General features: G+C 43.6%; 10 protein-coding genes across 21 annotated transcripts in view; 5 read left to right on the top strand and 5 right to left on the bottom strand.

Annotated features, from left to right (window-relative positions):
- The first annotated feature begins 34516 nt into the window (after positions 1 to 34516).
- luzp1 (leucine zipper protein 1) lies at positions 34517 to 51433 on the top strand. The gene is made up of 6 exons (XM_015969857.3): positions 34517 to 34850; positions 34916 to 37169; positions 42300 to 42883; positions 42967 to 43137; positions 50110 to 50372; positions 51273 to 51433. Exons 1-5 carry the CDS (start codon positions 34719 to 34721, stop codon positions 50341 to 50343), a joined length of 3375 nt encoding a protein of 1124 aa, XP_015825343.3. The 5' UTR covers positions 34517 to 34718; the 3' UTR covers positions 50344 to 50372; positions 51273 to 51433.
- Positions 51434 to 56716: 5283 nt separating this feature from the next.
- kdm1a (lysine (K)-specific demethylase 1a) lies at positions 56717 to 66172 on the bottom strand. 4 transcript variants are annotated; one of them, XM_070546868.1, is made up of 22 exons: positions 66084 to 66158; positions 65528 to 65564; positions 64706 to 64995; positions 64346 to 64518; positions 64110 to 64243; positions 63744 to 63822; positions 63556 to 63648; positions 63369 to 63475; positions 63195 to 63276; positions 62958 to 63052; positions 62805 to 62822; positions 61481 to 61623; positions 61316 to 61406; positions 61104 to 61238; positions 59479 to 59552; positions 59112 to 59223; positions 58851 to 58983; positions 58574 to 58761; positions 57938 to 58052; positions 57706 to 57833; positions 57222 to 57368; positions 56717 to 57148 (listed from the first exon to the last, which is right to left on the bottom strand). In XM_070546868.1, the coding sequence occupies exons 2-22, from the start codon at positions 65555 to 65557 to the stop codon at positions 56948 to 56950; spliced, it is 2568 nt and encodes an 855-aa protein (XP_070402969.1). In that variant the 5' UTR covers positions 65558 to 65564; positions 66084 to 66158; the 3' UTR covers positions 56717 to 56947. The 4 variants fall into 4 exon arrangements, with proteins under 4 accessions (XP_070402969.1, XP_070402968.1, XP_070402970.1 ...); XM_070546867.1 differs by having other exon boundaries at positions 65513 to 65564; positions 66084 to 66146; XM_070546869.1 differs by lacking the exon at positions 65528 to 65564 and having other exon boundaries at positions 66084 to 66172.
- Positions 66173 to 66786: 614 nt separating this feature from the next.
- On the top strand, positions 66787 to 73081 carry tmem30b (transmembrane protein 30B). 4 transcript variants are annotated; one of them, XM_015969850.3, is made up of 8 exons: positions 66787 to 66874; positions 67338 to 67537; positions 67653 to 67760; positions 67883 to 67990; positions 68072 to 68159; positions 68235 to 68372; positions 68472 to 68678; positions 72406 to 73081. In XM_015969850.3, exons 2-8 carry the CDS (start codon positions 67349 to 67351, stop codon positions 72582 to 72584), a joined length of 1017 nt encoding a protein of 338 aa, XP_015825336.1. In that variant the 5' UTR covers positions 66787 to 66874; positions 67338 to 67348; the 3' UTR covers positions 72585 to 73081. The 4 variants fall into 4 exon arrangements, with proteins under 4 accessions (XP_015825336.1, XP_054597662.1, XP_015825335.1 ...); XM_054741687.2 differs by having other exon boundaries at positions 66851 to 66868; XM_015969849.3 differs by having other exon boundaries at positions 66854 to 66957.
- A 1279-nt stretch (positions 73082 to 74360) lies between these two features.
- On the top strand, positions 74361 to 98269 carry dync1h1 (dynein, cytoplasmic 1, heavy chain 1). 2 transcript variants are annotated; one of them, XM_015969846.3, is made up of 78 exons: positions 74361 to 74844; positions 75450 to 75537; positions 75632 to 75805; positions 75894 to 76149; positions 76236 to 76422; positions 76513 to 76784; positions 76866 to 77093; positions 77172 to 77825; positions 77919 to 78341; positions 78426 to 78605; positions 78689 to 78838; positions 78904 to 79050; positions 79144 to 79284; positions 79431 to 79607; positions 79734 to 79844; positions 79924 to 80043; positions 80138 to 80377; positions 80450 to 80605; positions 80681 to 80794; positions 80879 to 80989; positions 81072 to 81281; positions 81362 to 81508; positions 81597 to 81763; positions 81846 to 82019; positions 82103 to 82457; positions 82542 to 82736; positions 82843 to 83125; positions 83199 to 83299; positions 83377 to 83536; positions 83707 to 83947; positions 84026 to 84209; positions 84278 to 84490; positions 84577 to 84815; positions 84897 to 85053; positions 85150 to 85374; positions 85455 to 85685; positions 85764 to 85904; positions 85988 to 86221; positions 86294 to 86500; positions 86575 to 86696; positions 86788 to 86953; positions 87040 to 87203; positions 87282 to 87411; positions 87487 to 87620; positions 87690 to 87804; positions 87886 to 88047; positions 88143 to 88357; positions 88439 to 88643; positions 88725 to 88898; positions 88988 to 89107; positions 89200 to 89320; positions 89890 to 90085; positions 90346 to 90463; positions 90544 to 90759; positions 90828 to 91040; positions 91133 to 91260; positions 91341 to 91494; positions 91594 to 91740; positions 91809 to 91959; positions 92044 to 92297; positions 92382 to 92516; positions 92597 to 92691; positions 92760 to 92934; positions 93092 to 93167; positions 93270 to 93430; positions 93508 to 93619; positions 93711 to 93771; positions 93854 to 93977; positions 94836 to 94949; positions 95028 to 95198; positions 95298 to 95515; positions 95616 to 95719; positions 96469 to 96677; positions 96810 to 96963; positions 97034 to 97176; positions 97299 to 97467; positions 97597 to 97721; positions 97804 to 98269. In XM_015969846.3, exons 1-78 carry the CDS (start codon positions 74592 to 74594, stop codon positions 97930 to 97932), a joined length of 13926 nt encoding a protein of 4641 aa, XP_015825332.3. In that variant the 5' UTR covers positions 74361 to 74591; the 3' UTR covers positions 97933 to 98269. The 2 variants fall into 2 exon arrangements, with proteins under 2 accessions (XP_015825332.3, XP_015825333.3); XM_015969847.3 differs by lacking the exon at positions 89890 to 90085 and adding an exon at positions 89522 to 89717.
- Positions 98270 to 99767: 1498 nt separating this feature from the next.
- Positions 99768 to 101457, bottom strand: LOC107392198 (uncharacterized). 2 transcript variants are annotated; one of them, XM_015969845.3, is made up of 5 exons: positions 101273 to 101457; positions 101020 to 101075; positions 100858 to 100932; positions 100569 to 100640; positions 99768 to 100484 (listed from the first exon to the last, which is right to left on the bottom strand). In XM_015969845.3, exons 1-5 carry the CDS (start codon positions 101307 to 101309, stop codon positions 99930 to 99932), a joined length of 795 nt encoding a protein of 264 aa, XP_015825331.3. In that variant the 5' UTR covers positions 101310 to 101457; the 3' UTR covers positions 99768 to 99929. The 2 variants fall into 2 exon arrangements, with proteins under 2 accessions (XP_015825331.3, XP_054597663.2); XM_054741688.2 differs by having other exon boundaries at positions 100858 to 100929.
- Positions 101458 to 101667: 210 nt separating this feature from the next.
- On the top strand, positions 101668 to 106880 carry wdr20a (WD repeat domain 20a). The gene is made up of 4 exons (XM_015969840.3): positions 101668 to 101980; positions 103700 to 103882; positions 104017 to 105357; positions 106614 to 106880. Exons 1-4 carry the CDS (start codon positions 101717 to 101719, stop codon positions 106665 to 106667), a joined length of 1842 nt encoding a protein of 613 aa, XP_015825326.1. The 5' UTR covers positions 101668 to 101716; the 3' UTR covers positions 106668 to 106880.
- Positions 106881 to 108648: 1768 nt separating this feature from the next.
- On the bottom strand, positions 108649 to 114017 carry LOC107392195 (MAPK/MAK/MRK overlapping kinase). Of its 2 annotated transcripts, none has more exons than XM_015969841.3 (11): positions 113721 to 114017; positions 112270 to 112384; positions 111917 to 112006; positions 111770 to 111840; positions 111572 to 111699; positions 111309 to 111487; positions 110852 to 110953; positions 110602 to 110775; positions 110366 to 110525; positions 110108 to 110299; positions 108649 to 108913 (listed from the first exon to the last, which is right to left on the bottom strand). In XM_015969841.3, the coding sequence occupies exons 1-11, from the start codon at positions 113884 to 113886 to the stop codon at positions 108836 to 108838; spliced, it is 1455 nt and encodes a 484-aa protein (XP_015825327.1). In that variant the 5' UTR covers positions 113887 to 114017; the 3' UTR covers positions 108649 to 108835. The 2 variants fall into 2 exon arrangements, with proteins under 2 accessions (XP_015825327.1, XP_015825328.1); XM_015969842.3 differs by lacking the exon at positions 113721 to 114017 and adding an exon at positions 113349 to 113505.
- A 58-nt stretch (positions 114018 to 114075) lies between these two features.
- LOC107392193 (ribosome quality control complex subunit NEMF) lies at positions 114076 to 125241 on the top strand. Of its 2 annotated transcripts, none has more exons than XM_015969839.3 (32): positions 114076 to 114266; positions 114359 to 114427; positions 114858 to 114960; positions 115089 to 115214; positions 115312 to 115460; positions 115567 to 115634; positions 116391 to 116480; positions 116570 to 116643; positions 116722 to 116792; positions 117238 to 117313; positions 117396 to 117536; positions 117615 to 117823; positions 117897 to 118070; positions 118151 to 118214; positions 118297 to 118385; positions 118485 to 118588; positions 119185 to 119247; positions 119326 to 119438; positions 119519 to 119576; positions 119833 to 119891; positions 119960 to 120080; positions 120151 to 120364; positions 120446 to 120488; positions 120564 to 120613; positions 120695 to 120836; positions 123939 to 124016; positions 124121 to 124309; positions 124383 to 124418; positions 124492 to 124598; positions 124676 to 124719; positions 124803 to 124882; positions 124982 to 125241. In XM_015969839.3, exons 1-32 carry the CDS (start codon positions 114208 to 114210, stop codon positions 125057 to 125059), a joined length of 3141 nt encoding a protein of 1046 aa, XP_015825325.3. In that variant the 5' UTR covers positions 114076 to 114207; the 3' UTR covers positions 125060 to 125241. The 2 variants fall into 2 exon arrangements, with proteins under 2 accessions (XP_015825325.3, XP_054597660.2); XM_054741685.2 differs by having other exon boundaries at positions 114084 to 114266; positions 114359 to 114440.
- On the bottom strand, positions 125184 to 132092 carry klhdc2 (kelch domain containing 2). Of its 2 annotated transcripts, XM_015969843.3 has the most exons (14): positions 131967 to 132092; positions 129912 to 130202; positions 129744 to 129823; positions 129532 to 129649; positions 129342 to 129454; positions 129164 to 129248; positions 128904 to 128987; positions 126964 to 127044; positions 126806 to 126864; positions 126588 to 126697; positions 126445 to 126517; positions 126284 to 126371; positions 126155 to 126207; positions 125184 to 126066 (listed from the first exon to the last, which is right to left on the bottom strand). In XM_015969843.3, the coding sequence occupies exons 2-14, from the start codon at positions 130182 to 130184 to the stop codon at positions 125943 to 125945; spliced, it is 1341 nt and encodes a 446-aa protein (XP_015825329.1). In that variant the 5' UTR covers positions 130185 to 130202; positions 131967 to 132092; the 3' UTR covers positions 125184 to 125942. The 2 variants fall into 2 exon arrangements, with proteins under 2 accessions (XP_015825329.1, XP_015825330.1); XM_015969844.3 differs by lacking the exon at positions 126284 to 126371 and having other exon boundaries at positions 125829 to 126066; positions 126155 to 126231.
- Positions 132093 to 136589: 4497 nt separating this feature from the next.
- Positions 136590 to 137694, bottom strand: part of pole2 (polymerase (DNA directed), epsilon 2) — a 5050-nt gene continuing 3945 nt past the window's right edge. The window contains exons 16-19 of the mRNA XM_015969838.3: positions 137289 to 137397; positions 136985 to 137161; positions 136815 to 136882; positions 136590 to 136719 (exon numbers count right to left, since the gene is read on the bottom strand). Of these exons, the coding sequence (XP_015825324.3) occupies positions 136701 to 136719; positions 136815 to 136882; positions 136985 to 137161; positions 137289 to 137397 (373 nt within the window). The 3' untranslated portion in view covers positions 136590 to 136700. The remainder of the gene's footprint in view (positions 136720 to 136814; positions 136883 to 136984; positions 137162 to 137288; positions 137398 to 137694) is intronic.

Raw genomic sequence — 137694 nt, 5'->3', positions numbered from 1 at the left:
TCCTGATTAGCTGTAACAGATATCCCAGGTAAATTTAGGACCGGATGGTGTTGCTGCATATCGGTATTATTAGTGGTCGAGTTTTGTTTTAGCCTCGGCTCCACGTTCACCCAGGAATAGAGCAGCGGAAGATGCGGAGTGATGTTGCAGGCGTTGCAAAGTGTCCTCTTCTTAGAATGGCAGAGTTGAATCATAACCTTTCTCATGAAGCTTTGTGTAAAGGCCCACACACAGCCAGTGAGTGTATATCCGTTTATGAGTGTATGTGCGTGTTTGTGATAATGCAATAAAGAGCTGAGTTTACAGGACAAAGGCTGGTGTTGACTGTACACAGACCAGCTGGAGGCTCTCTAGGTTGTAGCAAACTAGATGGAAGATGGCTTATTTCCACAAATAAGTCCCTATGAGTTCACACAGGCTCTCTGGAGCGTACGTTTCTATGTAACATCATCTGATTCAAATGAGTTGTAACGAGGACCTTACACCAATGAGGATTACATTTCACAGTTTCACACACGTTTGAGAGCGATTGATTGATTGATTGAATCAAGGCGCTCGGTTATACAATGGTGAAATACACATGAGCTGAGTTGCTGCAATTAGCCTAACTGCTTTGAGGAACCAAATAAGTGGATTTTGTTTTCCACACAACAAAGATCCGGCTTGTTGTTGGTTTTTTTGAATTTGCTCACTGACCCATGGTGCATCATCTTTAACCTCCGCCCCTTCTCTGTACTTGCATACCGTTTGTCTTCCTCCACTCTCCTTTTGTTGTTTTTGTTATTTTGTTAAACAGCTGTAGGTGTGTGGCAAGTCCATGCTTCTGACGGAGCTCAGCCATAAGTGAAGTGTGTTGATGCAGGTATTTCTGTGTTCCAGGGCACTTCTGTTGCTGTTCTCATCCATGTTTATCTGTCATCAGATGCTCAAGGCGCTCTGTCCTTCACTCGGCAAGCTGTAACTAGAAGTACTCAGCTCCAAGCGTACTCATGACGCACTCAGATTTTCATTAACACATTCTCTGACAGTAAAAGCGATGTCTTCTCTCATCTTGCCCGTCAGATCTACGCCCCCCTTGTTATATCACCTACGTTGTTAGGCTGTCATTTGGTGTCATAACAGTTAAAAGTTCAAATTCTAAGCATTCTTTGTTTTAGGTCTAATTTTTGTGGAGATATAATTGTTTTAGTCAAACTGGGATGATCAACCCGTTCACTTGGGAAACATATCGGTGCTTCAAGGTTGTGTTTACTTCTGCAGCTTTTAACCTTGTTTTGTTTTCTATATATCAGATTTCTGTTTGAAGTGAGGCTTGTGGTGTTGATGTGCAGTCGTTTTGCATGGTTTATTTAATTGCTGTTTTAGACATTTCAAAGGGTTTTATTGGTACTTGCATGCAAAAGTTAATATTTACAGTGTTGGGGTTAAGGTAAGGGTTCACCGTGGAATGCCGTCAGTCAAATGCTGGGTCCAATCCTGACTGATGGCAGCCTGTTCTTTTATTACCAATATGTGGAGTCTGTAAGCATTTGCGGTCCCCTCATAAGATGTTTAGGTACCAGTCTGTATTCATGACTGTGTTTTGAGATCACACACGGTGGTCTCGTAATGCTCTGCTGTTGGCATGACACTTGACCTGATGGCAATGCTCACATTTTCTTCTCCAGAACATCCGAAAAACAACCAGGAAGAAGTGAAGGCTGGGATTTCAGTAGCTCAATTGTGATGGTAAATTTAGCTCTGGATGTATTTTATGATGAGCTATAAAAATTCTACAAGGCTTAAAGCTAACGGAGGAACGACCACTTTTGGTTACAGCACTTCCAGACTTCCTCTTATCACTTTTCTGACTCTACTAATACATTTCCCATGAAACCTGGCATCTGTCCTACTGTTGACCATATGGAAGGATGTTAACGTGAAAGGAGAGAGGCAGGGAAAGGCACACATTAACAGAATAGAGCAGACTAATTTCAAAGATTGTAATTTATCCTTTTGTGGCTAGTTTGATGAATGGTTCACATATGTTGGGGAAAAAAAACTTTTTGCTTATGTTTCAGCAGTTGTCTTTTTGATCGATGATTAGGCCATTAACGAGTTAGTCTTCAGGAGAATGCTTCTTGTTCAAGTCGTTTTGAAGTCTAATTTGTGTCTTTTTACAATGCTATTTATAGCAGGAATGTCCTTCTTAGTGACCGTAACTGTTGGACAAACATGCTTATCCTGATCGTTTGGATTGATGACTTTTTTGACATTTTAGTTTATACAGTTACTTCGTTTTCTAAAATGTTTGTTTTGCAAAACTATCCTGCCAAGAATGTGTTTGTGACTGATAGATGTATCCTGGGAGCAGCAGGTGATAAGTCCTCTAATGTTTAATCAGTTGGCCTGGCTAGCTTCCTCACACGGCTGGAGTTTGGACTGCATTGACCAAGTGCTGTGGCTCACTGTGCTGAAGCATGTGTGGGCTGTCCTGACCTGAATGGAAGTTTTGGCTATTTTACTTTTCTTAACCAGTTCCTGTGTGGGAATTTCCTTAGTCGTTTGACAGGAACACTCCCCGGTTCACCTATTCTGCTCCTGCAGGCTCATCAGAAGTGGCCACTATGTTGACCCTAAGATAAAAAAAAAAGGAAAGCAAAGGGAACAGACTGCTAAATCATGTAGGAAGCAGAGTAAAGCATGGACCACAATATATATTTTTCGGCCATCTTGGACAAATCTCTCGTCGTGAAAAGAACCGTGACTAAACGGTGAACGTGAGGGTGATTTGCAAGTCTGCGACCGTCCAGTGTGACTGGCTCTGTGACGGCTTATTGAGCACCCTCACAACTCCCGTCTGCACCAATGAAAATGCGTCCAGGGAGCGACGCAAACAAGTGATGAGAGTAGAATTACCAACAGTGGAAGTTACATGCAGATACAAGTGGAGTTTGTTTCGGAGTCTAAGAAGAACCGTTAACGGCAGCGCTTTATTCTCTTTTAAGCATTGTTGTTTTGGTTAGCTGTTAGCCTTTACTAGTGACGTATGCTCTTTAGAGGGTGCGCTCGTGACATTAGCGCATCCTAATAGAACAAGACGTTGTGGAGATTGGCTAATTGAAATCTTGGACTGTGCAGTGGCCACCTATGGAGTCCTTGCTGTGAGCCATGAGCAGTACTTTGCGACGGCCAAAAAGTGCACAGTGGTCCGGGTGTATGGCAGTGGAGGAGGAGACCATAAGAAGACATTTTTTGAATTCCTTAGAAACATTTTTAGGTTTTTTCTTCATTTAATAGCTCATATTCCCTCCCTTCTTGTGATTATTATCTGACCTTACTCACTCTACAGCTTCTTCAAAGAGGAGACCCCATTCACCTCTTACCAATTCTATCCCTTCTGGTCCAGGAGTATTTTTGGAACTTAATGAAAGGAGAAATCTGAACTGCTTACCCTTAAAAGGCATGTCTGGGTCAGCTGGGTGGAAACTTGTTATTAATGTCCTTCACGTTTGCTATGCGAGTGGGTCTTCTGTGTGTTTTTGGTGTGCGGAGTGGAGGAATTCTTTGTGTTGGGAGGGTGGGGGGATTGGAGGAAACAGACCTACATCTTCAGGAAGGGAGGAAGGGGGGAGTTGAGGGGCATATTTGGCATATTTTGAGAGCCATTCCAGTCTGGTTCAAGATGTATTATTATTTGTAGCGATCTGCTTCAGCAATCTAGTTATTGATCTTGGAACAGTGTCCAAAAGCCAAAAAACATCATGCTCTACTTCCCAGTCTCATGATGTTGTTGTTGAAAGATGGTGCAGACTACACACACCTCGCTTTGATGGTGCTTAAAAAAATCAGACAGCACATGTGGTAGAAAGTTATAAAAACACCACCTCATGCCACTGACATGCTGACACACAGTCCTATACACCCCCTTCCATCAAGGCAACCTCAATAACGTCCATAAATGGCTTCATGTTGAACCAAAGTCCTTCACCCAGAACCAGGGTTTGGATCACACGGGTACCATCTCTACAGTTTAATAAGTGTTTATGTGAATGGAACTGCTTCTCTTCGTTGGAGTTTATGAGCTGTTCTTTGCAGTCAGAGGAAGAACTTTGTTATGGCTTTTCTGTGCTCAGCACCGGTCCGATTCATTGCAAAGTTCTGGCAGCTGCATTCAAACAGGGACTTATGAGTTGCACTATGCTGGATATTAAGAAGTTAGGGCATCCAATAGCTAATATCCAACCTAGATCTCTTTTCTTTTTGCCGTCTTGTCTGGTTCATGATGTGTTTTAACTGCTATCCAGGATTTCCACAGTCTCTCTCATTGTGTAAACCTCTGCTCTACTGGGCGGCTCTCAAAATAAAATTCCTCCTGCAGATTATTTTTCTTGTAATCAGAAAATATATGTGTTCTCAAAGCGAGGAATGTTTAGACACTATGGCAACCTCATTGTTTCTTTTCTTCCCCAATCCAAGTCTTTTTTTTAACCCTCTGTGCTCTTCTAGACTTTAAAACTTTAGAATATATCGCCATCTTTCACTGACCTTACTCCCCATGTCCATTCAGTAATCAGGAATGTCTTTATGAGTCTCACTTCTTGTATATTGTTTGAGTTTCTCATTTTTTCCAAACTTTCTGCTTGTTTTTATTGAGACACTCTTTGCCTGCCTTTTCTGAAGGGCATATAGGGGCTGAGTTTCCTGGTTTTCCCCTCCATGCCAATGTTGTTTTTGGAACACGTTGCTGCTATGGTGAGTGCCATAAAAATAGACCCAGTAAAGTGCAGTTTCTGCTTAAAGAGACCTAAAACACTTTCATTCCAAGGCTTTATGGAAAGAAGTAGCTCAGGAGGTAGAGCGAGTTGTCCAGTAATCGGAAGGTTGCAGGTTCTCTCTCGGCTCCGACCAGAGAATGCTGCTGTTGTGTCCTTGGGCAAGACTTTAACCCGCCTTGCCTGCTGGTGGTGGTGGTGGTGGTCAGAGGGTGTGGCCAGTGTTCGACAGGCCTCGCCTCTTTCAGTGTACCCCAGGGCAGCTGTAGCTATGTCGTAACTAACTCATCCCCACCAGAGTGTAAATGTGTGTGAGTGGGTGAATGACTGGTTGTGTTGTGAAGCGCCTAGAGGGTTGTAGAACCCTAAGAAGGCGCTATACAAATTAGGGCTGGGCGATATGGCCTAAAATCAATATCACGATATATTGAGGATTTCACCTCGATAACGATAAATGGACGATAACTACAGGTATGCACAGAAACACAAGTTGACCACTAGATGGGGCTGTCACATGTAATAAGTTGAGTGAAATTTTTACGTGACTCAAGGTGGTAGAGCTTCTTAAAGGGACATGAACGTTGCCAACATACACACATCTTTTCATTTTTTTTAATTATCAAATTTATTGACATGGGAAAAATTATCTCGATAAGCGTCAGAAGCTAAGATAACGATAAATTTTCGATTTATTGCCCAGCCCTAATACAAAGACAGGCCATTTATGGGTCCATTGTTGTACTTCGGCATGTTTTGACCTGGTTGAATATTTGATCATTTACTGCTGAAAAACAAAAGAAGTATAGGAAGCAAGTTATTCCTTACCAAGGTTTCAGTGAAACTTCTCAAGTTTTCATGAGTTTGAAGTAGCCTCGTGTACTCTCAACACACAACTCAAATGGCTTACGACTCACCTTTTTTCCTTTGGCTAGTCCTTCATCCGGCCTTCACTTCCTTTCTCATGCTGTAAACACAAGTGGAAACACCGCTGTAAACAGCTTGAGTCAGAATGTTGGTTTTTGCCTTGTAATCACTGGATAAAACAATTTAGAGCTGGTGAAATGGTGAAGGTTTTACTCACCCTTGGTGTGTGCCGCTTCTGTTCATTCAGGCACACAAGTCCTTTCATGTGAACTCTGAATTAATGTGGAATTCCTGGCATATTTCATGATCCAACCTTCAGACGTCTCCATCTCATTTTGCCTGTCTGGGTTTATTTGTCATGCCTTCTTTCCACCTTTTTCCTCAGAGAATGGCATTCGTCCAAATGTATACGTCTTAATATTCTGGCTACAGGTTTGCGTGTTTGCCGTCCAGTCTGATCCAATTGCTTCCTTTTTCCACCTCTCTTCTTTTATTCATCTCAACATTTATTTATAAAACTGTATAAAACTGAATTCTTCTATTAGTACTCTGACAATATTAGGTGTCAAATGACCCATACACTGTAAGAAAACCCGCAAAAATAAAAAAAGAAGCAGCAATGCCACCTTTCCTTTAAATCTTCTCTGTTCTTATTCAACATTTCACACTCAGCCCTTTTTTCCACCCTTCCTAGGTGTGGACTACATGGAAGAATGTGGTTGAATAAGTGTTTTATCTCCCCTGCCAGCCGTCTGCGTCTGCACTCCCGGCCATTCCAAGCATTTGAGACACAATTGCCCTTAAAAGGAAACAATAGCAGCCTATCAATTCTGTTCTGCCAGTCAAAGGAGGAATCACTCCTGTATGGGTTGGGTCCGGCCAGGGTCCGGCTTGCAAATGCAGCACAGGGAGGTGTTTTGTAACTTAACAGAGTTATGATGTACCAAGTACTTTAACATTTGTTCTGAGCAGCCCCAGATCTTTGGAAATATAAAAAGCATTAAATTATGTTTTATAGATACTGAAAATATATAAATCCCTGAGTTCCCAAATGGTAAATGGCCTGTGTTTCATATAGCACCCCCTAGGGTTCCACAACCTCCAAGGCGCTTTACAACACAGTCATTCACCCACGAACACACATTCCCACACTGTTGGTGGTGAGCTACAGTTTAGCCTCAGCTGCCCTGGGGCCCACTGATGGTAGCGAGGCTGGTGAACGCTGGTGCCGCCGGACCCTTCGACCACCACCAGCAGGCTTGAACCAGCAAACCTTCAAGGCCTCATGCAGCCCTACTTCCATGTTTGGTGTTCTGAGTGTGAATTAGTCTCATAATAATTATTAAAAATATATGATGATCCTAATAATTTTTGATCTTTTTTTTTTCAGGCATATTTTTTCTTTTCTCTGAGCAGAGACTGTCCAAACCTCATGGTAGAAAATGGTTTGCATTTAGCAAAAAAATGATGTTGATTTTAATTATTCCAACAAGAAGTATATAAATGTCAGAGCAAAACACTACAAACCCCACAGACCATTGTAGTTGTCACCTTTTTCACATCCTCCGAGTTCGCAGGTATGACTATAAAAGTATGATGACACATATGTTGATTCTTGTTTTTTTTAATTGGGAAATTTTATGCTAAATAATGTACCCCGGCCTGAAAAGTCCCATTGGTAGTACCAGCACTTTGTGTTCATCTTAGCAGTCTGCCACTATTATGTGCTGTTAGGAAAAAACGTCAGCCTTTGGATTAATTATTCATACATTTCAACAATTCTTTGAATATTGAAAAGTCACTGCCTTTCTCCAATACAAACAAAAGCCGTTGTTGTAATTCTTTGCTCCCTTTTTAAGCATACTTTTTAGTTTGGTAAACACCTACGCTTCGCTAAACGTTCATGTTTGGACAGCTGTTATTGTTGAGTTTCATGACTAAAACCACTTCCCTAAATCACCTCTGGAATTTGCTTGATTAGTCCATCCCATTGCGTCGTAACCAAACACATGCAGCTTTGAGGCTGGCGATATGGATCCTGCTGAAATTGTGATTTAGCAAAAAGCAAAACCCATCTGTTTTTAAAATTGTGTAAAATGTTGAAATTAACTTCCACATTTGACTTGCATGACTGTCTGGTGAGATCCCAGTATGCTGTGAAATAAAACAGCAATGTTGTTGTGTGACATATTTAGCAGTGTTGTTACTGATGCGGGATAATAGCCTGTTGTCTTTGTGATGATCGGTAGCGTGTGGAGGCTGTACGTCATTAGATATTAGGGCTGGTTCTTTAGGTTCACGTCAAGTGTAAAAGGGGAATAGTTTTTTCCTGACAGCTAATCGGCCTGTAGATGAAATGCTTCCGCTATTGCTGAGCTGTTGGAATGCAATTAGCAGCAGGAGGAACGCTGGTGGAAATTTTAAGTGACATCTAATGAAAAATCGGCCACTTGTCTGGTAATTTATGGTCCTTCCTTCACATATTCTTCTGTCTGTTGTTTTCTTGAGTCCTGCCTCTCCCCATCCCTCTCCTCTCCATTTTTCTGCATAGTTTCTTAGCCCGTCTCTCTTTCTCTTCTCTCCTGCTTGGCATCCTGTTCACTGTGTTTGATTTGGGCATTCCTTTCTCCCTTTGCAGACAAAACAACTGTGGACCTCTCTGAACTGCAACCCCCAGCACACACAAATGTACAGACACGCACACACACACACACACACACATATGCTGCTCTGGTAATCGCACACAGGAAATGGGCTCCCATGCAAACAAGGCCCGCCTGGCCACTGCAACCCAGGATGGGGTTTCAGGCCTTGAAATGATCTCCACTGGAAGAAAATGAACATGAGTTACTCGTCTATCTACTTAAGAAATGTTTTTTCTTGAGAAACGTCTTTCTTTTCATTTTGCCTATCTCGATAAGTCGTTCTTGTCCTATAACCCCTTGATGTTTGATTAAAGGCTTCAAAAATAATCTTCAAGATTAAAAATTAAGTGCTCATAAATTGCACTCTTATCAGCAGCTTTCCGTTAAATGGTTAGGTTTTGTTTTTTACGATGACCACTCGATGTTAAAATGTGAATGTAGAGAAGTGAGGTAAGTTTTAAGAAATATCGTGTTCTTCTGCAGCAGTAACAAACACACTGGCGGTACATGCACGCTAGGACAAGACGTTCTAAATACACTATGATGAATACAAAACAGCAATTGTTTGGAAAAGATATCTTGCATCACATGCTGATGCATGTTATACGAGGACAGCAGGTTTCTTCATTTATAGCAGGTTGGGAAAAAGCCTGATGCATTAGTTACATCTGAGTTCAATCGAGATTTAAGTTTTACTCAATGTTTTTGTTCAAATTCTGAATGAGTAAATAACTAAAAACCTCAATTTGATTTGGTTTTGAGTCAAAACTGCATTTAGTAGCTCCTAAGAGACTCCATAATGATAAAATCTAAAAATGGTTGAATGTCTTGGAGAGCAGGACTCGTGTTGGTAAAATATCATTCGCCTTAAGGGCAGATTTTTTTCATTTGTTTGTTTATTTACCTGGCCAATTGTCAGTCTGATATTTTACATTGCAGATTAATCACGTGACCAATCATTTGACTTGTATTATCTAATAATAGTTGGCCATAGCTGTGCAGAATTAGCCAATTACCAAGCATAACGATACGCCATCTGCTAAAGCCAAGTCACTGCCCTATATTTAGTACCTTTAGGTGAGAATGCGTTATAATTAGATTGTATTTTGAAGTCAGATCAGCCACAAATAACATTTTAGGGCTGTGCGATGTTAAAATTTGTTTTCCAATTATGCTTCAAATGATCACAAAAACAATTATTGACCAAAAGTGATTATTATTAAAATGATGCTCTTATCAAAAGATTGATTTCCACTCCTCCTGAAAGCAAAACACATCAAGCCTTTCCACCAGACGCGTAAGCTTCGTGCAATGTCGTGCTCTCTTCCAAGTGTAGCACATAGGAATTAGCCGCTGTTATAGTGGATGGGTGGGTTTCCACCAGCCGTGATGTGTCGCATTTTGAACACAGTGCTCCACAAAATTAATGCTTCAAATGTCGTTTTCACACCCTAAACGTCCAGGATGTGTCAAGCTCAACATCACTGATCAGGCCAGACAGGAAGTCTGCCATGGGCTGCATGGTGGCACAGTTTTTAGCATTGTTGCCTCGGAGCAAGAAGGTTGCAGGTTAGAAACCCGGCTGCGGTCATTCTGCGTGGAGTTGTATGTTCTCCCCATGCATGCGTGGGTTTCCTCTGGGTACTCCGGTTTTCCCCACAGATCCCATGTCCTATAGGTTGAAAATTGTACGTCGCTTTGGATAAAAAGCGTCTTCTAAATAAAGAAATATACAGTATAGGCCAAAAGTTTGGACACACCTGTGTCATTCAATGTGTTTTCTTTATTTTTATGACCATGACCGTTTGTTTACAAAGGGGCCAACAAATGCTAAACACCTCTGGTAACTCCTTCAAGACTGTTGGAAAGCCATTTCAGGTGACTGCCTCTTGAAGCTCATCAAGAGAATGCCTAGAGTGTCTAAAGCAGTAATCAGAGCAAAGGGTGGCTATTTTGAAGAAAATAGAATATAAAACATGTTTTCAGTTATTTCACCTTTTTTGGTTAAGTACATAACTCCACATGTGTTCATTCATAGTTTTGATGCCTTCAGTGAAAATCTTCCAATGTAAATGGTCATGAAAATAAAGAAAGCACATTGAATAAAAAAGTGTGTCCAAACTTTTGGCCTGTACAAGTCGAACACAAAAGCGGTGTAAAACATCTGGAAACTTAAGTGCCGATTTCCAAGATTTCACATCTGAAACACTCCCGGTGGGAAAAGAGCTTGTGGGTCAAATGTGACAATTATGTTACGCACTACATACGCATTCAGTAAAAAGCCAGGGTTGGATGTGAAGCAGAATAAGGGAAAAACACAGTCCATGAGGCTACATACGCACTGACCAACATAAGTCGATCCAGGTCGATTTCATTGTTATAAGCTGGGATTCTTTATCCTAGTTTACACGCACGTTAGAGAACCGGCCTCTCAAATGAAGTTCATTCCACTCCTGTGAAGTAGGTGGCGACGTGCCCCTTTTCATGCCAGCATTCTTACAGTTAGCTTCTAGCAACACAAGCAGTAAACAGGCTGGTGGGAGTGAAGCAGATGGAATTGAACAGGATATTCACAATTAGAGCCCTGCACGGGCCTAAAATCTGAGCCCTTGTCCGGCCCGGCCCGAGGGGGTGGAGCCCCAGCCCGACCCGGTCCGAAAAGGTTTTCAGGATTCTCTGGCCCGACCTGAGCCCGACTTTTTTTTAACCAACTAAATGAAAACAAAGTGCGTCAATCCTGACCAATGTGTTAAAAGATGTGCAGGATCCGTTCAATTTGTTTTTCCCTCATTTACCGTCACGGAGATAACGGCGCAGGCTCTGGTAGTAATCGAGTTAAATTTGATCTCTTTCCAACAATTTTCACAAGAAAACAAAACAGTCAAAAGCAGGGCTTGTGTTGTGTTGACCGGATAGTTCCCGTATTTGACCGTTTATTTTTACGGAGAGAGAATAGAAAGAATTACCCCGACGCATGCAGACGAACTGACATTTTTTTCGTTACGCACATCGCAGATGTAGCTAAATCACCCAAGAAAAGATTCCTATCTGAACATCTGAGCTGGACACTGCTCAGCGCAGCTCGCTGTCAGCGCATATGTGCACAGCGAGCTGAAGTTGTGGAGATTGGCTTGGAGCGCGTCGCAGAACCAGAGCACATGCGGGAAGGTTCCTCCCACTGAAGCGAGTGTTTTCCAAACCCTGTCTCTCAGAAAGACTTGTCACTTAGAAAATGTTCCCTGATTATGAAACTTTGGCTGAATAGTGCTTGTTCCTGTCTCCCGAGGGCCTAGGGCTTCAGTGCAGGGCTCTATTCACAATGACTGAAGGAATGCAAAACAATGCTGCAGCACAGCTTAGTTGGTATGAACCATCCTGTTTTACACGTGTTGTTTTGGGACAATGGTTTTGTCAGAAGACTGCTTCTGTGGTCTTGTCACTTGTGGAATGCGAGCGTCCTACCAGTTTAGTTCGGCTGACCCGTTTACCTGCAGGTTGCTTCAGCTCGGTTAGAACCAGTCCTAACCCTAACCCTTCAGCCAGACTAACGTGTTTACATGCAATAAAAAAAACATTTAGTCTTTTTAGAGCAATACTTTGGTTTTCTAATGTGTATGTAAACGCACTGACTGGCAGCACATGTCAATACAACTTTTTTACATTTAAAGGGGCATTATGGAAGTTTGACAGCCAAAACATGTATAGAAATAATACATATTTCTTCTTCATACATTCTCCTGCAATGCCCTGGTCCTGTAGAATGAGCCCTGGCATTTTTACTGTGATTGCCTGTTTTTCTGTAAAATCACAGAAAAAGAGAGATGCTCGGGTCGAGCAGGCTGCTTCATGCGTATTTATGCTCAGGCATAGCCCGTAGCATTTGCTATCCATAGCTTTAGCAGCAGAGAGTGAGGCAGTGCCACTTTGTCGCTGTTCCTAACGCCTAGTGACAAAGCTAGCTACATTTCTGAGGACCCTTAGCTACTTTCTGTAGAACTTTCTTCTAGATATTTCCTGTAAATTAGCAACAAAATAGCCATTTTCGCTCCGAACACTTCTTTGAACGTTGTTTCAGCTGTCATCAAGGATATAAATGTTACAGATACAAAGGACGTCACTGGCGCTTTTGCTCACCTAGTAAGACGTCGGACTCCCGTGCAGAAGTCCGGGGTTCGATTTTGGATGTGTACATAGTTTATTTAGAGTTTCTTTTTTACATTAATTGTATAATTTTTGACAGTAAGATGCCCAAATTTTTGAGACTCGCCAAACGGCATTAAATTCACAGATAAAAAAGATGTGGGTTCAACTTTCATTTTGGAACAATTTTTCAAGCAAGGGAAGGGAATGATCTCAGCATGCAGGAGGACGGACCCATCATAAACCTTAGTCGGCTGTGCTGAAGAGAAAGGTACAGAACCAAATTATTTAATTAATTAGCTGCGCGTTCTCCTGTCCTCTGTCCTCCGACACACACACACACACACACACACACACACACACACACACACACACACACACACACACACACACACACACACACACACACACACACACCAGAAGGGACTGTCTCAGCTGTTATTTTCGTTAAGGAGTGTGCACGTACAGCATGCGCGCCTCGTGCACGAGCCTACTGTTGAAGCTGCCGTTACGCTTTTGGCCTGAGGGGGCAATCGCGAGCATAAAAATTCAAAACTCCATAAAGTCCCTTTAACTTTTTTATTTATTTATTTATTTTTATTTTTATTTTTTTTGCATCATTGTCTTTGCTCGGGCATCTGGGCTCCCCATGTTTCCCTAGTTTGACACATTAAAATGGAATAGAATGTAAAATATTTATTTTTCTATAATCAAGCTGCATTTCATATCAACCATTTGCAGAATAATAAGTTTAACACATTTTTAGAAATGTCCAACATTTTTAAAATCATAATTTCAGAATAATTAGTTTACTTATTTTCTAAAGACATTCATTGCTGACTGAAATAACTCCCCCATCCTGATACGCTGTATGCTTGCTGTAGTGATGGATGAGAAGGGGACAGCTGTTTTCAGTTTTATCTGGTTATGCGCTGGCTAACTGTCTGAAAGTACCCCCTCTCCGTGGAACACAGACACAAGCTCATGTTTTCTGGTCACTGTTATTTGGCGTTGCCTGGATCGTAAAGAATGTGTCTAGTTGAGTTCGTAACATCGCGTGTACTCGCGGTTAAACTGCGGTAAGTCGCACACTCAGCTTAGTTTTATATTTATGGCTTCTCTGTTCAGGAGTTCATAGCATGGGAGTATTTGAATGACTCGTCAATACCTGCGTGTTGATGTTTAGGTTGTAGCTGAACCCACAGTGACTGGGGAGATGTGCTGAAAGAAACAGGACCACACAGAAAGTTGTTTAGGTCGACAGGAGCTGCTGTAAGACTGATGCTCGCTGTCCATCACAATCAAAGCATCTCTGAGTGCATCATCCTCTGGATTAGATTAGCCTGAGGAAGGTTCTCAAGGAGAGAAAATACTGGAACCTGCCAGGTTTTAGTTGACTTTCTTACTTCCACACATTAGCCAATTTTCTGCATTACCTCCTTTTGCACATTTGTGATCAACTTTAGAACGTTCCGCAAGACATTTGGTGTGCACATTTGGTGTGAATGCACGTGCAGTAATATACCTGAACAGCTCGTCTCTGCTCAGTGAAATGTTCCCAGGCTTTCTCTCTCACGCTCTCCGTTTCTGTCATCTTCAGATTTGGATGCCAAATTCAGTCCAGACTCTAGTCCTAAGTCTGGGATTCTCTGCGCTTAACCAAACATATGGAATGCTACTGTAGTGGAATGCTTCAAGTCTGGACTGTTTTCTCTTAGCGTGTGTGTTTGCAAATGTTTTTGGAGCAGATGAGCGCTTCCATGATGATGATGATGATGATGATGATTAAGATAATGGAGTGTGTGTATAAATGTTCCTCCCTAGGGAACTGAATAGGGCCTTCTGTTGTCAGGGCCAAACATTGCTTGTCTGCTCATGCATGAGTCTATTGCGGAGCCTCTGAATGCGGCCCATATCTGAGCAGTTAGCTCATTCTTAGCCCGTTAGCTTGACTGTGAACAATCTCCCCTACAGTGAGCGTATTGTCGTCCTCACCGCAGCCTCTGGGTTCGGCCAGCTGCCTGAGATGACTAGTGAAAGATGACATGAGCATGCATCTTGATGTTTTGATGACCGGTGCCCCTCTTTAGCTAACCTCTGGCCCTTGTTGTGTTGTAACCACAGGATGGCGAGTTTATGAAGGGAAGTTACGCATTCCTTCCCATCTCTGCAGACATGCGTTTTTTGCAGCTTGGTAAAAGTCTGAGAAACGTATTTGAGAAAGTTAGAAATGGACCAAAATGTTTCTTCTGATTCCAACCCTTAAATGGAAGAATATTCTGAATTCTTTCATCGTCACCTTTCCTCTTTTCTCATTAATCTCATCGTTTGCTGTTGCCCAACGTTTCCTCCCTTCCTCTCACTCACTCACCCCATGCCTCCATCGTGCCTCTCCCCCACTGCTCTTTATGACTTTGCTTCCTCTTGGGCACAAATGCCGGCGCCGCGTTTCCTTCCCTGTGGCCTGGTCACACAGAAGGGACATACCTATGGATACTGTAAGCTTAGACTATAACTAATGGATCTATGCCCTCATTTAAACAGTTATGCATGTTTCACTTTAGGATGCTGCACTGAGAGATGTTTAATGGAAGGCCAAGAGCTTTTTGTCTTTTGCATTTCCCAGATGTTAGTTCACATCTTCATTAGACTAAACCTGACCTAAATTGGTCCAAATTTGACCAAATCTGTTCCGTTTCTTTTATACCATCATTTCACCTCCCGTGACCCGTGCTACTCCCTCTCAATATCCTTTTAGTTTCTTCCTTCCTGCAGCCGCTGCTGCATTTCTGCTGCAGTAATCCACCACGGCAGCTACCTGCTCTGCATTTTTCAAAACTTCTCTGCTGCCATTCAGTTCCCAGCTGTTTCACAGATGACCACCAAACATATTTTTGCTTTTTTGCAGTTGCTATTCACACATGTATTCACAGCAGGAGGTCTTTCTGCTTAAGATATGCTGTCACGTTGTGAGTTACAAAGTAGAGAAAGCGTGGGATTGTCTGTCTAGTGAAGCAGGAAGTAGGATGTTTGTTTAGGCTACAGCGTGTTAAAGACTGAGCTTGGCACTCCACAATGACACGTTTAACATGCTCACCGGCTTTGTTCACACAAATGACCAATCGGCTAATCACAAGACATCAACTCAATGCATGTAGGCATCTAGATGTGATAATAATGAATTCATGAAAGTCAGTTGATTCCAAAGTACTTCTACTAGTTTATAAATCACTCAATGGCATGGGGCCAAATACATGTCGGATCTCCATTTGGTATGTACGCCCAGCAGGGCTCTGAGGTCCTTAGGAGGCAGTCAGCTAGTAGAACCTCGGGTCAGAACCAAACGGGGTGAAGCTGCTTTTAGCTACTATGCTGCACACATATGGAATCAGCTACAAAAGTGCCCACCTCTAACTTTTAAATCAAAATGAAAACTTTTGTGTGTTCCTCAGCCTTTGAATGAACGTTTATATTATGCACATTCTTCACTGCTCTCCCTTTAACTTCATCTTTATTCCCATTTAATTTGATCTAAATTTGTTTGTGTATTTTAATTGTGCTGTCACTAGTTAAATGTTAAAGAGCCTGTGTTTGATTAACTCATTCACTGCCAATGACGACGAAAGTCGTCATTTGCATTTTTTTACTGTTTGAGCATCGGAACGAGCCCCCGCGCTGAGAGAACAAACATCTCAGCCCTGAAGCTGATCTTCATCCGTATACGTCACAGATCACATGATCAGGAAGCAACACATCCATGTGTTTGGAGATCGTTTTGGGCCGTTCCGGTAAAAAAAGTGAGGCGCGAACCGGAAAAGCGTCTGCCGATCACAATTCGACAACGGATTATGAAAGAACGGATAACGCTCGAAACACGCAGCTTCTTCCTGTTGTAAGAGGTGAGTCTCCTCTTTGTTTTGGTTGTTTTGGCATCGACATCATGCTAGCGCGCAACGTTCTGTGACTCTTAAAAAAACAGTGAAAATGGTGAGAAACGCTGGCAGCGAAGTCCGTTAGTGATCAGGAAACGGCTGGCAGTGAATGAGTTAAGTGTCTTTTGGAGTTCTGGAACCCCCCAAGGTGCTTTACAACACAATTAGTCATTCACACACACATTCACACCCTTTAGTTAAACACTATCACTTAGGGTGTTCCTCAATGTCAAGACCTTGCGAGGAAATGTCTTGTGAGGCCAGGCGCCTTATTTACGAGCACGCTGTCCTTTCTTGGTCAAAGAAAACGGTTAAATGGAACAGACTTGCATAATGTGACCGCTGCTTCCACTGCGGTCACGTAACGTTTCGTGACACGGGAGATAACGTTATATTTTTTATGTTTTAGTTTCAATATAAATATATAATGAGCCTTTTACTTTTTAAATTATAAATATATAATGTGTATACCCGCTAGCCATCGAAGCTCTAACTAACCAACCATAGATAACTTCTTCAGATAAAAAAAAAACATTTTAAATTAGTTGTCTTACAATTAAACTTTAAATTTACCCCGAAGTAGCTGCCGGCTTCTGATCCGCCATTCTTTTGAAAATACTGCGGCGTGTTCTAGGTAATTTTTGACCAAGGCTACAAGACATCTCCCGTGTATCCTTGCCCAGCTAGCTAAACGGCTAACCAATGGAGAACACTCGCCTCGGTAGAACATGAACATTAGAACACGTCTTGGAAGCCCCTGATGATGTATCTCCTAGGCAACCGGTGCGGGCCCAAGGCATCAAGGTGAGGTTCCTTGGCATTGAGAAACACCCATAGCCTCCACCACCAGCCCTTTGCTCCTAAAACATGTATGCCAACTGAAGTAAGATGGAAATAAACATTGGTTGTTATTATTGATGGCCCCGCTTAACTTATTTGACCAATATGGTAAAAAAAAGATCAGCCAATTCCAGCATTGACCCAAGTATTTGATGCATCCTTATTTTCAAGTCATCTTGACTTCTTACCTTTAAGCTAGTTGCAGAGCACTCACTTTACAACTGATGAAAATCCTGCAGACATTTCTGTTCCTACATGCCACTCCCTCTGTGCAACATTCAGGACTACAGTCCTTGTGCTGAACGGACTCCTGTGTTCATCGCTAACTAAGCAATATTACACTCATTCTGCTCCGCTCATTTATCACAGCTAACTTTCTGCTTGCTCCAGGTGCTACTACAGCACTTCTCCTCTCTTCCTTGCTTACCAGAGAGCCACTGAGCTCTTCATTCAGCTGCAGCAGGCTGATGAAGCAATGCCGAGCCCTGCCAAGCATGCTCAGTGTGTGTCCTGTTTTTAGGATGGGAATGCAGTGAATGAGCATGATGTTAAGCAGCCAGGCTGAGTGGCTCGTATGCTGAGAGCTATTGATGGGTTTAAATGAGCTCTGTGTTTCTGGGTTCACCATTCTAGCCCTGGCTCTTGAAAAGCCTAATCAATTGTCACTGGAGTGTCTGACGATCAGCCAACATGTCTTTTAAGGTAAAAGGCGGTTACATGCAGGAATAATGGAGAGAAGGTCAGAGGAAGGAAACTGAAGGAATGCTGCAGCCAAAGTGGAGGCTGGATGACATTTCGAGGTCACATGACAAGCATTGAGATGAAATGTGTGCCAAGCAGACAAATTGTGATGGAGAACGAAAAGGATAAATAGTGACATAATGTTGCCATATTAGCTTAATTCTGGTGAAAATTGATTCTATGTGAATAGAAACCAGTAATTCACTACATATTCCATAACTTGGCTAATGGGTAATGAGAATAAAGAGCTCAGAAGTGAGTTGATTACAAGCCTGTAATCCATTTTTTTTTACTGCTCTCTGGCCTCTTTCTGACCCGACCGACATCCGTCCATGGTGATCTGATTATAAACGGAGAGAGCAAATGTGATCGGATTTCAGTCACCTGTTCTACATGCAAGTAAACAAGCAGCGTACATCACTCATTCAGCAGAGCAACAAACATCAGCAGGCCTACGAGTGTTCGCGAACATCAGACTGCTAAGTGGAGCTTCAGTGTGTCATGGAATGGATTCAGACTGCCTGGACCACCTCTAAGCGTGGTCAAACCAGTGTAACTAGCATCACTTGGGAAGAAAATGGTCAAAAGTTTATTTCTGTTTAAAAAAAATTCATTAATGGAAAAATATATGAAAGTTTTATATTAAATGTTGAATGTTTTATTTTTTTATTGACCCAATCAGCTTTCACCCTCCAACTTAGTAAATATACTCAAGTAATTAACTAATCTGTTTAGTTAGGTACTCGCTTTGCAGTTTTAAAGGGAAAGTCGGCAGTTTTTGCTTGTTTTTAACACCCTCTAGTATCAGTTTAGTGAAACTAAAAGTGAAACATATCTCCTTGATGTGCGTTCGTCTTTTTAACACCTTAATCTAGCTACTGAAATGTCTCCTCAGTCTTCATTAATGTCTACAACAGCGGTTCATTACTAAATCAGACAAATCAGCTGTGTTTATCATCTAAAACATGCTGGAAGCCAGGTATGTCAGCTCCACTTTACTAAGTCAAATGAGGACCAGACTGGCACTCTGAAATTGCAAGCGCGATATTCTGGCCACAGAGGACAATGGGGGTCTGAGTGTCATTTTGTTATGTTTGTAAAGACACTGGCTCAAGAGAATTATTTAAAAATGTGAAAAAGTTGCACAGTGTGCCTTTAATGTTCTGCTTTCTTTCATTTTCCAAGTTTAGACACTGGTAAACCCTCTCAGTCACAGCAGCAAACATCACGCTTCAGTTCACCTCGCTGTTGCCGCCTCAGCAAATTTAGACTTTTCAGAACCCTATTTTTAAAAAAGCATCCAGAAAGTCCGGAGACTTTATTGGACAAACAGCTGCCCGCAAGATTATTTTGTTCCTCATAACTTTCTGTTTAATGTGTACGTGTAAAAACACCATTTGAATATGTCTCAGTGATCGGGGTAGCTTTCTGAAGATAAAAGATCAGATAATTGTACACATGTGAAAACAACAAAGTACACCTAAGTGTAAAAGTTTTCCATCTTCAGAAACTTTACTACTCCCAGATTTGGACAGCTTTCTGGATTTCTTTCTCCTCTTGACTCGTGCTTATTCACACTGACCCGTTGGCTTCCCGGTGTTGAATCTAACAAGTATCATCATGTTGGGATGTTTTCGTGTTCTCTTATCCGTGCTAAACGATGACACGCACACATTCCTTCAGTTCATTGTCAGACACAGCCCGATGCGTCTATGAGCGTTCATTAGGTCATTTAAGGATTTTTTAGCTGACGTCTGCTGGAGAGTGTTTGAACAGCTGTGAAGGAGAGTTTTAAATAGGTACGGTGGATGGTGTTGGTCCTGACCGCTGCAGCTTTTTTCACTGGGAGGTCAAAGAGTTTCTCTTTAGGTGGATGTGGAGGCTGTGGAGATCTTCTTCACAGGACCATCTCATCCTGGTGAACATCTGTGCTGTTTGAGGATGAGAAATACCAGAAAGACACGCTAGTGAAACAGCATTTAACATCCATTATCAACATCAACAAAGAGTATTTTGTAAACGTTATTTTGACATTAATGCAACAATAACTTGGTCTCTTCAGTGATCTTTAGGATGTGGTGCATGAAAATGCTCAAACGTGAAACGTTTTCATAATCGTAGATAAGATGCAGAGTTCAAGCAAAAGCATTCAAAAAGTCTGTTAATGTTCAGCCTTTGTGTTGTGATTGTCTCTGAGCTCCTACCTCTATTAAATTTGACCTCAATATCTGTAAAATTGTCTACATTTAACCCGTATTTCAAAGTACTTCTACTAGTTTATAAATCACTCAATGGCATGGGTCCAAAAATACATTGATTCTCCATCCTGTATACACGCCCAGCAGGGCTATGAGATCCTTGGGAAACAGTCAGCTGGTAGAACCTCGGGTCAGAACCAAACGGGGTGAAGCTGCTTTTAGCTACTATGCTTCACACACATGGAATCAACTTCCGTATGACCTAAAATGTGCCCCAACTCTAGTAAGTTGTAAATCAAAGTTGAAAACCTTCATGCGTCAGCCTTTGAATGTTTATTATGCTGCACCTTCTGCGCTGTAACTGCTCACCTTTAAATGTGGTCTTTATTCAGATTCTTAAAGAGGGACTGCATACCACCAGAAAACATAACTCCAATCCTAGTCAAAATTTGAAAAATGCTATGAAAGTGGGTGGTACCAGGAGGTACGGAGGAGCATGGGGAATTACTCAGGAGCGTCATGTGGAATCGTATGTCTAAGGAAGATCCCGCCTATCTTGCCTCTGATTGGCTAGAAGGGCTCTACTACGATTGGCTATTTCATTTAACAGCAAACAGTCTTCCCTCGCTAAATGCAGACTGTTTTCCTGCCACCAACAGAAAGCTGTTTGGGGGAGTTTTGTAAAGAAAATTTGAACTTGGCGCTATAATAATCATTCTGTTCTGTTTTCCAATGTATTTTAAAAATATATATATATTATTACTGTGATAAAATATAATTACTGGAAATAAAAAAAAACATTTCCATATGCCATATCATCCTGTACTCAAACCCGGGTCCTTAGTGTTTACGGCAGATATGCCTTACCAGTTGAGCTATTTCTTTGACATGTACAGGTTGTTATGAAATGATAATGAAATATCTTTATTGTCAACATACACATGTACAATGACATTGAGAGCAACACCTTCTGAAGTGCAAAATAAGCAAGAGAGATAAAATATGTTAAAAAGAGAAACATCAATTTTAAAATAAAATGTATTAAGAACAGAGAAAAAAAGGAGTTGCACGGTTCTCGGGTCTGAATGCAAAGATTATGTGAGGAGGGAATAATTTCAAATATTATTTACAAAAATCCGATACACAGTGCGAGTTATTACACATGATCAATATTGCACAGTAGTAATGAACATAGTTGGTAAGTTAAGTGGTATTAGGGCTAGTTATATATCACAGTGTACCGTTGTTTTACCTAGTTACCTAGTGAATATAAACGTACAACTGATTCACAACATGCTATATGTTGAACTACATGAAACAATTAGTCAAAATAACATAACTCCAGATAACTGTAGACGTGTTTAAATGTGTCTGAATCGATTTTTTTAGGTTACATATTGTTTACCAAGTTAAGCTGCCCTACCACGACCAATTGTTTCCGTCGTAATGTTTGCTGGGAACGGTTATTAAGAGCGACGAGTTCCGATTTTCTTCAGAAAAAGGGTTAGGGTTGTAAACATAATTACCCTGCAGCAAGGGAAAACGGTTTCCTTCATGAGCTCTTCCAGCCAATCAGAGGCAAGAACGGCGGTAGGGATGAGCTGTATACTTGTTTCAGATGAGTGTCCGGTACGGATAAAGCATTTTTGACGAATACGAGCATGAAACGAGTAAAACTCGTAAATATCTGTAATCGTGCTGAAGGAAAATCCTCGTTGGGTAACTGACTGTCTTCATGCTCTGTGATTGGCCAGTCACATAGAGCGCCCGCCCCTCCCTACAGATAAAACTCTGCAGCCGGGAACTCAGCAGTCCGTCCGGCCCATCCATGCACACACACAGACAATAATGGATCTCTCTGTGCTTGCTTCACTGATGTTCATGTTTCTTCAGTACTCCCTAGGTTTTCTTCAGCTCGGTTTAATATTTAAAGTAACTTTTTTCGTAATATACGTGGTGCACTTGATGAGACAGAGCCGAAAACGGCTCGTGCTGCGTCGGTCACTACCTCCACTCGGGTTTTCTCTCTCTCTCTCTCTCTCTCTCTCTCTCTCTCTCTCTCTCTCTCTCTCTCTCTCTCTCTCTCTCTCTCTCTCTATGTATGTATGTATTAATTCATGCACTTAAATATTAATGTTTTGATTTGATAGAAAAACTTGTTCTGTAACAGTTCCTTTACTATTGTGATCAAAAATATTTTATCTCGATTCAGAGGATGCTCTGTAAATAGTTTTCAAATAAACAATACACATATCAACTTCTGATCAATCCGTATCAATTTCAGACTTAAAATAATGTATTGATGTAAACCACACCAACTTCCGGTTAAACTACACCCACTTCCGGGTTAGGCCACGCCTACTCCGAGTACAGATATAGATACAGATAATTTAGATGGTTGAACAGATACAGACACAGATAGGGGTGTACTTGCTCATCCCTAAAAGGCAGGACCGTCTTTGGACATCCTACGATTCCAAATGACGCTTCTCAGGAGGGAAACTGTACCGATGACGTGAAATTGTACCAGCACCAGTCGATCACAAATTTAAAATGCAGTAGCCAGAGTTCAACCCACAGACGGCAACACTGAGATGTTTTTTTAGACCTAGATTCTAGATTTAATCAAGTTTACAAAAACATGTCAAAAAATGCACAGAAACAGAAAGATTGCATTGGTAAAGACTCAATTATACAGTTTATAAGAAAAAAAGTTAGTTTGGGGTTTAGTTACACTTTAAATATGAAATTAGTATTTTCAATTTGGTCTAAATTTATTCATGTATTTTAATTGTGTTGTCACGTTGATTTTAATAGCTTTTCTCGCTAATGAAAGAACATTGAATTACCTCTGCATATGAAATGTGCTTCATAAATAAAGCTGCCTTGCATTTTTGTTTTCGTTAATGTTGATTGGATATGCCCACCATCTTGAATGGAGCACAAAAGGGCGATGCACATCCAACCATGACCTTCTCAGAGTTTCATTAAATTTCATCCATTTTTTCTTGAGCTATGTAGCTAACATGTAGGACATGCACAGACTGACACAAGCAAAAAAAAATGACCCCATTTTTGGCATTTTGGCAGAATAGTTTCATTTTCTACGTAGTATTTTTCTACAATAGGACCCCGCTTTTCTTGTTGGCTCGCATTTCTCCCCACAGTTTTTCTTGCCGAGTGTTTCACTTGTTTATAGTGTCAATGACCTCTGACCCCAAGAGCAGAACACTACAACTGAGGACACGGTGAATTAGAAGGTGGGAAGCATTCCATGGGAACCTTACAGCAAGTCACACGGGGTGTAAAGAGGCGTGTTAGCTTTAGAAACAGAAGTTTTGCAGAACTTGTCTAAGATGAGCTAATGCTGGGATATTTCCTGGTGTTTGACTAAAATAAGTGTAAACGTATGGTGGGTGATGGATTTAAGAAGCTGGTTGTGTTCCATTTTTGAGAACTTTGGATTGTGGTACTTTTCCTGCCAGATAAGAGCTCATCTGGAGCTGATAGGGAATCAGTCCTGATCCACTTAAGTCTTAGAAGTATTGACATGTGGACCAGAGATGTGCAGTACAGTAAGTTCTCCTCATGGTATTTAGCATTCACCTTCAGTTTTCTGTGTATTTCTGAACCATTTTGTCTTATTTCAACCAAAACTCCTATTTTAGTTATTGACTCATAAAATCCATCTTTAATGAAGCAACTATGGCTGATGCTTCACCCCGACATGGCTGTTGGATACTTCAATAAACTAAATAAAATGTGTCCGATTCTGATTTGTAAGCTCCTAGTTGGATTTGTAGAGTGAAATTAGGCCTGTCTCTGTTTGTTACTCATTCTAGTATCATTTGTGACCTTGCCTGCTTTTGCGAGAGATTTAGTTTCTTCTGATTTGATTGGATTCAAGCGGCCCCAGATCTCCTGACTGCACGTCTGCTCAAAGACAAACTTAGATACTTGGCTTTATTATTTTTTTTTTAGACAGAGGGTTTTTAGTATCACATCAATATGCTTCCTTATAGCAGCAACAGCAGCAACTCAGACGTAATCCCGAGTGCAGTGCAGCTTTCTGTTGAAGAACAGGCTTTAATTTACTGTTCTGTCCCTGTAAAAGATTAAAAACTGCAATCTCTTGGAGCTTTGAGTTTGATTGAGCCTCTTCAAAGTCACGTCTTCAGTCAGGTCATAAACAGAGGAGCCAAAACTTCACAGCAGCATAGTTTTCAATGAAAGCTGACAGGCCACACTCTGTAACTCTTCTGTTTTCCCTTCCATCTCAGCAACATCTGTTTTACGCTCTTATCCAAACTTTTTCTTGTATTTCACTCATCATTTTCTCCTGTTGTTTTTTTTTTAAATTATTATTCTTTTATCCAAGCACAGTGTTGGTATGAAAACCAGCCAGCATCTCATGTAGACAGTCAGGGGTGGGCAGGGAAGGACTTAGAAAAGACTGGGTTACTGGGCTAAGACTGGAAGGATGGTGCTGAATTTCCATTACAAGTGTCTGATAAATCTGGCTTTGGTATTCATGTAGATCTGTCGCCTGTCTAAACATAGGGCTAAAACTGTATCGGGCAATGCTAGGCTATTGCAAACTATATACTCATCTTCTTAACTACTTCATTCTCAGAAGGGCCCATATTGAGAGGATAGCATCTTGCAGTTGATGGAGAATTGTGAGGTGCACATCCAGGACACAAAGCTCCCATTCCACTACATCCCAAAGATGCTCTATCAGGTTGAGATCTGGTGACTGTGGGGGCCTTTGTAGTACAGTGAACTCATTGTCATGTGCAAGAAACCAATTTGAAATGATTGGAGCTTTATGACACGGTGCATTATCCTGCTGGAAGAAGCCAAGAGAGGATGGGTACATGGTGGTCATGAAGGGATGGACATGGTCAGAAACGATGCTCAGGTAGCCCGTGGCATTTAAACAATGCCCAGTTGGCACTGAGGGGCCTAAAGTCTGCCAAGAAAACATCCCCCACACCATTACACCACCACCATCAGCCTGCACAGTGGTAGCAAGTCTTAACGGATCCATGTTCTCATTCTGTTAACGCCAAATTCTGACTCTACCATTTGAATGTCTCAATGGAAATCGAGTCTCATCAGACCAGGCAACATTTTTCCAGTCTTCAACTGTCCATTCTTGGTGAGCTTGTGCAAATTGCCTCTTTCTCCTATTTGTAGTGGAGATGAGTGGTACCCGGTGGGGTCTTCTGCTGTTGTAGCCCATCCTAGAGCCCTGCACTGGAGCCCTAGGCCCGAGGGTCAGCCCGGCTCGACGGCCCGAGGGCCGGGCTTCGGGCCAACAATGTTTATGTTTATGTTTATTTATTTAGCAGACGCTTTTATCCAAAGCGACTTACAATTTATAACCTATAGGGCATGTTGTGATCTGTGGGGGAAACCGTAGTACCCGGAGGAAACCCACACATGCATGGGGAGAACACGCAACTCCACGCAGAAAGGCCACAGCCGAGCTGAGTTTCGAACCTGCAACCTTTGTGCTGCGAGGCAGCAGTGCTAACCACTGCGCCACCATGCAGCCCTGTGTAATTACCTCGGACACGGGCCGGGCGCCATTATTTTTAGTCGAATTCATTAAAAAAAACTGAAACACTTAAACGCAGCAGCACCTGCCTGCTTCTTACGCACCGGCACCTGTTAGCTCAGTTAAAGTCTGTGTGGTTTATAAATGCTCCTATATAAACGAATTCTCAAACTGCTGATTGAAACATGTGCCCCTATTCTAAAACATGTGCCCCTATTCTAATATGCCATTTTATGTCCACTTTGATATGTCAGAAACCATTCGTTTATTCTCATGAAAACGGCAGCAATTCTATTTTTCTGTGAATAAATTCGCTCTGCAGTTAAAAAAAATACAGCATTCGTTGCTGGGTTTTTTTCTAACTGGAGAGCGCGTTTTCAGAGCGGCAGATTAAATTTACAAACGCTATATTAATTGGGGGCGTTTATTTAATCTGCCGCTCTGAAAATGCGCTCTGCCGTTAGAAAATTAGAATTCTGCTTTTTTTTCTAATTGCACAAGAGCGCATTTTCATAGCAGATTAAATTTACAAACGCATCCAATTAATATAGTGTTCATAAATTTCATCTGCCGCTCGGAAAATACGCTGTTAGAAAAAAAGCTACATTGAATGCTGTTTTTCTTTTACTTTATTTTCTTTCTTTTTTTTTTACTGCAGAACGCTTCTCACAGATAATTAGAAGGCTGAGCATTCTATCACGCAAAAACATTATGAAAGGTTAAAAAAACGTCGGGCTCGGGTCGGGCCAGAGAATCCTGAAAACCTTTTCGGACCGAGTCGGGCTGGGGCTCCACCCCCTCGGGCCGGGCCGGACACGGGCTCCGATTTTAGGCCCGTGCAGGGCTCTAGCCCATCCGCCTCAAGGTTGTGCGTGTTGCTGCTTCACAAAGGCTTTGCTGCATTCCTCGGTTGTTTCAGTCAAAGTTGCTCTTCTATCAGCTTGAATCACTCGGCCCATTCTCGTCTGACCTCTAGCATCAACAAGGCATTTTCGCCCACAGGACTGATGCATACTGGATGTTTTTCCCTTTACACACCATTCTTTGTAAACCCTAGAAATAGTTGTGTGTAAAATTCCCAGTAACTGAGCAGATTGTGAAATACTCAGACCGGCCCGTCTGGCACCAACAACCATGCTACACTCGAAATAGCTTAAATCACCTTTCTTTCCCATTCTGACATTCAGTTTGGAGTTCAGGAGATTGTCTTGACCTGGACCACACCCCTAAATGCATTGAAGCAACTGCCATGTGATTGGTTGATTAGATAATTGCATTAAGGAGAAGTTGAACGGGTGTTCATAATAATCCTTAAGGTGTGTGTATGTGAATATATAGGATGGCCATGGTCCATGGACGGCTCTCAGTCGTGGGGCTGGATCTACGGTTATCTTTCAAACTGTCTCAGCATGCTGTTGGATCACCAACAACGTGATGTACTCGCCGCTATGGATGTCGGTCAAGGAGGCGGTCCGCCATACTCCGTCAAAGAAGACGCAAACGCATCCTTTTTCTAAATGTACTAAAGTACTTCTATCTGCTCTTGGGTCAAAGAAAAGCCCGAGTCAAAAAAGTCCAAAGTTGATGCCGAAGCAGTTTCAAATGAGCCGTCGTGATTTTTGTTTTTACAGTAATATTCCGCTCACCAACAGAGTGCTGTGATTGGCTCACCAAAGCAATGGAGTGCTTTGATTGGACCGCTATGGAGCTGTTGTCATCTTAGTTTTGGATGTCAGTCATTGGCGCAGTCCGCCATCACATTGTGGATGAAGACATAACAAAAAAATTTACATAAAACAATACATTGTTTTTCTAAATAAATGGGATGATTGGCCAGCCACAATACTGGCCGAGGCTGCTGAGGTTTCAGCGGAGCGTAGCTACACCGACATGCAAAGCAAAATTATTTTGTTTTGGCAAGCAACAGTCTAGATTCTATACGAGTGGAAAGGAGGAAAGCTGAGTGCATGTCATCAACTCAACCTCTGATTTGTTGCCATGTCTTTACTAAGAATGTAAGAAAATATCAATATGGCAATATATCGTGATATTTTTTTCCTGTGATTTTTATATTGATATTCAAAAGCCAGATCAACAGGCGGATTGGTTCAGCGTCTGCAGTGATGCGGATGCTGAGCCGATCTGTCGTGGTGAAGAGGGAGCTGAGCCAGAAAGCCTGGCTCTCGATTTACCGGTCGACCTACGTCCCTATCCTCACCTATGGTCATGAGCTTTGGGTAATGACCCAAAGAACGAGATCGCGGATACAAGCGCCCGAAATGAGTTTCCTCCGTAGGGTGACCGGGCTCAGCCTTAGAGATCGGGTGAGGAGCTCGGACATTCGGGAGGGATTCGGAGTAGAACCGCTGCTCCTCCGGATCGAAAGGAGCCAGTTGAGGTGGTTTGGGCATCTGGCCAGGATGCCTCCTGGACGCCTCCCTGGGGAGGTGTTTCGGGCATGTTCTGCCGGCAGGAGGCCCCCGGGTCGACCCAGGACACGTTGGAGAGGTTACATCTCCAATCTGGTCCGGGAACGCCTTGGGGTCCTGCCGGAGGAGCTAGTGGAGGTGGCTGGGGAGAGGACGGTCTGGAGCTCCTAGTTGGGATGCTGCCCCCACGACCCGGACCCGGATAAGCGGAGGAAGACGACGACGATATTCAAAAGCCGTGTATTGATTTTTTAGGAAAAATTTACATGCAAACATTTGTATATTTTCTTTTCTTTTGGTGCAATTCAAACACTGACCGCTAGTTAGCAGCAGTGTTCAATGGGTTTTGTTTCCACCATTGAAATGTAAATCCCTGTATTATGGTTCAGATACCTCATGATACACATGTTAGGCATCAGTTTGGACTGTTTATTGATTTTTCCTACAGTAAATTCAGTCTTAAACAATCACTAATAGTCTGGCTGAATGTATAACAATATATCGTATCGTCTCCCCTATATCGTGGTACATAGCATATCGCCAAAATTTCACCGAAACACATCCCTGGTCTTTACCCATAAACAAATCTTGCTTTTTAAAAGACGTGACATTTGTTTTCCCCCATGCTACCATATTTCAGTACTTCCACCATAACTGACCATTTCACTCAGGTTCTCAAGCGAAAGTTCAAACAGAGAAGGTAGTTTTGTTCCAATTAATTGATGGCCACATTTTCTTTTGTCTGACATGAAACACTGCCCTTTATTTTACAATTTTTCCAAAGGCAATGCTAAACTGAGTGAAAGAAACCGAGCAAAAGAAGTTACATGACAGCACAGGAAATGGCAAACCAACCATTATGGGATGCTGGTTTTTCTTTTTCTTGGAAAAATGGAAAAGTGCAGGCCAAGCATCAGGTCTCCACCATCTTGTGGCTTCCAATGCTGCGCCAGCATCCATCCACTGCAGTTGTCCTTAGACACGCACGCACACACACACACACACACACACACACACACACACACACACACACACACATCACACACACACACACACACACACACACATCATGAGTCCACTCAAAAACACGCTTTTTATATGACATTTGCTCAAACTGGCAATAGATCCCTATGAGAAGATGCGGTTGAGGCGTTTTGATTGGACTGCAGCCCTTTATTAACTACCGTTTATGAGGCAGAAGAGCTTCAAACCCAACTTAATGTCAAGTGCAACAAAAAAAGGGATTTTTTTTCTTTCCTTCTTCATGAAAGGAACAAACTGTTCTTGAGGGAGCTGTCTGGTAGAAAGAAAATGTCTAAATCCTTAATAATTTGCTGTGTGATTTAAATCTTTGTATGTTTGTGTTTTAAGAATATTTTATTGTTTTTGCTCTTTTTTTTACCCCCATTTTTACCCAGATGTCGTTTTGGCTTTCTGTTCATGATTTCAACCATTTGAAGATGGCTCACACTTAAATATACTTAGAATAATTCTCTACATGTTGTATTTACATTTAGGCCATCAGTCATGCAGGAAAATACCTGCAGTGCATGTCTAAAGGCATCTGTTATGATCAAAATAGTTTTGAATTTTGTGATTTGGAACAGTGCTTGTATCAAGCAGCCTTGGACGGGACGTGGCAGCGGCTGCCTGCCTTTAATCCCACTGGTTTACAACACCGTGCCATGGCAGCAGAGGAAAGTCAAATCTGAGTTGTTAGAAAAAATGCTGTGTTTTCTCCACCTTTAGCTCTGGTGCCACTGTTCTTAATTTGTTCCTCTTGTGTCTTGGTGGGTAAAACCCAAACAGTAAGCTGCAGCAGAGATAAAAGGCAGAACTGGAAGTTTCTATTTGTGTGTGCAAAAACAGGGTCAGTCTCTCTTCAAAGCTCCAACACGAGAGTTTATGATCGTAAGTTCAAGCAAGTCGATGGCCGTACTAGACAAGTATGTTCTACCGAGTACGGAAGGACGAGGACGGCATTTGGAACAGAACCATACTCCGTTGTGTCCTGGCAACAAGCGCTGCTTCTTGCTACGGCTAAAAAAAAAACTACCTGACATAAAAATAAAAAGTCTAGATTGTTCCTTAAATAACAAAATAACAACATATTATTTGTGTTATATTTGGCCCACTTTTGAACTAATAAAATACTAGCATTTCCTGCTCTTTAATGAATAAAATAAGTTTATTTTTCATCAGAACAAAGCTACAGTGCTTTTATTTTGATAGTGAATTTGCTAATTAGCATTTTGAAGGATCGTGAAGAGTAAAACTGAAACACACACAGCAAACTTTACAGTCTACACACGGTTATTTACAATAACACACAACTTTATATTATTTTATTTATTTTTCTTGTATAAAACATTACAGTTATTAGCTTTCTCCTCTAATGTTTGGAGTTTAACGGTTTGTGACGCAATGCATTATGGGACACTTTGCTTCCCAAGTCTGCAGAAGGATGCATTGATGCATCCTTGATGCAGGGAGGAAGAACACATCTGGGAACTTTGAGCGGTCTTGCCATGATGCATACTTAGGATTAGAACAGTCCTTGGGCTATTGCTGATGACGTTTTACAAGGACGTCAGTACACAAGTACAAACAAGAATGCATATTGAGAAACGACCATTCTTCTGAAATGTTAAGGTTTTTTTCTGTTTGGATTTTATTGACATATGACCTGAACTGACCTTGTTTCACCTGTTTTTGTTGTCTTTGGATATGTTTCACCTCTCTATCCTCCTAACTGCCTCTTGATTGTTCTTGGTTTTAGCTAGTGAGACTCCGGGCCTGACCATATGTGCATCAGATATGTTGATTGGTTCAGCAGTGGCGGACTGGTGCCAGACTCACTTTGCATGCACTGCCACCCCTCAAAAGCGCACACTTGGCTGAACTGGTTTGCGTGTCAAAAAGGGATGGAAGGGAAAGATGAGAGAGGGAGGCAGAGTACTGGCAAAGAAATAAAGAGCGAATGAGGAGGGAGGAGGCAGAGTGCCAAGACGGGAGTAACTGGAGCTAGCAAAACGCCATTATTTACCAGGACAAGGCTCAACTGAGATGCCATGTGGGGACCAAAATCATACCCCAAGATAATTGTGGATGTGTTAAAGCCAAAGTGATACTGACAGAACCTGTGGATTTTTTAGTTTTTGAACAAGGATTAGCAATTTGGATCACTTCCTGTCTACTTTTATGTCTGGTGTAGCTTTGATGCTCTGGGGTTAAGTTGCTGCATTTTGCAACTTTCTGCATCCTTAAAAAAAGCTTCAAATTGTTTAAAGTTGGATTCTGTGGAAAAGTAATACAAAGTTGACCTTTTATCTTTCTGAATGACTTGTTCTGCCCAGGTTGATAGGCTAACTGTTAGTCAAAGCAGGTTCGAGGTTAAGGAAAATCAACAATTAAGCATTTTTATAAATTTTTACTTCACCACCAGCTTCAGTTTGCTCAATTTGCCAAACAACATTTGCAAATGCAAATGATGGTAGCAGCCGCTAGCTGCTAGCCTGCAACATTTCCTGCAGGAATATCATGATATTTTTGTTGTAATAACTAAGAAATGCAAAATGTGGGGTGATTTAAGGGAGCTTATAAAGTTTATATAATAGGACTCACTTGACCTGTTATAAATAATAGAGATTAGAGTTGTTTTACAAAAGCGGTGATGCATTTTGGTCTTGGCCTCACTCAGACTAGCCATAGCACACTCCTAGTCCAAAGATTTTTCTACAGCAGGTAAAATATTTCTTTCACAGAATCTTTCTTAAAGAGATCTGTACTATCGCTTTGAGCTTTCTTTAAAAATGTATCTGAAGTAATTTTCCTCCTCCTTCTATTAGTCTGTTTTTGATGGATTTATTCAAATTATCTTGTTTTGTTTGTTGGAAGAGATTGAGACATTTGGAAAATGTTGGGGAAACTGTTGGCATGCCACAGATGAGTGATACTAATTCTTCCCAAAACGTCTTATGGACTAAGGTATTTTTTGGCATTCAAGTGGGTTCAACATTTTCCCCCATTTGTCTTTTCACTCTCTACCTCCCCTCAGTCAATCTACTTTATTTGCTTCATGTCTTGTACTCTGTGAGATTACTAAACCACCAAACCTCATGAAAGGAAGAGCGTGATTAAACACCACATCTGAACCCTCAATATGTTTAGTCATAAAGTAATCTTTGACCTTCAAAGCACATTGTCCCCATTTACTTTCAATAGGACATTTAATACATTGAGGGTAGGCTGGTTTGGTTTTTGTACACAAAATAAAACAATATAAAAAAATATGTTCTGTGCTGGAGTTACTCATAATGACACGTTGTGAGGTTCTGTCTACAGTCAACGCACATGGTTCATGTCCATGTAGATTTACTGCCCCGGTTGATGTCTTCACAACAGCCCAATGTAAAGAGAAAACTGCAATGTTCTTGTGATGTTGTGGTTTGCAGCTTTAGTAGGAGAATCTTTGAACACGAGGCTGTAAACCAGGAGAAATGGGAGGCATTGTGTGGTGTGGAGCCTGCTCTTAGTGGGGGTCGATAAGTAGTCGTGTCTTCGGTTGGTTTTCTTTTTTTTTTTTTTTATAAATATATTGTTTTTTTTCCCCTTTGGGGTCCATATAAGATGCTCAGCTGAATGTCGGGGGAGGAGGAGGATGGGTATTGGTGGAAAGACCACCTGAATCATACATGAGACCTGACTGTTGGATGTATGGTGACCTTGCTAACAGCCTGTGGTCTGCTAATGATCTGTGCTCCATGCTGTGCTTACAGATGGGAACTAACACACTTTGTAACCCTCCCCCTACACATTTTCACTGGCTGATGAAATTTAAAAATGTGGTGTAAATATCACTAATATTATGGGATTTCTTAATTCCACCATCTTTCCTAAAAGTGAGATTTAACCTTCTCTGTCAGAGTTTTTGTTCACCCTTACAATTGCCCCGAGGGAGAATAATTGCCCCGTTGTGACGGGGCTGCTGTTGCTATGGAGGAGTGTATGCGTGATTGAGATGTGCTGCTGTCAGCAAAAGCAGGCAAGCAAAACACAGATCGATGTGGGTCTACAGGAGCAGGGAAGGAACAAAGCGTGTGGGGTCTGTTCGTGCAAGGCTAACACCCCCCACCACACACACACACACACACACACTTGAAAGATGTGCTGCTCCTGGCCCTTTGAAGGACAGGCAAGGTGAAAAACATGGAGGCTCAATGGCAAAAGACTTAGACACTATCTCTAGGGTTTACAGAGAGCAGCAGTTGTGTGGACGATGACTCCTTGTTGATGTCAGATGTCAGAAGAGAATGGGGCAGATGGGTTCTAGACGATAGACCGTAAAAACAATATCCTAGTCCAGTTGTGTGGGAGAAATTTTCTTGACCCACCACGGCACTAGTCAGCATACTGCAAGAGACACAGACATGCAGTGTAAATCCGGTATTAAACACATACTGAATATCGCATTGGTGTTATTGTGTACCAGGATAATGCCAGTAAAACGTATACACTCGTACAGCAGAGGGGATGAAAGAGCTACAGTAGCCTTCTGTTTTACATCTGGGATGTCTCAGTTTGCCTATGAAGGAGCTGTCCGTGGTCTCCACAGTGGAATACAGTGGGTGGGAGGGGGGTTTTAGGATGGTGGTCATCTTCCCCAGCATTCTCCTCTCACACGTCTATTCAACTGTACCCAGAACCAAGTTAGCTTTGTGAACTAGCTTGTTCAGTCTCTTCGTGTCACGGTCAGAGATGCCTGCACCCCAACAGACCACAGCAGAGTGGATTTCCGAAGGACCTCAGTTTCCTCAGGAGGTGGAGGCGGCTTTGGCGCTTCTTATACAGATACTTATGCTTGGAAGGAACCCACCGATGCACCAGGAGAACATGCAAACTCCTTGCAGAGAGACCCCAAGCCGGGATGTGAACCTGGGACCTCCTTGCTGCAAGGCAACAGCGCTAACCACTGTGCAGCTGCTCTTAAATCATCAAATATCTAAATCATTCAAGATTCCTTTGTTTCTTTCTTCTCCCATCTTTTCTTCTTCAAAGGGACATTTATTATCATTTATGTTATAAAATGTATTTGTGTTATTTTTATTGATGCATTATTTGGTTGTTTAGAGAATGAGGCGCTACTCACCAGGTGGAATTCAATGAAACATTTAAATTACAGCAGCAATTTCACTATGGTAGACTTCTTCTAATTTGCCTAGGTAAACTCAGGAGTAACTGCTTCGTTTGTTAACAGGATACAGTGCAAGCAAATCCCTATGGTCTTTGACTCATTTGCTTGGCTCACATAACTACTTTTGGGAATGCAAATGATTGTCATTAACAAACCAGGAATGACTAAGTGTTATTTCCTCTCCCTCCTACTGATGACAGATTTGTCTGCTAAACACCACTCTGAGGAAACTTTGACGACTTGAAGAGACAGCTGGAACAACTGGAAGAGCCAGACTGCAAAGAGGCAACAGCATTTCCCTGAGAGCCTTTAGGACTTTCTGTCACTGCCACACAGATGTGGAACCCCCATCAGTCTGTCATTAAATAATCCGACAGCAGAACCAACCCAACCGATACATTACACAGACGTTTGTAGCCATGTCTGATCATAAAGACATGACGCATCGCCACCTACGGCACAAGCTTCAGAGTCTCGGCAGACGACTGGATGAACTGGAAGAAGCGACAAACAAGCTGCAGAAGTCCGAGGATGAGCTGTTGGATCTGCAGGTTGGTACTGGCTGACAATGAGACGAGTTAAGTGATGTAAACATTAATGAAACTCTTCTTCGTAGGACAAGATCATCCAAGCAGAGGGCAGCAACTCATCACTCCTTGGCGATGTAGAAACCCTGAGGAAACATCTCTTGAAGATCCAGGGCAAAGATGAGGAAGTACGCAAAGCTGAGGACCTTTGTCGCACAGTTCGAGAGAAACTGGAAGAGGAGGAAAACCTCACAAAGGAGCTAAAGGCAGAGATTGAGCGTCTGCAGCGGAGGATGGCTGAACTAGAGAAACTGGAAGAGGCTTTTAATAAAAGCAAGTCTGACTGTAGCCAGCTCTGCCTTAGCCTCAACGAGGAGAAAAACCTGACCAGGAAGCTCTCATCTGAGCTGGAAATGCTCAAGGCTCGTTTGAAGGAAGTGGAAGGTTCTGAAACAAGGCTAGAAAGAGCAGAGCAGGCTTTGGCTATGGAGCTTGAGAAACTGAAGGGATACACTCAGGCCTTTGTCAGTGAGCGCAAGAGGCTGTTGGAGAAACAGAAGGAGGATGAGAAAACCATTCTAAATTTGACAGAAGAAAAAAAGAAACACCTTGGCATATCGACAGAGCCAGGGCGTGCAGATTTCATGAGTTCAAGAATCGAGGATGAGCTGTCGTCCACTTACTCCCTCACGAGTAAGCTGGCTGGATACAAGAAGAAGATGGACTCCTTAAAACTAGATGAGAACATCAGCATCGTCAACAAATCGGACAAGAAGAAGATGAGCGGTCTTGGCGGCTCACAAGAGGACAACAAAGTAAAGGAGCTGACGCAGGAATTGGAGAAGCTGAAAAATCGCCTCAAACAGTTGGAGATAGTGGAGGAGGACTTGAAGAACTCAGAGTTTAAAAATGGAGAACTTCACGAAAAGTTCCAGATGGAACGAAATCGAGCTCGTCAACTAAGTGAACAGGTGGAGCAGCTAAGGACGCAGCTGTTCGGAAAAGGAGGGATTGGAGGCAACGGGGTCAGTCACCTGGAAAAGCACGGCAGTGAAGGCAGCAGTATTCATCCGAACAGTCCCGCTAAGGTCCTTGAAAATGGCAAAGCTGAGAATCAGGAGATCGTGAAGGGAGCTTTCAGACAAGAGAAACCTAAATTTAGAAGCGCTGCAGCTGCTTCAGAACCTAGCTCCCCTAAGCACAGGAACAGGGAGCTCTCCCCTCAGCACAAGAGAGAAACCAAACTGAGGAGCAGAGAGCTCAGCCACACCGAGGAGAGATCTCCAAAGTCTACGAGGAGAGCCCTCAGTCCTGCTATCAAGACCAGAAGGACACCCAAAACCTCAGCTGCTGCAATTGTGTCTGAAATTGGAAAACAAGATGGTGCACGGCTTACTGAGGAAAGGACACGAGGAGCCACGTACAGCTCCCTAAACTCCACTTGTAATGATGCTAAGAAGTTGTCTGTTCTGAGTCGCTACCCTCCAGCAGCTAATGACAAGAAGTCACAGAAGATTGTGAACAAACAGACTGATGGGGACCTGAAAAACAGCAGGGACAAGTTTTCAAAGCTCTACGTTGGTAGTGATAGCGAATCAAACAACTCTGATGCAGTGCCAGAAAGCTCCAGTGTCTCCGCGCTGGAGAAGGAGGTGGCGTCCGCCTCGGATCAGGAGTCTGTAGACCTGGTTCAAGAATCCGTGTCCGCGTCTGTGGCATCCACCTCATCCAGAGCCAACGGATCGTACGCGGCTTACAGGTCTCGCATCTCTCCGCTGCTCGTCAACGATCAGGGCTCAGACAGTCATTCCTCTGCTTCGGAAACCGAATCTATCAGCTCAAGGCCATCTGAAGTGGAACCCGTCACAGAGACAAGTGCAACTATTAGCAGTAGGACTGCAACCCCCAGGTATGCCAGATACCCACATGTCCATGACTCTCATTCAGAGGGCTCTTCTTCCAGGAGCTCATTTGACGAAGAGCTGCACAGTAGGACTCAGTCCTCGGACGGTGGCCAACAGGGATTCGTGCACATTCCGTCAGCGATGGAAATCCAGAGAGTGTGCAGCCCTCGGGAGGCGCTGAGGTCCAATGCCATCATCAAGCCCGCCATTGTTGAGATTGACAGGAAGGAATTGATGATTTCTGAGTCCTTGTCTACAAACGGCAAACCCAGTATCTCCACCAAGCCAGCAGTGACCACCACCAGTAAAATGACCAGTAGCATAACCATTTACCCAAACGACCCTGGGTCTTCCAGAACAAGCAGCCGCAGCAGCAGCTTGTCCAGCGAACCTTTGCCTGTTAAAGAACGCCACACGTCTACCAGTAACATCCTTATAGGTAGGTGTTTTATACAGTAATTTATTACCAAACTGATTTGGTTCATTCACACTAGTTGATCCAGTAGTTAGTAATGCACAGATTCTTGCTAAAGTCTGTTTGAAAGGTTTTTTTATGTAGAACGTTTATAATAAAGGGTCATGCAGCTGTTAGAAAAATGTTTTTATTTAACGAAAGACTAAAAGTTTCTGCTTAGAGTTTACAGGAAACTCTTTCTGTGTTCTAACTTTAACACAAGATTTGCTAGCTCTGAACGTGCACTTTGTAACTTTTGTCTCCCCCAACTGCCATTAAGGTAAATAATGCATTCTTTTAATATTTATATATGTTTTAATCTAAAACGTTAGGTTATGCATATAACCACTGTTCCCTGAAGGAGAGGAATGAGGTACAACGAAGGTACTATGGGACATCACGCCCTCGTGTGGCCTGGCTGAAGACACATTTAATCACGCCTGTAAGGCAAATGAAAGTGACGCTGCGTGGAGGCCCCGCCCTCCACTTATAAGCAACCGCGTCACTGTCATTCCTCAGTTCGATAGCCGCTCTTCACCGAGCTGGGCTGTGAATGGGGCAGCCCTGCGTTGTACCTCGTTCCTCTCCTTCAGGGAACAGTGGTTATATGCATAACCTAACGTTCCCTTTCAGTCGATTCACTCGGTACAACGAAGGTACTATGGGACTTATCGAAACGCCCCATGAGCAGCTATCAAACCTGGCCTCAGATTGCAACCTAAGATGGCAAGTCAGATCCTGCAGAGAGAACCGCACGGGCCACCGAAGGGGCCAAAACATCCAAGCGGTAACACCTCACAAAGGTGTGGGGTGTAGCCCAGCTTGCAGCTGAGCAAATGTCGCCAACTGAAACACCTTTAAACACCGCCCAAGAAGCAGCCACACCTCTAGTAGAGTGTGCCCTGACCCCTAGGGGTAGCTGGGAGCCAGTGACGCTGTAACACAGCGAAATGGCCTCCACAATCCAATGAGAAAGTCTTTGCTTTGACAAAGCTTTACCCATGGAGGGTTTGGCCAAACACACAGACAGTTGGTCCGAGTGTGATCTATATTAGCCTGCAGAGCACAAACCGGGCACAGACATTACAGTCTCCTCTGCTCCTCAGAGGCAAAAGGAGGACTTCTGAAGCCCGAAAGCTCTATGGTCATGGAACCATAGTTGAGCGGGATGACCTTAGGCAAATATGCAGCATTCGGATGCAGTGACCCTTAGCTCAATCTGATGACATTTTCAGACAGGAAGGGTGAACTGAAAGAGCATGAAGGTCTCCCACCCCTTTAGCCGATACAAGGGCTAAGAGCAGAGCTGTCTTATAAGACAGATGCTTCATACTGATCGATTCAATAGGCTCAAATTGGGGACCACACAGGGCCTCCAGCACCAAAGCGAGGTCCCAAGAAGGGGCAGACGATCGAATAACGGGTCTCAGTCTGCGAACCCCTTACATGAACCGAACGGCTAAAGGGTGAGCGCCAGGAGAAACTCCATTAAAAGATTCATGGCAAGCCAAAATGGCTGCCAGGTAGATCTTTAAAGTGGGGAATGACACGCCCTTGTCCAGCAGATCCTGTAGAAACGACAGAATGTCCACAGTGGAGCTCTGTGAGGGAACTACTGACCTGCTTAGACACCACACTTCAAAAGCCTTCCATTTATAGGCATATAAACCCCTTGTAGAGCATGCTCTTGAGCTCTGAATAGTTTTCACCACAGCTGGGGGAAGACCTTTAGCTAACAGGTTGGACCTTTCAGTAGGTAGGCCTGCAGCTTCCATAGATGAGGGCGAGGGTGCAGCACTTCCTCTTGTGCCTGTGATCGAAGGTCCTGTCCGATGGGGAGCTTCCATGGGGGGACTATCATCAGACTGATGATCTCCGGGTACCAAGACTTTGTGGGCCACTGAGGGGCCACCAAAATCAGAGATGTGCTCGACTTGTGCACTCTCTCCAGTACTGCTGGAATCAGTTCCACCTGCGGAAAAGTGTAGAGGAGAACGTTGGGCCAAGGGTGCGCCAAAGCATCCGATCCCATTGGAGCTGTCTGGTCCGTCAGGGAAAAGAACAGGGGACAGTGTGTGTTTGCGCTTGACGCAAACAGATCCACTACTGCCCTGCCAAACCTCAGCCAAATCTGGGACACCACCTCGGGGTGGAGCCTCCATTCCTTTGTCAGAGGTCCGCCCCTGGAGAGCAAGTCTTCTCCGTGGTTGAGGTACCCGGGGACATAAGATGCTCTGAGAGACAGGAGATTCAGATTGCACCAGTGCAGAAATGTGTGGGTGAGATTCAGTAGAGGAAGAGAGCGTGTTCCCTCCTGTCTGTTAACATTTGACACCACAGTTGTGTTGTCTGTGCGCACCAGCACGGTGTCCTCTCAGGTGATGACTGAAGTGTTTCAGGGCCAGAAACACAGTTAACAGATACAGAAAGTTGATATGGAACCTTGACTGGGTCGAGGACCATACCCTCCTCACCGCTAAACCCCCACACAGAGCCCCCCAGCCTCTGAGGGAAGTGTCTGTGGTCACCACTATGCGTTCTGATACCATCCCAATAGGGGAACCCGGGCTCCATGGGAGGAGAGCTACCATGCAGGCTCTGGTGACCGTCAACCTCCGGCGGAGATGAAGTGAAGGATAGAGATGATGAGAGCGGACCCAACGCTGGAAATGTCACATTTTTAACAGTCTGAGAGGCACCACGGCTAAGGAGGAAGCCATCATCCCCAGCAGCTGTAGGGCTGTGCAGAGTGTCATTCTGGCTCCCAGCTGAAAGTGCGCTAAGCAACTGCGTAGCGCGGCTATTCGCTGGTCCGAGAGACGTGCTCTGCTTGACCGAGAGCAAATTTCCAGCCCGAGGAAGGAGAAACACCAACTCGGAACTAGAGAACTCTTTCTGTAGTTCATGGAAAACCCCAGGGCTTGAACGTGGGAAAGTACCCGTGCAGTGTGAGCTTCTGCCTGTGTTCGGGAACTCGCTACTAGAGCCCAGTCGTCTAGGTAAGCCAGGATCCAGATGCCCTCCTCCCTGAGGGGGGCTAGTGCAGTTTCCACACATTTTGAAGTGATGCGGAGCGCTAGAGCTAATCCAAAAGGCAGAACCATGTACTCGTAGGCCTTCCCTTCGAAAGCAAAGCGCAGGAACCGCCTGTGATCGGGGTGGATTCCGACATGGAAATAAGCATCTGTGAGATTGATCGTAGAAAACCAATCGCTGGGACTGACTGTATCCAGTAGCTGTTTGAGTGTTAGCGTTTTGAACCTGTACATGCACAGATACTAGTTTAACACACGCAGATCCAAAATAGGGCGAAGTCCGGCCCCTTTTTCGGGACAACAAAGTGGCGGCTGTACCAACCTTTATTTGTGTCCTCAACAGGGACCGCTCGAATAGCTCCTTTCAATTGTAGAGTCTGAATTTCCTCCCGTAACACGACTGCAGCGTCAGTATTTACACATCTGCACAACAGAGGTTAAAAACTGGTTGTTTGACCAGGAACTGCAGTCGGTAACCCATGGCAACCATGCGCTCGACCCAGGGGGACACTGTGCATGCTCGCTAGAGGTGAAGTTTCGCCGCGAGGCAACCGCTCAGCGCCCTGGTGGGTGAGCTGCTGCCCTCTAGCGGAATGAGAGGCTTTCTGAACATCATGTCTGCCACCGGAGGAAAGCTGCTGTTCTCCAGCAGAGCGGGAGAACACAGCATTTCCCGCTCCCACTGAGGTCGATTGCAGACAGGATTTCATGTGAAAATTGAGCTGTCGTTCACCAGCGGAGGGGGTTGACGCAGCTTTATGGGGCCAATTTGAGAAGCACTTTTAATGCTTCTCAAACTGTGGCGATAAACAAAGTCTCTTTGGACTGTGGGCATTTTTAAATGTGTTTCTGTGCAGAAATGATACAACTTTACTGTGCCTGAACAGCCTCGGTTTGGAGAAATGGGGTAACATGTAGGGCTGAACGATTAATTGCATATGCAATTAAATTGGGATGTGACAAAAGGAGATTTTCTATTCGCAAAGGCTGCGATTTGACTGCCAGCGAGTGGTTAGCACAATGCTAATATACATGGAAGAACCCATAGGAATGCTAATGCTAATGTCGCCAGTTACAATCTTACAAATTATGAATTAGGAATGTGGCAAATGATTACATTTTGGAGTCTAATAAAATATAAAAACTGCCATCAATCAAATAAGCACAGATATATATTTTAGTAAAGCTAAAAAACTGTAAGAGACTTTAACTCCACAGAGTTTTAGCTAGCAGCTATGAACATAACTGAGCTATGGAAGCTCTGCAGGGACAAGACGTCAAAAACTCTAAACACAAAAGACTTCAACAAATGGGACACACTTCTTTCCTACTAATGAATTTTCACAGTTGATACCTGTGCTCCTTCAAGGGATGTGCTCCTGGCTGCAAAGCAAACACCGACTCACAACAGCTTTATTCTCTTAAATTTCATAGCTGTGTGTGCAAATGTTATGATATAACCCTTTGCATGCATTTTACATGAATAATAATCAAATCTGTTGAATGCAAGGTTAAGTATGGCAGAGGTCTTTTTCCTTTGTACATGTCTGCAGAGGCGCCCCCAAGGGGTGGTCAGGGGTGGCCATGGCCAGCTCTAGAAAATTGCTGCCCCTCTCCAGGAAAGACCCGTGTTAATAAATCACATTAATGTTCACTCAAACCATAAATTCATCTTTATTATTCAAGACATACATGTAAAACTATGGAAATGTATACAATTATTGAGTAAAAATAAATCAGATATTTAAAAAAAATATATATGATTCTGCTGCTCACCATAAAAAAAGTATATATATATATCCATAGTTTTTGTGAAGACAGCAACAGGTGAATTCAACTGATAAACGGGTTATTTGAATGGGAGCATTACCAGGCCCTTTGCTTCCCACAAGGAAGCATTGGTATGGCAGGCCAGGCTAAACTCTAGCCATGTGCATTATGGTCTGTGCTAACTAATGCTAATGATGCTGTGGATTTCATTTCTTTTTAAGTAACTCATGGCTATTTAGTGTATTTTACTATAGAGCAATGCTTGAAAAATGAGATTGTTGATCTGGTTTATGGTTTTACCAACTGCCAGGCCCCAGCAATGACCACCATGGCAGCGTTTCCATCCCATACGAGATCTCCATACCCAAGAGTGAAATCACTTTGCGGTCGTGCCAGGACCAGGATTACGATGCGGAGAGCCACAGCGATGTCTCATCACGGTCCAGACTCCACAACTCTTCCAGGGTGGAGACCACCACAGCCAGCCACATGTGCTGCCAGCGCAGCAGCTACAGCTTCCAGTCCGCGGACCCCACATCCTTGGATTTCAACGACCCAGAATCAGATTTCGAGAGCGGCAGCAGCACAACCACGGTCACCAGCTGGAGAAGCCAAAGACAGAGCCAGAACTCCCAGGAAGATGGCTTACCAGACACGAAGAACGTGACGGTGAGAAGCACGTGGAGGAACAGGGTTGCCATGTCGGCCAATGATGCAGGGCGAGAAAAAGTGGGAACCAGGGTGCTGATGGATGGAGGGGCTGAAGAGGAAGCAGAGGCTTCAACTACGTGGAGAGCTTATCGAGCTACCACCGTTGACACGGAGGAAACCGTAAATACTGAAGGAGATGGGAATGTAAACTCACAGAAGGGAACCAAGCCGTCACCTGCAGAGGTGAGTACATCAGGACGTACATTTCTCATACAAAAGATAGAAGTAAACCTGCAAGTTGCATCTCGTGTTCCTCTATATCCCAGATGTACATGCGGAGGATCAATGGTGGTGTCACCAACACTAAAGAGACAGAGGAGCCGGTGTTTCGCCGAGGCAGAAGGTCTCAGTCTCCCCCGATGGAAACAGGAAGAGCCGTGCCCCACGCACCGGTTACCTCTCAGTCCTGGAACCGATCGTACTCGGGACAAACACAAGTAAGACGGCTGTTAATCATCTTTATCATTATAGCTAATGTTTCTTAAAAATAATGGTATTGTTCATCTTTGAAAGTGGCCTGTTCCTTGTGGTGTTGCGATGTAATATTTTCAGCGTAGTGACATCTACAGTTTAGAGGAAGAACTGCAGGATTTAGTGCAGCTCAAGGGCAAGTTTAAATTTAGCCTCAAATTTTAAAACCATCCCTCCATCCATTCTCTTCCGCTTATCCGGAGTCAAGTCACAGAGCCAGCAGCCTAAGCAGGAGTCCAGACTTCCCATCCCAAGGTGTTCCCTGGCAAGCCGAGAAACATAGTCCCTAGAGCGAGTCCTGGGTCTCCCTTTAGGTCTCCTCATGGTTGGATGTGCCCATCTTTCCTTCATTCAAACCTTTAAACTTATGATACAAATGCAGAGGTGTGACCAAGTCAAAAGTCTTTCCAGTCAAGTCTCGAGTCAAAACCAAGTCAAACACAACCAAGTCCAAGTCGTGTCTAAAGTCAAAGATGTGGAAGTCCAAGTCAAGTCCAAGTCCTTAACTTTGAATTTTCAAGTTCTAATCAAGTCATTTGTCCAACTTCTATTTAATTACAATGATAAAAAAATAAATTCCAGAAATAAAGCTTCTTGAAGCTTCGTTTATTTGTGCTGCTGCGTTTAGCAGTACAAGATCACACCCAGAACGAAGAATCATTTATGATTTTTGTCCATGTCGTGCCACTTTTGTGCTAAAATATCAAATATGCGCAAGCCATCATCAAGTCAACACATGCAAGTTGATTCAAGTCGCGAGTAATCAGCGTTCAAGTTCGAGTCAAGTCGTAAGTCTTTATAGATTTTATCAAGTCAGAAATCATTAAAATAATGACTCGAGTCTGACTCAAGTCCAAGTCATGTGACACGAGTCCACACCTCTGTATAAATGTTACCACTTTTACAAATTTTCCACCAAAATAACTTTTTTTTTTCCCTGAATCAGATCATTGTTGTTGTCTTAAACAAGCTGCAAGTTTAAGCTCCTGAGTATTTGCAGCACACTGTTTAGATTTCCCCTCACACGAGGCTTCGGGACTTCGAGCTTAGCGCTGCACTTTTTCAAGAGTCACTCTCATGCTGCAGTAAGCACAAAGAGAAAAGGGTTGGAGGAAAAAAACGCAGAAGGAAAACAAAAGAGGACAAAACTCCAGAGTAAAGGACAAAGAATGATAGCAAAACCTCAAGGAAAGAAAAACTGACATTCTCTCGTGTGTGTGCATGTTTGCCTGGGTGCATTTCTGTTCTTGTGTGAATCTTGTGACATGATTTAATTTGTACGTATGATAACAAATGAAGAACAGCTGGAGTGACATGATCTTTTACACAAATTCATTCAGATGATTTCATCCAAAACAGTGTAGAAGTGAAGAACACCGATCTCAGTGAGTTTCTGCTCAGATGCCTTTTTAAACTTCAACGTCAAACTGGCAAACTTCCTTTTGAAGTGTCATGTTAACTAACTTTTATGTCATTTTAGTTGCTTGGCAACATTTCAGTGCATTTTCAGTAGAAAACACACATCTGGAGATGTAACTGCACCCTGATTTTCCTTGAATGCCCGTGTTTATGCATCGTTTGGCATGTCTCTGTAAATAAATGGAGTTTTAATGTTTTTACGAGTCAGCAGAAGACTTCTGTGCACATGAGAGGTGTCTAAGGACTTATTCCAGGCACATGAAGTCTGTAGCTGCAGACTAGGACTATTCAGAGAAGAGTGTTCTAATGTTTATTTACCAGATCAGAGAAAAGACGTCTTGTTTATGTTTATGTATTTAGCAGACGCTTTTGTCCAAAGCGACTTACAAGTGATAATCGGCATATTGCCCTTGAGGCTAACAACAACAACTTTACATCAGTCATGGAGAGTAGGGAACAAGGAGTGGACAGTAGAGAGGGGGACGGGTGCTAGTTTAGAAGATGCTCTCTGAAGAGCAGGGTCTTCAGGAGTTTCTTGAAAATTGAAAAGGAAGCCCCTGTTCTGGTAGTGCTTGGAAGGTCATTCCACATTTGTGGAACGATGCATGAGAAGAGTCTGGATTGTCCTGAGCGTGGTGTAGGCACTGCCAGTCGACGATCCTGTGATGACCGGAGTGGCCGGGCCGAGACGTAAGCCTTTGCAAGAGGATTCAGTCATGATCAGTTTTATGGTTTTAGTTCATGTAAGAATTAGTAATTCCCCATCATTTTCTTTTGATTATCCGGAGCCGGATTGCTGGGGCAGCAGCCTAATCAAAGAGGCCAGACTTCCCTTTCCCTAGCCACTACAGTCAGCTCCTCCAGGAGAATCCCAGGACGTTTTCTGGCTTAACGAGAGACATAGTCCCTCCAGTATGTCCCGGGTCCTCCTAAGGTCTTCTCCTGGCTGGACGTGTCAAGAAAACTTCACCTGGAAGGCGTCCTTACCAGATGCTCGAGCCACTTTAACTGGTTCCTCTTGATGTGGAGGGGCAGCGGACCTACTCCGAGCCCCTCCTGGATTACTGAGCTTTTCACCCTAACTCTAAGGGAGAGCCCAGCCACCTTGCAGAGACAAATAATTTCAGCTGCTTGTATCCACAGTCTCACTCTTTGGTCACATCTTGATAACCATAGATGAGCGTTCGAACGTAGATCAACCGGTAAACCCCGAGATGCTGAAACGCCTTCACTTAAGGCGTTCTAGCCTTTTCCGACTCAAGGCCATGGTCTCGGATTTGGAGGAGCTTATTCTCATCCCAGCTGCTTCACACACTGCTGTTAATTAGTAATTACCCTCGTTGTTTTTGTCCTGTTCCAAATGTGTACTAGGACTTCTTAAAGGTGTTAGGACACCTGTCGACACATTTAAAAACTCAAATCTGGGTTCAAACAATGTCATTTTTTAGCTACTAAAGCTTCTAATATGTTGTTAGTAGGGATCTTGTGTAAAACAAGAAAATGCTGCATTTTATTGATTTATTTAATTTAACAGAGAAATAAAAAAAAACTATTCTGTATTTCTAGCAGATAAGATCCAAACTTTCCAAAATCGCGCAATACTTGTTATGTTGTCGTGTGAGTTTCTCCCACCTTTAAGCAAGTAACACTAATTGTGAAATGTGTGCAGACACACCCAAGAAGTTCCAGCGCTTCGAGCAATTTGAACTCGCATAACATCCGATTGCAGGACTTACCGCAGAATCTATATATGAACTCTGGCACAAAAGTAGCTGAGAGAGGGAGGAAGAAAACAGATAAAGAACAGTCCTTCCTCCTGGGTGGAAAAACAGGCTGTTCTTTCCTTTTTGATCATTTATTTGAAGATGCAGTCAGATCTGATTCTCACCACTGGAGGAGATGATAGAGTAGACTTTTCCTGACACGCCCGCCCTAGTTTTTGATGACATTCCACCTGGTTGATTCATGTTCTCATTTTCCTTCCTTCAGTTTAACTCTAACCACAAGCTTTCTGGAGACCGTCGCTTTGTCTCATCTCTGTTCATTATATAACGGACTGCAGTTCTTATAGCTAAGGGTGTGTAATTGGTATCAATGGCTTTAATTGAAAGCCTCTACCTCTCAATGCTGCCTTTCATTTTTAACGTAAACTTGTGTTAAAAAGCATTAAGGGTGCTTTTTGCGTCACTTTGTTAACAAAATGATGCATTTGAGGCCTTCTGCCATGGCCTGTGTGCACTCACATGTCCTTGATTTTCTTCATTCTGAGATCTGACATTTTTCTTTTACCCTGCCAAAAACCCTGGTAAACCCAACACTCTGAACTTCGACCAACAAAGAACTCCTCCTTTGATGTGGCGTATCATCGCTGACCTGATAAAACTGCTCTCTTGTTGTCACCCCGTCCATTATTTTATTCTAATTGCTGGAATTTCCCTAAAACCACTTACTTGTGGTAGAGACAATCCATTGGTTATCTCCATGCTCCATGCATGAACTGGTCACTCGGTTTAGACAGCAATTATGAGCAAAAAAATTGCCGCAATGCAAACACAAATCTTTCAAAACACAAACGGGCTTTGAAGTGTATCTTGGAGCAGAGCCTCATCTTTGGTTTGGACTTTGAGAACGTTTCGGTGGTCTGAGTAGCGTCCTTTTCCAGGAAGATTGGACAAAAACGGCAGCATTTAGGCTGATGGAAGTCATGATCAGGCCGTTGAAGGTTGTGTGATGTGTTGATGGAGAGTTGTGCTGTTGGTAAGAGCGGCTTGAACTCTATCCATCTCATAAGAACGTGACGTTTTTTTCCCCTGAAGACCAGAATCTTGTCCATCTTTTCAAAGCGATGGGACCTGAAATCCGCTTACTGTGGATCAAGTCACTATCAGTGGATCAATAGTCATCAAGGAGGAGACATGCTGAATACCTATGTAGGCTTGAACTGATTTTTATTATGCGCTGTTTTTATTCCTTCAGGCCATTTTATGAAAGATCAGTGGGGATGAGGGTGGGGTTGCTACTACTATTTTACAGTAACACTCACAAACTATGGTTTTTTTTAGTGGTACTTTAATTTTTTACTTGATTTTTACACTTTCATTCCTTTGTAGGAGAATAAGGGCCCCGATTGTCCTTTGGGATCAGTAAAGTGTTTATCAATCTCTTGATTCTTATGAAGATATAGCTTAGATGGTGAGCTGAACAACTCTTCATTTGGCTGTGATTGCAGTGTCTGTGTGTGACTTCTGTATGGATTCACAGCAGAGATGCACGTTATATTGTTATCGGCCGATGTTGATCATTAACGCATCGGCATCGGTCTGATAAGTAAAACTGGGCCGATTTTCACAACTGATGTTTATTTATTATAAATATTGTTTATTGGCTATAATGGTAGTATTAATATTAGATATTGACATTTGCGTACATGTCTTCGTTTGTTATGTAGGACTCTATTTTGTTCCACTTTTGTCGGGTTTTTTATCTTTAAAACACTGAAATATTCTGCTCTGTCGACACAGTAACTCAGGCTTGTTTTTTTTTTTATTTAATTATTTTTCAAATTTATTCTCTTTTTTTAAAAGACCTTAACCTTAATTTCAAATGCGTTTCTCACAGGAAATGGAACGAAGCTGCCTGAACAATTCAAATGAGTCACAAGAGGTCAGGCTGTCGCCAGATGATTTTGCTTTTTTTGTATCTTGTGATATCGTGATAAATATAGATTCAGTATTCATATGTTAACATTTTCGTCTTTTAAATAATTAAATCAAAGCTTCTAGTTCTTTCGTAACCGTGGTTAAAATAACTTTTTTGAAATTACGACTCCATCAGTCCTGCCTTTTATTGCCTAAGCCATTGCTTTAACTTCAGATGTCTTGTTTTTCAAATACTAGTAGTCTCAAATGTATAATAAAGTCAACATGGAATCAAATAATTTAGAGATTTCATAGTTTGAGAAACAAATGAAATGCTGAATAATTGTTTCATCTCTGAAGGAAGTTGCCTTTTGGCCAAAAGCACCGTCTCCCCCTGCTAGTACGTGACTAGTGCTGTTTCTCAACAGGTCGGTGCTAAAATGGAGATGGCTTGTTTTTATAGCTGTCACTCCACACCTCGGCCTGCTGAACAGAACAGCATTGTACTGCTTCCTCCCCGGTGTAGCGGTAGGAAACCTCAGCCCCTCCGTGAATCAGCTCTGAACTTATGTTTGGCAGAGGACATCGGGGCCGATACGGCTGCTGATCCAGATACCCAAACATCCTCTGCTGCGTCCAACAAACCAGACAGAGTCAGACAGGCAGCGAAGTAAAGTGTGAAATCAGCGCCGCTCTAGTTACCGTTCCCCCGATGTGACCCACGAAGACAAATCCCTCGGAAATATCCCTGTAAGCGGTGTGGGGTTTTCAGGCCGAGAAGACCCATAAAACGTTTGAGTGAGTGGCTTTTACACAGGAGTGTGGTCCTGTGGAAGAGTGGATTTGGGAACTTTGGTTGGGAATGCAATGCCACTCCCAAAAACAGACCAGAGAAGAGATTTAAAGCAGCGAGGTGATTAGTTTAGCAGGAACTCCAATGGACCACTTGTTTCGTTACCCAAACCTGCATGGTGTCAGGGAAAATCACTCCTGCCGGGCTTTTTCTTCCCTCGCCGTGCCATGCTCCGTTTGCAGAGATTGGGGATGTGTTTGCAGTTAAAGGAGAACCCGCTTTTCCAGTTTATCTGGCTCCAAATCATTAGATACAAACTGAAGCTCGTCCCTAAATCATTTATGTAATTAATTTTAAGCCACAAATATGCAGCACGGCCATGTCTTCTTTGCTGCTGCTGGAGGTTTTGCTTTTGCTACTAAAGGTGTCTGTAGTGTTGTCCCAACACAAAGCTCCTTTTCCAGGAAGGCTTCTTGCAGCAGTGGGTTACCAAAGAAGGAGAACGTGCCCCCATCTGTTTCCTCCCTCGGTGACTAGAGCAGGAAGTGACCACACTGAGCGCAGCCACTTGGCGGTGTTGGACGGTGACTTATTTCCTGTCTGTTGCCCCAGGAGACTGAGAAAGGCGGAGCAGGGCTCCATTAAAGCCAATTAGTGAGACTGCATTCTAAAAGGGCAGCAGAAGCCAGCTCCAGACCTCCAAATGTCACTAATTATGGAGGGTTTTTGTTTTATTTTAAGCTGAAATTACAGGAGCAGGGTGCTGTCAGAACTGCACCGTCATCCGAGTCTCACTAAGCGGGGTTACTGAGGTTATGGGGGGACGTGCCGATGCAGCGGCCACAGACTAGGAACTTGGGTTTTATTTTCTAGTCAGCCCACTAAAATTATAAATCTCTCAGCTTGGGGTATGTTTGGGGGATTTTTGGTTGGGAATTTTTCTGCAGACTTTCTCCATTAACACGAACAGCATAGATGTAACACACTCGTGACACAAGGCGTGCTGATGCATAAAAGGGGCTAAAACCACTTTGATGATGATTTTTCTTTTAAAAATCTACTTCTATCTGTAATTGAATTTCATCCAGGCTAAAGATAACCTCCATCCCAGTTCAAATCCGAGCCTCAGCCCAGCTTCTTGGAGACGACACTCACCCAGCAGCGAGTCGCAGCACGCGGGGAGCTCCTACGACCGCTCGGCTAAGACATCAGGAGCCTCCTCCAGAGGAGGCGAGCTGTGGTCCAGTCGAAGCCAAGCGTCGGGACTTCGAAGCGGAGCAGGAAGCAGATCGTGGAGCAACCGTCAGTCTGATCATCATTAGATAAGAAGACTTATGCATTGAGAAAGCAGGTAAGGGGAGGAGGCTGCTTTTCTTTTTGGGCTCACTTTAATTAAAGGAAGAGGCGTTATTTTAGTCTGCTGCAACAATGGGAAGTCTCTAAATATTCCATTTATTTAATTTTATGAGAAAATTTTATGTGCAATGTAAAATTTGAAACGCATCTGAAGAAATTTCCCTATGATCAATCGTTCAGCTATAATCAGTCAGCTTGAAACTTAAAAATCAGATTTATTTAGCCGTCTTTCAATGCCCCATTGCCAAGAAACAATAAAAAAACCTTCCTGCAGCTTTAATGCGGGGGTTTGGTTTCCAGAGTCATAGGCCGTTTCTCAATACCCAAGTATGCTAGTACGTTCTTGTGTACTTGACAAGTACATTCCTAAGTACAACAGAGAGCCTGTTCTACCGAGTACGGGGGTACAAGAACGGCATTTGGAACAAAACCGTACTTCGTTACATCATGGCAACAAGCGTTGCTTTATGCTACAGTTAAAATAAAAGTCTAGTTTGTCCCTGAAGTAAATAAACAAACAACGCTAATTTCAGTTTTCTTCTTCTTTTTTATTTTTCTAATCTAGAATCGATGCATCCCTAGAAAAAAAAAGGTATTTTTTGTGAAAGTAAAACCTTTTTCAAACCCGGATCAATGTTCTCACAGTACTATGACTGGAAACCATTTCTACTTTCATCCTAATCATTCACGTACTTTGGTGAATCAGCTAATGTGCTGTTCACTGACCGTAAGACTCTTCACAATCAACCTTTCCTGGAAATTATTATTGTGATTCTTACTGAAGATTCCAGCTGTTTTCCCCATAATTAGCAGCAAATTGCCGTGTTTGTTCTTGCAAATTACGGCTATTTCAGACTCTGTTTCTAAAACTTTTCTTGGTTTTGGTTTTCTTCAGCAGCACGAGTCGGCCCAAACACCAGTCTCCCATCAACTATTGGCTGCATTATCAAACCTCCATCTCCAACAGCTACAAACCTCAAAAGTTGTGATCGTCGAGGACCAGAAACGGCAGACCTGACCCAAAGCCCCTGTTTTCTCTTCTGCTTCACGTTGGATGTATCATATGTAACTCTGAAACCTGACAAGGGAGAAGCTGGAGTGCTGGGGAGGGAGGAGGACTTCTCCAGCGTGCCAGAGAGGTTTTAAGGCCTGTTCGTGGGAGGAGGACTCGTGTGGGTTAGAATCATCGAGTCATCACTGAAAGAGACCATCTGTAGTGGGCCGCAGTGTCACGGCGAACCAAAAAATCCTAAATGTGACCAAAAACAGGAAGCGAATTACCCTCATTTTGCTTTTTTTTTTTCTTCCACAAACGCAAGCATGCATGTTGATTTTAGCCGTGAGGTCATTTTTAACCCGTATTGGATTTCATCAGGCTGAACATTTGCATGTTTTCAAGTAAAAAATGGAAACGCCTTGAAAGGAATTCACTCAGCATGTTTAAAAGAGCATCTCTGACAAACTGGGACCTTCATTTTGTTCTTTTGATTCGTTGTAATTCGCTTCCTGTTCTGCGTCGCCCTTTCCCTCTCCTGATCAGCCATGTCCAGTGGACAAAAATGCAAATTGCACACTACGAGACGCAACGCACATGTAGGAGAAGGCTGCTTACGACCTCAAACCATGAGGCGATTACTGCGGTGCTTTGTTCCACAGCTGTCATGGTGGATTCCACCTCTGGACTACCAGCAAATCTCACCGGACAGCATCTCCATCGCTATCGTAGATGCTGTCATAGGAAAGCGGTCCACCTTGTACGTGACTGGATTCGCCGTGCGAATCGTCCCAGATTCTGTTTTTTGGGGTTTTTTATACTGTAAACAAGTTTGAGGCCTAAACCATCAACTCCGTGTTGGAGAGATTTCTGCAGCAGTCGGAGCCCCATAGGACCGATTCAGCCATGGGCTGGATCCAGGAAGGAGCTCCGTGCGCCGCTCGTCTGACCATCCACCTGTAACATGTATCCGTCGCTTGATTCCACTTTGACACTTTACTCTTTATGCAAGCAGGAGATTCGGCTGTCCGGTCCTCTCTGAAGGAACCGGTGACCGGAACGGCCATCGTGGTTCTGTCACAGGTCAAAGGTGGTGACTAATAAGATTGTTTTTTTGGTGCAAATCTAAAATGTAACTCTCCACGAAAGCTTATTTAGATCTCATCCATGCCTTAAAGAGGTCGATTTTGCATCGTTTTCCTCCTGATTGTATTTGGTTTTGGTTTCTTCTGCTTTTCCCATTTGAAGCATTTTGATACGGAACATTGTAAAAGTCTATTTTCTTCCGAGGGAACGTTTCCTACTAAGATTCCAGAACGAGGTTCACTGAGATTTATTTTTAAAAGTCCTGCTATTGTGGATTTGGAGTTGGAGTGGATTCGTCACGGAGCAGAAACTCTCTTATTGTCAGTATTTTTGTTTTTTGTGTGTATAAAGAGGAAACAACTTCTCCCTTTAAACCAGTCCCAGATCCCCACCCCCCCATGAGCTCCTTGTTTTCTCATTTCCCAAAAGCGAAGCAGTGATGTTTTATTGGAGGGCCGGAGGCCCGTCACCAGATCTTGACAGGCAGCTCCCTGGGTAGCTGGAAGGTCAGGGGTCAGGGCTGCGTCTAATCTCGTCCTCTTCAGCTTGACTCAGGGTTTCTAAATACAGGAGCGCTTGGCAGAAGAGTCCACTTTGTGTTTAATTAAAACACACAAGGGGATGCACGTGCTCTTCTGGGGAGCAGAGCGGCCTCCTGCAGATCCTCGAGTTAGAAAATCCAGTTTGGGAGTTTCAGGAAGAGTCCACCTGTCAGAAAGTGCAGGTTTTACAGCGCTGTGGAGGTTTTCTCCCTCCTGGATCTCCAGGGGTTCAAAGCGGTGTGGCTTAAAAAAAGAGATTCGGGGCAAAGTTGAATCTCCATCCTTCACCGGTGCCTCCTTACAAGGCCCACATGCACACTAACCATACCAGACTGGAGGGCAACTGGGACTTCCATCATTACAGCTTCCTACAAAATTCATCCAAATTGGAATGTGCTGGAAAATAAGAGATCAGAATGGAAAAAAATGCATGAATTCTGGCAAAAAGTATTAAACACATCAGTTTTTGTAGTTATTATAGGTATAGTCGGAGGCACGGATCCAAACGGTGCAGCAAACAGGCGGCTGCGTCGTCTATAATCTGCACTTAGCCAGCACTTACGTTAAAACCAGAAACGCCCCGTACCCCTTTTTGAATATAAAGTGTCATTTTGAGGCCAAATCTAAGGATTTAGAGACAATTAAACAAATAGTTTCTGTATTAAACATATTTTGCAGCATGGTTCTGTGTTCCGTCTGTTTCTGCCTTCCAACGTTGTGCCAAAGTCATTCCCAGTATTCCCAGTTTACAGACGGACCATTTCTCTCTTTTCCTGTTGGGTTATTTTGTCTCTAAGATGCTGAAATAAAAGGGGATTTATTCACTTTGAGGGTTTTATTTTTTTTCCTGCGTAAAAATGTTTTTATTTGTTGAACAAAAGATGTCTTATTTTCAAATCTATATTGGTTAGGTTTTATTTAAGTCCTGTAATTTTGTAAAGTGGGCCTTATTTGCTGGGATATATTGAATATTTGTCCTCTTTTGATTAAAAGATTGCTGTTTTTTTAAATTTAATTTTTTTTTTATAATGTAAGGTAATGTACCGCTACACTCCTGGAGAGTTCTTGTGTTTGCAGAGGGAGAGAGTTCATTTCCATGCGATCGGATCGATTTGCCACACGTCCCTTTTTTAATTAGATTATTCTCTTTGAGGGTGGGTGGGTGCATTCTTCCTCCCAGAATCGTTGCTGCTCTCTTCTCCCTCATGCAGTCAGGGTTTGTTCTGTTTGTAAGCGCCGCCAAAGAAAGAAGCTTGCTGCCCCCCCACCCTCTACAAGTGTAAATATGTAAAACAAATATTCTAAATGAAAAGAGGATATTTTTACTTGGATCTAGTCTGGCCTCCTCCTCCTGTTCTCCATTCATCATTTGGACTATCAACCGTTTTAGTAAGGCGCCGTCAGAACACGGATCGTGTGATTGACGACGCCGTGTGTCAGTAAAACCAGGTGGACGGAGCGAGGAGGTTATTTTTTTTTTTTTTATCTTTTCTCCAACGTGCATGTTTTAACCCAACTGTGGCTGGCGCTCTCTGCATGCAGGCCTATTAAAACTGTACAGCAGACCATATGTATTCCAATAAAAATAAAAACCGACCTGTTTGTAACACTGAGTGTTAAAGACGATCATCTCTTTTATGATTTTTCTTCTCGCCAATCTCAGCAAGTTCTGATTTCACGGCCCGCTGAGGGTTTATGTGTGTGTGTTTGAGTGGTTCGAACTAGGAGAACAACAGCTGACAACGTGCAAAACCAGCAGGCAGGCAAATGAGGCAAATTGGTGGAGTTGAAAGAGGGGGAAAAAACCACAAGCTGCTGTGGAATGCTACGTCAGCACGTACGTACCTCTTTGGGACGACCAGCGACGTTTTAATCTGAAACGCTCCTGATTCTGCGTTCTGCTTGTTCTAACAGTTGACATTTAGTGGTTTCACGTCAGCTCAGGCGGCCTGGTGTTTCTATTTTACTCAGGATGAGAAGTTTTTACATTTGGGGATGCACCAATATAAAAAATTTAGGGCTAATATTGATAATATTGTCAGTATGAATCATATGAGTTTATATACAAACACGTTTATGTGCTCAAAAGAATTAAGTTAACTTCAAATCAAAAGATCCTAGATCCGAATGAACGAAATGTTCTAACTAAATACTTAGTTTTTTACATAGTTGAATGTGCCGACAACAAAATCACACAAAATATATCAATAGAAATAAAATGTATCAACCCATAGAGGTCTGGATTTGAACTCACTCAAAGGTAAAACGTAAAAACACTACAAGCTGATCCAACCTTGATGTAATGTCCTTAAAACAAGTCAAAATGAGGCTCAGTAGTATGTGCGGCCTCCCTAACGCCTGGGCGTGATCCTGATGAGGTGGTGGATGGTCTCTTGAAGGATCTCCTCCCAGATCTGGACTAAAGCATCCGCCAGCTCCTGGACAGTCTGGAACAATGTGGTGACCCTTGATGTGCTCAGTAAGATTCAGGTCTGGGGAACAATTTTCCTCTTGCAGAACTGCTGACACACTCCAGCCACATGAGATCTAGCCTTGTCTTGCATTTGGAGGAACCTGGACCTCCAGCATATGGTCTCACAAGGGGTCTGAGGATCTCATCTCGGTACCCAATGGCTGTCAGGCTACCACTGGTGAGCACATGTAGGGACAAGGGGCCCCCAAAGGAAATGCCACCCCACAAACCGGCCATGCTGGAGGACGTTGCAGGCAGACTCCAGACTCTGTCACATGTGTTCAGTGTGAACTTGATTTCATCTGTGAAGAGCACAGGGCACCAGTGCTGAATTTACCAATCCAGGTGTTCTCTGGCAAACGCCAAACACCTCATACCACCCTCACGGAGTCTGTTTCTGACCTTTTGAGCAGACACATGCACATGTGTGGCCTGCTAGAGGTCATCTTGCAGGGCTGTGGCAGTTCTCCTGTTCCTCCTTGCTCAAAGGTGGAAGCTGCAGTCCTGCTGCTGGGTTGTTGCCCTTCTGCAGCCAACCTACAGATCCTGGTAGTGCCTCCAAGCTCTGAACACTACGCTGACACACAGCAAACCTTCTGACTTGCATTGATGTGCCATCCAGAATGAGCTGCACTACCTGAGCCACTTGTGTGGGTTGTAGACTCATCCAATGCTACCAGTACAGTGAAATATCTAAACATCCAGCTCAGCTTCGAGGACTGATGTTACATCTAACATCTTTGGTCCTGAGGAAAGTGCAGCGCAGGGGGAGAACGGGGCCAGTGACGCTGAAGAATGCATCGAGCCTGGAAGTGCAGCTCCTCTGGAAAGCTTCTGGTTAACCAATTTAATCCCACATTCATCAGATCCTCCAACACTGCCAGAGACACCCCCCCCCCCCCCCATCGCTGCCTCTCACCGAAACCAAAGTGTGTGTGGAGTCGCTAAAGGGTCAGAGTCTACTGAACAGAAAACATCCAGCAGGCTTTTATCGAGTTCTAGAGAAATCAAGAACTTCAGAATCAAAAATGAATTTTTCTTTAATTAACAAAACATGACAAAAAAAAATCTTAACCTGCAACAAATCTTTCAACTGTACTTTTATTACAAACTTACATCCTACGCTATCTAGCAGAAGTTGCATTAAAGAGGCGATCAGCGACGGCTTTAAGGGAACCGAGAGGACCTCTAGTGTAGCAGAAGGAACGGTCTCCCTTCCAAAGGCAGAACGAGTTTCTGTGGAGTGAACGAGTCATTTGATGCTGATTCATTCATGTTTGGCTGAAAGTTTCATTCCCATGCCTTTTAACTTAAACTGAGAAAGAACATGTTAATGAAGTTTTGATGAGATTTAAACAGATTAATTAATCTAATCTGAACAAAATGCTTCAGTGAAAACAGTCAGTAGGCTAAAGTTCCTCCACATTCACACATGGCGCCAGTTTCAGATTGATGTTCTCTGTGATGCCCGCGTTTCAGACAGGAGCAGTGGGCGGGGCTTGAGGAGGGTTGCTTGTGGCCGTGGGAGTCGCTTGCCTCGGGAGGGTGTACATGGCTCCTAGGAACTGGTCGGCGATGCGGCCAGCCTCTCGGAGGCCGCTCAGCAGGGCGCCGTGGACCGTAGCTGGGTAGTTTCTGATGGTGTGCTCACCGGCGAAGAACAGACGAGGAACGGGCTGAGAAGGAAATGAGAACCGTTATAGTTAAGCCATCACTTTCCCATACTTTCCCAGATCCGCCTTCGCTCACCTGTGACGCTCCAGGTATTGCCGGGCCCGGCGTGATGGGCTGAGCCATGAGGTCGTAGTCGTTTCCAGAAGAACCTGCTGCGACATAGGAGTAGGAGCCCCTCGCCCAGGGGTCGGCACGCCAGCGAGAGACCACGGTTTCCTTTGGCTGCCATGACAACAAACAACGTTTAATTTCTGAGTTTCCATGATGAAGAGGAAAAGCTCCAGCTCCGGGCTGCATGATTGTTCTCCCGTTTGAAACCAGAAGCAAATGACTTCTAATGACGGGTGGTTTGGATGCGGTTTGCTGTGTGGTCGCTGGGAGCTGGCTTTGGAGCCCGATTCAGGAATGAATTCCACTTGAAACACAATTAAATAAGAAGGAATGCTGCGGGACATTACAGGACTGTTTCTAATGGATATGTTAAACGACCTCACAACGAAAACTTCTACACATCTGAGTGCCAGAGCCGTTGTTTTTGGTAGACGGTGTGTATACACACCTGGGGTACAGCGCTGCTTCCAAAGATTCCTTTAAGTATGGCGAGGCAGCGTCCAACAATGACATCATCGCTGATGTTCTCCATGATGCCCGCGGCTTCACCAGCCATCAGTGCGAGCAGGATCGGGGCTGAGAGTGGAGACGACACCATCTTTAGTCTTTTACTTTTGTGTATTTAAACATTAAAAACAGACGTATTAGAACTTTAACCCTATGATGCGTGACCGTGCTACCTTTATAGAGATTCCAGAAGAGGAAGAGCTCGCCCCGGCTTGCAGTGGTGGAGCCGACGTGACCAAACAGGTTCACGCTTGGATCCCAGAACACACGGTCAAAACACAGCACCACCTTGAAGAGAGAACCATAAGCTTGTATCCTGAATGATGAAGCTCCCTCTACTGGACAAATGGAGCAGCAGCAGCTAGATTGCATAATAATGCAGCACTCTTCTCTGTGCTGCAGCAGAGATCAGCTGTCCTGCTGCAGACGATGCTGAGCAGGGGAGAGGGAGGGAGTGATGCAGGAAACAAGGAGTCTCCAGCTCTACCTACTGACACAAAAACTCTGACCTGAGGATGAAAAGGATCTGATGTCCATGTTAAACTCAAGATTAATGCGTGAATTTAGACAAAAAGGAGGGAAACAGGAGCCTAGGGCGTTTGATCAAATAGCAAAACTAATTCTAGGTAATGAAGGTCAACAGAAAAAGGACACAGATCCTGAATCCAGCCCCAAAACAAAAAGAAATTTACTACCAGAGCTTTATTTAAAAAGTGATGAATCATTCTACAGAACTCAAGAGATCCAACTACCAACTACTGCAGCAGCTAAGCTACTCTAAACACGATTCAGTGTTTCTGATGACCAACCTTGTTGAGGTTCCCAAAGCCCATCCTCTGTATGGCTGACGTCTTCCACTCCGGCAGCGGGGGGACGAACTGGACCGCGGGCGGCTGCTGCTTCAGCACACCGAGGGGCAGCGTGCAGAGCACGGCGTCGCACTTATAAATAAAGGTCTGGGTGGTGGAGCGGGTGTTGACAGCTATCACCTCGCAGCCTGGAGCAGGAGCAGATCAAACATCTATCATCTTCACTCCTGATGCTAATCTCTCACCACTGTGGAAGCTGCGGGTTGGATTCCCGTACCGGATGCCGTGTATCGGACTTGTCTCACCGCCGTGTTCAGTTTGATGTCCAAACCTTCAGCCAGCGCCACAGGAACGCACGAGTAGCCGTTCCGTACAGTCAGGTGGCTGCCGGTAAACTCAAAGTCGTCATCCTGAAGAGACGAGGCATATGTCATTACCGGGTCACACTTGAGTTAGTGTTGGAGCCTGAACGGGGTGTGTGTGTGTGTGTGTGTGTGTGTGTGTGTGTGTGTGTGTGTGTGTGTGTGTGTGTGTGCACCTGATCCCAGTGCTTCAGAGACAGAGTGGAGAGGGGTGTAGCGTTGGCAAATTCCAAGTTGGCAAAGTGCCAGTCGAGAATCTGTCGATCCCGGGATGAGAGGTAGACATCGCTGTGGGAAAGGAAGAAGTTCACAACAGCAAGGAGACGGATCGCTACACACACAACCTCAGTTCATTCATCCAGCAGCAGCCTGATCATGACCCGACACGAACAAAACCCAAGCGTAACACTTCAGGGCACAACACCGGTAAATCAGTCGTTGCTAAGCGAGTCGGTTTAAAAAAAAAAAAAAAAACATGTAGCCAACTGTAATTCCTCCTCCCTCATGGGAGGATTTAAGGAGTTAATAAAAAGATGGCGTTACCTGGGTGGGTTGGCCTCCAGCTCCTGCAGCTTCTCCTCCAGCTTCACCTGCATCTCTGCCAACTCATCAAACTCCTGCAGGAAGACGAGGAGATTTAAATCTACTAGGGTTCATCCCTCACTAAAATTTGTATTATTTTCAAATATTTTATAAGGTGTGTGTGTGCGAGGTCAAAAATGAGAAGAGCAAGCAGCTTTAACGGACGGGGCTGACTGAACCTGTTCATCATTTCACCACAAGAGAACAAACCACAACCAGGAAAAAGACTAAAAAAAGGACAAAAATCTAAAACATACGGACTTAAACAGCTGTCTCCTTTAAGACGGAGTCTCATAAATCCACTTTGTGTAAACAGAGACTTAAATGTTCCTCTGAAGGTGTACACGCATACGTCTGCAGACATAAAGTCCATCAGAGCGTGAGTCGAAGCCTTCAAGTGGTTTCTCAGACAGCTCATGGATCCAGTTCAGATGCCAGCTGTGTTAAAACACACTAAAACATCTGCCTGAAACACGCACACACACACTTAAACACGAAGTCTGGCACATGTTTATCCCGATCAAGTTTGTAAAATACGTCTAAACGCTGTAATTCAGTCAGAAACCACGCTTGAGGTCAAAGCTTGGTGGCTACATTTGTGGTGATTTGCTAATCAACGATAGGAAGTTTTAGTTTAAACCACGGCTAATGACACACACACACACACACACACACACTGTAAACACAGTTACACTGATAGCCTTTAAACTGAGCGGCTCTGATTGGTGTGTGTGTGTGTGTGTGTGTGTGTGTGTGTGTGTGTGTGTGTGTGTGTGTGTGTGTGTGTGTGTGTGTGTGTGTGTGTGTGTGTGTGCGCGCGCCTCTTCGGTCAGATTTCAGTCGTTTTAGAGGTTCTAGCGCTTGAAATGAGTTAAGGTGGTTTCTGTAACCCCCAAATTCCACTACCTCCGCTCCGCTCCGGTCCGCCCCCGCCTTCCGCAGCCGCTCGCTTCCGAACTCAATTTTTACTGGTACCCGCTCTACAACGGCTCCGCTCCGGTGCGGAGACCTGAGGTGGGCAAACAAGCATGCGTGGGATTTTCGAGATCTTGCGATTCAGTCCGAGCAATAAACGCGGAAGTTAGATCCAAACACCCGTTGTGTGGGAGAAGCATCGAAATGAACTGTTTAATCTGCCCATCATTTGTGTTGAGAGATCAGCAGTGTTTGGATCAACAAAGTGTGACTACTTTGATAGTAGAAACTGTATTTATGGCTTACTTTTGTGCATTTAAAGTTCAGCCGCCATTGATAGTTGTTAAAAGTTGTTAAATCTGTGCAAATGAAACAAAAAACGCCTTTTGTTTATCGATTTATTGTGAAAAACGGAAGCTGTGCTTGCTCCTTTTCCTGTTGGGTCGTTGTGATTTCTGTCCATTTACTGCGGAGGTGCTCCGGCGTCCGGCAAAAATAGGATCGATTCTATTTTTGCCGGACGCCGGAACAGAGGGCGGCGCACGGCGCCGCACTGTCGGAGCACGGCCGCAGTAGTGGAATTGCTCTGATTGACTACAACGGGACCGATTTTGCTCCGGCGTTCGTGTCGGAGCGGAGCGGAGGTAGTGGAATTTGGGGGTAAGGCTCACCTTGCAGAGCGCGGTGAGGTCGCGGTGCTTGCTCTTCACCAGGAACTCAGCTGTGATGTCTCTTGGTGGCTTCACCTCACTGGCCTCTTTATACTGCTGATGGAGCTCTTTAACGCGCTCCCTGGTGGACACCAGCTGAAAGACGGAGGATCATGTCAACGCAGACGAAACGATTAACTCTAAGGCTCTGGACAATGCCAACGTGCAGTCACCTTGTTGAGATGATCCTTGAGTTCTTCCTGAGTCTTCACGATCTTCTTCCAGTGTTCGATCTGCTCGTCTTTGACGTGCTTCTCCTGCAGCCTGAGCACAGATCAGGTCGGTCAGACTTGACAATGCGGCGTCTTTTAAATCTGCGTTCGGGTCGCCGTACTTACTGAATGACCACCTCCAGGGCCTGGCCCAGAGAGACGGGTTTGTTGTTGAGGAAGTTGAAGTCCAGCTGGTGGCTGAGGTAAGACGTGGCTTCCAGCAGACGGTTGAACTCCTGCTCCACCATCTCATCTTTCTCTTTCGGGACCTGAACGCACAGACGACCATAAAAGAATCAGAAAGACGGACTCGACATGCTGAATGAACCAACTATAACTAACAGCTACATTATGATGCAAGTCCTGCACCTACTTACGTATTTACTGTCTTTAGAATAAGTAAAACCACCTACAAATACCAGTCACCATTAAAGCGGTCGTCCTCTAACCTGTCGAGGATAGCTCTATGTACGATCTCAGTAAAATGATTAGTTATGACCACACTAATAAACCAGAGTGGAAGTAACGGGGAACACCCTGGAGCTGTCTTTACCCATGCAGAATTAGCGTGTTGGAGCACTTTTCACCTTTCTGGATCCACATCCCTCCATAAAAAACACAAATGAGACTTTATTCTAACCTGACAATCACGTTTTCATTTAAAAAAAATGTTTCAATCTCCAAAGAAAAACAAACATATAAATAAACATATGGTAAAAACGAGGGTTTAAAAATGTTTGTGTTTTGGTTGTGGTTCAAGACGACGTATACTTCTGCTCACGTAATGAAAGACGAGCTGCTTTATCAAACTGCTGCTATTTCCATATTTAGCATCACTAATCTCATCACAGTTGCCATATTTAGCTCTGTTGTTGTTACCTGTAACAAAACGAAGCCAAAACTGACATTTTCTTAGTCCACAAGCTCAGACACGTGTTGCAAACAGACTGTGTGAGAGCCCCGCCCCCTGGTCACATGACGCTCAGACGCTGCTCACAAAAAACCACATCATTCTACGTAAATAAGTGAATTTAATAGTGATAATTTAAGATAATGTTGGCATGAAATCCATTTTTAACAAAGGAGCTGCTTTACTGCAGCAGTGATCTACTTGGTCCCTTTCTGACTAGCTGTTAGCGTGTCAATCCCAGAGCTTAAAACTGTTTCTCTAGACTGAGGTCATTCAGATTTACAGATAAAATAACAGGAAATATGGTCGATGGTTCCAACATCTTTCACTGCAAACCTCGTCTCTAGTGGCATCTAGTTGCCCTGATGTTAACAGATGTTTTAGAACACCTGTTTAAAAAATAATCCACTTCACTGCTCAATATTTATATTTTCTCCATGTAAATTTTTCTCCGACTCCTACATGGATGAACAAAGATGATAAAAATGGATGGAGCTAATCATTAAAATGAGGAACAAATGTAAATAAACATATACATACACTAGTGCACCGTTCACCCTTTGGCAGTTCACCACAGATGAACATGGAGAGATAAAAATGGGAGAAGAGGGGGGGGGGGGGGGAGAGAAATGGGACATATTGAGTAAACAACTTGAACCTCATCTGCAAATGGATGGAGATGGTTCTACTCACAGCCTGGCCGTTAGCTTCGTACAGCGGACACTTCTGTTTAATCTTAGCCAGCTCCATGTTGACCTGCTTACTGACCACGGCCATGGGATTCCCTCCTGACCAACACAGGACAGCCATATAGAGTTAACTCCCTCTACAGGACAGCTCATGTAACCACAGAGGAATCACTAACCAGCCTTCACCCACACTGGAGACACTTTTGAAGAACATTTCTGAGTGAAGGTGAATAATTCTTACCCAGACCCGTCACGACCATAGCTCCCAGATCTGCCACATAATTTCCTTTCCTAAACGTGGCCACTCTGCCTCCCACTCGGTCCTGCAGGCAAACAGAACAATAATGTCTTCAATTCCTAAAAACAAAATAATCTCAGTTAATCTGGGTTTTAACAACAGTTCATTCTAACCTACCCTGGCTTCCAGGACTGTAACATCCATCCCAAAGCTCTGCAGCTGCCTGGCTGCACCCAGACCAGACACGCCTCCACCGATCACTATCACCTTCCCAGTTTTCTTAGCTGCAACAAGCATGAATGACATCAGCTGGTGCGCTGCTTCTTCATCAAACCTAATATTTTGTGTAATCACACAAACTTACTGGGTAGAGGCTTGACTCTTTTGTAAACACCAAAGTTAATGAGGCCGTGTCGTTCTAAGTAGCTGTGTATCCTGTGAACCAGCACAGCGTCACCTAAAAAGGGAAAAAAAAAAAAAAAAAAACACTCAATACAATTCTTAGAATAAACAGATTAAAGCAGCAGATGACGTTTTAATTAAATATCCTACTGTTGTACGGAGCTTCAAGCTGTTGTGCTGTAGCCTCAAAGGTTAGCTGAATTTTAGGGTTATCCAGCCACAGTTGGATCTGGATAGGATTAGAGATGTAAACACATTTAACCCTTCCACTGTCTTATCTGGTGACCTCGCCAGGAGAGTTGACCATTGAGCAGGATTGATGGTTTATCCCTTGAGGTCCACAAAGCAGGGGTGATGTTGTGCTCTGCCATGTGGACCTCAAGAGATAAGCCATCAATCCTGCTCACTGGTCACCTTTCCTGGCGAGGTCACCCGATAAGACAGTGGAAGGGTTAAAAACAGCAACCCTGTGTTTTTCTGTTTCGAAATGAAGAACACATGAACGCTGGTACATACCGTACGGTTCCTGATGTACAGGAAGACCTTTTGAGTCTGCTGGGGACCACTGATGATGTCAGGGAAGCAAGCAGCCTCCTGAGACGTCATCCTGTCGTGAGGAAGGCGGCTCTGGAAAGCAGCTCCTTCCAGACCTGCAAATCAAAACACATACTTCTACACCCTGAACAAAGCAAGGTTTAGCTTTAACAAGTGATTTAAAAGCTAAAAACTCTTTTTCCAAGTGTCCCTCTCACCCGAAGGCTCTTCGGGTTCACTGTCATTTTCTTCTTCAGGTGGCGGAGGAGGAGGAGGAGGGAGGACCTGCTTCCTTTCCTTCTCCGCCTTGGCATTCCTTTCCTCCTCCGAGTAGTATTCATCCTCCGATAGATTGGCCAGGCTTTCGTCCATCTCGCGGTACTCCACCTGCAACATTAGGCACAATAAAAGCACCAATAAAACCAGGATTCATGATGCCCCGGGATTTCTTTAGCCGCAGTCCTGCAAAAGACATCACAACACATCAGTGTGAACCAAATAAAACATTTATAAGAAAAGTTAAAAAAAAAAACTAAATCCATCTCGCCAAAAACTTGTAGAAATCTAAAATGTTTACCTTTTGCCGCTTGCGCCGACTCGTTCTACGGACTTCAGCTGAGTCCGGGTCCACCCCCCCAGGACCTGACTGGTGGGGAAAAGGAGCTCCACCAGGTTCCCCGCTAGGGGATGACCTGTCCTTCTTCTTTGCATCTACAGCCCCTGATGCTGAAGCTAACGGACCGGTCTGAGCATCAGAAACCAGAGCCCTTTCACCTACTGCTGCTCCAACAGAGGATGAGGATGAGGAAGATGAGCCAGCATCTGATTTCTTGCTAGACAGCATTATGGAAGATGTTGGAGGCCTCTCCTGAATCGAATTAAACCAGGCAGATTATTAGCACAACTGTACTGAAAAAAATGTGAAATGATGAAAAAATGTTGGAATATTAATGTATTTTTAAAAAAAAACTACTTAAAAAACTACATTATTTGATGTAAAATGACAGTATGGGTTGAGTACCAGGAACAACAAAAATCTTTATTTACAGCACTAAACAGAAACAGAAATTTCATGGGGGGATGAGAATTTGCAAAGGAAATAAAACTATTTTTTACTATCAGGAATTATGTCAGCGTGTCACATGTCTGCCAACAACTACTCACAATTAAACACAATCCTGTCAAATGACACTTATTTGCATGAGGATGAACTGAGTTTGTTTAGCAAGATATCCCCAGTCTGGGGCTTGCTGCAGTAAAAGCATCCTAGCTAGCTGGGAGAGATGCATAAAACACATCAGATCTGATCATTAGGTGATGGACAGAACATTAACTAAGCATGAGAGAGGTGGTTTTATGACATGGATGCTTCGATGTACAGTAACCTTGTCTTGTTTTACCCATTTCTCCGTACACCTGGTTATATCCATTCAAACACTAAGAAACGAAGACAGAACCAGAGATATGATTAAACAAACTCAACAAATGTTTTGGCCTCTTGGCATTGGATTAATCTTAACTTACAGCCCGATTTAATGTTAGAAATCGGCAGTCTGTGGCTCACGTTTTAGAAATATAAATGTTAGCTAAGAGCATGTAAAAGAAAAAAAACCTGACGGGTTGGTGTGCGACAAAGCTAGCGGTAGAAGCTAGAAGTATGTGGTTTGTTGTTAAATGCATGCTTCACACCACACATAAAAACAAACACCGCAATCGCAAAACCATTCGTAGCACAAACAAAACCCTCCATCCGTTTAAAATCCGTTTAATAACAGTCGACCATGCTGTTAGCTAACGCTAACAATAAGCTGTAGCTAGCACGGGAACAGGTGCGCCGGTTTAGCAGCGAAAGAGGTATATAATGATGGACTTGTAGCTAAATAAAAGGAGTATTTTCCTTAAATCTAGAAGAACGGCGATGGAGATAAGGAAAAATACGGAAAATACTGATAATACCTCTCAAACCCCCGCAGACGTCAACACAAAGACGACACAGTTGCAGACCATCGATGAAAGAACCCCTCTCTGATTGGTCAGTGGGAAAGTTACGCAAAGCCATTTAGCGATATGATTGGTTGAATCTTACAAACCTGGGAACAAACCGGTGTAATGCCGAAAAAGTAAACCCAGTAGAACGGGAAAGGCATTTTAAGGCGCCCAGCTTTTCTATTAACAAATAGGATTAAAAAAATGTCAAAGTGTAATTTAAGCTTTTAATTTTTAGTGAATATTTTAAATGCAATCTTGAAATTTTTTAAAATTTGCTTTAAGTGATGGTTTTAATTTGTCCGTGGGGTGCTTGCAGGCAGTCCAGCATGCCATAAACACGAGCTACAACCAGGTTACATCATAGACGTCAAAACAGCATATCCTTTTATAAATATGTTATAAATAAGAGTGAGAAATAAGATGCTATTTGTAACCTTTAACTTTCACTGAACTTATTTTTTTAGCAAAACAGCATCTGAGTCCTCTCCACCCGGGGGGGGGGGGGGGGTTGTGTAAGGGTCCCTTTTGAGGCACAACACCCAATTGTTCCTCGTTTTCTTTTAGTTTGCGTTTAAACGTATTTAAAGTAAACATTTGTATTTTGTTTAGAATATAGCGCCTCAAATTAGTTGTGATTATTTGCTGCCAGCTGTTTGGGAGTTCCCGTGATTGTTTTTCCGCTGTAAAGAAATTTGATCTGATTGACCCTGACGTCAGCCTGAAACAACAGGAAGAGGAGGTGAGGCAGTCAGGTAAAGGTGAGCTGCTAGATCGCACCCATCCAGGAAAGACTGTTGGTGTTTTGTTGACTCTCTTTGATTTAAATTTGGCAAGGCTGTGTGTAAGTAACCACATTTGTGTGATCATTAACTCAATTATTACCTTAATGAACCAAAAATTGACTGAAAGTCAGATACTGAGTTTCACTCTTAATTAACCCAGGTGTTTGCTACGTGTTAAATTACCACAGTGTTTGTCTCGAATTTAAATCCTACAATGGGTGGAGTTTATTAACCGATCGGCTTGGTGAAACTTGTTGATTTACATTAAACATAAAGTAAAAGTCAGGCTATAAAATAAAAGAGTAGTCTATTTCATTGAAGTACTGGGAAAAAAACTCACTCATATATTTTTCTGGTCAGTGTATTTGTAAAACAACCGTATCGGTGTAAACTAAAAGCAACAACAGATTTTGGAGCTAACAAGGATTAATTCTGACAGAACCAAAGACAATGGTGAAGGAAGAGGAAGACTCATCCAACCGGCCTGACAACACCGCCTTCACCCAGCAGAGGCTTCCAGCATGGCAGCCCATTCTTTCTGCAGGGATCGTGATCCCAGGGTTTGTCCTCATTGGCCTGGCGTTCATCGGCATCGGCGTGGGTCTGTTTCTCACTTCACGGGACATTCAGGTGTTGGAGGTAGGACAGCAACATTCAAAAGCACACATAGTTTCTGAGAATGAAAATATTTGAGATGTCCTAGAAGGTTTGTTTCTGATGATTGATGAGACTGTGTTTGGTCTTTCTGGCATAGATGGATTACACTGGGGCTGACGGGAGTTCACCCTGCAGCGTTTGCTATAACCTAGCAGATAAAAACTGTGTTTGCACCATGAGCTTCTCTATTGACTCTCTGATTAAGGTTGAAACAGTTATTCACCATTGGTCAAATTAAACCCAAACCGTTTTTTAAATAATCTTCAAATGCATTCTTTGTGTGTGTGTGTGTGTGTGTGTGTGTAATCCTGTTCGGCTCAACCACAGGGACCTGTTTTCTTTTATTACGGCTTGACCAACTATTTCCAGAACCAACGGAGGTACGGCGTCTCCAGAGATGACAAACAGCTGTATGGAGACACGAGTAATTTCGCAGTAAGATAACCCCAAATGCAAGATAAAATGCACATCCTTTCTTACAAACCTTAATCTTAAAACTGTTTCTCTCTTCCCAAGTCTCCCAACAGCGAATGTGCACCCTATCAGTACATCTCCAACGTTCCAATTGTGCCATGTGGCTCGGTAGCAAACAGCATGTTCAATGGTACACGCTGGAAAAATGAACCATTTAAGGTGAAAAGCTGCATGAAGTGCTTATTTTATTTTATTTTCTTCAAAGATACCTTTGAGCTGTTTAAGAACGTCAATGGCCAGTCATTGCCGGTGCCTCTAGACGGTAAAGGGATCGCTTGGTGGACGGACTACAACGTAAAGTTCCAAAATCCGAATGTCACGCCTCTAATTAACGCCTTCAATGGTTGCGACTTCATTATATTTTCCCCTATTGGGTCATAATTTGTTATAATGTTTTTTTGAAAATTGTAAATGGAGCCTTTCCTTTGTTTTTTTTTTTTAGGGACTGTCCGGCCCCCGTTTTGGTCAAAGAACGTTTACGAGCTGGACACAACCGACGCATCAAACAACGGTTTTATCAATCAAGACTTCCTGGTCTGGATGAGGAGAGCAGCCCTGCCAGATTTTCGAAAGCTGTATCGACGGATCACAGATGGGGACTACTCAGCGGGTCTACCAGCAGGAAACTACAGCCTTAAAATTCACTACAGTATCCTTACAGATATTTTACAGATTTATGAAGGTGTTTAAAGGTGACTGAAGTAGGAATGACCTCCCGTGGTCAAATTTGGGTAGCTGACGTCCGTGTTAAAAAACAAATGAGTCTCTCTGACCCAATTCTCACCTCTGAAGTGCACTTGGAGGAAGTGTGCAGTAACCCCTACTACCTACGCCGATGCTTCCAATGTGCGTTAGGGTTAAGCTTTTGAGTGCGCAGTACACAAGTGTGCAAATAATTGCCAAATTGGGAAGGTGAGCATTGAGTAATCGACCGCAATCCATCCTGGTTGCTGTTTGTGCTACCTTTTTAAAAGATCTTTATTAAATGATAATGACCCACACTTGTGTAGCGCCTTTCAGAGTCAAAGGACTCCAAAGCACTCTACACTACAGTGTATCATTCATTCATTCACTGGTGGTGATGAGCTACGATGTAGCCACAGCTGCCCTGGGGCAAACTGACAGAGGCGGGGGCGCCACCGGTCCCTCTGACCACCACCAGCAGGCAAGGTGGGTTACACGTCTTGCCCACGGACACAACAGCAGAATTCTCCGTCTGGATCTGGAATCGAACCTGCAACCTTCCGATTACCGGACAACCCGCTCAACCAGCTGAGCTACTGCTGCCCCTTAACAACTTTAAAACAAGCAATTATTTGACTAAATTTACATTCATTGCCATCCACATTAAATCTTAGTCTAAAATATTCAGAGCATGGATAAATATCTTTAATTGTCTTAGAATTAACTTTGTTCATTTGAAAACGCATATTTACAGAAGAAGGCGTTCAAGCCATTGCTCCGCCGCCTTCTCAAAATTCCCATGGATTAATGGATTGTAGGTCATACCCTTCGCCGAAGTGGGCATCGATGTGGACTTCAGCTAAGTGCAGATCAAGTGTGCAAAAGGGTGTGTCAACTTCCACACTTGAGAAGGACACCCAACACACTCGACTGACAGCTCCATGAGGGAGACACACACACACACACACGAGACGTTTTGCTCTCTGACTTCTCCGTCTCCCGGAGAGCGTTGCCAAGCAATTCCCTGCCAGGACAACAGAGGGCGTAGCGCTGTTCTGGGGTATCCTGTCATGTATCCAGTACTACTGTGTTTATATTGTGTTTTTGTATTTGAGAGACTTAACGCAGATAAAATTTGTCCCTCATCCTCCTCTTCATACACTCGCCACATCTAAACCCACGTTTCCCATCATTTTCATCCTCGAGTAAAACGCTTGCTGTGTTATCTTTTTACTCCTCCACTCACGGGTGAATAAAGCTTTGATATTTTTTAGTTTTCCCACGAGGTATTCTTCAAGCTGCTCCGTGTCTGCCGGCTAGATATCTTCGGCTTTCCTTATGTTTTTGAGGGGGCAATGGCGGCGCTGTAGATGATGGTGGCTGTTGATGCCAGCGCTGCAGCGTTAGCTCGGTGCAGCCTTGGGAACCCAGCGGGCTTACAGATGGTAAACAAAGACAGTGTCCCTCTTTGGCCTTTTTAAAAAGAGAAAATCGGACAACCCCTCCAGCTTTCTGAGATTGAAATCTGCTAAAGTAACTTTCCTTCCAGCATGATTGAGACATTAGCTCAGTGGTCTAGTGGTAGTGTCCACCCTGAGACTGGGAGATCAGGGTTCAAGTCCTGGTCGGGTCGACCCAATGCCTCCTTGATTTACACTCAGCTTTGGGGGGGGTTAAACCACCAAATGGTTCCCGAGCACGATTGTGTCTGCAGCTCACCGCCCCCCCCAGGGGATGGGTCAAATGTGGAGAACAAATTTTGCACACACATCGGTGTGTGTTGCAACTAATGGGACTTTGATTTTAATTGCTGTTTTGTGATTATTTCACTGTAAATTCTTACTTATTGTACCTGTAAATAGAAATGATCAGCTTCATCCCTAAACTATTGGGTCAGATGAATACCAAAGCTCTAAGAGTTTCATGAATGAGGCTTCACGGTCCAGCCACAGAGCAGCCTCGGCTCGTGTGACTGGTTAGGTTGGTTCAGTCTTTTAAATGATTTGAACACAACGACTTAGGAGCTTTTACAGGAGCAGCAAGACATGCAAATCTTCTGTCATAGGAAAACAAGATAAGCAAATGATGGTCTTCATCTACCCAGAAAGAAACTATGTAAATGAGACTCGACTGCATTTTTAAGCTTTGCACTTTTGACTAGATATTTTGATATATTTAACAGAAGGATCTAAAAGTGCTTATAGAAAGATCATTTGTCTGTGCATTTTGCACGTTGTGCAAGTTAAATAATATTTGCTACAATACCAGTTTGTGAATGCACAAAGGTTTAGTTTTAATATAAAATCAAATCAAATTTTATTTGTAGAGCACTTTTCATAATAATCAGCACAAAGTGCTTTATGTAAAAAAAAAAACGCATCAAAATTCCACAGCCAGTTCAAACTCCTTGCACACACCTTAACCCTCGCCCCCTTCACTGCACACCAGGCAGCACAATCAAGTTTGTTAAAGTTGAAAAGTTAAAGGTAAAAAAATGCTGTGAAAAAATGAGCTAAAAATTGTTCAAATATATCAATGAAAAGCTAAGTTCAAAAGGTAGGTCTTGAACCTCTTTTAAAAAAACATAAGTACTTGCAGCAGCTCCGAGGCTCTCCGGCAGACTGTTCCACAGACGAGGGCCATATAGTGGGAAAATGATGCTTCGCTGTAAGTTTTGGTTCTACCTTTTGGTTTGACTGAAATGCCAGTACTGGAGGACCTCAGGGAACACGGGTTCATAATTTAAAAGGTCGGCTAAATGGGAAGGTCCAAGACCATGGAGACATTTATAAACTAAGAAAAGAACCTTAAAATCAATCCTAAAATGTACAGGAAGCCAATGCAGCGATTTTAAAATGGGTGTAAAATGTTCCTGCCCTCTGGTCCTGGTCAGCACACGTGCTGCTGAATTCTGGAGTAAGTGTAAGTTCCAAATACTCTTTTGGGGTTGACCAGAGAGCAGGGCATCACAATAATCAAATCTACTTAAAATATAAGCATGTATTAACACCTCTGCTGGCGAGAGAGAGAGAAATGGGCGGACTCTGGTTATGTTTTTATAGCCTGACCTGCTAGATTCTTCCTCTGTTGAATTCTGCACAGAGAAAGAATTAAACAGAGGAGTCTGGCAAGCCAGGCTAATATTTTTAGGTGATAAAATCCTATTTTGGTTATAGTTTTGGTATATGGAATAAAATTAAGCTCAGAGTCAAAGAGGGCACCCAGATTTCTCACTCAGTGAGAAGGTTTGAAATTGTGTAGTTCTGCAAAAAGGATCTCTCGCTTGTTTGCAGGACCGACGATTAAAACTTCAGTTTTGTCCGGGTTGAGCTGTAAAAAGTTTTGTCATCCATGACTTTATATCTAAAATACAGTTTAAAAGTAAATTTACTGGTTTGATGTCATCAGGGGACACTGCAATGTGAAGCTGTGTGTCATCAGCATAGCTGTGAAAATCAATACCTTGTCTCCTGGTGATGTCTCCAAGTGGCAGCATGTAGCTTAAAAAGTGTTGGGCCTAAAATCGGTCCTTGGGGAACCCCACACTTAATTTCATGGGTTCCTGAGGATTAGGTATCCATACTTATGAAAAAGCTTTGATCTGTGAGATAGGAGTAAATGGGACGGTAAAAGAATGTTTACACAATCCATGCTTTAGTGGTCTTTGCAAAGCCTTAACATTTGTCCCTCAGACTATCCTGTGAATGGTTTTGGTGGGAAAAAGAAGGTGGTGTTCAGCAATGTCAGTTGGATGGGTGGAAAGAACGAGTTCCTGGGCATCGCCTACCTTGTGATTGGATCCCTGTGTGTCGTCATGTCCGTAGTTATGCTCATCGTCTACGCGAAGTTCAAGTTCCCTGAAGACAACTGAGTGTTTGTTTAGGGATGGGTGTTATTAGAGGATTCCCAGTCTTTTTTTTTTCTTTCTTTCATAAAGAGGATTAGGTTGGTGCTCACACATATTGTCTTAGGTACTGATCTGAATAAGCTAGGCATTCATTTTATTGTGCGTATTTTACCACTGGAGCTTTTACGACATCTATATTATTCAACTTGTCTGCCGTATGTCTTAGAAAAGTGTAAAAATAACAGTAAAGTTGGGGAATTTTTGTTTTTAAAATTTTTGTCCATTTACATGGAATGACTTTGAAAGGTCAATCAAGTTAAAGCCATATTTTACATATGAAGCCATTGACGCTGGTCAGACTGTTACCTTTTAATTGTAACTTTCTGTACATTTTGTAAATATGCAAATTCCAACTCAGGGATACGGTTTGTGTTTATTTAAAGCATTTTAATGTTTGAAATTTGAGTTTTTACTTTATGATGTAGATATTTCTTGAATTAAACATCAAAGCTATTGTTTCATTTCTGTTGGTGAATTCTGGAAACTTGGTCAAAGGTGTGATTTTGAAAGTGGACGATCTTTACTCTGTATTTTCTGATTCCGTTTGAGTTTTCTCCTAAGTTTGTAAATTGAAGACATTCTGAATTAACTCATCCTTAAATGATCAGACAGCGCCAAGGTTTTGAACATCATCTGGGATATGTGGGTTGGGTGGGGGATAAAGCAGACTTAATTTTCCCTTTTCCTTAATTAATTAGGATTAAAACATATCAAAGAAATTTATAAAATTTGAAAAAACTTATTTTTGTGTACTTAAATTTTACGTTTCACTGATGATCATTATTTCACAGTAGCTTATAGCAAACAGGTGGCTGTACAAGTGGTCGTTGATTTAATCTTTAACACAGATAATTAAGATTTTTTGAGTTTTAGTAGCTCTGGCTTTCCCGTTATTTCGACTCACTATGCTGTTAACTCCAAGTTAAAATTGAAGTAATTTTTCAGAGGTTAGTTTTATTTTGAAAGAATGTATAGGAAGTGCTGATGAGTTATGCCTTGTTTAGCTTTATGACTTCTCCCTGTAGTAACCGCTTCTTTACAGCAGAGGGCGGAAAAATCTTAATTTTTGAAAGCTAGATGCTAAACTAAAGAATTGAGTTTTCGTGGTGTTTCCATCCAGTTATCCTAAATGCAAACATAAAAACCCTTAGACAGAAAATGTTAAATGGAAATGTTAAATCAAACAAATTAAAGGTAATTAAATTAAGTTATTAGACAAAGAACAAGGTTGGTACTGTTAATTGGGTTTTTTTTACAAGCAAATTAATCTCAAGCATAGTTGAAAGTTCTTTTGTATAATAAGTAAACATTACATTTTCAATAAAGGAAAATCAAATATAACGGGCTTTTGTATAAATGAGATTTAGCCTACTGTTTGAGATGACAGCCTCATCATCTAAGTTTTGAAGTTTAATCTGTCAGTCTAACATTAGACATATCTTTTCTTAAACCATAACTATTGCGTCCAGAAACACGTCTAATGTTACATTAGTGATATTTTTAACCAACGGGCTTTGTAAATAGTTGTCACAAAAAGTGCCAGATAAACAAGCCTTGCAAGTTGGCATTTACATTTCGTCACAACAATAATAAATATATAACTAACACAATAATTATATAAATAAAATATACAAATGAAATGTTTTCAAATGTTCTTCATAATAGGCTCAAACTTGCTGCATCATTGGCGACTACTCCCTTTCGCCCTCTATTGGCCATTAGTGGTTCAAAAAAAGGAAGACAAAATAGTACTATGGGTATTGTAGTTTTTACCTCAGAGCCCATTTGAATTTACTCATCCAATAAACTACTAAGACCACAATCCTTTGCGCAAATAAAAGCGGCTGTCAACTGCGGCGACTTGACTGCGGTGGACAGCTAGCTGTAGGCTTGTCAAACCGGCGTCGTTAGCTTTGTTTCCTTTGTTCGTTTCCACTCAGCATTTAACTGGTGTTGACTTAAAAAGTAAAAATGTCCGACGGCGGGGGCACGGAGGAAGGCTCCGGCACCATTGAGGTGTCGGCCGTACAGACGGTGGCGGATGCCTCGGTGCTGCAGAAGCACCTTCGGAAGCTGGTACCGCTGCTGTTGGAAGATGGCGGCGAGGCCACGGCGTCACTGGAAACCGCCTTGGAGGAGAAGAGCTCCGTGGAGCAGATGAGGAAGTTTTTGGCCGATCCACAGATTCACACAATCTTGGTGGAGAGAAGAAGTGCTCTGAAAGGTACTCGGTACTCTTAAATACTGGTACTCTTTCTGTGCAAATAAACGTTTTAATTTTATTGCCATGTTGGAATACGACTGGCTTAAACACGCTAAAAACGTGCTTATTTTATCAACCGTTATAATTATGAAGTTGCTGCGCCACACTGGGTTTGATGGACAAAACAAAGCCTTAATAAACGCTTGAAGTCAGCTGATTGTTGTTTTATGGCCGGCTGTTGAATGTTTCGGATGACGTGATCCAGCATTTATGTTTATGATCATTTTGGTGATGCCAACTGGAAAACGGGTGTAGAAGCAACCCAAAGGCATTTTAAGGCCCAAAAATAAGTCCTGTAGCACCTAGTGTGGTTTTATCATGTGAGCCAGTTTCTCAATAGGCCCATTGTGTTCCTCCTGGCACTCACAGCGGAACCCTTCTCAGCTGTTTTTGCTTTTTATGTAAACTCTAAAAATGTATGATTTGACCACGTGACCAGACAGCATGCATGTGTAGGATCCTAGTGTTTGCAGATTGTTGTTTCTCTTGGATAATTAAGTGTGACAATGAAGGAACTGACCATCGGATGAGGTGTCTGTTTAAGTTAGAATTTGTTCATCTCGCAGAGGATGTCGGAGACGAAGGAGAGGAGGAGAAGGAGTGCATCACCTACAACATCAGCATCGATATACACTATGGGATCAAATCAAACAGGTAAATGATTCCTCTCTATTACATGAGGGGACGAAATTTGGTGATGTGATGAAGGTTGGATTAAACAAATGTGCATTTCTCCTTACGTCTGCAGCTTGGCTTTGATCAAGAGGACAGGCGTCATTGATGCAGACAAGCCCATATCCACTCAAGTCCGAGTGTTAACCCTGAGCGAGGACTCCCCCTATGAGACCCTCCACTCTTTCATCAGCAACGCTGTTGCTCCTTTCTTCAAATCCTACATCCGCGAGTCTGGCAAAGCAGATCGGTAATAAAATATACGTAGTTATCATTTCTGATCCCTGAGCTTTAATAAAGACAGAGGGGATTTAACCGATCATACAATATCCTGTTAGAGATGGGGATAAGATGGCTCCTTCTGTTGAGAAAAAGATTGCGGAGCTGGAGATGGGCCTGCTCCACCTCCAGCAGAACATCGAGATCCCGGAGATCAGCCTGCTCATCCATCCCATCATCACAAACATCGCCAAGCAGTGCTACGAGCGAGCGGAGAAGCCAAAGGTCACAGACTTTGGGGACAAAGTGGAAGACCCCACCTTCCTGAACCAGCTGCAGTCTGGAGTGAACCGCTGGATCAGGGAAATCCAAAAGGTGAGATTTTAGGAAAAGCATGTAGGGCAGTGAGTGAATGGGGGATCTAGCGCGATTTACTGCTTGTTCTGTCACAATCCCGCCAGGTCACGAAGCTTGATCGGGATCCAGCCTCGGGGACCGCCTTGCAGGAGATCAGTTTTTGGCTGAATCTGGAGCGAGCTCTCAACAGAATCCAGGAGAAGAGGGAAAGCCCTGAGGTCCTGCTGACTCTGGACATCCTCAAACACGGCAAACGTTTCCACGCTACTGTCAGCTTCGACACAGACACAGGTGAGCAGCGAACCGTTCTTTTTCCGGACACCACTTTGGGAGTAATTTAAGAAATTTGATCCAACTGAGATCATTTTTCTATCTTCGTAGGTCTGAAACAGGCGGTGGAAACCGTAAACGACTACAATCCTCTGATGAAAGACTTCCCACTTAATGACCTGCTCTCTGCCTCTGAGCTTGATAAGATCCGCCAAGCCCTCATAGCCATTTTTACCCACCTGAAAAAGATTAGAAACACCAAGTATCCTATCCAGAGGGCACTGCGTCTCGTGGAAGCCATCTCCAGGGACTTGAGCTCCCAACTCCTGAAGGTGCTGGGTACCAGGAAGCTCATGCATGTTGCGTACGAGGAATTTGAAAAGGTTTGGCTGAGTGCATTTTCTCTCTTTATACTCAAAGCGATTAAAATCCTCATTAAATCTCTGTGGTTTTTGCATGTGCAGGTCATGGTGGCTTGCTTCGAGGTGTTCCAGACCTGGGAGGATGAATACGAGAAGCTGCAGGTGCTTCTGAGAGACATTGTGAAGAGGAAGAGGGAGGAGAACCTGAAGATGGTGTGGCGTCTGAGCCCCGCCCACAGGAAGCTCCAGTCCAGACTGGACCACATGAGGCGTTTCAGGAGACAGCACGAGCAGCTGAGGGCCGTCATCGTCCGCGTGCTCAGGCCTCAGGTGAGTTACTTTTATTGACGTTAAACCGTGACTTCATCTCCTTGTTTTGGTTTCATTCAGTGACCATGTCGTTTCCAGGTTTCTGCGGTGCCACAGCACGCCGCAGGAGAGCCCGTCGAGCCAGAAGACATGAAGGTTGCCGGCGTTCTCTTTGATGCTGCCGATGCGAACGCCATCGAAGAGGTCAACCTTGCATACGAGAACGTCAAGGAGGTCGACGGCCTGGATGTGTCTAAGGAAGGCGTGGAAGCCTGGGAAGCTGCCATGAAGCGCTACGATGAGCGCATCGACCGCGTGGAGACCCGCATCACCGCCCGCCTGCGTGATCAGCTGGGAACCGCCAAGAACGCCAACGAGATGTTCCGCATCTTCTCCCGCTTCAACGCGCTCTTCGTGCGCCCCCACATCCGAGGCGCCATCCGGGAGTACCAGACGCAGCTTATTCAGCGCGTGAAGGATGACATCGAGTCCCTGCACGACAAGTTTAAGGTCCAGTATCCTCAAAGCCAGGCCTGCAAGATGAGTCACGTTCGAGATTTGCCTCCTGTGTCCGGCTCCATCATCTGGGCCAAGCAGATCGACCGTCAGCTGACTGCGTACATGAAGAGGGTGGAGGACGTTCTGGGAAAAGGCTGGGAGAACCACGTGGAAGGGCTGAAGCTGAAGCAGGATGGGGATAGCTTCAGAGCGAAGCTGAACACCCAAGAGATATTTGATGATTGGGCTCGCAAGGTAGAAAGCAGCTGTGAACGTAACATTTTCGCTAAAGCTTATAAAACGTCTTAGAATTTGTTAAAGTTTCTGTCCCCTTGCGTCGTAAACCAGGTGCAGCAGCGTAACCTGGGTGTGTCCGGGCGGATCTTCACCATCGAGACCACCCGTGCCCGTGGAAGGACGGGAAACATGCTGAAGCTCAAGGTCAACTTCCTCCCGGAGATTATCACTTTATCCAAAGAGGTCCGTAACCTGAAGTGGCTGAGCTTCCGCGTTCCTCTGGCCATCGTCAACAAAGCCCACCAGGCCAATCAGCTGTACCCGTTTGCCATTTCCCTGATTGAGAGCGTGCGCACCTACGAGCGCACCTGTGAGAAGGTGGAGGAGAGGTCCTCCATCTCCCTGCTGGTGGCCGGGCTTAAAAAGGAAGTGCAGGCTCTCGTCACAGAGGGCATCACTCTGGTGTGGGAGTCCTACAAGCTGGACCCATACGTCCAACGGCTGGCAGAAACCGTCTTCAACTTCCAAGAAAAGGTCAGGAATTAATCTGGGATGTTTAGCAATGTTAGGCGGCAATCGCTTCATCCAACAAGTTTTCTGTTTTTTTTTTATCTGTAGGTCGATGACCTCCTGTTGATCGAAGAGAAAATAGATCTGGAGGTTCGCTCTCTTGAGACGTGCATGTTCGACAACAAGACCTTCTCAGACATCCTCAGCCGTGTCCAGAAAGCTGTGGACGACCTGAATCTGCACTCCTATTCCAACTTACCCATTTGGGTCAATAAGCTCGACATCGAGGTGCTTCAGTCAGCCTTTGTTTGAATCTAACGTTTGGTTCCTGAATGCTGATGATGATACTGATTTTGTGAATGCTCTGTTAGATCGAACGCATCCTGGGAGTGCGTCTTCAGGCTGGTCTGAAGGCCTGGACGCAGGTGCTCCGGGGACAGGTGGAGGACAGGGCTGATGTGGACATGGACACCGAGGCTCCACAAGCTGGTCACAAACCTGGAGGAGAGCCCAAGATCAAAGTGCGTGTCGTGGCTAATGCGTTGTTTATTTTCAAGTCTCGTCTTATGCTTTTTATGTTTTCCAGAACATCATCCACGAGCTGAGGATTACCAACCAGGTGATCTACCTGAATCCTCCTATCGAAGACTGCCGCTACAAGCTCTACCAGGAGATGTTTGCCTGGAAGAACATCATCCTCTCCCTGTCCAGGATCCAGAGTCAGAGATACCAGGTAGAGATGTTAAACCCTGTTGTCTGTGATCCATCTTCAGGTGTTCTCCTTTTAACCTCCACTCTTGTTCTTGGGTTTGTTGCTCTTCATCAGGTGGGCGTCCACTACGAGCTTTCGGAGGAGGAGAAGTTCTACCGTAACACCCTGACCAGGATGCCAGATGGTCCTGCAGCTTTGGAGGAAGCCTACAACGCAGTGGAGGACATTGTTGGTGAGGTGGAGCAGTACGTAAAGGTAAGAGGCTTTCTAACAGAAAATTAAATAACATTTTTAATGAAGTGTAATGAAAGTTTGAGGATTTTTCCAACTCTTTGACTATTCTGGGTTAGATTTATGATTGGATAGCTTGAACTCATGATGGTTTTGCCCCCCTTGTCCAGGTGTGGCTGCAGTACCAGTGCTTGTGGGATATGCAAGCAGAAAACATCTACAACCGCCTCGGTGAAGACCTCACCAAGTGGCAGGCCCTCCTGGTCCAGATCCGTAAAGCCCGTGGAACCTTCGACAACGCTGAGACTCGCAAAGAGTTTGGACCTGTGGTCATCGACTACGGCAAGGTAACGGTTACCAGCTTCAGATATTCGGACAAAGAAATTTGATTCAGTTTTAGAATAAATTGATGTTCCTTCAACGCCCATTTTTTCATTTAAGTAATTCTTTATTATTGAAACGTTCGTGGACAGGTCCAGTCGAAGGTGAACTTGAAATACGACTCGTGGCACAAAGAGGTCCTGAGCAAGTTTGGTCAGATGCTCGGCCAGAACATGCAGGACTTCCACGCCCAGATCTCCAAGGTAAGGTTGGATGGTTGAGAAGTTACAACAGTGATTCTGCAGGGTTTTTATCAACACACACTTCCTCGCTCCTCTCCAGTCCCGTCAAGACCTTGAGCAGCATTCTGTGGATACGGCTAGCACCTCAGACGCTGTTGAGTTCATAACGTATGTCCAGACCCTAAAGCGCAAAATCAAACAGTTTGAGAAAAACGTGGAAGTAAGTTTAGTTTCTTCTCGCTCTCTTTGATGTCTTTTCTTCCGTTTCAAGAAGAACTGAGAGTTGTTGATGTTCTCCGTCGTTGTACTCGTAGTTGTTCCGTAACGGACAGCGTTTGCTGGAGAAGCAGAGGTTCCAGTTCCCTCCGTCCTGGCTCTACATTGACAACATCGAAGGTGAATGGGGTGCGTTCAGTGACATCATGAAGCGCAAAGACACGGCAATCCAGCAACAAGTGGCCAACCTTCAGATGAAGATCGTCCAAGAGGACAAAGCCGTGGAGAACCGCACCACAGACTTGCTCAACGACTGGGAGAAGACCAAACCTGTTGCAGTAAGAAAAACTCGCGTCCAAACAAAGAATCCTAGTTTACTTTCATGCTAAACTGATGTTTTTGTGTTTTAGGGCAACCTGCGTCCAGAAGAGGCTCTTCAGTCTCTGACCATCTATGAGGGCAACTTTAGCCGTCTGAAGGTTGAAAGAGAGAAGTGTGCTCGAGCCAAAGAGGCCTTGGAGCTCACCGACACCGGTCTGCTGAGTGGGAGTGAAGAGCGGGTGCAGGTAATTCATAAAAAGCATCAAATGTTGATGGTAAATGTAAATACTGAAGTTAAATGTGGACTTTGATTTTCTCAGGTGGCCCTGGAGGAGCTGCATGACCTGAAGGAGGTTTGGTCTGAGTTGTCCAAGGTGTGGGAGCAAATCGACCAGATGAAAGAGCAGCCGTGGGTTTCTGTTCAGCCTCGCAAGGTACAAACTAAAACAGTCGTGTCTGCTCTTTAGGGGGTAAAAGTCCTCAGCGATCACAAATGCGTTTGCTTTTTTTCTGTGCAGCTTCGTCAAAGTCTGGACGCTCTTCTAAACCAACTCAAGAACTTCCAAGCACGACTGAGACAATATGCTTCTTATGAGTACGTCCAGAGGCTGCTTAAAGGATACCTAAAGGTCGGAGCGGGGTTCTCCTACTAAACGTACGTTTTTAGTCATTTAGATGAAAATAAATGTTTGTTTTTTTGTCTTGCCGTAGGTCAATATGTTGGTGATCGAGCTTAAATCCGAGGCGCTGAAAGATCGCCACTGGAAGCAGCTGATGAAGCGCCTGCATGTGAACTGGGTCCTTTCGGAGCTGACCCTGGGTCAGATCTGGGACGTCGACCTGCAGAAGAACGAGATGGTGGTGAAGGATGTTCTCCTGGTGGCTCAGGGAGAGATGGCTCTGGAGGAGTTCCTTAAACAGGTCTGAAAGAGCAGCAGCTCGTTTTGGTTCGTCTGCAGTCGTCTTTCATTAATAAAATGTTGTTTTAACTTTCTGTGAAGATCCGTGAGGTGTGGAACTCCTACGAGCTCGACCTGGTGAACTACCAGAACAAGTGCCGTCTGATCAGAGGCTGGGACGACCTCTTCAACAAAGTCAAGGAGCACATCAACAGCGTGTCTGCCATGAAGCTGTCGCCTTACTACAAGGTAAGCAGATTGAAATATTCAGCTTATAGGACTCAGATCTTCAAACGTTTTACTGTTGTTGAAATTCTGTTCTTTTGTTTTCCATCAGGTTTTTGAGGAAGATGCTCTGAGTTGGGAAGACAAACTCAATCGCATCATGGCTCTGTTTGACGTTTGGATTGACGTCCAGCGCCGCTGGGTCTACCTGGAAGGCATCTTTACGGGCAGCGCCGACATCAAGCATCTGCTGCCTGTAGAAACCCAGAGATTCCAGAGGTGAACGAACCCAGGATACTTTTAACACCACTTTATTTTAAAAACCTGCAGATTAAATCAATACTTTTGTTTTAAATTGCAGCATCAGCACCGAGTTCTTGGCTCTGATGAAAAAGGTGACCAAGTCTCCTTTGGTGATGGATGTGCTGAACATTCAGGGAGTGCAGAGATCCCTGGAGCGACTGGCTGACCTGCTGGGAAAAATCCAGAAAGCTCTTGGAGAATATCTGGAGAGGGAGAGGTCTTCTTTCCCGAGGTACGAAGAGGAGGCAGAGCGCCGTCATAGACAATGGCGTTAATCCGCACGTTCTGTTATTGATTGATGCTGGTTGGGTTTAGGTTCTACTTTGTCGGAGACGAAGACTTGCTGGAGATCATCGGCAACAGCAAGAACGTGGCCAAACTTCAGAAGCACTTCAAGAAGATGTTCGCTGGCGTCTCCAGCATCTTGCTGAACGAGGACAACACGGAGGTGCTGGGAATCTCCTCGCGGGAGGGAGAGGAAGTGGTCTACAAGACGCTGGTCTCCATCACGCAGCACCCCAAGATCAATGAGTGGCTCACTCTGGTGGAGAAGGAGATGAGAGTGACGCTGGCCAAGCTGCTCGCCGAGTCGGTCACGGAGGTCACGGCCTTCAATAAGGGCACGGCCATCGACCTGAGCCAGTACATCGACTGGATCGATCGCTACCAGGTTAGAACGGGGATGGTTTTTAAGATCATTAAAGACACAAATCTGCTGTTTTATTTTAACTTTGTGCACATCTTTGCTCCACAGGCCCAGCTGGTGGTCCTGTCCACTCAGATAGCCTGGTCTGAGAACATCGAGTCAGCCCTGACCACCGTCTCTGGCGGTGGAGACATGGCACCCATGCAAGGCGTGCTGTCGAACGTGGAAGCCACTCTGAATGTGTTGGCTGACACCGTGCTGATGGAGCAGCCTCCGCTCCGCAGGAGGAAACTGGAACATCTGGTTAGGACTGATTCCGTCACAGCACAAAGTTCACGTGTGATATGAAGCATCGTAATGTTCTGATGCATCCGTGTGTGAGGCAGTTCTTCTCATTCTCCATTTTCAGATCACAGAGTTGGTGCACCAGCGCGACGTGACCAGAACTCTGATCAAGAACAAGATCGACAACCCCAAGTCCTTCGAGTGGCTCAGTCAGATGCGCTTCTACTTCGACCCCAAGCAGACGGACGTCCTGCAGCAGCTGTCCATTCAGATGGCCAACGCCAAGTTCAACTACGGCTTTGAATATTTGGGTGTTCAGGACAAGCTCGTGCAGACCCCGCTAACAGATCGCTGCTACTTGACCATGACTCAAGCTCTGGAAGCCCGGCTCGGTGGATCACCGTTCGGTATGGAAATCAAAGGGGAATTTTTGTTTAGATGGTGTAGAATGTGTTTAAAACACCTTCTGTGACCTCGTAGGTCCCGCTGGAACAGGAAAGACTGAGTCAGTCAAAGCCCTCGGTCACCAGCTTGGACGCTTTGTCTTGGTCTTCAACTGTGATGAAACCTTTGACTTCCAGGTACACGATCACGTCTCGTTTCACTTCCTTTAGCGCATCGGTGCAGGGTAAAGCTGTATTCTGTGTCTTTTCTTCAGGCTATGGGTCGTATCTTCGTGGGTCTGTGCCAGGTGGGAGCCTGGGGCTGCTTTGACGAGTTCAATCGTCTGGAGGAGAGAATGCTGTCTGCCGTTTCCCAGCAGGTCCAGTACATCCAGGTGGCCTTGAGGGAGCACAGCAACCCCAACAGAGACAGGAGTACGTAACAGGGTTTCACACAGGGTGCCTCTTGGTAGTAACAAAGCAGCAAAGTTTTTTTATTTTCCAGTGTGGTCTACATGCACGTCATAATAAGTACAACTTAGAGTCTGAAAACACCGTTTTTAAAGCTGAACTTGTAGGATTTACCGTAACGCGTGTCGTGCCAGGTGTTCCTGTCACTACTGAGCTCCTGAACAAGCAGGTGAAGGTGAGCCCAGACATGGCCATCTTCATCACCATGAACCCCGGCTACGCCGGCCGTTCCAACCTCCCCGACAACCTGAAGAAGCTGTTCCGAAGCTTGGCCATGACGAAGCCCGATCGCCAACTCATCGCACAGGTCATGCTCTACTCGCAGGGCTTCCGAACAGCCGAGATTCTCGCCAAGAAGATCGTCCCCTTCTTCAAGTACGAGTCACACGCCAAGCTAACAGATTCAGATTAAGATGGTCTTTTTTAGATTCATACTATCTGCTTCATCTTCAGATTGTGTGACGAGCAGCTGTCCTCCCAAAGCCATTATGATTTTGGTCTTCGAGCCCTCAAGAGCGTGCTGATCAGCGCTGGGAACGTGAAGCGCGAGCGCATCCAGAAAATCAAAAGGGAGAAGATGGAGCGTGGAGAGGATGTGGATGAGAATGAGATAGCTGAGAACCTTCCTGAACAGGAGGTATGAAAACTAGCTTAGGGATGAGTTTGAGCTCCTCCGAGATGTTTGACTCCTTTTGTTTCCGTTAGATACTGATCCAGAGTGTGTGTGAGACCATGGTCCCCAAGCTGGTGGCTGAGGACATCCCTCTGCTGTTCAGCCTGCTGTCTGATGTCTTCCCCGGCGTTCAGTACATGCGTGGAGAGATGACGGCTCTGAGGGAGGAGCTCAAGAAGGTCTGCTCAGAGATGTACCTCACCTACGGAGATGGCGATGATGTAGGCAGCGCGTGGGTGGAGAAGGTAGGGGAAGACTTTACTGGAGATGATTGTTTACATTCGGTTCAAATGAAAAATACTCATTCCAACTCTGATGGAACTTGTTGCAGGTTCTCCAGCTGTATCAGATCACACAGATCAACCACGGTCTGATGATGGTGGGTCCCTCTGGCAGTGGCAAGACCATGGCGTGGAGAGTGCTGCTGAAGGCCCTGGAGAGGCTGGAGGGGGTCGAGGGCGTGGCCCACATCATTGACCCCAAGGCCATCAGCAAAGACCACCTCTACGGAACGCTGGACCCCAACACTCGCGAGTGGACTGACGGCTTGTTCACCCACATCCTCAGGAAGTGAGTCGAGTTTAACGAGGTAGAAAACGCCAGGTGACAGCTTGAAAGCAACTCGGTAAATAACGTTTTCTTTGATTGCAGGATCATTGACAATGTTAGAGGAGAACTGCAGAAGCGTCAGTGGATAATTTTTGATGGCGACGTCGACCCGGAGTGGGTCGAGAACCTGAACTCCGTTCTGGATGACAACAAGCTGCTCACCCTGCCGAACGGCGAGCGTCTCAGCCTACCGCCAAACGTAAGATCACTTTGAGCTCCTACGGTCGCACCTGTAACACGGTGCTGTGGCGACTAGTCGATGCTTACCTGGGATTTTTTTCCCCCCCGTTTCCAGGTGCGTGTGATGTTTGAAGTGCAGGACCTGAAATATGCGACTCTCGCCACCGTGTCTCGCTGCGGCATGGTCTGGTTCAGCGAGGATGTCCTCAGCACTGATATGATCTTCAACAACTTCCTGTACCGCCTTCGCAGCATCCCGTTGGACGAGGGAGAGGATGAGGCTCAGCGCAACAGAAAAGGCACGGAGGATGAGGAGGAGACCGCTTCACCAATGCTGCAGGTTGTTTAGAGAGCAGAAAACTAATGAAACAAAACAAAATGTCCTCCAAAAGTTTGATGTTTGCTGATGTTTTTAACCAGATCCAAAGAGACTCTGCAGCGATCCTGCAGCCGTACTTCACCTCCACGGGCCTGGTGATCAAGGCCTTGGAGCACGCCTCCAAGATGGAGCACATCATGGACTTCACCCGCCTGCGCTGTCTGGGCTCACTGTTCTCCATGCTGCATCAAGCCTGTCGTAACGTCGCTTTGTACAACAACAACCACCCAGATTTCCCCATGCCCATCGACCAGCTGGAGAGATACATGCAGGTAGAGGACTGCGTCGTATTTGTCATCACCGTGTCACCTGTGGATGCTCTGATCTTAACACTAATGTTGTCACTGCAGAGGTATTTGATCTACGCCGTGCTCTGGTCGTTCTCTGGTGATGGAAGGTTGAAGATGAGGGCTGAACTCGGTGAATACATCCGTCGTATCACCACGGTGCCCCTCCCCACGACTCCTAATGTTCCTATTATTGACTATGAGGTACGTCATCTTCTGTTTTTAAAAGTAAACGCCCGTCTTAAAAGACCTGTTAAAATAAAACCGTTCTAAATTTTCTTGTCCAGGTTTGCATCTCTGGTGAGTGGCAGTCTTGGCAGGGTAAAGTGCCTCAGATTGAGGTGGAAACCCACAAGGTGGCATCTCCAGATGTTGTCGTTCCTACTCTGGACACGGTTCGCCACGAGGCTCTGCTTTACACGTGGCTAGCCGAGCACAAACCATTGGTACTGTGTGGACCTCCTGGTTCTGGAAAGACCATGACCCTGTTCAGCGCTCTCCGGGCTCTGCCTGACATGGAGGTGAGAGACCGAACCCACCTGAAGTGATGTCGGAAACGAGCCGTCCCATTCTGACTTCCTGTTGTCTTGCAGGTTGTTGGTTTGAACTTCTCCAGCGCTACCACCCCTGAACTCCTGCTGAAGACCTTTGATCACTACTGCGAGTACCGCCGCACCCCCAACGGTGTGGTCCTGGCCCCGGTTCAGCTGGGCAAGTGGTTGGTCTTGTTCTGTGATGAGATCAACCTGCCAGACATGGATAAGTACGGCACTCAGAGAGTCATCTCTTTCCTCAGACAGGTATGACTCTGTTAGCATAAGCGCTGCCAGAGTTTATGGGCTACGTTTCATAGATTTTATTATGTTTCTTGTAGATGGTGGAACACGGAGGCTTTTATCGCACTTCAGACCAGACGTGGGTGAAACTGGAGAGGATTCAGTTTGTTGGAGCCTGTAATCCTCCCACTGATCCTGGCAGGAAGCCCCTCACACATCGGTATGATTCATTATCCTCTCATTTTAACCCAAAACAACATTTTAACATATTAATAATGTCTGAAACGAGTTCCTCCGTGTTTTCTCGCCAGGTTCCTGCGTCATGTGCCTGTGGTCTACGTCGACTACCCCGGCCCGTCTTCCCTCACCCAGATCTACGGGACCTTTAACCGTGCTATGCTGCGTCTCATCCCGTTACTACGAACGTACGCTGAGCCTCTTACAGCTGCCATGGTGGAGTTCTACACCATGTCTCAGGTAAATGAGCTAACGTCAATAAAAAAAAAAAAGCACGAGATCCGTCTCACGGTGATCGGATCTTTTATTCATTTATTTGACTTTAGGAGCGGTTCACCCAGGACATCCAGCCTCATTACATCTACTCTCCCAGAGAGATGACCCGCTGGGTCAGGGGCATCTTCGAGGCTCTGCGCCCCCTAGAGACGCTGCCCGTGGAAGGGCTCATCCGCATCTGGGCGCACGAAGCTCTCCGTCTCTTCCAGGATCGGTAATTGAGCTAAAGATGAGCTTAACGTCCTCTTTAGAATGATCGAACGGGACGACTCTGTGCTTGTGCTCGATTCAGGCTTGTAGGTGATGATGAGAGGAGGTGGACGGATGAAAACATCGACGTAGTTGCTCTTAAACATTTCCCCAACATTGATAAGGAGAAGGCTTTGAACAGGCCGATCCTCTACAGCAACTGGCTCTCTAAGGTAAGTCGGAGACTGAGGCTCCTTAATGATGACGTGACATCACTCCGACTCAGCGCTCTGGCCTTCTGTTGGCAGGACTACATCCCAGTGGAACAGGAGGAGCTGAGGGACTACGTGAAGGCCCGTCTCAAGGTCTTCTATGAAGAGGAGCTGGATGTTCCTTTGGTCCTCTTCAATGAAGTGCTGGACCACGTCCTCCGAATTGATCGGTGAGCGATCGTCGTAGTGATTCCCAGAAATTCACGATTTCGAGGAAACTAAATATGTTTTTGTTTCAGAATCTTCCGTCAGCCTCAGGGTCATCTGCTGTTGATCGGTGTGAGCGGAGCAGGAAAGACCACGCTCTCTCGCTTTGTGGCCTGGATGAATGGATTAAGTGTCTACCAGATCAAAGTTGGTGCACTCATTGTTCAAACGATTTAGTGTGAGATCGCTGCTTTTGCTTGTTTCGTCACTCGTGTGGTTCTTGATCAGGTGCACAGGAAATACACGGGTGAGGACTTTGATGAAGACTTGCGTACAGTTCTGCGTCGCTCAGGTTGTAAGAATGAGAAAATAGCCTTCATCATGGACGAGTCCAACGTGCTAGACTCAGGATTCCTGGAGAGGATGAATACTCTGCTGGCCAACGGAGAGGTAACGTTTGTGTGTCGCTGCTGCTTTTTTGTTTCTGTGATTATAGAAAAATCCTGATCTTAGTGGATTTTATTTCCTGCTTCTTCTGTTTGTAGGTGCCTGGCCTGTTTGAGGGAGATGAATACGCCACCCTGATGACTCAGTGCAAGGAGGGAGCACAGAAGGAGGGGCTGATGCTCGACACGCATGAAGAGCTCTACAAGTGGTTCACCAGCCAGGTCATCAGAAACCTCCACGTAGTTTTCACCATGAATCCCTCATCAGAAGGTCTGAAGGACAGAGCTGCCACATCCCCCGCCCTCTTCAACAGGTGTGGACTCATCGTGAAGGAAACCATAAACCACCGAAAAACAGAAACTTTTCATATTTTTTGGTAACTGTGCCCTTCTAGGTGTGTGTTGAATTGGTTTGGAGACTGGTCAACAGAGGCACTTTATCAGGTGGGCAAGGAATTCACCAGCAAGATGGATCTGGAGAAGCCCAACTACAAGGTGCCGGACTACATGCCCATCGTCTACGACAAGCTTCCCCAGCCGCCCTCTCACCGCGAGGCGATCGTCAATGGCTGCGTGTTCGTGCATCAGACTCTCCACCAGGTAGGAGAGGACTTGGAGCGGACGACGACTGGTCCGACAGGTCGGGCTTCACCCGATGTACGATTTCATTTAATCCTTCAGGCAAATAGCCGTCTAGCCAAGCGTGGTGGTCACACTATGGCCATTACTCCTCGCCACTACCTGGACTTCATCAACCAGTATGCCAACCTGTTTAATGAGAAACGCAGCGAGTTGGAGGAGCAGCAGATGCACCTGAACGTTGGTCTCCGTAAGATCAAGGAAACTGTCGACCAGGTAGGTTATAAACCAATCAGACCTGAGTACCTGTGTTATGTTGGCGTTTAGCTCGATAGGCTCCCTAATGTGTACGTCACCTCGTCAAGGTGGAGGAGCTTCGTCGTGATCTAAGGATCAAGAGTCAGGAGCTGGAGGCCAAGAACGCTGCTGCCAACGACAAGCTGAAGAAGATGGTCAAAGATCAGCAGGAAGCCGAGAAGAAAAAGGTCCACGAGGAGAATTAAAGCACATCTGTGGACCCCTGGGCTGTTCCAGTCCATTAAAACGTATTTTTGTTTTGCTGCCGCTCTGGTTTCAGGTGATGAGTCAGGAGATCCAGGAAGCTGTCTACAAGCAGCAGGAGGTGATCAAAGACAAACAGCTGAGCGTCAAACAAGACCTGGACCAGGTGGAGCCCGCTGTGATCGAGGCTCAGAATGGTAACGTTTTGCTTCATTATTAAACATTTACCGTCTTTTTGATGTTAACGTGGCTGTTGTTAAATCCACGCTGTCAGAAATTTAGAAACACTTAACCGCTAAAAAAAAGCCCCAGCTAACCTGAATTTTCTGGCATCCACCCCTCATCATCGTCCCGTTTCCTCATCATCTTATTTACCCGTGTCCACCTGACAATGGTAGCCGTTAAGTCTATTAAGAAGCAGCACCTGGTGGAGGTGCGCTCCATGGCTAACCCGCCCGCGGCCGTGAAGTTGGCCCTGGAGTCCATCTGCTTGCTCCTCGGGGAGAGCACCACTGACTGGAAGCAGATCCGCTCCATCATCATGAGGGAGAACTTCATCCCTACAATTGTTAACTTCTCTGCTGAGGAGATCAGGTGAAATGAAAGTTTCTATTTTATCTGTTCACTAAAACATGTTTTTGTTGTTTTTTTCTTTTCTTCCTGTTTGTGTCGAACCCCTCCCCCTGTCTCAACCCAAACACTCCTCCCTCCTCCTGTGTTCGTTTCAAACCCTCTCCTCCTTCTGCTCCTCATCCTGCTAAATTAGCCGTGAGTTCTATTAAGCGGCAGCACCTAGTAGAAGTGCGGGCCATGACCAATCCCCCTGCGGCGGTCAAACTGGCCATGGAGTCTATCTGCCTTATGCTGGGCGAGGAGACCAATGACTGGAAAAAAATCAGACAAGTTATTATCAAGGATAATTTCATCAGCAGCATAATCAACTTTTCCTCTGAGGACATGAGGTACTAGCGTCAGAGCGGAGGTTGGGTCACACTGACCATGCTGGATCACCACAATCAGCTGTTTATTATAAATTATATTTATAGCAAGTTTATTTAAAACTTTTGTTCTTTTTGCTTTTACTTGTGACGAGATTTTAAAAGGCCTCCTCAGCTAACCCTAAACCAATAAAAACAATCCTTTTTAGTTTATCGTGTTTTTTTTTTTTAATCATTTACAAGTCAGTCCCTGCTCTATTTAATCTCCTGCTAACTTCACTCAGTGACTCGATTCGTGAGAAGATGAAGAAGAACTACCTCTCCAACCCGAGCTACAACTACGACCAGGTCAACAGGGCTTCCCTGGCCTGTGGGCCGATGGTGAAGTGGGCCATCGCTCAGGTGTGGGAGCCTTAATAATCTGAAGATTAGGATTACTGGTTAGAAAAATGCTCTTCTAACGTGCTCTGCCAACGCTCTAGCTGAATTATGCCGACATGCTGAAGCGCGTGGAGCCGTTGCGGAATGAGCTGCAGAAACTGGAGGACGATGCAAAGGACAACAAGACGAAGGCGGAGGAGGTGGAGCAGATGATCAGAGACCTGGAGGCTAGCATCGCTCGCTACAAGGAAGAATATGCTGTCCTCATCTCAGAGGCTCAGGCCATCAAGGCTGATCTGGCTGCAGTCGAGGCGAAGGTGAACAAGTCTTCCTGTTCCTGTTTTATTTTAAACAGCAGCTTGTGCTGATTTTCGTTTTCTTTCAGGTGAATCGCAGCACAGCGCTGCTGAAGAGCCTGTCCGCTGAGCGAGAGCGCTGGGAGAAGACCAGCGAGACCTTCAAGAACCAAATGTCCACCATTGCTGGAGACTGCCTCCTCTCCGCTGCCTTTATTACTTACGCTGGTTACTTTGATCAGCAGATGAGACAGAACCTGTTCACTACTTGGTCTCATCACCTGCAGCAGGCCAACATTCAGGTAACTCCGCCTCGGTTTTGACCATTCTAATTGTTCTGTATAATAAAGTCTGAATAGAACGATCCTAAACTGGTTTTTAATGCGTCCCTTAGTTCCGTACGGACATCGCCAGAACAGAATACCTCTCCAACGCTGATGAGAGACTCCGCTGGCAAGCCAACTCCCTCCCAGCAGACGACCTTTGTACCGAAAACGCCATCATGCTCAAGCGCTTCAACCGGTCCGTGTCTCTTTCCCCGAGGGGCCCCGAAATAAAAAATGTTAGGACTTTTAACTCTTGGTGTGTCTTTGTTATTCTAGCTATCCGCTCATCATCGATCCATCCGGCCAAGCCACAGAGTTCATAATGAACGAGTACAAGGACCGCAAGATCACCAGAACCAGCTTCCTGGATGACGCCTTCAGGAAGAACCTGGAGAGCGCGCTGCGTTTTGGAAATCCGCTCTTGGTCCAGGTAGAACCATGACAAGGCGCCTTTTCGTTGTGCAGTCCACGCCCGCTATCCCCGTGTTCATCAAGCACTTGTTTCTTCTCATGTGTTTGTTTTTTTAAGGATGTGGAAAGCTACGACCCCATCCTAAACCCGGTGCTGAACAGAGAGGTGCGAAGAACTGGGGGACGTGTCCTCATCACCCTGGGGGACCAGGACATCGATCTGTCACCGTCGTTTGTGATCTTCCTCTCCACACGAGACCCAACGGTGAGGCGGCTCTGTTAATTCATCCTGTTATTTAGCTGCTTGACTTCTAACACGTTACGTGTTCGCAGGTCGAGTTCCCACCAGACTTGTGCTCTCGTGTTACGTTTGTCAACTTCACCGTGACGCGCAGCAGCCTCCAGAGTCAGTGTCTGAATGAGGTCCTAAAGGCTGAGAGACCTGACGTGGACGAGAAACGCTCTGATCTTCTGAAACTGCAGGGTAAGGAGGACACGAACAGGAACTCGATGAGAAACAAGGATGCTTGTGGTGCAGTCATCATCACTGAGTAACTTTCTCTTCAAGGTGAGTTCCAGCTGCGTCTTCGCCAGCTGGAGAAATCCCTCCTGCAGGCCCTCAACGAGGTCAAGGGTCGCATCCTGGATGACGACACAATCATCACCACACTGGAGAACCTGAAAAAGGAGGCCGCAGAGGTGACCAGGAAGGTGGAGGAGACGGATATCGTCATGGCTGAGGTGGAGGCGGTGTCGCAGCAATACCTGTCTCTGTCCTCCGCCTGCAGCAGCATCTACTTCACCATGGAGGCTCTCAACCAGGTCTGACTACATCTTTCGTTTATCTTTACCACTGCTTTTCAGTCTTTTCTATTTTCAACAAGTGTCCCTTAAATCTGGATCCAGATGCACTTCCTGTATCAGTACTCTCTCCACTTCTTCCTGGATACGTACCACACGGTGCTGTACGAGAACGCCAACCTCAAGAGCATCAGCGACCACTCTCAGAGGCTCGCTCTCATCACTAAGGACCTCTTCCAGGTCTGAAATGAAGCTGTTAAATGTAACTGTAATGTGAAGCAGCAAACTAAGATGCAAACATCTGCTTTGTGTGGAATCAGGTGGTGTTCAACCGAGTCGCTAGAGGCATGCTGCACCAGGACCACATTACGTTTGCCATGCTGTTGGCTAAGATCAGCCTAAAGGGCATCACGAGGTAAGAACGCCGTATTTGGACTAACGGCGTTACACTAAACATCGCATTTAATCTGTGGATTTCTCCAGTGAACCGTCGTACGACGCAGAATTCCAGCACTTCCTGCGTGGGAAGGAGATTGTGCTGACGGGTACGGCTCTGCCCAAAATCAAAGGTCTGACCAGCGATCAGTGTGAGGCCATGGTCCGTCTCAGCCACCTCCCAGCATTCAAGGACTTGGTGGAGAAGGTGGAGGCTGATGAGGTGAGTGTCAGAAATCATCTGGATAAATCAGAACAGGTGATGCCTGGTTTAAAACTCAGTTTTTCTGATTCAGTCGAGCTGAAATGCTTTTTAAAAATTATTTCATCCTTTAAAATAGATTTTCAGAAGTAATTCTTTCATGTTTTTGCTTCCTCAGCAATTCTTCATGTGGATTGAGAGCAACACTCCTGACCTGGCCGTTCCTTATCTGTGGTCGGAGGAGAAGCAGTCAAGTGAGCATTTTGAATCGAACCGTTAACAGCAATCATGGAGATGAGCCTGAGAGTAGATGGAGCGTAGATGCCTTTCACTGATGTTTGTCTCTCTTGCTTCAGCCTCCATCGGTCAGGCGGTGCAACAGCTGCTACTAATCCAGGCCTTCCGCCCTGACCGCCTGCTGGCCATGTCCCACATTGTTGTCTCCAAGGTGCTGGGAGAGTCCTTCATGAACATCATCGAGCAACCCCTTGACCTGGCTAACATAGTAGACAGTGAGGTATTATGAAGGTTAATTTCTTCCTTTTTAAAGGTGCTAAAGGGAAAAGTGGGTTATAAAACATGTCTGCCCTCCAGGTGAAGCCCAGCACTCCGGTGCTGATGTGCTCCGTACCCGGTTATGATGCTAGCGGGCTTGTCCGGGATCTGGCTGCAGAGCAGAACAAGCAGATCACCTCCGTTTCTATTGGTACCAAGTTTACCTGATAACTCAGTAGCTGCACAAGGTAACTGAGTGGAGCCGTGAGGATATTAAACGTTTACATACTTCTACTCTGCAGGTTCAGCTGAAGGTTTCAATAAGGCTGACCGAGACATCAACACTGCTGTCAAGTCTGGCAGGTGATTCATGTCACTGTATGTTTATTAGTGTGTTTTGATATCATTTGGCGTGTATTTAGAGGGTTTGTCTTTGATCCTGCAGATGGGTGATGCTGGAGAACGTCCACCTTGCTCCTGGCTGGCTGATGCAGCTGGAGAAGAAGCTTCACTCCATGCAGCCTCATGCTAGCTTCAGGCTCTTCCTCACAATGGAGATCAACCCGAAGGTACAGCTCCTCATCAGACGTTTCTGTGTGTAACAGTTCCTTTTAAGGTTTAGTTCCAAAGTACGTGGAGTTTAAAGGGCAAGTCACCCCCTGCCAGATTCTTACTCAACTCTCACTTCCTGTTTGGAAAATGCAACAAATGCTGTTGCCTAGCAGACCGAGAGGGCAGAGCCTCTAACAAATACACACACTCACGACATTGTGACATCATAATGTACCATCTAACATCATAGTGTACCTCTTAGCCAATAGCGATGGCAGATTTAAATTCAAATGCAGTGCTGAGTTTTTGCCTGACGACGGTGCATCGCTGACAGTTTTAGGCAGAATATTTAAATTTTAACTAAGATGCGCTAAAGTGCCGAATTATTGACTACATTTGTCTACAGCACAATTGAACACTCATTTATTTAGTTTATCAGCAAAAAAATGGTGATTTGGAGTGACTTGCTCTTTAAAGAGGGACTGCACGCCATCCAAAAAGTAACTCCACCCCTAGTCAAGATTTGAAAATGCAATGAAAGTGGGCGTTGCCAGGGGGGCATGGAGGGGCGTGGCCAAGTGTGAGGAATTTCCATCCTTGGAGGGAGAGGGAGGAGACTGTACCAATGATGAGAGATTGTACCAGCGCCAGCCAATCACAAATTTAAAATGCAGTAGCCACAGTTCAACCCACAGGGGGCAGCACTAAGACATTTTTAGACCTAGATCAAGTTTACACAAACATCTCAAAAGATGCACAGAAACCGAAAGATTGCATTTGTAAAGACCCAGTTATACAATTTATAAGCAAAAAAAAAAGGTTATTTAGGGGTTTAATTACCCGTTAAGGATGTTCTTGTGTTTGATCTCCGCTAGGTTCCGGTCAACCTGCTGCGTGCAGGTCGGATCTTTGTGTTCGAGCCTCCTCCTGGGGTCAAGGCGAACATGCTCAGAACCTTCAGCAGCATACCTGTGGCTCGCATGTGCAAGGTGACCTAAACATACTTCAAAGCTAAAATACCATTTCATTTGAGATTTCTATCTGAATTATTGTGTTCGTCTCTACAGGCTCCCAATGAGCGTGCACGTCTCTACTTCCTCCTGGCCTGGTTCCACGCCGTCATCCAGGAGCGCCTGCGTTACGCTCCACTCGGCTGGTCCAAAAAATACGAGTTTGGGGAGTCTGACCTTCGCTCTGCTTGTGACACCATTGACACCTGGCTGGACGACACTGCTAAGGTTGTAAACAGCTAAATAAACATATTGTTAAGAATCCTTAAGTTCAGATATTTGAAACAGATTTTTTTGCTCACATTTTCACCACATCTGACCTCGCAGGGTCGCCAGAACATCGCCCCAGATAAGATCCCCTGGGCGGCTCTGAAGACCCTCATGGCCCAGTCCATCTACGGTGGTCGCATCGATAACGAGTTTGACCAGCGGCTGCTCATCACCTTCCTGGAGCGGATCTTCACCAAGGGAAGCTTCGACAGCGAGTTCAAGCTGGCGCTCAAGGTTGACGGCCAGAAGGACATCAAGATGCCTGATGGGATCCGGTCAGTGACGCTTGATCCGTGACTTTAACTGCTCTAAGTCCATGAATATTAAAATATTTTCCTTCAAAAACGTTTAACTAGCCGTGTGATTGTGTTTCAGACGTGAGGAGTTCATGCACTGGGTAGAGATGCTTCCTGACACTCAGACTCCATCTTGGCTGGGGTTGCCAAGCAATGCAGAGAAGGTGTTGCTCACCACTCAGGGTATGGTCATCTCTGGCGTTTCACACCTCCTGACCAGCAGTGTGTGCATCGTTTAAATGAACGTTTCCACGGTTCTCTTTTTTTAGTGTAACTATAACAAGCTAACAGCATCCAGTGAAACGTCAGGATTTAACATCTGAGTCTGTTTGGCTAACGCTGAGTCCTGAAACGTAGCCTAGCTGTGGTTGTAGTGTTTGTTTTTAAAAGGTCATCTGCTCGAAGGAATGGGGGTGTGGCTCCTCACCCTCCAGCAGCTGTATTTCACTGGCATCATGTTGCTTTGCAAAGATGCAAATCTCATTCCCCTCCACAGATAAGTTTTTGGCTGCATCCCCCCACATCCTCCCTTTTCTGTTTGGTCAGACTGAGCTCCAGATTCACAGTCCAGCCGCTACTGAAGCTCTCAGCCTTTATGCTCAGTTCCTCCCCCAAACCTGCCTCCTTGCATCGCTTGTGTGGGTTTATTTATTTATTCAGTCAGCTGAGGAAAAGCCTCATTTCCCTTATTTTTAAATATATTGTTACATGAAATGTTGGCTGAAGCTTTCTGTGGTTTTTGTCTTGTCCCGTCTTCTCTTTTTGCTTTTTTTAAACCCATTTTTATTTATTATAACCCTGAGAAGCAGTTTTTTGTTGTTGTTCTTTGTTTCATAATTAATTTCTTCCCCTCACCTTCTGCCACGGGCTTGTTCTCCACCCCTCCTCCACCTCATTCCCCGCTCACTGGCGTCCTCTGCTGGGCTGCGCAGGCACTGACATGATGGGTAAGATGTTGAAAATGCAGATGTTGGAGGATGAGGATGACCTTGCCTATGAGACGGAGAAAAAGGAGCGCACGTCGTCCACGTCTGACACTCAGCCCGCCTGGATGAGGACCCTCCACACCACGGCGTCCAACTGGCTTCAGCTCATGCCTCAAATGGTCAATCCGCTCAAACGCACGGTGGAGAACATCAAGGTAACGGCAGAAAGCACAGAAACACAGGTGGTGGTTTATAAACACGCTTCATGAGGTAACCAGGGGATCTCCAGTGGGTGAAAATCCTTCTCCAGTTGCTTTAACGTCTTTGTTGAAACATGTAACCACCAGGACCCACTGTTCCGCTTCTTCGAGCGTGAGGTGAAGATGGGAGGCACGATGCTCCAGGAGGTCCGGCAGAACCTTTCTGATGTGGTGCACGTGTGTGAGGGCAAAAAGAAGCAGACCAACTACTTGCGCACGCTCATCAGCGACCTCGTTAAAGGTTTTGTTGTTTGCGTCTGTTCATATCTTTATTATTTGAACATGTATTAAACAGTTGACTTTATTTCCAGGAATCCTCCCACGCAGCTGGTGCCGGTACACCGTCCCAGCCTCCATGACTGTGATCCAGTGGGTGTCGGACTTCAGTGAGAGGATCAAACAGCTGCAGCAGATCTCCCAGGCGGCTGCAAGCGGTGGTGCAAAGGAGCTGAAGGTACCTTCTGTGTGCAGAATTACTCTTGAATACCATTAACTCCAAATGGGTTTGCAGAACCTGTTTTAAAATGTTTTTGTCTCATTTGTAAAAGTACTTTTCTTCTTGTCTGCCATCTTTAGAACGTCCACGTGTGCTTGGGCAGCCTGTTTGTCCCAGAGGCTTACATTACCGCCACCCGCCAGTATGTGGCGCAAGCCAACAGCTGGTCGCTGGAGGAGCTGTGTCTGGAGGTCAATGTTACCACCGCCCAGGGCGCGGCGCTGGACGCCTGCAGCTTTGGCATCAAAGGTCTGATAAAACACTCCATCTGCTGCACTTGTGGAAAAATATGGATTTAATAGCTGAAACACAACAAAGTGCTATAAATGAAATTTATTTTGCAGCTTGGTTTTAAAGCATGTCGACTGTCCCTTCCAGGTCTGAAGCTGCAGGGAGCCACGTGTGCCAACAACAAGCTGTCTCTGTCCACGACCATCTCCACGGAGCTGCCTCTGACTCAGCTCCGCTGGGTGAAGCAAAGTAACGCCGAAAAGAGACACGTGGTATGAGCAACATCTGGACAGAGGACGTTGTTCAAAAACAAGCTTGGATAACTAAGTTTGAGTTTTTGTCTCCTTGCTGCAGGTCACTCTTCCCGTGTACCTGAACTTCACCAGGTCAGACCTCATTTTCACGGTCGACTTCGACATCGCCACCAAGGAAGATCCTCACAGCTTCTACGAGCGTGGAGTTGCTGTGCTGTGCACAGAATAAATAACTTATTCCTGCAGAAGAAGAAAAAAGCAAGCTTCTTAATCACTTTCTGTCGTTATCCATCACTAATAGTCGTAGCTTATTGCATCCCTATGTTTACCTTTTTGTCAATCAGTCGTAGAGTTTTTGGAACATGTTTCTGAAGGTTTATGAGAAAGTTGCCAGATGTTGAAAGGAAATGATGATGTAATGTGGAAAAGGAAGGTTGAAAGGGAAGTGTTTTAAAGAAAGGAGCCTTTTAGATTGAGTAAAAGCAGGTAGAGGAAGTCGCATTCCTTCAGTGGGATTTTTAACTATGGAAACAAAGTGTCATTAAAAGAAATTTGACTGCATCAAATTGGTCTCTTCAGACTTTTTTCCAGATGAAAATAACTTCACTCTTTGAATATTAACCAGTGTAAACTAACAGCAAAATATTACTCTTATCTACTGGATGAGATCAGTGCAAGGATTTGTATTTGTTGGCAGAAGTGCAAATATTTTAACATAGTCTACATGAGAGAAAAAGAAATGTAGTCATTCTGGCTCTCTAGAAGGCCATAACGGGCCTAGATATGGATGGATTTGTTAGGACTTTTGCACAGAAAAGCAGACGGCTGATGCTGTAATGACAAAAGCCATAAAGAAAAAATTCTTAAAAATAAAAAAATATATATATAAGTGAAATAAGAAATTTAAAAAAGTAAAATAAAAAATGGAATGATGAGATAAAATAAAGACAAAGATAAAAATTTTAAAAAAGATAGGCCAATAAGACATAAGATAAAAACATTAAAAGATAAAGATCAATGCAGCCCCAATGGGAAACAAGCCAGTGTCCCATTTGTGCCAGTCCCAAGCCCAGGTGAATGCAGAGGGTAGTGTAAGGAATGGATCAAAGAAAAAGATGTGTATATATACATGGATAGAAGAACTGTAATGATAGCATAGTTTTCTATGCATTTTAGGGATTTGGGGGTACGTGACACCTGAAAAATTATTTCCCAGACCTGCACCCCCTGATAATCTATACCTGCCCCCCTTTGTAGGGCTGGCTAAATCCGGCCCTGTGTGATTTAGCATGAAATTAAATGCTATTCAGGAGAAATCAGTTTTGACTAAAATTATAGGAAACAAATTAATAAAATAAACTGGACTTGGTATTAATACATCTTTTTTTCATACAAACGTACAAAAATGTCTGAATATTGTATAGAAATTACAAAACCACTTGGCCCAGAATGCGGCAGCTCGCTTGCTGACAGGTAGGCGCAGGGATCACATAACACCAGTCTTACAAGCTCTTCACTGGCTCCCATCACTTACAGGATTCAATTTAAAATGCTACTGATCTGTTTTAAGGCACAACACAATTTGGCCCCTCCTTATCTGTCGGAACTTTTAAACACACGTGTCCCCAAACGAAGCTCCAATCATCCTCTCTACATCTATTATCTGTTCCCAAGTCTACGCTGAAGTCCAGAGGCGACAGGGCCTTTTCTGTGGCTGCTCCCAAGCTCTGGAACAGCATTCCCTTACAGATTAGGTCTGCCAACAGCCTTTCTGCTTCTAAGTCTCTTTTAAAAACCTACCTTTTCACCCTTGCTTTTAACTGATTTTATTGTTAATTAATCTTAGGGTCTACTGGAAGGCTCTCAGTGTTTTATCATTTTATTTTTACTGCTTGTCTGTGTACAGCACTTTGTGCAGTCTCTGATTGTTGGAAATGTGCTATATAAATAAACTTGACATTGACTTAGTTCTGTTCCATGCAGCAAATGTAACATTACATAACCACTGGAGGTTTTATTTGTTCATCTGGAGCTTCTCCAATGAAGTCAAATCAGAGAAGTGTGTGAATCTTTCCGAGCTCATGTCAGCTACCACTGCAGATCAGGTTTTATTCAGAGCATCAGCAGTAACAGATTTTTTCTGGAAGGGAAAAAAGTTTTGTAAAAGTGCACTTCTAAATAACTTCGATTTCCAAGGTAAATAAAGTGACGTGAGTCTTTGCTCAGTCACTTGTTCTCCATGTTTAACACACACTGCCTTTTTCTCAGCCCCAGCTCTGCTGCGTCTGCTCCAGAGCGGTCCACCTTCCTCTTGGACAGAGATCCATTACAAGAGACGCAGGATCTCTCAGAGCAGCAGTTCAGCATCTGACACGAACTTCCCTTGCTTGAGATCGGAAGTCCAGAAATGGGAAAGTCATTAAGCTGCAGCTCTACATCTATAGTTTGGATGTCCATCAGAGAAGAAGGCGCCCTTTCTTCTGTCATATTTCCACAACCATCTCGATCGCTGTAGGAGGACAGAGTGTCGAGTCCACAGTCCCACAGCTCAGAATCACTTCTGCATTTCCTCTGGACATCACCGGGATCTGGGACTGTGGTTTGCTGAGCTATTAAAGAACCTGTCATCCCATTTTTCACCAGTTTGGCGGAGTGGTGTAGGACTGGTCGCCTTCTTCGGCCTGAGAGGCGGCATCCACACACCTTCCCCTGCTGCCTTAGCCTGCTGCTGATGTTGGACTCATCAGAATCCTCTGAGCTCCCATCGTATGGGTCCAAAAACTACAACCACGAGAACACAGACTTATTTATGAACCCGCTGAGCAGAAAGACGTTGAGGAAATGAATGCCTAAAAGAATACGTACCAAAGAATAAGATGCATGTCGCCCTGCAGACTTGTATGTTGATGCACGCTGTGAAGTCCTGCTCACACACTCCTACTCACAGAGATAGATCACTAAGCTTTTGCAGTTTAATAACACTTCCTAAATGACAATAGATGCCAAAGTGAGCAGGTTTTATGAAAAGTTTGACCGTTCAAAAATACAAGTACTTTTTCTGATCAATGATGAGCAGTTTATCAGCGTAGGTGTACATGTTTCTAAAATGTACTCCCTGATTTAAAAAAATGCAGTTTAGGAATGAGAGAAGTACCAGAGTGCTGGTGTCGGACCATTTCGGACTGATTTCTGAGTCAGATTCCGTGCTTGAATCCATCTTACACATCTCCTGACAAAAAGAAAATCACAGGTCACATTCTTGCAATTTAGAAATGTGCAAGCGGATAAATTGTAGAAGGGGTTTTAAATAACTTACCGTGTAGCTGAAAGAAAGCTGGTCCACCGAGTTGGGTGCACGCCTATCACTGAGGTCTCAATTTAGATAAAAGATATGTATATTATTTATTATGACAAATATCAAAATTTACTTGTAAACATTTGGAAGAAATTGGAGGAAAATGAAATTAATAAATCACAATCAATAAAAACTCAACTCAGCTTCTATAAACTGTCGTTCAATGAATATTTAAACGTTATCTAAATGATTTTATCTCCTTATTCTCCCATACCTTGTAGTGAACATTGTTGTCCTTTCCTACACGCCATTATGACACTTGTTTTATTTTATTTTTAGACCAAAAAGTGGTGAAATAGCAAAAGAATTTTGTAAAAATGCTGCCAGAAAAACTTTCAGCAATCAGCAGAGTACCAGGTGCTTTTGATTTTAAACGGCAAAAATGTGGTAACAGCTGAGTTAAAAACAAAACAAACGTGTCAAAATAAGACGTCCGGTCAAAATCTTTTCAAAATAAAACACCTTTAAAAGTGCCTAAATGTGTTTCATAGCGTTTTACTTATCTTGGAAGTTACATGGCCACAAGTAATATTTATTTAGAGATCTTCTCCTCCCCAGTTCCTCTGTGAACCGCTGGGGGGAACGGGAGAGTCAGCTCCCAGCGTCGCTCACCCTGCTCCCATCCGTGCGTAAGATCCGGCCTGGGGGAAAGGGATGAATGTTAATTTCAAAGATGGCGGCGGAGGGAGGAGGGAAGGAGATGAACGAAATTAAAACTCAGTTCACCACTCGAGAAGGTGTCTACAAACTCCTCACTCACTCCGAATACAGCCGTCCTAACAGGGTGCCTTTCAATTCGCAAGGCTCCAACCCCGTTAAGGTCTCCTTCGTGAACGTCAACGACCAGTCGGGTAACGGCGACAGGATCTGTTTCAATGTGGGCCGTGAGCTCTACTTCTACATCTACAAAGGCGTTAGAAAGGTATCGTGCTAAGTCGGCTAATGTCAACAGCCATGGAAGACACTGCTGGTTGTGGTGCATTATCGTTGTCTCAGCTGTCGTTGGAGTTTTGGGCTGTCAGTGTGCTATTTCAGAACTATGACAGGCGCTTGACTTTGAAATTAGCTGGCAGCTTGCTAGTTAGCTCGAAGCAGTTAGGTAGCTAGGCTACTCGCTAGCTAGCCAGCACCACTGGCTGACATTAAGAAGCTGAGGCCAGGACCTAAAATCTGATATTTTGTTTTAGTTGGACTTGAATTTGCATGAAGGCCTCAGGGGTACATTCACAATTTGTATTGTCTCAACTTGTCAGCGTTGAAACTGTTGCGGATCCGGTTTGTGATGAAACTGTCGACTTGTTAGCTGACAGGTGCCTGACAGTGATTTAAAATCAGTGTATAGCCAACTATTAAACTATAAAGTTGGTTGTTATCAATGCTATCCCACATTTTTGGGTTGTATTGTACACATTTCATGCCTGTCATTCAGCATCATAGCATTTACTTATTGGAAGTGTTGTTTATAGCCTGCCTGATCAAAACTTAGCATATACTCTGAACCAAAAATTGAAAATTTTCTTGCTTCACAGACAAAACTACACTGTACATTTATATAGGCGTCCTATCTGTATAGGATATATATTATAATAACATTTAGCCTTCCATTAAATGTAAACACTTATTTTTTTTTTTCAAAGTAGAAATCACTTAAATTGAAAATGCAATCAAATCCTTTTATGCAATGACAGCAGGATCGTAGTTCAGATTGAATTAGACTGACTCACCATCTTTTAGACTGGTAATCAAAACACTTATGTGTGTGAGAGCTCTACCACTTCACGCTGCAATTTCATATCATGTGCTGCTTTTCAGCCCTTCATGAGTCATTTAGTTCTCCCAGCAGTGCTTGGTGATGGAGAACTCTGAGAAATGCATGACATTTTTCTGTTCACGCTGAAAATAGAGAATGAGTAAACGTCATAGGATGGCTGGTATTTAGATTTCAAGACACAGTAATTGTTGTGTTCAGAAGTAATGATGGAAATGATTCAGAAGCAGCATTTTTCTTCTTTTAAAGTAGTTTTAGTCAGAGAGCTCTTGCGTTCATTTATTTGGTAGGGACTGTGCACACTAATTAACAGCTATTGAAGATTCAATATATGTAAATATGCCAAATGCTACAGTCCCTAGGCAGGTCACATTAAAATATAAACTTAAATTTTGTGTCTTGTTTAATAACACATTGATATATTTTCAGACTTGATATACTGTTCAGTCTTACTCCATTACATTTACAAACTAGTAAAATATAAGTGCTATGTGTGAAATATCTTGATGAGGGTGAGACAAAAACCTTCAATGTCAAGGCTAACATTAGTGAGTCATCATTTTACCCCTAAATGTGTTTTCCATACCCCCCTGCAGTGGTAATTGTAAATCATTACCAATCAGACTGTTGTTACATTCTTTTTGGCTTATTCAGAGTATTTCTGTGCATTTTAGTTACTCTGAGAGTCAGATTTCACCCTGATGCCTTTAAAATTTTAGCTGTATCACCAGTTCTTGATGTTGATTTTTGTAGAAGATCACATTTTCTTCATCATTCTATTTGAAATGAAACGTAAAGAGTGCAGTAGCTCAAAGTCAGATTGTTAAAGGTGTCTGTACTTGCTTTATGCTCTCTCTCGCTCCCTTCCTCCAGGCTGCTGACTTGAGCAAGCCCATAGACAAGCGTATTTATAAGGGGACGCAGCCCACGTGTCATGACTTCAACCACCTCACAGCGACAGCAGAGAGCGTGTCCCTGCTGGTGGGCTTCTCAGCAGGACAGGTCCAGCTCATTGACCCCATCAAAAAGGAGACGAGTAAACTCTTCAATGAGGAGGTATGCCTCTGAAGGATAGACGGCACATTGTAATTCTGCAACGTTTGCCACACGTGTCTAGATTTTTAATATCGTAACAAACTATGCATTGGAAAGTGACTCAGATATTTTAATATTCTTTTTTCCCCCTCCAGAGACTAATAGACAAGTCCCGAGTAACTTGTGTGAAATGGGTACCTGGCTCCGAGAGCCTGTTCCTGGTCTCTCATGCCAGTGGGAATATGTACCTGTACAACGTGGAGCATACCTGTGGCACCACAGCACCTCACTACCAGCTGCTCAAACAGGGAGAGAACTACTCCGTACACACGTGCAAGAGCAAATCCACGCGGAACCCCCTCTTGAAATGGACAGTGGGGGAAGGGGCTCTAAATGAGTTTGCCTTTTCTCCAGACGGCAAGTTCCTTGCTTGCGTTAGCCAAGACGGCTTTCTACGGGTGTTCAACTTTGACGCTGTGGAGCTTCACGGCACGATGAAGAGCTATTTTGGTGGCTTGTTGTGCGTGTGCTGGAGCCCCGATGGGAAGTACATAGTTGCAGGTGGAGAAGACGATCTAGTGACTGTGTGGTCGTTTTTAGACTGCAGGGTCATTGCCCGAGGTCATGGCCATAAGTCATGGGTAAGTGTGGTGGCGTTTGATCATTACACCACTAGCGTGGAGGAAAGTGACCCGATGGAGTTCAGCGGCAGTGACGAGGACTTCCAGGATCAGGTGATCCACTTTGGGAGAGACAGAGCCAACAGTACCCAATCTCGACTTTCCAAGCGCAACTCTACAGACAGCCGGCCTGTAAGTGTAACGTACCGGTTTGGCTCAGTGGGCCAGGACACTCAGCTATGCCTGTGGGACCTCACCGAGGACATTCTTTTCCCCCATCTTCCTCTTTCAAGGACACGGACACACACTAATGTGATGAATGCTACTAGCCCTCCTGCGGGCGCTACAATCATCACCAACACCTCTAGTAACACTACAAATGGAAACAACAGTGGTTCCAATACACCCGGCGTGAACTCCCTCTCTTCCACGTTGCCACGCTCAAACAGCTTGCCCCATTCAGCTGGCACCGCTACAGCTAACAGCACCAACAAGGCGGGCAGCGGGGGCAGTGCAGTCAGCGGCGGGATCATGGACAGTGCCATTGCTACCGGCGTGAGTAAATTTGCCACGCTCTCGCTGCACGATCGGAAGGAACGCCACCACGAAAAGGACCACAAACGCAACCACAGCATGGGTCACATCAGCAGCAAGAGCAGCGACAAGCTCAACCTCCTGACAAAAACCAAAACGGACCCCGCCAAGACGCTCGGCACGCTGCTGTGCCCCCGCATGGAGGACGTGCCGCTTCTCGAGCCTCTCATCTGTAAAAAAATAGCACACGAGAGACTGACTGTACTCATATTTTTAGAGGACTGTTTAGTGACTGCATGTCAGGAGGGATTTATTTGCACATGGGCGAGGCCAGGCAAAGTGGTAAGTTCTTTTTAACAGGAAATGGTGGGAAGGTTGCAGTGATCAGATTGTCTGTCACTCTTTAGCAAGATCTATATTCTAAAGATAACAACAAACTTGTGACTTTTGGAACAGCTTTTTATAGTCGAGTTGTCATTTTGTAGGCAGGCAGGTAAACTGAAACTGTCTGTGTTTACGTTATTTTTTTCTTTTATAAAACGTATGCTCTTTTTTGGCTACGTAACAAATTCTGGTGAGATTTCTGTGTGGACTTGTGATGTGAAGGTGAACTTAGGTCCTTAATGAAAGCTGTTTGGTTCCTAAATCATCTAACAGTGCCTAGCTAACAAAGCAAACCGCCTCTACCGACCTTCAGGTTGGGTTCTGGTACTGTAGCTTCTTTCATTTTGGATCTGCTTTCTGTTTGGGAAATATCTCAGTTTTAAGCTAAGACATGGATAAATAGAAACTACTGTCAAACTCTGGATCTTTTTTTATTTTATTTATTTTTTTTACTTTTTTCCTGTGTGACCTCTTCCCCATGACCACTGATCATCAGCCTCTTGTTCTGTTCTCCAGTGAAGCTTCCTCTCTGATTAATGCCTGCTGTTCAAGTTCTTGACTGTACTCCACTTAAGACCGCTAAAAGACATCATCACATTGTTTATTAACTAGCAGGAACAGATGCTGCTCACCTGTGAAATCAATAGCTGTAGTCTTTGTGTTAAAAAAGAGCCGAAATCCAAAATATAGACATATATTCTGTTTAGAGGACTAACTGGATGCTAATCACTAACTAATCGCTTGCTGCAGCCAACAACTTTGACATAAATCACAAACCGAGTGAACTAAAAAGTATAAAACTAAGCCTAGATCCATTTGATAATTAGATTTGCTAACATGCCGTGGGACCATCTCAACCCTACTCACATTTCAGCTTTTATGCAAACGACCCAGGGTTTTGCCTGAAGATTCCCTGCAGCTCTTTGCATGCTTAAACTCCCTTTTCCCTCTATACACTCACCCAGTTTTTCACAGAATACACCACCTTATGAAATTTAAACCACTTTAAAAATGTAGAACGGGTACATTTACTAGGAGAAGTGATGGAGGTTCGCTGCTAATGAAGATGGACTCCATTAGAGGCACGGCGCTGCTTCCACGCGGTTTCCAGGATTTGGAAAGCCGAGCCACGTTTCACTAAGCTATTTGTTGTTTGATTCTGCTACAGTATGTGGACTTTCCCAATGCAAATCTCCTTGTTTTCCTTTTTCTAGGGTTTACTGTCATCCCAAAACCAAGCCAGCTCTCCCAGTGGGACAGTAGTATAGCCACAATATTTCTGCTGCTAAAGAACCCTGCAACCCCAGAGTCCGATGCTGCGCTTCACCCTGCAAGCATTGCAAGTTTTTCTTTTCTTTTTATATCCTTCCCTCCCAGTTTTGTTAATGGCTTCTCTGTTTTTGTTCATCACTCCCTTGACTTAGAGAAGGAATGAAACCAGGGGGGTAGGAACGGGGAAATGGAGTTGGATTATCGACTATTGTGCTATTTTCTGGAGTTTTAACACATTTTAGGTCTTTTAAAATGTTTGTTTTGTGTCCGATCTCGCCAGACTGTTATCTGTGTTAAACGCAGACCAAATGAGAGGTGCCATGTTCCATACACCCCATTTAAGGCTACAGACTGTGAATTTTGGAAGAACTTATGAGTTGCTTGAGCATTAGAAAGTCTCATCCATCCATATTCACCCTGTGTCTGTTTACTCCTGACTAGAATCTCCCCATTGATGACTTTGCACTGATTTTGTTGTTTTTCTAGAACTGCTCTAATGAACAGAAAGAGGGCTGAGGACTGCCTTGCTGCACTCGGCTTAACATCCTCAGTCTTGAAATCTGAATCCATAAAGCAGGATGCTGCGGTCGGTGTCTTTTTAAAGAGAAAAATAAACGGTTTGCACTTAAATTTATTAGAAAATAAAGGCTTTACATTTTTGGGTGTGCTAAAACTCATAAATGGCTAATACGGTAGTTGAAGAAAAGAATAAAAAGTTATGAAAACCTTTATCTACTGAGCATTTATTTAAATATGATTTCAGATTTAAATCTGCTCTGTATCATAATGTGTATACTGTAATTAATTGATTTGAAGGGGGCATAAGCGAACTACCATTACTTCAGTGGAAGTTTTGTCATTGATAGTTATATTTCTAAAGCCTAAAGTATACATATTAATAATATTAAAATACTCTTGAATACACGGTTTGCTGTTTGTTTTTGTTCTGCACCCACACAACACAACAGGACTGACTCAGACTCAAGGGTCAGTTTCAAAATAAAAGCTTGTTTAGATCTTTTGAACATGTAGGTTGTTCAATGTAAATGTTTCTGTTGGACACAAAAAGCTGTTTACAGTTAGAGCACTGTCTGTGTTTTATGCTCTTATTTACTGTCGTATATAACAGCCTGACTTGTGTAGCTTTCCACTGACAAAAGCAGAGGGAGTCAGTTTTTAATACGTTTTTGTTTTGATTTTATTTTTTCTCAGTTAAGTCACAGAACATCCATACTGGCAAAATCTAAACACGACATGTGAATAGCTCACGTAACACGTGTAAAACCGTTAGATCCTCCTGAATTGGTTACAAAATCATCCTGTGCTCTCTGAACTCCAGCCGCGTTACGACACGTGTCCAGATCTTACCAGTCTTGTGATGACAGCTGTGTTTCCACTTCTGACCCTTGTACGGAGGACTAAAGATCATAAAATCAGCTTCATTCACACGTGTCATAAAGAGAACTATTCACTTCTTATGACACCATCAATGTTGACCTTAAACCATTTTCAATATTTAACAGATTATTCAAAACAAGAATTTCTTCGTATGTATGTGTGTGTGTGTGTCTTAAGTTTGTCGTAAGGAAAGGAAAACAAAACCACTTCCTGGTTGAAGGTTATCCACGATTGTTATATTTTCTCTTTGTCTCTAGATTTTGTTGGATTATTTCTTCTTTTCTTTAGCAACCTGACGAGAAGGAAGGTTTTATTTATGTTCCGTTACAATTTCGCTCAGTAGACAAAAGTGTATAAACTGGTCCAGAAAAGCCACAAATTTACAGACAGGCTGTCACATTCAATGTATTGTTGTGTGTGTGACCGCGTCTGGGCGTGGTGAAGATTAGCATCGGTTCATTCTTTGTAAAATGAGACGATCTGAACGGTGTCGGGTGACTGCAGGTGGAAAAGAGGGGTATTTGTTCTTGGACGAGTGAAAAAGCTTATTGCTCAGCTGTGAACGAGTAGAACACCATAAAACTTTAGTGGACAGGTTGCATTCTGTTTGGTGTTGGTTGTAACAGGTTTTATGGTCTTCAATGCAAAACGATGAGGATGTTTGTGAGGTTTTACACCAATTACATCACGCCTGTCCTTTCTACACATCTGCTTTTCAGGTCCGTCCAGTTTGAGCAGAAAAGTTTTAATCTGATGTGTTTGGCTCTCAGGTGCCCCCGTGCTTCCGATCCAGAGGTGGTATGTAGCGGGATTTAAAAGCTGTGCAGCGCGACTCTCCCTGAGTCTGTGAAGAGATGAAATATGCAGTTAATTTTAGTTCTTTAATGATCAATCAAAAAAAAGTCAAACTGCCAACAAAATAACAACTTTAAAACTTTGGAAATAAACTTAAAACTGGAAATGTTGTAATTTATTTTCTAAACCAGAAATTTGTTTTGTGCATCTCCATTTTATTTTTTTATTTATTTTTTTGCTGTCAAAACTATTTTAGTTTGATACAAGGACTAGATTTTTAAGGGGAGCCTCGCGGGCCACGAAGGACCTCGCCTTGCTAGTCAAGAGTCATGAAGGTGACACCAGTCACTGAGCGCTCATCCACAGTTGCTGTGGCAGGCCAAGGGAGAAGATGTAACCAGGCGATGATGGCAGAGGAGTTAAATGCCCACCCTGTCATCTGAAGGTTGTCAGTTTGAGTCCCACTCACTCTTTTGGAGTTGTGGGTTTGGAATGGTGTGTGAGGTGCCTTTGGGCAAGACACCTCACACTGGTAGTGGTAGTGGTTGGAGGCACCGGTTACGGCAGCTGTGGCTACATTGTAGCTCATCACCACCAGGGTGTGAATGTGTGTGTGTCAGTGAATGACTGGTAGTGTTGTAAAGCACCTTGGGGGGTTATAGAACCCTGGAAGCTGCTAACTCAATTACAGGTTTTTTACTAACCATACACTGGAAATGTATGAGCTAGTGGGGCAGCAGTAGCTCAACTGGTTGAGCGGGTTGTTCAGTAATCGGAAGGCTGCAGGTTCGATCCTGGCTCCTGACAGAGAATTCTGCTGTTGTGTCCTTGGGCAAGACACTTAACCCAACTTGCCTGCTGGTGGTGGTCGGAGGGACCGGTGGCGCGTGTGCTCGGCAGCCTCGCCTCTGTCAGTGCGCCAGGGCAGCTGTGGCTACATCGTAGCTCATCCCCACCAGTGTATGAATGTGTGTGTGAATGGATGAATGATACACTGTAGTGTAAAGCGCTTTGGAGTCCTTACTCTGAAAGGCGCTATACAAGTGCGGGTCATTTATCATTTATTCTTACAAAGTTCCAACACATTCACTGTTTTTGAAATGTTGTGATGATAAAAATGTTCAAATGTTCACAAATTTTTTTCTCATGTTGAAAACAAAGTCTTTGATTAAACAAACAAAAAAAAAGTCCATAAAATACAGTTTGAATGAAAAGTATAGGTATTGTTCCCCGTTATGATTACCTTTGTGGACTGTGGCTGGCTTTTTGGTGTGATGGCTGGCAGCGTTCCTCCGTGAGTGAAGGGAAAATCCGACAGAGCAGAACCTGGAAAGGAGGCGCGTTGTCCCAACACGGCCATGTTGATCTGGGGCAGCTCTAGTGGACGAGGCCCGTTTCGTCTGTTAAGGGAATCCGCTACATGTTTGGAGTTGTGCTGAAAAGACAAAACTGATTAAATGCATCTGCAGCATCTCGTCTTCTGTCTCCTAGCGACACTCACACTCATTAAAGGTGTCTGTCTGATGTGCCTTCCCCTCAGGTGTTTAACGAATCTGCTCGGCCGATAGATTTGTGTCAAGGGGGCTTGAATCACAGGACCCCCAACTCCATCAAAGGGCTCTAGGAGTCTGTGAAGAGGCTCGGCTTTTTTCTCTGCCATTCTGAAAAGAGAAAGGGTTGGTCATGAAGATGACGCATATTTAAATTTAAAAGTGGTTTGACAGTTGAGGGCTTCACCTGATTTCCCTAAAGTACGTGTGCCTCAGTGCTGTTTCTGCGGCGATGCGCTCATCGGGGTCATAGGCAAGCGTCTGATACAGCAGCGACAGAGCCGGAGCTGGGCAGTTTGGGAGTAACCAGGAGATGCCGGTGCCTTTCTTCGGGGGGAAGTTAAAATGCATGGCTCTAGACCTGCCAGACATGGAAACACCAAAACATTCACATTTTGAAATAATTGGCGCGCATCGGTTTGAGGAGAAGCACTTACTGCTTGAACTTTTTTAGAACACTTTGATCCGGTGTCCCCAACACTTGGTGGATCTTGGCAACCTGGTCCAACTCGTTTGTTCCAGGGAAGAGAGGATTCAAGCTGAAACGCCAGCAGCCACAGCAGAACTACTTACACAGTTTCAGGAACATACTTGTTTACATCCTAGAGAATGCAAAGGCCAGCGACAAGTCCATGTACGAAAATATTGATTCACTGAAATGCCGCCATAACCCATCGGTTACAGGGCGAACTAACCTCCGAGCCTATGTTGCCACACTGGGTGTGTTGGAAGCATCTGGCCAGAGTTTCCCAATTAAATTCAGTCTTAAATATAGCAAATATCTAGTTTTTAGTATCACAACATATTGTATTGTGATATATATCATAATGCCAGATTCTTGCCAATATGCCTTAATAAATTCTGACTTTGATCAGAACCAAAAGTTAAACCCACCTCATGATTTCAAAAAAGACACAACCGGCGCTCCAGATGTCCATCTTCAGGCTGTAGTATCCGTCTGTGAGGAGGCACTCCGGGGCTCTGTACCATCGTGTGGAAATGTACTCTGTGTGTGGTGGCTTGGAGTACACGCTGCGACAGGAGCCAAAATCACCCAGCTTCAGAATGTTGTGCTGTAACATCAGAAAGGTTCGTGTTGAGCATTTGAACGTCCTCACACGGCTCAGAAAGCAGAGTTCAGCACTGATCTGTCTCACTTTTATGAGAATGTTTTCAGGTTTCACGTCTCTGTGGAAGATCCCACAGCTGTGCATGTGTTCCAGCGCTTTTAACAGTTGGTACATGTAGTTTTTGACTGTCTGGTCATGCAGGGGTGTTTGTCTTCCTGCAAACATCATTACATGCTGTTTTTAACCCAAAACATAAACAACATCTTCAAGTTTCACTTTTCTCACCTTGAATGTGCTCATAGATGTTCATCTCCATCAGCTCGCATATTAAAGACACTGTTCCGCTTTCTTTGTCACTGAAACATTGTTGGGTTATTAAAATACAAACAAGTTTAAGATGTCAGAATGCATGAGAAACAATGCAGTGCTCACAAAATCAGGTCATGGAGTTGGATGATGTTTGCATGAGGACTCAGTCGTCTCATCGCCTGGACCTCACGCAGGTTGTTGGCCTGTTCCAGACTAGAAGAACAAAATGGGATTGTGCTTAGTCATATTTGCTTCACACAAGTTACAGCAGAATGAGAAAACTGAAAGGTGTGCTATTCCACAATAAATGGTTGCAAAGTTTTAACACACATTGTTAACAACAAAAGACAAACTTTTAGTTCATCAGACAAATTGTAACAAAGCAAGTTTTACATTTAATATACTTCAAGTCAATATATGACAGAGAATTATTGGAAATGAATAGGAAATGGCACCACAATGTGGGACAAACATACCTGTTAATTCTCTGTTTCATAGTTTTGCATGCATAAAACTTCCCATCCTTCAGGCTCTGGGTCTTCAGCACCTCTGAAAACGTACCCTCTCCAATTTTCTTAATTACTTTGTAACCTGCAACAACAAAAACACAATGGAATAATTAATGATAATTGCATCAGCAGCTGGGGCTGCGCGGTGGCGCAGTGGTTAGAGCTGTTGCCTTGCAGCAAGAAGGTTCCTGGGTTCACTTCCCGGCCTGGGATCCTTCTGCATGGAGTTTGCACGTTCTCCCTGTGCATGCGTGGGTTCTCTCCTGGTACTCTGGCTTCCTCCCACAGTCCAAAAACATGACTGTTAGGTTGATTGGTCTGTCTAAGTTGTCCCTAGGTGTGAATGTGTGTGTGCATGATTGTTTGTCCTGTGTGTCTCTGTGTTGCCCTGTGATGGACTGGCAACCTGTCCAGGGTGTACCCCACCTGATTGCCCATTGACCGCTGGAGATAGGCACCAGACCCCCCCCCCCCCCCCGCGGACAAGCGGGTTCAGAAGATGGATGGATGGATGCATCAGCAGCTCACAACACATTCATTAAATGTAATCAATAATAATAATAAATAAATATGTGAGAAACGTTTTTGCTTCAGAAACTGCAAACTCCTATCTGGACATTAGGATTTTGTTTTGTTTTTAAATAAAGATTTGGGGTCATTTTAAAATTTCTAAACAGCTATCAAAAATAATAATAAAAAACTCCTATTTTTGTTCTAGCTACTAGATGTTTGGTTTGAACGTCTAATACTTCTTTATTTTTTTAAGTTACTTTTCTGATTTTACCTGTCAGATTTTATTTTAATGTTTTCATTTTACAGGAAAGACAGATTAGGTAAATTGTGTATCTAATTTATCTTACTTTCAGCAATTTCACCACAAGCAAAGGTAATTTTTTTTAACAATGATTCCAGTGATATTTTCATCTATTTTATTGTGTAGGTGTGTGTATGGTTGTTCCTCTGATGAGCCCCAGAGGTTAAAACAATAGCTGCTAGCAAGCACACATGTAGAGAAACCCTCTATAAAACCTTTTTTCCTCACTTACTTTTCATTCTTTTAGGATTTTGCCGCCGCATTTTGGTTGATTATCACGACCAAAGGTATCTTTGTGGTACATGCTAATTATAAGCTAGAAAATGAAACATTTCCACGCAACGAGGGCACAGAAGTCCCTCTTGTTGGTGCTAGCCTAGCCCCAGCTGACCGTCGCCTTGGTAACGGTGCACGCCTTCGCCCTCCACTCTGACCTGAGGAGGAACTCAGACTGAACCAACCTCAGCCTGGCCCTTCGATTAAAAAAATATCAGAATATAAACATATAATAAGCCCCAATTTTTTGACAACGACCAGTCAAGCCGATTTATTCAACAATCAGGCCCCGAAAAAAAGACAAAAAAAAAAAAAACTCCATCCTTACCTTTTTTCCAGAGGTGCGCCGTTTTCTCTTTTGGCTGCGGGTTTTTGTTCTGCATTCCCGCAGCATTTCCCCTATTATTCCAGTCTGTGCTAGAGCTCGTTTTGCTTGCATTTCTTAAGCTTGCTCTATTCTTAACGTCAATAAGCCAGTTTGAGTAGTGCAGCATTGGTGCACATTAATTGTGAAAGAGCTGACCATGCGTTTAATGGCTTAAAAAAGGCAATTCTCGCAGGAGAGAAACAGCAGATTCTCTACATTCATAATATTACGGTTCCGTTACCAGACACAAGAGCATCTCAAAGCGGCTGCCAGTCTATGCAAAAGGCGTGGACCTTCTCTATTTTGACCCCAACCGGCTTCCGTAAGAAAGCAGAACGTGTGCACTTTCAGTGTTGCTGAATGTATTAATTTTCTTGTTGCTCTTGGGATGTGAAGTATACACGAAGGGGTTGTTTTTAAATCACCATTATTCTGGATTTGATTCACCATGAAAACCCGATTCACCACGGTGGATATCCGGGCAGTTATTGCCGAAATCAATGCCAAGTATGTGTTGTTAGGCTAAGCTAGCATTAGCCCACTAAATGTTACTGTCTATTTTTATTCACATTCATTTATTTCACCTCCTCATTTCACAGTTACATTGGCATGAGGGTAAACAACGTGTATGACATCGACACTAAGACGTATCTCATCCGTCTGCAGAAGTAAGAACATAAGGTTCTGAGTGCTACTATTTATGCTAGCTTAAGTCATAAAGCTCTTGCTAATAGAAACATACATGCGTAATATTAGAAGCATAAAGATTTAAGTGATTCAATGATTACTGCTAGAATAGATCACTGTTTTGACGTATACATGTAAATAAATCACTTTGTTAATAAAGTTAGATCTTGAATTTATCGGTTTTAAACGGGGAATAATGGGAGTTTTTTTTTTAGCTGGAAACAACAAAACTACACAGAAATGTTACTGTTAGTTGTCACATATACAGAAGATTCTGTAACGTGTATGATGAAAAGTAAAGTATGTGAATGAAGTCTGTCTTCTCCCAGACTAGGATGAATAATAATAATAATTATTATTATTTTACACAGACCTTCACTTGTATGTGTTACAGTTGTGTTTCTGTTTCAGACCGGACAGCAAAGCTGTTCTCCTGATTGAGTCTGGCACTCGCATCCACTCCACAGACTTTGAATGGCCCAAGAACATGATGCCTTCAGGCTTTGCTATGAAAGTAAGAAGATCCATGTAATTGTTAAAGATCGTGATGTTTTTTCATTATTATACCCTGCTTCAAAAATGCTGATTGCTCTGTGAATATTTATATGTTTTGATAGCACTTAACTTGATTTTTATCCACAGTGCAGAAAACATCTAAAGACCCGCCGGCTTACCCAGGTTAAGCAGCTTGGGATCGACAGAATCGTGGACATCCAGTTTGGTTCGGATGAGGCTGCCTACCACTTGATCATTGAACTTTACGACAGGGTCAGAAAACATCATCCAATGCATTTGGAACTGTTCCAGGTCACATTTATCCTGATTAATACACATTTATGTTTTGTTTCCTCATCTTTACTTTCAGGGTAACATCATCCTTGCAGATCACGAGTACACAATCCTGAATCTGTTGAGGTTCCGAACCGCAGAAGCAGAAGATGTTAAGATTGCCGTGAGGGAGAGGTACCCAGTGGAGAGCGCCAGACCACCGGAGCCCCTCATCAGTCTTGAGAAGTAAACCATTTATTTGATATAGATAGAGAGGACATACATCAGTGTTCAGTTAGCCTTTATTACATTAGTCTGCAGCACAAACATAGTGTTATTGTTCTCTTTAAAGACTCACTGACATCCTGAGCAAAGCACCAAATGGAGAGCAAGTGAAACGAGTCCTGAACCCTCATCTGCGTAAGTCGCTGGACACACAAACACTGTGATTGTTTATTTGAACAGATAATATTGTAGATTTTAGAAATCTTCATTCCTGTAAAAACAGAGAGATTATTTATTGTAGGTCATTCTTCAATCACAGCCATTTTCACTGGACTGGGAAGCTCTTAAAGCATTAATCCATGATGTGCAATCCTGATGGATAAGAGAGAGGGAGAGTCCAGTTATAACGGGAAGTTACGGAAACTGCTCTAAAGTTACTAAAATGTATGATTCACATCATGTAAGTTAGTCTCGGGTTTGGAAAAAAATAGTCTGGATCTTAATTTTTACTAAGTTTTCTCAGCTTAGACATGCAACGTTTTATAAATGAGATCAGATATTACACTTTGCAACAGAAAAATCTGATCCTAGCGGTAAAACATGGCTGCTCGAGTGTGTTTGGGAACCAAAGCCACAGAGATTTTACTGTTTCTTAGGACAAAACATGCATCAAACTGTGTTTTCAGAGAGAAGTCATGGCAGCAAATACAGACAAGATCACAGAATTGTTTCAAAATATCATTAAATAAGATTGATCTAAATTCACAAGTCTGGTTCAAAGAAATTGTTCTAAATTCCTCCTCGTTTTTAACTCCAAATAAAAAGCCTGTTTCTTGTCCAAATAAGCATTTTCTTATTAATTCTTAACACGTTGCTTCAAGAAAGCCTAATGATGATTTTCAGTTTATTTATTCATTTTTTAATCATTAAACTTCTCATAAACCCGTTCAGCTTACGGAGCCACTCTGATCGAACACAGTCTTATAGAAGCAGGACTGCCGGGTTCGCTCAAAGTCGACAGCCAAGCTGATGTTGCTGAAGGTAAAATATGGACGTCGATTTTATTATTATTAATATTTTATTCTTTTAACATGAATGCACTAACAGGACCTTTGTTTTTTTCTCCTCAGTTGCCTGTGAAATCCTGAAAGCCTTGCAGATGGCAGAAACCTACATGGAAATAACGGAAAGATTCAGCGGCAAAGTCAGTAAAACATCTTTTATAAGTATTGAAGTAAACTGTAATTTTTTTTACTATACTTTAAATGTTATTTATTTTAAGGGTTACATCATCCAGAAGAGTGAGAAGAAACCAAGTTTGACTCCGGGCAAACCCGGTGAAGATCTCCTGACGTACGTCTCGTTAAAGGCATACTATGCAAATTCATATTCTTGAGCCAGTATGTACTAAAATGATGCTTTACAAGGTTAATGAAATGTCACCCAGACCCCGCCGCCCTCTGTGTCCAGAATATCGCACTTGCAACTTGAGAGTGGCGCTGCAGTCTGCTTCCAGCGCGTTTCCTGCATGTTTTAGATCATGAACACAGCGGATTTGTTTAATTTAGTGATGAATCACTCCTGTAGACACTGATGAAGGCTGAGGAGACATTTCAGCTGTTAGATTAGGGTGTTAAAAAGACAAACGCAACAGCAAAGAGATAAGCTTCACTTTTGCTTTCATTAACAGAACACTAGAGGGTGCTAAAAACTGCCTGGTATCCCTGGGCAAAGGACAATCCTCCAGCTGATTGTTCCTAACGAGGTTATTAATTTTCTCGTTAATGTCTTCCTGCAGATACGATGAATTCCACCCGTTTCTCTTCTCTCAGCATGCAAAGAGCCCCTATATGGAGTTTGAAAACTTTAACAAGGTGAATATTAGCACAGCTGTTGCTTATGCATCTAAAGAAAACCTGTTGGCAAGAATAATGGTTTAAAAATATTTTTAAACAGGCAGTGGATGAGTTCTTTTCAAAGATGGAGAGCCAGAAGATTGACATGAAGGCCTTGCAGCAGGAGAAACATGCACTGAAGAAGCTGGAGAATGTTAAGAGGGACCACGAGCAGAGGCTGGAGGCGTTGCACCAATCACAGGTCGGCAGCAAGCAGATTTTCATTTCAGATTCACCTGATCTGTTGCAGAATTAAAAGCTTTATTCTCTGTGTTTGCAGGAGGTGGACAGAATAAAAGGGGAGCTGGTGGAGATGAATCTGCCTGTGGTGGAGAGGGCTCTGCAGGTGGTGTGCAGCGCGTTAGCCAACCAGGTGGACTGGACTGAAATCGGCACTATTGTTAAGGAAGCACAAGCTGCTGGGGACCCCGTGGCCTGCGTCATCAAGGAGCTGAAGCTGCAGACCAACCACATCACCATGCTTTTAACGTGAGATCACCGTCCAGGTGATAAACCTGCCGGAGAATCCCGGTGGTAATAATCGACGCCGCTCTGTGTGCAGAAATCCATACATTTCTGAGGAGGACCACGAAGAGGAAGAGAAAAAAGGTTCCATCGATGAGAAAGGGAAGAAAAACAAGACTAAAGAGAAAGGGCAGAGCAGGAAGCTGCAGAGGAACAAGCCCATGTTGGTGGATTTGGATCTGGGCTTGTCAGCTTATGCCAACGCTAAAAAGTGGGTTTGCATTTAAAGTTTTAGATGCACAAACACATAGAAAGCCTACAGATGACAGTCTGTCGTCGTGTTGCTTTTAGGTACTATGACCACAAACGCACTGCAGAAAAAAAGGAACAGAAAACCATTGAGGCAGCAGACAAGGTGGACAAGCTATTTTACTTTATGTATAACAAATAATTTGTCATGCATTGATTTAGAATTAATGTTTTATTTTTCATCTAAGGCTATGAAATCAGCTGAGAAAAAAACACATCAGACACTGAAGGAGGTCCAGACCGTCACCACTATTCAGAAAGCCAGAAAGGTGTACTGGTAAGGCCCTCGCCAAAGGATCCTGAGTCCGTTCCAAGTTTAATTGAAGCGTTTGTGGCTCCAGACTGTCTGCGGTCATCTTGTCCTCCCGTCTGACAGGTTTGAGAAGTTCCTGTGGTTCATCAGCTCCGAGAACTATCTCGTCATCGCAGGAAGGGATCAGCAGCAGAACGAGATGATTGTTAAACGCTACCTCCGGGCAGGTGGGGAAACTGTCCCTCTAAAGGACTCATATAATACATGTTCTTTTTGAAATCTGATTACTCAGTCTGAGTTACATATACACGCTGAATGTGAAAAATCTCGTCTGCTGCCATCATCTGCATTAGCAGAAATGAGGTAGATGGGAAAACGGTCACATCAGAAAAAGCCGCTCTCCTCTACGTCACAAGAAAAGTTAGCATTCACGGCCTCGCCCAGCTTGGCCTGGGACCGCTGAAGGCTGTTGTTGTTGATTTGGCGACCAGGAAGGAACGGAGCACATCTCGGCTAGTGGAAGCTAACTGTTAGCATTAGCAACCCTACAACACGGAGGAACACGTTCAGGCTTGTGTTATGTGTTTTGAGATAAAGCATCAGCAGACGAAGGCAGTGGAAGGGTTGTGTTGCTGTTAGCCAATCAGAGGCCAGATGTTCACATATCATGAAAAATAATGAGAAAGATGCGTTAACTTGTTTCACTTTGTTTGTTTCAAGCCGCTCTTAAAAGTAAAGTAGCAGAATCAGAAATTGTTTTTGGTAAAAGAAGTTCAGCGTGAATCAGAAGAAGCGAATCATCGATCACTTTCGATCTTGTCAGGTGACCTTTATGTTCACGCTGACCTCCATGGAGCAACTAGTTGTGTCATCAAAAACCCTTCAGGTAAACATAAGCTTCTTTTGCTATATTGTGTTTTATTTCTATATTTTTATATTCAAATCTCTTTTGTCTTCGTCCCAGGCGACCCCATCCCCCCTCGGACCCTGACAGAAGCTGGCACCATGGCTGTGTGTTACAGCGCTGCGTGGGATGCCAAGATCATCACCAGTGCTTGGTGGGTCCATCATCATCAGGTTGGTCACCTGTGAAAGCAGACGTGGAGTTTAATATCTGGCTCTGAGCAGTGGGAATTTCAGCTTTTGTTCGTTTCCAGGTGTCTAAAACGGCTCCAACTGGAGAGTATCTAACCACCGGAAGTTTCATGATCAGAGGTTTGTCGCAAAAAATAAAAATTATGTACGTCCTTCCTTCCTTCCTTCCTTCCTTCCTTCCTTCCTTTCCTCATTCCTTCCTTTCTTTCTTTCTTTCTTTCTTTCTTTCTTTCTTTCTTTCTTTCTTTCTTTCTTCCTTCCTTCCTTCCTTCCTCTCTTTCTTTCTTTCTTTCTTTCTTTCTTTCTTTCTTTCTTTCTTTCTTTCTTTCTTTCTTTCTTTCTTTCAATAAAAAAGCTTAATCTCTTCTTTCTCCAGGGAAGAAAAATTTCCTCCCTCCGTCCTACCTGATCATGGGTTTTGGTTTCCTCTTCAAGGTAAAGTTTAGAAAACATTTCATCACTTTCAGACTGTTAGTAGCTACCGCTCCTTGCGCCTCCTACAGGTGGACGAGCAGTGTGTGTTTCGTCACAGAGGGGAACGAAAGGTAAAAACGGTAGAAGAAGACATGGAGGAGGTCACATCCAGAACGTCTGAGCTGTTGGAGGAGGGAGAGGAGCTGATAGGTAGGAAGATGTTAGCTGCATTTATAAAAAAAAAAACTCCTTTTTGAGCTGCTTTTTGCTATTTTTACAGGAGACAGTGGTGATGAAGATCGGGGTGAAGGAGGAGCAGAAGATGGAGAGAGCAGAGTGATAAAGGAGGACTCTGGAACGAGCGGAGACGCACCCGCTGCCGCAGACGAAGGAGAGTCGGAGTCGGAGCACAGTGACACAGAGGAGATCAGAGAAGAGGAAGAATTCAGCTTCCCAGATACAACCATCTCCCTTTCTCATTTACAGCCGAGCCGGTAAACCTTCCCACCAGGTTTCACTAACATTAAAGATGCACGAATGCAGAATAAATTCATCTTTTTGTGTGTTTGTTTTAGGATTGCTCAAACCCCTGACTTCAGAAAAGAAACAACAACTCAGGTAAGATTCTTCAGAGTCATTCCAGATTCATTAGACTTCACAACATTATTAAATATTTTAAAAACATCCTTTCAGGAGGAAACGGATTCCCAAGGAAAAAAACACTTAAGTGCCAAACAGAGAAGGCAAGTGGCTGAAATGGAACACCTGCAGACTTTGGGTGAAATCTGCTAAAGTTGTGTGATTTCCATCTATTTTTTTTTTAGGGAAGACAAGAAGAAAAAGCAGAAACATGGAGATGACATCACAGAGGAGAAGAGTGATGTTTCATTTGGAGGATCAGCTGTGGATCAGGGGGCCAGAGGTGGAGGAGGCCCCTCGCAACCCCTTCTGAAGAGAGGCCAGAAGGTTTGAGACCAGCTTGTCGTTTATTTAGAACTCTTTAATCTCCACAGCGCTTTCCACTTTTTTATAACTTTTAAATAATTCAGGCAAAAAAAGGCTAATATTATGTAAATCAGAGGTGTCAAACTCATTTTAGCTCTGGGGCCACATTGAGGAAAATCTAGTTCCAAGTGGGCCAGACCGGTAAATTAAAACCTGCTTCTCCCAGTCATTGAGGGCGCACCATCTGTAGCGAGGCATACAGCGCGGGACCTTTGCACTCCGACCCTGTCCAGTGCTCCAACGAGTGCGGTGAAAATATCAGCTGCTGTTGTTGAATCCATCATGGGCACCAGCTCAACAAACTCCTCTGTGACGGTCAACATGTCCTCAACTCCGCGGATGAAAATCTCCAGTTGAGCAACTTCTGTAATGTCCGTGCTTTCATTAATAGCAACTGAAAAAGCAATAAAGGACTTTACTTTTTCCTTCAATTGGCTGTCCAAATCCGCTGAAATATCAGAAATCCTGTCTGGAATTGTGTTTCTGGTCAGGCTGATATTTGCAAAAGCTTGGCACTTTTCATGGCACACAATCTCCGCTGCCTTCATCATGCACGTTTTTTACAAATTCCCCCTCACCAAATGGTTTTTAAGCCCCTGCAATTTCATTAGCAGTCAGGTAGCTAGCTTTCACTGCAGCATCACTGAAATCTCGGCTGTGAGTAAACGCAGACTGCTGTTTCTTCAGTCCGGCCAACAGTTCATTCACCTTCTCTCTTCTCCGCTGTCCTTCAAATTTGTCATACTTTTCGGCATGAAGACTCACATAATGGCGACGAAGATTATATTCTTTCAGCACTGCAACATGCTGTAAACACACCAAACACACAGCTTTTCCGTTCACTTCCATGAAAAAATAAGGGGATGTCCATTTTTCTTGGAACAACCTGCACTCTGTGTCCACTTTTCTCCTTTTTGACAGAGACTTCTTGGGCTGAAGCACAAAATGTAGACGCCGGATTAGATATCGGGGCCAAAACAAAGTAGCTCGTCAGAACACCTGTTGCACTTGGTTGACGTACTTGCTCTGGCTGAGGATAAACGGCTTGCTTGCTTAACACAATGCCTATGACACCATCTAGTGAACGTATAGGGAACAGCAGGTTTTTTTTTATTGAAAAATTAGTTTATTTTCACTCTACATTGTAAAGTATGAAAATAAAGTTTATACAACCTTCTCGCGGGCCAGATTTAACCCATTTGCGGACCGAATCCGGCCCGCGGGCCGTATGTTTGACACCCCTGATGTAAATAATAGTAAAACAATATTAATAGAAACATAATAATAATAATGGCATGGGATAATCGTTAAGCTTTTCTTCAATCATTGACCTGGTGCTTAAAGGGTGTAACGTTTTGTAAGTGGTCACAATTATTAAACTGTCACGAAATATGAAAGGTATTCAACAAGATGTAATGTTCCATAAAAATATTAAACATTAATGTTATTGAACCTTTAATATCCAGCTGACACTAGAAATAGGTAATTGGATATGCCAGGGAACCAGCACTCACCAATAATTTCACGCAGAAGCAAAAACATAGCTTATAAAAATCTATTTATTATTATATTTCTACGACTAATGAGCATACAGGATAACTGTAGATAAATAATAATTCAAGGAAAAATCAACTAAGACAACAACCAAATTTTAATGAAACATGAACTAATATGTTATTAAAAGTATAATTAAGAATGTGAAGTCTGGGATTATAAAATACTCTGGCTGGTGCTATCAAGTTATCAAATGAATCATAACCCATCCAACACCAGTGTGAAGAGCCTACGTTAACAGTGTGGTGGGAGTTCTCGGGAGATCCCGCCGGCAGCGAAATCGGCTCGACACGGGTGGCGAGTTGTTAAGACTTCTTGGAGTTCAAAGGTCGTAGGCCCCTTGAATCCGCACGGTTGGTCTCTGAGATACTCCCCCGCCTGGACGGCTGATGGGAGTTATGCAGGTTAAAACAAATAATAGTTGTTTTGGTTCTGAAAAAGGGTCATTCTACGCCCCTAAAGAGTATTCTCTTGTGAGATCTGCTGTATCCCTCAAGAGGTGATCATTTTAGCAAGCGAGGCAGGAGCTGAATAATAAATTAATTGTCTCTGTATTCAAGGGTCCGTTGAAGACGAACCAATCAGAGGCCAGAAAATGTAGGAGGCACTAACAAGATCCTCAGATGTCACATCTCTTTCTAAGAAATTCATTTAAAGGAATATTTCACTTATTATGTGAAGTAAATATGATAGAACAGTCATTTGTTAATATACTGATATTAATATGTGACATAACTGATAGCAAAATCATTGCATTTAGGATCTGAAATAATAAGTTATTTTGATTAATTGTTACTGTTAAGCAATCAAGACTTATTAAATCCCTTTAGATAAAACTAATTGTTCTATGTAATTGTAATTAACCTGTAATAACCTCTAAAGAACCCCCCCCCCCCTGCTTTTGATGTCCCTCCCTCTGGTGATTAAACTTTCATCCTTGGGGGAGGGGTGCGTTTTTTGTTTCCATCTATAGGAGGATCTTTTATGACGTCCAGTGCTTTAATGACTTTTTTCCAGGGTATCACTACCGGTAGTTTTTTCAGTTATTTATTAGTTGAAATTGCCGAGATTTAAAAACAAACAAACAAACAAAAAAAAAAAACAGTTCCCCCAGTGCGCGCTGTCCCGCCCCTCCCAAACAGGCTCGTTTTGTGCATTAGGAAGCTGCAACCACGTCGGGGTCATATACACAAACACTCCACACCAGCAGACTGTCTCCAAACTCTTTGTTCAGTCTCTCGGATGCTCCTCGATCCACGTCCAACTTTGTTCATGTGGACAGACGCCTCCTCTGCTACCACCTGCTGTTGCACTCTCTGCTACCCGGCAGACACGCATGTAATATTGGACCAATCTTAGCTCCGTCGATGTTCTGCTTCTGATACGTTAACACAAACACTTGATCAGGAATTATTTTTGGAGCCATATTCTGGAGCCGCGGTGTGAAACGAGCATTTTCAGAAAGCAATGCAAAGTGACTTAATAGTTTGTCTCCTCCTGCTGCAACAGAACAAGCTGAAGAAGATCAAAGAGAAGTACAAAGACCAGGATGAGGAGGACAGAGAGCTGATGATGCAGCTGCTTGGGGTGAGGATGAGTAAACACATAAACACTTGCTTTCTGGTGGCATTGCTTGAATTCCTTAACTATTAATGTGATTGGTCCCAAAACATGTTTCTTTCTCCCTTCAGTCTGCTGGTTCCTCCAAGGAGAAAGAGAAAGGGAAGAAAGGGAAGAAGGGGAAAGGAAAAGAGGAGCCTGTTAGGAAACCAGCCCCTCAGAAACCACAGCAGAAACCACAGAGTGTGGCTGAAAGCAGAACAGGAGAGGAGGAGAGGCAGCCTGGAGAGGAAGGAGGTGCAGCTGAACAGGAGGACAAGGTAGACATAACTAGATGCTGAGCAGAGCAATAGATGCACAATCTGAATCATGACGGCTTTGTTCCTCTTCCAGGAAGATGAGGTGGATCAGGACAACCCCGGAGCAGAGGTCGGTTCCTAACTGAAGCTTTTGATGATGGAAGAATCCAGAAATAAAGATTTTTGTCTTCTCAAAATTACAGGAAGCAGAGAATCTGCTCACATCTCTGACCGGCCAGCCTCACCCTGAGGACGTGCTTCTGTTCGCCGTGCCGGTCTGCGCGCCGTACACCGCCCTCTCCAACTACAAGTACATCTACTAACCTTTTGCTAATAAAACACATAAATGATGCACATCCTGGCTAACAGGTAGTGTGTTCTCTACAGATACAAAGTGAAGCTGACTCCAGGCTCTCAGAAAAAAGGGAAAGGTTAGACACTGTTTGTTTTTCATCCTTTATGTTGTTTTTATGGAGATTTCAGGAACTGATGTTTGCTTTGTTGCTCTGAAAAGCTGCGCGAACGGCACTGTTGAACTTTACAAAAGCCAGAGAGGCCTCATCCAGAGAGAAGGACCTGTTTCGCAGCGTCAAGGTAAAAATAACCTTTAATGCACCGTGTAACTCTTCATTCCCTCTCAGATAAACTAAGCAGGTGAACGTTTTGTAGCTGATTGTGTTTTTACTCTCCCAGGATGCAGACTTGTCCAGAAACATGCCGGGGAAGGTTAAAGTCTCCGCCCCCAACCTCCTGGCTGCCAAGAAGAAGTGACTGCACATGCAGAACATTTCCACCAGCAGATTAAACACCTTCAATCACCTAAATTAAAACTCTTCAATTGTAAAGATCGGTTTCATTTGCTGAAATGTAAATTAAAAAAAAAGCTGCAAAGAAAGTTGTTCATGGATTTTAATTATTTGAACATAAAGTAGGTGTAACAGTACGTTTTGTAACCCACAATAAAAAAGACATGAAAGTAATTTGTGCAAACGTACCGCGTTTCAGTGCAACACCACTACACATCCTATAACTTATTGGTTACATTTAATTACATTTCTACAGTAGCCTCGTTTCTCACATTTCCCCACATATTTACGAAAACAAAATCAAATATTTCTGTGGTTCCACAGTAGAAAGTGTAGAGTTGAATAAAACGGGTGAAAATTTAGGCCCAAGATTAATTAACAGCTCCCAAAAAAAAAAATTAATGAATAAACGTTTGAGCCTAATTTAAATGTAGTGTTCATACAATGTTACGTTGAGATTTTCTTCTTCCCAGTAGCCAAAAATAAAGGTTTCCATTTAATTTTCCTTAGAATAACAAAAGCTAACAACAAAACTGGCAGTTTGGATTTCAAACGCATCAATCAGGTTTGACTGACTTGGTATACGGCTAGAAAATAATAAAGAAACATTCTATAAGGAGTCCACGTACCTTTTTTTAATTTCCTCCATAAATTAAAGCAGATTGTTGGATTTTCACAAGAAAAGACCAAAAAAGAGGTTAATATTGTGAGAGCTGATTGTCTGTAGACTCGGCTAAAACACATGAAGGAGAAGCATTTATTGCTTTTCATCCAGGGGGAAACTTAAAAACAAATATGCTGTGTGGTGCACATCATCTATTTTGCTTTAATTCAAGTGTCCTCCTAGTTTAAGATCCTAGCGTGTTGACACCAGACATTCTCTGTTTGAGGCTGTGTAGGAGGTGTTTGGGCAAGCAGTCCCAGTAACAAGACAAGCGCTCCCTGTGCTGCAGAGCCGTCTCCATGCAGAACCTGGGTGGCCCGGGAGAACAAGCAGCAAACACCGTTAACAAATGAGCAAATCAGAATCCACATGACAAGATTTTGCTTCCACACTCACCTGACTAATGATTTAGGCTGAACGTTAAAAATCAGTAGCTCGTTGCTGTGAGCCTGTGAAAGAAAAGAGTGAGCCATCTGCAAAGAAAATTAAAAAAAAGGTGAATAAAAGATCCAGAGTGCAGCTTACGGCTATCTGATGGGACAAAAGGTTGTTGGCGCATCCTCCGAACACAAACACCTCTCCGTCAGGGCCAGAGCACGCCGTGTGCCACAGCCTGAAGTACGCAAACACAACGTCAAATCACCTCCCAGCTGGAGACCACATTCACAGTAAGAGCGGATCCCTACCTGGGGCTCTCTGTGTGACTGTGTTTGAAAGGCTTCCATTCGTTCTTGCTGACACAATACAGCCAAGCGTCACCTAGGAAACCAGATGAGTGTCAGAGATCGCCGCTTCAAAGAGATCGTTCTGTGATCAGGATCAAGCTTACTCAGTGTTTCTCTCTCTGTGGTGAAACCGCCAAACAAGAAGATTAGATCCGATGACACGGGGGTGAACGAGTGCCAGGATCGACCCACGGGACCCGGCTGGGGGACGCTCCTGCGCCAAGACGCAGCAGCAACAGATTTTTTTTTTGTATTAGAAATGTAATTGTATGGTTTTTAGAATGCTTCTGTTGAATTCACAAAAAGGTAAATCAACACTAACATTTCATGCCAGTCCCACGTGTCCAGGTCGATGTAGTACAGGTCATTTAGTCTATAATTCTGTGAACCAAACGAGTCTTTTCAAACAGATTTATCGAATTAAATGCATCTTTAAATTGAAGGTCTCCAACTAAGAGTTAAATCAGACCCTTTGCCTACCTTGAATCGGCCACCAAACACATAACCTCTGTTTCCGACTGTAGCGCAAGCATGAGCTGCTCGGGGAGATGGTGTGTTCCCCTAAATCAGTCGAGAGAAAACCCAAGTTACTCTTTGATTCTGTTCATTTTAACTCTTTGTAGCATGACAGTGTTGTGAAAACAGGAGTTGCCCCTTCGCAGATTTCTTCTGCTTTTGCTTTTATTTCACTCAAGTCTTTTGGATTAGCAAATGCATCCATGGACGTAATTTTTTTTTTGGGGGGGGGGACAAGGGGGGCATGCCCCCCCCCCACTTTTTCCAAAGTCAAGTTTTGACCCCTGCACTTTTTACCATCCAAAAACAATATTACGCTATATTAAATTGACACTGGTTGAGCTCCAGGACCAAGCGGAAAACAACCGTTTGTGTTGAAGCCCGTTTCCCATTAGAGCATAATGTAAAGACCCCCCCCCCTTCTAAAGTGAAAATTACGTCCATGAATGCATCTAATTAGACAAACACTACTTTAGTACGTGCAAAATTAAGATTTAAATTATTAAAGGGGGTAAAAATGATTTCCAACCTATTGATACCCTTTATAAAATTTGTTATCCTTTTTGAATCATGAATTAACTTTAACCACTTTATTTGGAAAGCCTCCAAATCCTGCCGTTACGCCACCTCCCGTAACGGGCTCGTTTTGCGTTCCGGCTTCCAACTAAAATAATTATATAACCAAGTATTCTCCGCATCTAAATAATAGTGACACAAACGCCCTTCGACAGTTGACACATACAACCAGAAAAACAGTACAAATCGAATGTAAAAACATAAACGCCAGGAAAAGTAAAACTATAAACACCGGTCAATTTTGGTGGCAATGTTAAATTTCTCAACGTACCTATTGACAACAATAAACAACTTACCGGCACTGTTAAACAGCAAAAAGAAAGAAAACAGAACATATAAATGAGAGAAAAAAGACGATAACTACTTCCTGGTAGCACTGGGCGCAAGCCTTAGAGCTCACATTTCAGATTTCCGATATCATTGCGTCGTTTCCGGCTAACTTATCTCGGAAAAACGAGCTCCGAGGACAACTGGAATGCACCATAATGATGACAAATGCAGCGGTTACCATTGAAGGTGCCACAACTAGTTACTACTGTAGGTCGGCTGATTTACCTCCAGTTTGCTCAACTTGTTCTGTCCACTTACGTACCGATGATGCTGTAATATATTGTTCAAAACCAACAATTTGCTCTTAAATAGTAAAAAAAAATTTCAATGCTTTTCTGAGACATCCCTCTGCGGCTTTACTTGGTGAATTAGTTTCACGTTTTTTTAGATTTTTCTCTGCTTCATGCTGCTGACTCGATGAAATATTTAGGTGTGTGACTAGAGCAGGATTTGTCCTTTAAAAAGCATATTCAATCACTTGTTGACAAGATCAACTTTAGCTTTAAGACCCTTTATCGTTCTATTCTTTGTTTTAATTTAGAGATTAGAAAGCGTATCGTCTCTCAGCTTTTATTTCCTGTACTGGATTATGCTGATGTACTTTATCAGAACTCTACTGCCTCCTCTCTTCATGCGATTACCATCGTTTATAACAGTTTGTGTCGCTTTGTTTTACGTCGTCTGTTTGGAGCTCATCGTTGCTTTATGAATGATCGTTTATCCTGGCCATCTGCTGAGAGCAAGCGGGAGCGAAGCAGAGAAGCGTCTGCACTGTAGCGGCACTAGATAAAGATTCATAGGGCAAGGTTAGTTTGGGTAACTTATTACACGATAAATACAATACTCATTTGAATGTTATATTTACACAGCTTACTTTACTTGGATGCTGACGTTTGTTTGCTTATCTGATTTGACCATCTAAGTGCGACCCAAAAGCAAAATTAGAAGCACACATTTTCTCACAGCTCATATTTTTTGTGGCAGTTGCTTATGTTTACCTGAGTGATGGGTTGACTCCATGTTGACGTCTCCAGATCCAGGACGTGGATGTGGTTGTTCCAGCCCCGTCCCATGCTGTCCCACTGCACCAGGATCGAAATACGAACTGTTATTCAATCTAAAGATAATGTAGTTGTTTTGTTTTTGTAAAATATGTGAATCGAAGCTCATTTGAACCATATACAGACTTTCAAATGAAACAAACATAAACCAATGAAGTGTGTATCGTTTATGATGAGGACGTGACTTATTTTCAGACCACGAGAGAAGACGACTCGTCGTACTCAAAAGTCCCTCGATGAGCTCCCTGAGGAGCGCAGCCATAGCCTCCAAAGAAAACCAGTCTGTAAAAATCCCACATCACATAAACTCACGTTGATCTGACCCCATTTCCTGACAAATACACACGTGTGTTTACAAAAGCACAACTTTCCCACCTGTTGTTATGAACCCAGCAACCCAGTTTGTCCTTGCTAGAAGGAGGAAGTCCTTTGAGATCCCTCATCTCCTCCCACACAAGGCTGCGAGCTCGGAGGTGCATGTGGTAGATCTACACAACCGGCACAACAATCAGTTCCAAGAGAGGGCTGACATCTGTGTCTGACAGGTTAGGGTTAAATAACAAACCCTGTTTGTGTTTCCTCTTGCATGATGACCACCAAATAAGTAGAGGACACCATCAAGGCACACGCCACAGCTCCCTGACATTGACGTGCACAGGTTACCTCCAGCTATGTGCTTCATCCTGTAAGCATTTCCAACATTATTCCTATAAAATCCTTACATGAAACATACACAAATGACAAAGGAGGTAAAGATTCCCTCATTTATTTCCTCACCACACTCCTGATTCCATGTCGTAGGTCCAGATCTCGCTCCTTGGCAGGTACAAGTCAAAGAATCCATGGTTCTGAGCGTTCTTGTGTAAAAAAAAAAAAAATTACAAGTTATTTAAAAAATAATAAACTTGCCATTTAACATAAAGGTCATACAGTTTTAAGTCCTACCTTGTATCCACCCCACACATACATGATGTTTCGGTCAACTACAGCAATATGACCACTGCGCTCAGCTGGAGTGTCCATCTCTAAAGCTTCAGGGTCTGCTGACAGTTCCTCCACCTCGTCATCTTCCTCATCCTCGTCCATCCCGTTATTTACCATCCAGGCCATCAGTCTGTCATCATCATCATCATCATCATCTCTGTCCGAGTTATTGTCATCCTCCCTAGCTGGCTGACCTCCTCCATCTTCATCCATCTCTTCCACTCTCTCAGCCATGATTGAAAACAGCAGAGACTGACAAAGTGATCGGAACAGAAAACTAGAGCATTTCTGATGATTCAATAACACAATAAATTCCTTTTAAACATAATATTTAACCCGCTACATCAGAAAAGAGACATAATCCGACCAGTGGTTTAGTGTATTTATACACAGAGGCAATTTAATGAGCTTTTCAGGTGCAAGAGAACAGCAAAAACGTAGAACAGTAAAATGTTTGCAACAATTTTCTAATCAAAGTGAAAACATAAAACAGTAGATTTTAAAATCAAATTTAAAATCAACAAAGTTTAAGAATAACTTAAATAGGTCAAAGTTAAAGTCTGAGCATTTACAGTGCAGAAGGTGCAGCTTGAGAACAACTAATACATCAAAGTTTTCTGATTTGATTTACAGGTTTATAGAGTTGAGGCAAATTTGTATCGATTCTGTAGTTTATTGGTAACCAGTAAGGGTATTTAAGAACAGGAGTGGTGTGCTTGGTTCTCTTGGTTCTTAAGACTCTAGCAGCTGCATTCTGAATAAGCTGCAGTTGCTTCACAGATTTTTTGGGAAGATCAGTCAAAAGACGACTGCAATAGTCCAGCCTGCTGGAGGTGAATGCATGAATGAGTTCCCATAGGTCTTGTCTGGACATGAGTCCCCTGAGTCGTGCTATTTGATGAAGATGATAAAATGCTAATCTAGTTATAGCCTTAATGTGACCAGTGAAGCTCAGATCTGAATTATGACACCAAGATTTCTAACCTGGGTCTTTGTTTTTATTCCAATAGTGTCCATCCTTCTTACTTCCAAAGACAATGAATCCAGTCTTGTCTTTGATTAACTGGAGGAAGTTTGCTTGCATCCAGTCATTAACTTGCTACAAACACTGACTGAGTGAGTCTAGGGGACCAGACTCACTAGGTGATAGAGCTAGGTAGATCTGGGTGTCATCTGCATAACTATGATGGATAATATTATTGTGTATGAGCTGACCCAAGGGGAGCATGTAGAGATTGAAGAGCAGTGCTCCAAGAACTGAGCCTTGGTGGACCCCACGTCACGGTTATATGATCGGAACCAACTGTGGGACTGTACCTGATAATCCCACTTTATAAGCCTGTCAAGAAGGATGTTGTAGTCCACAATACTGAAAGCTACACTGAGGTCGAGCCTCACCAGAGCAGATGTTTAACTTGAATCTGTACTTAAATTAATATCATTTCTTAGTGTTTTCTCAGGGCTGTGGTGTTGTCTAATGCTTGACTAAAACCATTCAGCTGTTCGCTTGTATTAAAAAGATGTTCAGCTGAATCACAGCTGTTTTTTTAAATAATTTTGATGAATGAAAGGAAGATTAGACTCTGTAAATATTCATCCGTATAGGATCTAGCCTGCTTTTCTTTAGACGAGGTTTAACAGCAGCAGGTTTACTGAATGTGTGAAGCAGAGCAACGTTGATAAGCAAGAGCAGTTACCGCGGTGAGCAGTTCACGCTGACGTACTTATGAAAAGCTATTGTTACAAAATCAAAGTTAGTCGACAACCTATTTTAAAAACGGCATTTCACCACAAACATATGCTTTAAAAGCGTTTATACAGGCTAATCATGCTAGTCGAGCTAAAACGAATAGTACAAATATCACGCTGCTCATGATAGCTTGTAGGTTATAACAAACACTCCCACAACTGGAAGTAAATGTCGAGCTAAGTTAGCATTTTTCCGCGTCGAAGACCGTTTTACCACCATTTAACTTGGAGGAGTGAAATGCATTCGTAAAAGTAAAAACCCTTTACCTTTTCAGACGTTTGGTTCTCTTACAAACATGAAAAGCAATCCTGTACCGGAAGTAAACAAGCCAAAGCGGAAATCCAGCCTACGGAACAAATGATTAAATAACATTCAAAAGCAGATCTAAAACCTGAACTACATCAGTATTTGTAGACTTTACATAGCTCCCACTGCGTGGGCTCACGTTCAGAAGCAACCCATAAACTGATGCATTTATAGTTTCGCAAAACTATTAAAATAAAATGTTTTTCGAAATAAGATTATTTACAATTGTGATCCTTTCAAAGTAAAGGTCAGTGAAGTCAAATCAATCATTCCATCGAGTTTATTAGGCCCGAGCAGCGAAAGCGCTGCGAAGGCCTCTTGTTTTTGCTCTGATTATTATTATTTTTTGTTATTCCGTGCCCCCTTTGAACAGCTTTTTGGGGACCTTAACATACCCCAAAACTCACAATATTTTGCACACTTGTCAGGCCTGGTGAAAAATTTGATATTTTAAAGGTCCCAAAAAAATCGCAAAGAAAATGGCTGAACAGCGCCCCCTAAAAAGTGAAAAAAACCCCTCTCCATAAAGCTTAGTTTATCGTACAGTTATGAAATTTGGTACACTTGTAGTACTCAACAGTCCGCACAGAAAAGTCTCTTGCAACCATGGTCAATATCAAACAGGAAGTCGGCCATTTTGGGTTGAAATGGCGATTTTTTGCCGTTTTTGCCCTTTTTAGGGTCCGTTTCTGATTGGATTGCTCGATCATTTTTCGCACGATCGTCTCAAAAATTGTGTAAAATTGCTCAGAAGGGATGGGCGAACAAAATGAGATAAGGATTCTGAGTTTTCGTATATGTTGAAGGGGCGGAGCCAGGCCTCGAAGTTTGACTACTCGCCAAAAATATTTAAATTGCTATAACTTCATAACTGAATGGAATAGAGTTACCAAACTTTCTGTGGTCATTCGTCATCGACCCACAAAGTAAATTGAATGGTCGGATGATGACATCACACAAGCCCCGCCCCCTCAGGACCAAAAAGATCAAGTTTTACTGTGAAAGGTCCCAAATTGCCCCATTTCACTTAATCACCACAAATTTGTAGCTGGTAACTCAAGACAAGTGGGGGTTGCTTGGCGTCACTTTATGGGAGTTTTCGGCAGAGGGCGGGGCTGTGGCGGCGCGGCGAATTCAGGCGTACCGCCTTGGCCTTACGTTTGCCTCCCATTTCGTCATTTCCAAAGATATCGTCACGAAACTTCTTGTGAGTGATCCTAGTCCGGCCCCCCAAAAGATCTGATGTGAACATCTGGTGGGCGTGGCCTATTTTCTGAAATAGCGCCCCCTAGGACCATTAAAACTGTCAGCCCCAAGCCATGCTTTGACTGAGGATTACGAAATTTGGTACACTAATGTGGTGTCTCAGGACCTACAAAAAAGTCTCTTGAAGCCAAGTGCAAAGTCGCACAGGAAGTCGGCCATTTTGGTCCAAGTGCGCGATTTAGTGGTTTTCACACACGTTGTTTGGAGAGTGATACTCCGTCGCCCTTTTCACCAATCACTTTCAAACTTCTGCTATATAGTCTTAAGACATAGAGGAAAAAATTCAACCGTCGGATTTTAAATAAGTATAAAGGTGTGGGCGTGGCTAAGCCTCAAACTTTGACCTTTCGCCACGCCACTCTTTTTTTCACAGCTCCTTATTGGACTCCTTTTACCCAATCACCAGGAATCTCTGGTAAATAGCAGCAGGCAAGTTGAGGTCACTTGGTCTCCAGTACTGGAAGGTTTTGCAAAAAGGCGGGGCTTTGGGAGCATGGCGAAATTCGCCATCACGCCATGGAAATACGTTTGCCTCTCATTTCTTCATTTATCGTGATATCACCTCGACCATTGTTGTGAGTGATCCTAGTCTGACCCCCAATAGAAAAGGTCAGCTTAAGTTTGTGGGCGTGGCCTATTTTCTGTATTAGCGCCCCCTAGGACCATTAAAACTGTCAGCCCCAAGCCATGCTTTGACTGAGGATTACGAAATTTGGTACACTAATGTGGTGTCTCAGGACCTACAAAAAAGTCTCTTGGAGCCAAGTGCAAAGTCGCACAGGAAGTCGGCCATTTTGGTCCAAGTGCGCGATTTAGTGGTTTTCACACACGTTGTTTGGAGAGTGATGCTCCGTCGCCCTTTTCACCAATCGCCTTCGAGCTTCTGCTATATACTCTTAAGACATAGAGGAAAAAATTCAACCGTCGGATTTTAAATAAGTATAAAGGTGTGGGCGTGGCTAAGCCTCAAACTTTGACCTTTCGCCACGCCACTCTTTTTTTCACAGCTCCCTATTGGACTCCTTTTACCCAATCACCTGGAATCTCTGGTAAATAGCAGCTGACAAGTTGAGGTCACTTGGTCTACAGTACTGGCAGGTTTTGAAAAAAGGCGGGGCTTTGGGAGCATGGCGAAATTCGCCATCACGCCATGGCAATACGTTTGCCTCTCATTTCTTCAATTATCGTGACATCGCCACAAAATGTCTGGTGAGTGATCCTAGTCTGACCCCCAATAGAAATGGGCATCTGAGATTTGTGGGCGTGGCCTATATTCTGAAATAGCGCCCCCTAGGACCATTAAAACTGTCAGCCCCAAGACAAGGTTTGACTGAGGATTACGAAATTTGGTACACTCATGTAGGGTCTCTGGCCCTACAAAAAAGTCTCTTGGAGCCAAGCGCAATTTCGCACAGGAGGTCGGCCATTTTGGTCCAAGTACTCGATTTAGTGGTTTTCGCACACGTTGTTTGGACATTGATGGCCCGTTGCCCTTTACACCGATCACCTTCAAACTTAGGCTATGTACTTTTAAGTCAAAGGGGAAAAAATTCAACCGTCGGATTTTAAATAAGTATAAAGGTGTGGGCGTGGCTAAGCCTCAAACTTTGACCTTTCGCCATGACATTACTTGACTTAATAACTCCCATGTGCATGATCAGATCTAATTCAAACTTTGTCTGTGTGATCACTGACCACATCTCAAGACAACGACAATGTGGACAGCTGACATCACCTAAGCCCCGCCCCCTGACAACAGGAAGTCTATTGTTTTATGGTGAAATGCCCATATTTGTCCCCTCTAATTTAATGAAAATGACACTCAGGTCATACAGTGTCTTCATGATGTTTTAAAGACCATTCAGATCTGATAGCTTTCCAGAATGGGAGGGGCTTTGATGCCATGGTGAATGCTGGCGTGACGCCATGACCTTACATTTGACTGTAACTTCCACAAACGGCCTCCGATTTGCCCGAAACTGAATATGGCAATGAACAATCATGCCCTTTAGCCAATGAGGCACAAACGGTTGGTGAATGTTATATAATGTCACCAAAGCTGACCTCAATGGGACTTTTCTGTAGTTGGTCACAGCGCCACCTAGATAACGTTATCCTTCGATAACTTTAAAAAACATGGTCAGAATAGCATTAAAGTTGGTCACTGTCATCACACCACCAGTGTGGTAAAGATAGAGGATTCCCTAGTGGTGAGACATAAAATATAATGGTGGGCTCAAAGGGGATGCTGAGTCAGGGTGAGTTGCGGACAAGGTGGCCGTTAGCAGTTTCTGGTGTTGGGGTGGTCGACGTTTGTGTTCTGCGGACGTGCCCTGGTGCCCCGGGCTGCCGGCCAGGCCGGAGCGGCGCGGAGCTGCGAGGGCCGAACGACGCTGCTTGCAGCTTTAATTTTCAGTTTATTTCTGCTAACTTAAATGGTTAGAGACAGATTTTGTTTTTTAGTGTAGGATACATTAGTCAAAAGTACAATGTTCTTATTGCATTGGCTAGTGCTGATCGCTTGTATTAAAAAGCTGTTCAGCTGAATCACAGCAGTTTTTTAAATAATTTTGATCAATGAAAGGAAGATTACTCTGTAAATATTGGTAGCGCTGAACTAACCTGGTTACACTGGGAAAATGTAATCTCTTTAAAACTTTTACCTTTATTTACATCAACTGTTTATTCCAAAATTTTTGTCACTCCTTACCTCATATTTAAAAAAAAAATGTCTTTGAGGATGCTCAATAGTTATATTTTACAGAAAACACCCTAAAGATGAATGGAAATCAGCATTGAAAATAAGATGATTTGATTTACTAATGTTATTATATTTTTTTTTTACCTCCACTATATAAAACATCTGGGTCATCTTAATCAAAGAGTGGTAATCCATACTTTCTACTGAGGGTATTTTTGGTATATAACTTCAGAGTAAACATTTAAAACACTAAATTACAATTCATGTCTATGACCATATTAGTTAAATAGATATATAGAAATGAAAATTCAGTGTGTCGATTTGAGAAATAGTGATACCAGAAATTACCTTCAATGGAAAAACAAAGAGTCTTTAACATTGCATTAGGAATAATATACAAGTTCATCATTAAACATAAAAATTCACTAGTTGATTATTTGCACGAAGCTTTTTAAAATAGTTAAATTATTTACCTATTTTGCAAACATTTAATGAAAAAATATGAAGAAAATTTCTTATATAAATATTTTTTATGTAAATTTCAAAAACAATTGTTTATTTTCATTAAATGAGCTTCCTCAGAGAGCTCTCTATAAACATTAAAGTACAGGAAAACTCAGCAAAGAATAAAACCTTTATTTTAAATAAAAACTGTTACAAACATGTTTGATTTACTAAGATACAACACAAATATCACACAAGGTAAAAACAAAGCCCATCATTTTCTCTAAAGGTCTTGAAGTTTGCTGTGAAAAGAAAAAAATACAACTTTAACTTATGAACACGAATATTGGTTAGGACCAGTATTAAATATGCAACGATATGTCAGATTTCATCCCACCTGTCCTCCACGGTCCGGCTAGATGGATAGTACACTTTAAACGTGAAGCCACTTTTTGAAAAAGAACCCTGAGGACAAAAAATATAAACAGAAACAAATAAAATACCTTAGTGACTAAAAGTAAACACATTAACAAAAATCATGTTATTTGAGTTTCCTGCTTCTTGTACCGGGTTGAAACAGAGGCAGTCAGCGCTGGTGATGCTGAAGGGGTCGTACTTGTCTGCAAAAATTATGGCATCAGGCACCGGATAGACCCGCAGGGAGAAGTCGTAGGCCCAGAACACGGGACTGACGTACAGAGGCAGTGGGGATAAATGGCCCTGGGATAGGATGGTCTTTACGAACTAAACAGAAGAAAACAATTAAATTAAAAAGTTTTGGATTTCTATTTTTAACTCCCATCTTCTCAGAAGCATCTGATCTTTTTGGGATAATGCATGAACACGCTTTGGGGGAGAAAATGAGCCTCACGTGGTTTGGGATGTCGAGATTTTTGTTTGGCAAACGGACACAATTCCTGCACATCTTGTTGACCAGATCTTCTCTGATGATGACGATCTCTTGGCTGCAGTACTGAACTCTAAACAGGTCAGTTTAAAAAAAACAATTTAGCAACGAAAACCCTTAAAGAGCAAGTCACCCCCTACCAGTCTCACTCCACTCCCACTTCATGTTTGAAAAATGCAACATATGAGGTTGCTTGGCAGACCAAGAGGGCGGAGCAACCAACAAACACACACATACTCAGGCTCACAATGACATTGTGACATCATAATGTACCAGCTAATGTCATAGTCTTAGCCAATAGCGATGGCAGATTTAAATTTAAACGCAGTTCAGTGCAGAGTTATTAACCTAAAGACGACAGGCAGAAAAT

Source organism: Nothobranchius furzeri, chromosome 18 (genome assembly GCF_043380555.1).
Source record: "Nothobranchius furzeri strain GRZ-AD chromosome 18, NfurGRZ-RIMD1, whole genome shotgun sequence".
NCBI classification, from domain to species: Eukaryota; Metazoa; Chordata; class Actinopteri; order Cyprinodontiformes; family Nothobranchiidae; genus Nothobranchius; species Nothobranchius furzeri.
This window is presented reverse-complemented; position numbering and strand designations above follow the sequence as displayed.

Coding starts and splice junctions, on each gene's coding strand:
- luzp1 (XM_015969857.3), top strand. CDS start 34,719: ATGTCTGATCATAAAGACATGACGCATCGCCACCTACGGCACAAGCTT. Junction 34,851..34,915: donor ATGAGCTGTTGGATCTGCAG/GTTGGTACTGGC, acceptor TCTTCTTCGTAG/GACAAGATCATCCAAGCAGA. Junction 43,138..50,109: donor CGTACTCGGGACAAACACAA/GTAAGACGGCTG, acceptor AATTTCATCCAG/GCTAAAGATAACCTCCATCC.
- kdm1a (XM_070546867.1), bottom strand. CDS start 65,557: ATGGATATAACCAGGTGTACGGAGAAATGGGTAAAACAAGACAAG. Junction 63,649..63,743: donor GCTTGAAGCTCCGTACAACA/GTAGGATATTTA, acceptor TTCCCTTTTTAG/GTGACGCTGTGCTGGTTCAC. Junction 57,149..57,221: donor CAATACCTGGAGCGTCACAG/GTGAGCGAAGGC, acceptor TTTCCTTCTCAG/CCCGTTCCTCGTCTGTTCTT.
- tmem30b (XM_015969850.3), top strand. CDS start 67,349: ATGGTGAAGGAAGAGGAAGACTCATCCAACCGGCCTGACAACACCGCC. Junction 67,538..67,652: donor GGGACATTCAGGTGTTGGAG/GTAGGACAGCAA, acceptor TTTCTGGCATAG/ATGGATTACACTGGGGCTGA. Junction 68,679..72,405: donor CAGCCTTAAAATTCACTACA/GTATCCTTACAG, acceptor TTTGTCCCTCAG/ACTATCCTGTGAATGGTTTT.
- dync1h1 (XM_015969846.3), top strand. CDS start 74,592: ATGTCCGACGGCGGGGGCACGGAGGAAGGCTCCGGCACCATTGAGGTG. Junction 74,845..75,449: donor GAGAAGAAGTGCTCTGAAAG/GTACTCGGTACT, acceptor TTCATCTCGCAG/AGGATGTCGGAGACGAAGGA. Junction 83,126..83,198: donor GCTCGGTGGATCACCGTTCG/GTATGGAAATCA, acceptor GTGACCTCGTAG/GTCCCGCTGGAACAGGAAAG.
- LOC107392198 (XM_015969845.3), bottom strand. CDS start 101,309: ATGGCGTGTAGGAAAGGACAACAATGTTCACTACAAG. Junction 100,641..100,857: donor GGTCCGACACCAGCACTCTG/GTACTTCTCTCA, acceptor CTCTGTGAGTAG/GAGTGTGTGAGCAGGACTTC. Junction 100,485..100,568: donor GACATGCATCTTATTCTTTG/GTACGTATTCTT, acceptor TCGTGGTTGTAG/TTTTTGGACCCATACGATGG.
- wdr20a (XM_015969840.3), top strand. CDS start 101,717: ATGTTAATTTCAAAGATGGCGGCGGAGGGAGGAGGGAAGGAGATGAAC. Junction 103,883..104,016: donor GTAAACTCTTCAATGAGGAG/GTATGCCTCTGA, acceptor TTCCCCCTCCAG/AGACTAATAGACAAGTCCCG. Junction 105,358..106,613: donor GGGCGAGGCCAGGCAAAGTG/GTAAGTTCTTTT, acceptor TCCTTTTTCTAG/GGTTTACTGTCATCCCAAAA.
- LOC107392195 (XM_015969841.3), bottom strand. CDS start 113,886: ATGCTGCACTACTCAAACTGGCTTATTGACGTTAAGAATAGAGCAAGC. Junction 111,700..111,769: donor CATCTATGAGCACATTCAAG/GTGAGAAAAGTG, acceptor TGATGTTTGCAG/GAAGACAAACACCCCTGCAT. Junction 110,300..110,365: donor GACAGACACCTTTAATGAGT/GTGAGTGTCGCT, acceptor TTGTCTTTTCAG/CACAACTCCAAACATGTAGC.
- LOC107392193 (XM_015969839.3), top strand. CDS start 114,208: ATGAAAACCCGATTCACCACGGTGGATATCCGGGCAGTTATTGCCGAA. Junction 114,267..114,358: donor ATTGCCGAAATCAATGCCAA/GTATGTGTTGTT, acceptor CTCATTTCACAG/TTACATTGGCATGAGGGTAA. Junction 115,461..115,566: donor CCCCTCATCAGTCTTGAGAA/GTAAACCATTTA, acceptor TTCTCTTTAAAG/ACTCACTGACATCCTGAGCA.
- klhdc2 (XM_015969843.3), bottom strand. CDS start 130,184: ATGGCTGAGAGAGTGGAAGAGATGGATGAAGATGGAGGAGGTCAGCCA. Junction 129,249..129,341: donor TGCTGGGTTCATAACAACAG/GTGGGAAAGTTG, acceptor GGATTTTTACAG/ACTGGTTTTCTTTGGAGGCT. Junction 127,045..128,903: donor GGAGTCAACCCATCACTCAG/GTAAACATAAGC, acceptor CGACTGATTTAG/GGGAACACACCATCTCCCCG.